The following is a 142,808-nucleotide window of genomic DNA, read 5'->3' as shown; positions in this document are numbered from 1 at the left end:
ATCATTAATTTTCGTTTATTTGCTCCCTAAAATTTGTTCCTATTAATCCCGGTTGTTAATTTCCTTCCAAAAAAGATCATGCAATCAAGTGAAGACCAGAAATGGCCTCCAATCCCCCCTAGCATGATCAATTTCCTATTAATTAATTTAGCATCACACGTAATTATCTCCCTTCCTAATCAATTAGTCCATCAATTTAGAAATCATAGCATTCAGGATTTTTTCCCTCACGCACTGCCAATATGGGAACTTCAGTCAATCAATCAATTAACTCCTGCTGGCCAATGAGCATGTCGCAGCGGTGTCCTCCTCAACATGCGTATCTAAAGTGGATCGCAGGTGGGTGTTCCATCTAATGACGACTACGGTAACGCGATTGAAATAAGTGTCATCACGCTAGACAAGATGAGGCATGTGTTCTTCAATGAGATCATGCTCTCCACGTTGCTTGACCTTGATGGTTGAGAGTGGGTGGCCATGGCTGTGCTCACGAGGTCCACAAAGGTCACATTCTGCACACATGAAATGCTTTGTGGACTCCGTCATATACTGCAAAGAGGGTTTCTTAGCAATTGACTGTATCATAGAGATCTCCATCTATAGCAACATGGCAGCCGATTCAACCTTTATCGCGAAGCTGATGTTATCACTGTCGTCACCTGCGCAGCTCATCCATCGTAGCTACTTAGAATCAAACAGTGAGCTGCACATGGTCGATGCCATGGTGAATATGTTACACAGGGCATGATGCTTTACCTATAGCAGCATGATCTACAAGTTAAATCTACTAGATCAGAAGCCAGAGTGGTGCAGGGTGAATGATGTAGGTGACCTGACACTATTCGTGTCGAAGCATTTCAGTGACAGCTTCAGTGTAACAAGCGTCTCTAGGTACAAGAGGAACAACATTTACTTCTCTGAACCTTTGTATGGGGAGACATTGCTACAAGAATGTTGGAAGTGATAGCTTTCCATCAAAAGATGCAGGGTTCCAGGGCTCTAGGTTGGATTCGATCGAATTTCTAGAAGGGAGGTACATGAATATTGATTGAAGATTTATTTAATAGGGCAAGTGGTTCGAACATGCTTGGTTATTAGCTGCAAGTGGCAACAAAAAGTATTACATACGCTATATTTGGTTATTCCTACCTAGCACATGGTTCCTTCAATTTGTAGTACTATTTTCACTGGTTGTAATGAGCTATTTGATTATCTTATACTTGACAAGTTATGTTATTACGCAACTTGTTTGCTCTCAAAACATGCATCGGCATATTCGATTATTTGATTTACGTTAACTCAGAATATAATAAGTGTCCATATAATTTAGAAACCGTAGTTGTACAATTGCTCATACGTATCGCACGTGCCCATTGCTAGTTGGATAAAGGAGAGTTGTATTGTTCGCAAAAAAGAATTTTTTTAAGGGTACAAAGGGAACACACACTACCCACATACTCATATACACATGCTAGAAAGAGATTAGGAGGTTGGAAACCTCCAGTACTTAGGAACACGTAGTATTATTAAACCTAGGCTTGATCCTAGGGATTGAATCCAGGCAGATGAGGGCGACGTCGCACGTGCTCCTTCTCGAAAAAAAGAAGTAAGAAATAATTAAATTGTTGGAGCTGAGACCAAAGCCTAAGCCTTTGTTTGGGCTTGGGCTAGGACTAGCCTGCTCTCGTTTTTAGAAATCTTTTTGGGCCCGTCGGAGTCCCACTTCAACTTGTGTTTCGCCAGTATAGGCACCCCACTAATCGGCGGCGGCCGGCGGCGCATCACCTCTGTCTCATCCCCGGCCGTTTACACTCCACCGCTCCTCTTCGCTGCTGTCGCCAGCGCCGGCCCGCCCTTCTCCGGCGCCTCTTCGTCGCCCACTTCTCCGCGCTCGGCGACTCCGGGACGCCAGCAGCAACCTCATCCCGTCCGTCGCCGTGTCGCTCGGCTCCGTCCCGCGCCGCGCGGGTCCCGTACGCCGCCGTCCGCACAGTACTGTAACACCCTTAGCCGCTGGCTTCGATCGCCAATGGCGTGAGCATGTGGATCACTCTTAGAGAGGAAACGGAACCGAAGAACGAGAGGAATTCAGAGGAGTGGGATGAGAGCAGAGGAGCTAGTTTTGAATGTTGTCTTTCTTCTTATCTCAATTCGAATTACAATCTGGGTTATATACCCCACCGCAACCTCAATGCCACCCGGGCCCATACGCCAGCTCACCATACGCACGACGCCAGCTAAGCTCCTTCGTATCGACTCAACCTCGCGCCTACCCCAGTGGATTCAAACCTGCCGTCGTGCTGACAGTGCCGCCCGCTTCAGACGTTGCTTGTCCCCAAGCAACCGCGTGAGGAAACTACTTCCGCACCACATAGTAATCTTCCCAGGTAGCACAATCCGCTGGTAAAGAACTCCATTTAATCAAGACCTGAGGCATAGCCGAATTCCCCTTTTTAACCAGACGTCGATCCAGAACAGCTTCCGGCTCAACCATCCTTGCATCCAAGTCCACCACCTGAGGCAACGAGCCGTAAATCGGGACAGAATTGGGAATGAACGGCTTTAACTGGGAGACGTGAAACACCGGATGAATGGAGGCCTCGGCAGGAAGCTCCAACTTGTAAGCCGCCGCCCCAATCTTCTGAGTGATCGTATAAGGACCGAAGAACTTGTAGGCCAGCTTGGGAAAAGGCCGATTCGCCAAAGATGTCTGAGCATACGGCTGTAATTTGAGCAAAACCTGGTCACCCACCTGGAATTGGCGGTAAGAACGATTGCGATCAGCCTGGACTTTCATCCGATTTTGAGCAGCTGCTAAATGCTCCTTTAAGGCCAACTGCTGCTTCTCTCTTTCCTTCAGAAGCTCCTGAACTGGCAATAGGGATGTGGTTGGGAAATCAGGCATGGCACCCAGTCTAGGATCATGACCATAGATAGCCTTGAATGGAGAACAACCCAAAGAGGAATGGAAAGAAGTATTATACCACAGCTCTGCCAAAGGCAACCAAGCTTTCCACTGCTTTGGAGAATCATGAACTGCATATCTCAAGTACATTTCTAAACACTGATTTACTCGCTCTGTTTGTCCATCTGTTTGAGGATGGTAAGCTGTGCTAGTCAACAATTTAGTGTCCAGCAATCTGAATAGCTCTCGCCAAAAGGAACTAATGAACACTTTATCTCTGTCAGACACAATTGTCTTGGGTAAGCCATGCAATTTCACCACATGATCTAGAACCAGCTTGGCAATCTAAGGAGCTGTAAAGGGATGTTTAACTGGAATAAAATGGGCATATTTAGAAAATCGATCCACAATGACCAATATAACATCATATCCTTCAGATTTAGGCAAACCTTCCACAAAATCCATAGCAATGTCTTGCCAAGCACCCTCTGGTATGGGAAGAGGTTGTAACAAACTAGCAGGATGCATATGCTCATGTTTGGCTTGCTGGCAGACTTGGCACTGTTTAATAAAATTCACCACATCTTGCTTCATCAATTTCCAAAAGAACAACTTACAGAGTCGATTATAAGTAGCAGTAGCCCCTGAATGACCACCAACAGCACTACAATGCATGGCAGCTATCAATTTGGTTCTAAGTGCTGAATTGTCCCCAATCAGGATTTGTTGGTGATGCCTGATAATACCCTGCTGCAAAGAATAGCCTTGAGCATCAAGACTAGATACAGCCAACTGAGCCAACAAGGCCTGAGCTTGCGGGTCAGTCACATATGAATTGATCACCTCTTGCAGCCATACAGGAACTGCCTCAGAAACAGCTTGCAAAGTCAAAAGATGACCAACTCTAGATAAAGCATCAGCTGCAGTGTTTTCAGCTCCTTTTTTATAGACAATTTTGAATTGGAGCCCCATGAGTCGGGTCATGGCCTTCCTTTGCAGCTCTGACTGCAATTTCTAGTCATTCAGATAACAAAGACTGCTGTGATCAGTTTTGATGATGAATTCCTTGCACTGCAAATATGACCTCCAACGTTCCACAGCCATAATAAGAGCAAGAAATTCCTTTTCATAGATAGATAGATGCCTATGTATTGGCCCTAATGCCTTGCTCAGAAATGCTACTGGTTTACCATTTTGCATAAGAACAGCCCCAATTCTGGAGTCACAAGCATCAGTCTCAACTACAAATGTAGCACTGAAATCAGGGAGAGCAAGAACAGGTGTACTGACCATAGCATTTTTGAGAAAAACAAAGGCTTGATGGGCTTCCTGAGTCCACTGAAATTGCTTTTTTTTTGTAAAAGAGTGGTCAGTGGTTTAGCAATAATGCCATAATGCCTGACAAATTTCCGATAATATCCGGTGAGGCCTAAGAACCCCCTTAATTCAGTGACATTTGTCGGTTGAGGCCAGTTGAGCATGGCTTCAATTTTACTCGGATCTGTGGCCACTCCATCAGCAGAGATAATGTGACCCAAATACACCAGTTTATCTTGGGCAAAAGAACATTTAGATCTCTTAAGATAAAACTTGTGTTCTCTCAGTTTCTCCAACACAAGTTTGAGATGGGTCAAATGCTCTTCCAAAGTAGAACTGTATATCAAAATATCATCGATGAATACCAATGCAAACTTGCGCAAAAAGGGAGCCAAAACCTCATTCATAACACACTGGAAAGTGGCTGGGGCATTGGTGAGCCCAAATGGCATGACCCTAAATTGATAATGGCCATGGTGAGTTTTAAAAGCAGTCTTGTACTCCTCATCTTCCTTCATTCGCACTTGATGATAACATGCTGTCATATCCATACTTGTGAACCATTTAGCTCCAACCAATTCATCCAAAATTTCATCGATGAGTGGCATAGGAAATCTATTCTTGATGGTCAAAGAATTCAGCTTCCGATAATCCACACAAAAGCGCCAAGACCCATCCTTTTTTTGCACAAACAAAACTGGGGAAGCATATGGACTGGAGCTAGGAATGATAAGACCGGCCTCTAATAATTGTTTGACTTGCTTTTCTATCTCATCTTTATGGAAAGGAGAATATCTATAGGGGCGAGAATTAACTGGAACAGCATCAGGTAATAAAGAAATAGAGTGATCATAGGCTCTATGTGGTGGTAGAGTGGTAGGGGAACCAAATACATCTTGGTACTGGGACAACAAAGGCTGAAGTATCACCGGTATGCCTGGGTCAGAGACTGGAGAGGTGTGCTGAAGAACAGCTAATGCCCATACTTCATTGCCATGACACCATTTGATAACCTGGGCAGCATGAATTTCCTTGACAACAGGTGTAGGAACCCCAACACCATTGAGCCGAATAGTGGTACCTTTATGATCAAACTAAAGATATTGCTCCTCCCAATGGCAAATCATAGGATTATGCTGCTTCAACCAGTCATATCCCAAAATTGCATCATAGGCCCCTAATTCCAATACTTGCATATCAGTCTGAAAAGTATGCCCTTGAGTCCACCATTCCAACTGATTAACAACTTGATCACTGAGCAAGATATCGCCATTGGCCACCTTGACTTGAGCAGGAAAAACAGGAGCAGCCTGAACACCAATTCTGGAAAGCAAAGTAGCATTGATAAAACTGGTAGAACTCCCACTATCAATAAGAATCAGCATGACTTGATTTTTAACAAGGGCTCTAATCCGCATCTGATCCTTAGACATAGTACCAGAAATGGCATGAAGAGACAAATGACAAGCATCTGCGCCTCTGAAATCCTCCAGTTCCAACTGATGCAGCACAGTATCAGATAATTCCATCTGAAGATCCTCTAAAGCGAGAGCATTAACTTGAGCTTGGGGTTTCTTAGGACACTGCTGGGCATGCGCGGGATCGAACTTATCACCACAGTAGTAACAAAGACCATTAGCTCGTCGATATTCTCTCAATTGACGTTCCTTCCATAAATTGCTCCCAGAGGACCCCAACTTTTTATCCTCCTTGCCAGCCCCACGAGAAACAAACCCCTGAAAAGGATGTTTGAACTTGCCTTGCGCCAAAACGCTCTGCTGCACTCTAGCCAATAAAGCAGCTCGATCAACCGTCTTCGGTATTTGAGATTGAACCGCACCCCGCAACTCAGCCTTTAACCCTTTTACAAATTGGGAGACAAAGAATAGCTCATCCAGGCCCATGTTAAACATCAACACCTGATAGCGAACTTCCTCGAATGCAGTAATATAATCCTCAACCAATCCTGTCTGCTTGAGGTCCAATAGTGCCCCAATTGCCCTCCTGTAATCGTCCACACCAAATTTGGCCTCAACAGCACCAATAAAGAGGTCCCAAGCTCCCAGCCCATGGGTCAACCGATACACCTACAACCACTTCGCAGCATTGCCTTCCATATGCAAGGAAGCGACTGTGGACCACATTGATGCATCAACATTATACAAATGGAAATAATCGAGATATTTCTCTTTCCAAATACGCGGACAGTCCCCATCAAACTTAGGAAACGACAACTTGGGCAAAGATGGACGATGCATATTGGATACTTCAGTTGTGCCACGAGGGGGAACTACTGTCGAACAGGTAATCTGCGGCTCACCTGCAGGAACAGACCCTGCTGGAGGTGGATGACGAAGAACCGGGCATGGAAGTAACGGATCGCCATAAGTATTGCCCAAGCGCGGCGAACTGCAACCCTGATGCTCAGACGGCCCTGGGAGACTAAACTTCGCGACCAATTGAGTTGTAGCTGCCACCTGTTGCGCCAAATTTTGCTGATCTCGATTGGATTGATCAACCGACTTCGTTGTGACTTCCAACTGGGCACGAAGTTGCTGCTGAACAGCATCAATCGAGCCCACCTTCGCAAACAGCATATCCAGACTCTCCAATACGCGATCCCAACGATCATCCGACTTTTTCTCCGACGCCTCCATCGCCGCCAATACAAACACCGTCTGCGGAGAGGGCTTTGGTGGCGCCGTGATAGCTGAGAAGTAGAGAGGATTGGTTCAGAAAACTTCCTCCTCAAGTCGTCCCCTCCGCCGAGTCTACCGCCGCCGTGGTTGGGAGCCGATCGAGGGATTTTGCGCTCGGACAGGCCAAGCAATCCAAACCGACATCCAACCACCCGCCGTCACCACCGCGAGCTCCGAATCGAATCTGCTCCAGGAATTTTACGCTCGAACAGCCGTCGAGCAACCCTCGCAGAGAACGATTCCGTCGCTAATTTCGCCGAGGACCGATGAATCTGATACCACTTGTAACACCCTTAGCCGCTGGCTTCGATCGCCAATGGTGTGAGCATGTGGATCACTCTTAGAGAGGAAACAGAACCGAAGAACGAGAAGAATTCAGAGGAGTGGGATGAGAGCAGAGGAGCTAGTTTTGAATGTTGTCTTTCTTCTTATCTCAATTCGAATTACAATCTGGGTTATATACCCCACCGCAACCTCACTGCCACCCGGGCCCATACGCCAGTTCACCATACGCACGACGCCAGCTAAGCTCCTTCGTATCGACTCAACCTCGTGCTGACAAGTACCCACCGCGCGCCTTCGAGGAGGAGGAAGAGGAGCTCGCGTGGAAGAAGCGGAGGCGGCGTCAAGGCCGGCCTGTACCGCGCGGCGAGAGCTATAGGACCCAGGGCGCCAATTCCGGTATGGGCCGACTCCTGCTCTACTGATAATCCAATCCAATCCTATCCTATCCATGGTTCGATTGTGTTCTTCTATGCAAAGCACCAACATGTAGATTGATTTGATAAAGCAGCAGCCTCGTAAAGTCGCTTGGTAGTAGTTATGTGCTACATAACTGAATGCAGGGTCATAGTAATTCTTGCACTAGCTCATGTTTCGCTTTTCTGTTGCGATCCCTTCATTATAATTGGGCATATAGTAATGATGGGTTGCACATTGGTGGACGGTGTGATCGAATTCTTAGATTTACTGTACTTATTGATTGGGATAGCTATTGTTGAACTCCAGCAGTGTAGCCTGCCAAATCCTGACATTTTTCTTGCATTAACTGAGTTCTTTTTTGTGTGACCCTCTTTATCCATGGCAACCAAATGCTTCGTGTTGGAAGAATTTGTACAAGATCTTACTCTAGCCTTGCTGTACTTGTTGGTCCACGGCGTTTGTTTGGTCTTGAAAGCCCACATTGCTTGGACTGTAAGTGTCATGGGACTAACCGTACTGGTGATAATAGTATCAAATTCTTGAAACCAAGGCTAAATGTTGGTAGTTTGTGCACTTGCTTTTCCACTATTACTGAAACAATTCTGGTCCAAGCTCATGATCCACCTCGGCTAGCGCTGGAGATAGAGAATGGAATTGATCAGCAGAGGTTTGATGATGCATGGAGAGCTTATGAGAAGCATGCTCACATGGATGGACTTCCAAGAAAATCCGTCTTTAGCAAGCTCATCACTGGCTTGGCAGAGAGCCGTGATGCTCACTGGCTTAACCAGTCCTACAATGTGGTCAGTCATGCATTTGAAGAGAAGTATGAATTGTTGGATAAGGAGGCCCTGATTTATCTATCTCTCACCCTTGCACGTTGTGGTCTGCCTAATCTTGCTATAAATGTTGTGAGAAAGTTGGTAAAGGTTGAGGCATACCCACCTGTTGCAGCATGGTCGGCAATTGTAGCACATATGTGTCAAACCAACACTGGTGCATTTCTCGCCGTAGACCTGGTAGTGGAGATTGGTTACCTTTTCTAGAATAATAGAGTTGATCAACGGAAGAAGAGCAACCGTCCGTTGTTATCAATGAAGCCCAATTCATTTGCATTCAACATAGTTCTGTCTGTATCCCTGCTGTTTGGTACTACAAGGAAACAGAGCAGCTTCTTGAATTAATTCCTAAGATACACGTGAAGCCTGAAGTCAACTTGTTGATTGTTGTGGCCTGCATATATGAAAAGAATGGGCACAGAGATGAGATTCAAAAGTTAAAAAGGCATGTTGATGAGGCCATTGGTCTTAGTGAATCAGAGTTCAGGCAGTTTTATGATTGCCTGCACTCCTGTCATTTGAAATTTGCGGATTTGGATTCTGCAGTTGATATTAGGGGTGAAAAATGGATAGTTGGTATCTGAATTATCCGATATTTGTATCCATTAAAATACGAATATAGATATCTATATCCGTATTTGTTTCTGAAACGAATACTAAAATAGATGTATCCGAATTCATTTTCGAGATTTGAATTCAAATGTGGATATCCGAATTACTTTGAATTCGGATGTGGAAATGGATAATATCCGTATCCGTCAACCAGGGAACCAAATTTTGCTAAAGTTTTAGACATTTCAGAGGTGAATGAAATTTATATATTCCGGCCCAATCAAATTCTAGTCATATTTGATCAAATTCCAGTCATATTTGACCAAAATTTAAAAATTCCGACATGAATTTCGGATAAAAGTTCTAAAACTTCGGTAATTCTAAATGTGAACGAATTTTTTGCGTACCAAAATAAAATTCTTATCGTTAAAGGTGTAGGATATTTGCATACAACCGGATCGAGTAGATATCCGAATGCGGATTTGGATTTGAACAATCTGATTCGTATTCACATTCGAGGATATTTGAATTTGTATTCGTATTTGTATTAAAATATGAATAGCAATGTGAAAAGTGGACTATTTGATCCGTATCTAATCTGTTTCCACCCCTAGCTGATATGGTATTGGATATGTTTAGAAAGGGTAAGAATGCAAAGCAGTCATTGGAAGCAGCTAAAACAGTTCTTGAAGCTGTTGAAAATAGGAAAATTTATCTTCCTTACGAGGAAACTGGGCCTGAAAATTCACGTTCTTTTGATAAATCTATATCTAATAGCCAGATGCTGAATTATGTTTCATTCTTCAAAGATAAGAGCTTTGCAAGGATTGAATTAGAGTCAACAGAATTACTCAAGCTATTATCAGATAAGCTGCAGGAACAGGTTGGACTAGTGAAATATGAACACGGTATCCTCCATCCAACTGAAACAATGTATGCCAAGCTTGTCAAAGCTTTCTTGGAAGGAGATAAGATTAGTGCATTGGCGTTGTTTCTTGTGAAAGCAAGCAAAGAGGATTCTCCTGTCTCCATTGAAAGCTCCTTTGTTGTTCAAGTGATAAATGAATGCATTTCTCTTGGCTTATTAGAGCAAGCACTTGACCTTCTGGATGAAATGAGATTTTCTGGAATTAGAGTTGGTTCATCCATTTATTCTTCACTCCTAAAAGCCTATTGCAAAGAGTGCCAACATGAAGATGACATAGCTGCACTTTTGAAGGATGCTCAACAAGCAGGCATTCAACTTGACAAACTTTTCATTCTTTAATAACTGCTTCTGCTGCCATTGGTGGCAAATATGTGGAGGTGGCAGATTTGTGGGGTGAAATGAAAGTTATGGGCAACTCGAGCTCCATAAAATTTGGTCCAGAGTTCTTGGACTCTCTATTGTTTTGCTTTGTGAGAGGTGGTTTCTTCCTTCGAGCCATGGAAGTAGCTTAGTATATTACAGTTGCGTGAGTTGCTTTGCATCCTTCCTGTGATGTCCACTGCATTTTTACCTCAGTAATGCAGTATATTGTTTAGCAACACTACTGTGATATCCACTGCATTGTCATACACTGGTAGTGTGTTTTAACCATTGAAGGTCCACAGTCCACACTCTTAAATCTACTTATTTCTGGCATTTTTCTGCCAACTCCACTTCTGTGACGTATGTTACAATATTGTTCTGCAAAATGGCTGCTTTCCTTCAACACGAAGTAGCAAAGTGGTAATGGCTGATGGAAGAGCTTCCTTCTCTATGTGGTGCAATGACGATTGTTGATAGAAGTCGTGCAAAGGGTGGTTTGATTCTTCGATGACAAAGGTATTTATATCGCTCACTGCCCATGTTATGATCCTTACACGGGATAAACATCCGCCACCGAGAGGATAACCGGAAGGCGTCAGCTATTAGAGGAGAGATTAGACTATAAATGAGAGAGACTTAGAATATTGAGAGAAACTTAAATTAATTCTCCTCTTGCTTGATTACAAGGATGTGTTCGCTGCCCTTTTATATAAAAAGAGAAAATTACAATCCTAATTCAATTCTAACTCACAACTTATCTCTTATCAAACTTATCTCTAAACAGATGTAATTCAATCCGACTCCTAACTTATTTCCTATCAAACTTATCTCTAAACAAATCAATTCGCATCCTAACATACCAATAGATATACTAACTAATCTATCTTAACGTCCCTGATCTGGTGCCATGGTTACTGTTCATGCATGTGTTTACTGTTCACGCGCATAACAGCCCAGCTTCCCCTTTCAATACAATGTATCATCCTTTTAGGCAACATATGCTTACGAATTAGTTCGTTGTCCATATATGTCTGCTAATTTTTTCACTGATGGTTTCTAGTGCAATATACTCCCTCGATCATAAATACTTATCGCTTTTGACTTTTTACGATCTTAGATGTCCAACTTTGACTATTATTTTTATTAGAATATAGTTATAATATCTAATAAAAATATAATAATATGAAAATATTTTACAAGACAAATCTACACGTGTGATTTTTATATTTTCAAACTACATATTTTGGAAGCTATTAATGGTTAAAGTTTTAAAATTTTAACGGGATCTTGATCAAAGCGATAAGTATTTATGACTGGATAGAGTATCATTTATTTAGACAATAAGCTCTTAGTTATGTGTTAGATCCTTATCTATCATTATGACTTTATGAGCTTTTTTTTTTCCAAAAGAGAACTTGGCTCAAGCAAAGGAAGATGACATTTACACCTTTGCACGGTGGAAAGGAAAAGTCTTGATATATAAAAGGAACTATCTTGAAAACGAAGTTACTTAACTTCTAAACCATTCAGAGAGTGATGCCCTAGTTCAGGGAAATCTCAATGAGCATAATGCACACCATGAAAACATACACAGCTGTGGTGATTAGAGCACCTTTAAATGATCTGACTGCTATTCTTATCTTTGCAATCTGCCACACCTCGAGGCTACTGTGTGTTATAATGCTACTTGAGTAATCTGCACTACACCGCCATGCAGTTAACCTTTTTTTTTTGTGTACGTGCACAGAACCACCATGGTTTGAAGAGTCTAGGGTACATACAAAGGTTCTTTTACCGGATAGTATGTTTGCTGTTTATATTGTCTTGACGATGAGATTCTTGTGAAAGGATGATGACAAATTGTGTGAACTCGATATACAGAGTCAGCGTCCTACAACCATATATACCAAATGCATGGGTACAGCTTAGGCTAATGCTTCATTTGCACATAAAAGCTGTGCCACTTTGTAATCATTGTGAAAAGTTAATTTGCATCTTCAAATTTACCCTTTTATGATTCTAAACACAGTTTTTGTGCTATGTACAACACTGAATCAGTTTTATCGTCTTATACTGATTTATTCTCTTGTTAATGTTCACTAGAAAGATTCTCTCCAGTGGAGTAGGGCTAAGAGTTGACCTGAATTCACTGACGGTAATAACCTGCAAAAGGTCGTCGGTGGAGGTTCAGGAACCAAGGCAGGCGTGCACGTCAAAAAAAGTTCTTCGATGTATGTGTGTACAGTTATGAATGGCATGGGCGTGGTGCTGTCTGTCCCAGAAAGACCCAAATGCATGCTTCCATTGCCTACATTTGATAGCATCATGGGTTGCTGTGTGTTATTCTCTCGATTATTCAGTGGTTTATTAGATGTGATTGTGGCTAATAGCTCTTCCGGATATATCGTGCAATAGATTATTTGGTTTGAGGGAAAAATTGGCGATTGCGCCATTCGGTTCTAACTTCGAACCTGACCCACTTATTTTGTTAGAGGAATAGGGATGGGTTAGTGTTTGCCTAGTTGCCATGAAAGATAGAGAGAAACTTGAATCATCTGGCTGCTTCTCTCCTAAGCAAAGCATTCATTTCCTAAGACAGAAAGGAAAGCTTCACTGCGCTTGTCAACCTCCTCTTCGATTCAGATTCTGGAGTCATTTCAACCCAAAAGGTTGATGTGCCCGTTGCCTCTCCTGGGGTGGCGAGAAGGTTCTCCGGCTACACGTACCAACTGAAGCTTGTTTCCAAGTTGATCAGAGTTGAAATTAGACGAAGCCAAGAGTAGAGAAAAGCAATGCTTTGTCTTCTTTTTCCTTCTTAGATGTTCATGACCCCATGTACTGTTTTACATTTGATTAATAGAAAATGTCTACTTTACTCTTTTGAAATATTGCTAGAGTCTATCTAATCTCTTATTTTTTACTTAACGCCTTGAGATTCTACTACTGGATCAATCTACCACTCAGGCTAGTTTTGCTTGGCGGTTTCAATGACGTGAACAATGGTATTTGTGAGAAAACATGTTAAAATATATCTTAATTTATATGTGATGAGTGATGATAAAGTTGTCAATTTTGGTTTGTAAAGTTTTGGATTGTTTGGTTTGGTTTGAACATTTTGATTATAGACTAACTGGAATTAAAGTTGGAGAAATGTGTTTGTTTGTCTCATGGTGTGCAGGTAACAGATGTAACTTGGCGATCAATAGTGGGTGATCGGGGTTATGCGGATGCTTGGTGTCGGATAATGAAGGAGGCCGAACGGAGTCAAATATGATCCTAATTGTACATGTGGAAGTCAACCAAAATATGAAACAAATGATGAAGATGGCGTGTTAATAAAGTCAATCAACAGTGATGCTAGTGCAAGTGACAAGGTGGCCCGATGGATCGGGAGTGAGAGAGACTTGTCAGTGGTCAGGATCGCAAGACGGAGTACACATGTCGACTTCAGAGCGCTTGCTTAAGGTGTAAGTAAGTAGAGAGTCACGCTTTGAGAAGCGTGTAGAGGGTTTCACTGTTGGACCTCAAAACCGTATGATGACTGGAGGAGTATGTGGTACCATCACGAAACTTGCATCGAGGCAAAGCTAAGTTGTGAAGACGCCGTGACCGTTCGATAAACAGAGCAAGAAATGGACCAAAATACTCTTGATGGTAGTAGGAGTATACTACAAGAGAGGGGAATTTTAGTAACAAGCTAGGAAATTTAGAGGTTAAGTTTTCTACACCTATAAATAAAGGGGTAAGACTATGAGAGAGTTTTTAAGAAAAAAGTCAAGCAAAATATGAAACAGCCACTTGAGCCCCTTATATCACTCATTTAAGAGCTTAGTGCTAAGGTTTTAGAGGAGAGCAAGATAAGTGCTTAACCTATATAATAGGGTTTTTAAGAAAAAATCATTGTAATCCATCTAAAATAGGGTTGATATTTTTGAGTAATGAAATTTATATTTTTGCATATGCTTGAATTCCCCCTCTTCTAGTCTCTCTATTGGTTCCCTTGCAAGTTTAGAAGTTTTCTTTTTCGGTTGTGATTTCCTTTTTCTTTTTCTTTTTGAGCTACAGTTTTTTCACTTTTGTGAAGTAATTCTTTTTGTTACTAGAGGTATAAACGTTCATATACTCATGTATTTGAGAGGATCTTGAATCCCCTTGCCTCTATACCATCAATTTGGAGAGTTGCTTCTTTCAGTAACTGTCTTTTTACTTTGTTCTTCATTCAAGTTTCAAGCTTTTGTACACAAAGACTTATGAAATGGTCTTGAATAGAGCCTATGATTCATATTTTATCCGTAGAGTTATATTGCATTGGAACTTTCTTTCTCACTTTGTCTCTCTAAAATTTATGCTTTTGTTTGTGCGTTTTTTGAGAAACGTTGGGTGAACAAGGAGTAGGCCATTTATTTCACAAAAATTTGTAAGACACCTATTCACCCTAATCGTTTATCTTGGTCCTATAATTGGTATCAGAGCTGGTTTGATCACTTGTTGACCTTAACCAGCTTTGTGATCCGTATGCGATATGGAGAGAAGTGAGAAGATTATGTTGTTCGATGAAAGAGATATTTTGTACTGGAAGGTACACATGGAGGCTTATCTTCTAAGCTAAGGAAGTGCAATATGAAAAATAGTTGATTCCAACTACGAGATCCATACTGCTCGCATGACTCAGGTTTAAATCGAATAGTATGAGACCAACAACAAGACTAAAAATATTTTATTCGCAAGCCTGAGTCGGAATGAGATGATAGTGTTCAACACCTCCGTACTGCTCAGGAGATCTTGTCTACTCTGAGTGTCTTTCATGAAGGCACTAATTAGATTAAGGCCAGATACCACAACACATATAGACAAGAATATCAAATGTTTGTGCAAGGATCCGGTGAATCATTGGATGCCATGTTTGCTCGCTTTGATGGGATTGTTAGCAATTTTTGATCAACTGAAGTTTTGCCCTATTCTGACCACGAGAGAGCCATCAAGCTTCTCTATATTTTTTATTGTAGTATATGGGAAATGAAGATCTCGATCATTGAAGAGTCATCCAGTCATATTGACTTGTGATAAACTCTTCAGCAAGCTCAAGTCCATCGATAGCCAAGGCAGCTAGAATAGGTATTGAAAATCCCCTGTCTTAGAACATGGTGTTGGTTTCAGGACCTAGTTGTGGCAATCAGGCTAGAGTTGGTGTTTCTTATGCTAATATTTTATCTGGTGGATTTGCTTTGTCTTCCTTGGTGTCTATCGCAGAGGAGCAGGTGGACACGCTGGATGATGAGGACCTTGCTCTCATAGTGAAGAAGTTCACTTGCTTCTACAAAACCAGGAGAGACCGGAGGAGAGGGTCTCCCGTGCTTGTTTTGAGTGTTACAAGAAGAACAAGAAACCCTTCTTCAAGAAGAATCGCAACAAGATGGCCAAAAAGGCAGCCAAGGCGGCTTCTAGGGCATTCGTGGAGGCTCCCAGCGATATCGACGCCTCATCAAGTGAGGAGGAGAGCTCAAAGGAGGAGGAACCTCAAGTGAAGAACAAGAAAAAGGCCAAGGACTTCACCGGCCTCTACTTCATGGTGGACGACAATGATGACAGCGACCCTGAGCTTGATCCCTCCAAGATATTACCTTCCTATGACCAGCTCTCTATCTAAATCGATTTTGAATGATGCTCTCGTTAGGTAGGATAGGTTACTTAAGAAAGTTGTGTGTGAGTTGAAGGATCTTAGGCCTATGTATGAGTTTGTGTCTACTAAACTTACATTTCTTAGCTCTAGACCAAATGTTGAGGAGTGTGAGAGTTGTTTGATTGTTATAGCTGGACTTGCCGAGCTTCGGAATGTGCATGCTTAAGTCGTTAGTCGGCTTGAGAGTGCTGAGAAGAAGCTCCTTGAGGATGATTTTAGGTCTACTCTCTTGGGCACTTGCAAAAATTACCCTTTGCTTGCAAAGAATGTTGAACTGAAAACAAACGCCTTAAGGAGTTAGAAACTAGATTAGAGCGTGATGGCTGTTCGAAGGATGTGTAGCCGAACTGTTCCACCTGTATTATCTTTCAGGACAAGCTTAGCTAGGTTAGAAGGAAAGTTTAAAAGCTTTTGACTGAAAATGAGTACTTCCTTTCTCTAGTGGAGAAGTGATCAAAGGGTAAAGGAAAAATAAATTTGATCTTATCCAAGACCAAGATGTGTGCTGATAAGGTGGGTTTGGCTCTTGAGTTGGGTTTTGAGAGGGTGGCATACAACAGGGAGAGTAAGACTGTGTTCATCACACCTACTATCCTAGATGCTGAGAAGTCCAAAATCAATACCATACCACCACCCATCAAGAGGAAACCCATACCACAACCCATTAAGAAGAAACCCGCACCACAGCCCAAGAAAGCTCCACAACCTAAGGTGAGAGCCCCTGTGAGAGAGCCCAGAGTGACTAACAGTCGAGCTCTCGAGAGACTTTACCATTGCATCTACTCTCAGATGAAGGATCACTTGATTGGGTTTTGCTTTCGCCGTAGGAGAGATGAGCGGTGTGAGTGGGAGTGGAGTACCCAGAACATGTACTACCCCTCTATTGGTGTACATGAGCCTTTTTCCTGCTCCTATCCATGAGTCTCTAGCTCTTTTTAGTCTTTTTCTAGAGGTGTTGCCCGGTCTGAATTTTACCATGACTCATATAGTTTTAGTCTATGTGTAAGAGGCTTTGAGTCCCAGTATTTTGATGGACCATATAATCCCCATCGTGATACTCGTCCCCAGCGTATTGGTGTTGAGTTGCATGCTCTTACTATTTTAGTTTTAAGGCGGATGACCCAGTACTGGATTCCTAGGAGGTTTTTGACTAACCCCAATACTGAGCCATCCACCTTCTATTCTTCTTCTATGTAACTGACATGTGGAGACCTGGAGAAGAAATGGCTCATTGACTCCGGTTGTTCGCGCCATATGACCGGAGATTCATCATGGTTCTCCAGCCTCACCTCAACAAAGCATCATGAGTACATCACTTTCGGGGATGATCGGAAACGTAGAGTGAAGGCCAAAGTAACGGTAAAGATAAATGAGAGTTTTACTCTCAAAGATGTGGCTTTGGTTGAGCATTTGGGATACAACCTGCTTTCTATATCTCAGTTTCTAGATGAGGACTTGGAAGTGCGCTTCAAGCGCGATACTTCATGAGTTCTTGATTTTTCTAGCACTTTGATTTGCAAGATTTCTCGAGTTGGCGAGTTTTTAGAGCTGATTTTTCTGAGGTTTTTGGTTCTTCTCGATGTTTACTTTCTCAACCTTCTTTTGAGCTTTGGATGTGGCATAGGAGATAAAGACACATGATCTTTAATTTGCTTACTCGTTTGAGTGCCCTAGGCTTAATTCGAGGATTACCCAAGCTCAAGTTTGAGAAGAACCTTGTTTATACTCCTTATCGATATGGCAAGATGGTTGCCATTCCTCACCCACCAGTCAATCTAGTGATGACTGAACGACTAGGATAACTTCTCCATATGGACATTGTTGGTCCTTCTTGGGTTCGTTCAGCGGGTGAAAAGTGGTATATAAGTGTTATTGTTGATGATTACTTTCGCTACTCATAGGTCTTCTTTGTTGTAAGCAAGGATGAAGTGTTCTCACACTTTCAGAGCTTAACTTTGAGATTGTTCAAAGAACTCCTAGGTGCATTGAAAGCAATTCACAGTGATAATGGCACTGAGTTCAAGAACTATCTCTTTGATGCATTCTACCTTGAACATGGTATTGAGCATCAATTTTCTGCCCCACGCGTTCCTCAATAGAATGACGTGGTTGAAAGAAAAAACAGAACTTTGGTGGAGATGGCTAAGACGATACTCGATGAGCATAGGACTCCTAGAAAGTTTTGGGCTGAGGCCATTAGCATAACATGCTACATCTTAAATCGGGTTTTCTTGCGCTCGAATTTGAATTTAACTTCTTATTAGTTGTGCTTTAGGAGGAAACCAAAAGTTTTACATTTGAGAGTTTTTGGTTGCCGGTGCTTCATCCTAAACATGGCAATCTTGACAAGTTCGAGTCACGCTCTTTTGATAACATTTTCTTAGGGTATTCTCTTCATAGTCATGCTTACGGGGCTTACAATCTTGACACTAACACCATCATAGAATCATGTGATGTGACTTTTGATGTGTCAATCATTTGTGCTAGTTCTGTCTTTTAAGTGTGTAGGTGATCAGGAGATGAGCGAGAGCATCTTTGTTGATGAGTCAACCCTTTGTGCTAATTCTGTCTTTAAGTGTGTTACCTATCAAAATACTCTCGGTAGTAAGTAGAAGTGTACTACAAGAGAGGTGTATTTTCGTAACAAGCTAGGAAACTTAGGGGTCAAGTTTCCTATGTCTGAACTTGGCATAAAGCTGATGATCTCTGAGCCAGCCAAGAACAATACGGAGGTGCTCTACATGGTCTACATCAGTCTTGGAGTATATGAGAATGACGTCGATGAAAACCACGAAAAAATTATCTAATTCCTCCATGAACATCGTATTCATCAAATGCATAAAGAATGCCGGCACATTCGTCAATCCGAAGGACATGACGGTGAATTCATATAGCCCGTAGCGGGTCGGCCGGACCTTAATCTAATGATAGCCCAGTCTCAAGTCAATCTTTGAGAAGACTCGAGCTCCGGTCAGTTGATCAAACATATTAATCCTAGGGAGAGGATATTTGTTCTTGATAGTGACCTCATTCAACAGACGGTAATCAACAAACATCCTCAAAGTGTCATCCTTCTTCTTCACAAAGAGTGCCGAGCATTCCCAGGATGAGGAGCTCGGACGAATGAATCCTTTTACAAGCAACTCTTGTAATTGTTTCTTCAACTCAGCTAGCTCTACTGACAACATCTTATACGACATCTTATGCCACACCGGGCATGAGATCAATCGAGAACTCCACTGCACGATCGAGCAACATCCCTGGCAATTCATCCAGAAAGACATCCGGGAATTCCCACACCACAGGAATACTCAACAGATCTATAGTGGGGACAACCTTCAAAGCAAAAAGACAAGAATCGACAACTTCAATTGAATTCGGGTGCCGGACGGACCATTTAGAGTAATTGCCCGCTGGGCATAATCCATGACAACCTTATTCTTAGAGAGCCAGTTCATCCCCAATATGATGTCTATCCCCTTCGAGTCCATCACCAACAGATTTGCAACAAAGGACATTTTGTTGATGATCACTAATGCCTTGTTCACACACTGATTAACTAAAACCTTGGCTCCGGGGGCGTCTATAACATACGGCGTAGGGGTGGTACTGACTTTCAGCCCATGTCACCAAACATAACTCGTAGCTATGAAGGAGAAGCCCCAGAATCAAATAGAACAACTGCAGAAATGATGACAGGATTAAAATTCATATTCAATGTACCCATCAGTACGTTGTCATCCTCGTGAGCTCCTTCAGCGGTGGTGTGACGCGCTCGGCCACGCTTGGGGAAGTGCGTAGCCTGAGAGGACTGTGGTGCAGACTGAGCAGGTGGTGGCCTTGGAGCGGTCAACACGGCTCCCAGCTTAGGATATTGGCAATCCCGAGCATAGTGGCCGAGACGGTCGCAGTTGTAGCACGGGCCGCCGGGGCCACCTGTCACGCTCACTTGAGAGACAACGGGTCTTGCAGACTGCCCTTGTGGAGCGAAGAAAGACGGACGTCGCACCAGCCACATCGACCGTGGGGCTGTCGAGGCCAACATGTGAGATGGTGGAGATGGATTCTCCGTGCGGGTGCGTTGAGAGCTCCCACCCACAGAAAGCAACAGACCCCTCTGGCGCTTCTTCTCCTCTTGGTGGTTCTTGAGCTTGAACTCCACCGTGAGGAACATGCTCACCAACTTGTTGAAGTCGGTGAACTCGTGTGCAGACAGCCAGTCCTGCATCTTCGAGTTGAGGCCATTGACAAAGCGGTATTGCTTCCGCTCGTCGGTGTCGACCTCATCCTGAGCATACTACGCAAGGTGGTTGAATCTTGTACGTACTTCATGACGGTTCTGCCTCCTTGCTTGAGGTCCATGAACTCTCGCCTCTTGATCTCCACAAGACCCTTAGGAATGTGGAAGTCATGGAATGCCTGGCGGAACTCCGTCCAAGACACCCGATGATTGGCGGGGTGCATGGCCAAATAGTTGGACCACCACGCGCCAGCCGGGGCTTGAAGATGATGGGCGGCAAAGAGTGCCTTCTCGTGGTCCTCTCACCGAAGAAGAGCGAGCTTCTGCTCGATGGTGCGAATTCAATGGTCGACGTCGAGTGGATCCTCAGCACGTGTGAAAGTAGGTGGCTGAGTTCGCAAGAAATCCGAGAAATCATCTCGGTGCCCGGCTTCACCTCCTCCATAAGGAGCCGTGTTGCACACAAGAGCCTCAAGGAGCGTCGTCTGAGCTTGACGGTTTTGCTTGATTTGCATTAGGATATCCGCCATGCTTGGCGGTGGAGGTGGCGGAGGGTTGTTCTCATTAGAACCCTCGGGAAGATCTCCCAAACTGCCGGGTTCTCATGCTGTTATGGCGATGAGAAGGAAGAAAGGTGAAGGTTAAATTCCACCCTAGGTGAAAAATCCAACTCCAACTAATGCTACTTGCTACGGTGGATCTCGCTTATTTGTATCCGTATACTATAACTGATGAAAATGCATGGCATGATGCAAAATGAGCAATGAAACATGAAAGCATGCACGCTTCTGAACTACACATATCTTTCTCAAATGCAGCTCACCCCATCAAGCATCATAACTACAAACATTATACTTAGGGGCATAATATAGTAAGTTCATACATATTGATTATGAAAATGCACGAAGAAAATTTTAGTGAGTTGCTTAGTGAAGTTAAGTACTTACTAAACAACACTCTAATTATATTTAGGCTACTTCATTAAACCAAGATCTGATATCACGCTTTTGGGAACCGTCCAAAAAATATTCTAATTAATCACCAGGAGGATCATTATCCATAATCACATCCTCGATGATTAACTAGAATATCATCCCGGTAGTCCCGGCACGAGTTTTGTGCTCAAGGATCGGAACACATGCCTTCCAACATGTACATCACAACATAGCTTAATAAAGAGCGAGTAATAAATATTTATATTACAAGTATTAAGCATGCAACTGATTTCAACAATTTATAACAAAAGCGAGCTAGGAGGAGATAGAACCCCTCAACCTCTAACCATAAAAGAACTATGCAGCGGAAAGATAAACTTAAGAACACAAAAGAGGACGGCGCCACATGCCCTAAGGCACCATCTCAAAACGCCATCTTCAGAGTAGGATGCACTACTCTTGCCCGCCCCCCCTAATAATCAGGCACGAAGTAGCCAAAGACAACCTCTTCCTCGGCAGCAGCAAAACCTGCATCAACTTAAGGGTAGCACCCTGAGTACGCAGGTACTCACAAGACTTACACAATATGGATATATAATATTCCGACTCTAAGGATATATAATACTCCTGTACCCACACGACACGAGAACCATACAGCTTGTGCCACCCGCTAAAGTGCACATAAGGAGGTACTCGTGATAACCTTTCCCAACCAACCTCAACCGTGTGGATCGTGCATCGCTCGGCATGGCGGTACTAGAACTACTCCCGTAGTAAACTAGTACCATTTACAAGCCCGTTCGCTCACACCATCGATGTTTAGGCCCACAAAGCCACAGCTGCAAAGGTATTCGGCTCGCCTTACCATTAGATCGACATGTGGTGAGTAACGTAAGTGCTAAAGCCAACTACCCCGATGATCGGCCTTAAACGATACAAACGGTCTACAGTGCCCAAGTTCCTCTCCTGAACTGCCCCCAGGTCTTTCCTTCGAGGCAGACGTCACCCCTAACATGGCCCACATCTTGTCTCATACTCACCACTCATCCAACCAACATCCACATAACCATATACGTGAACAAGCAGTAAACCCTAAGCTCGTGAACAACGGTCGAACCATTGCTCGTCTTCTACCAAGGACCTATGCATTGCTAAGCATTTTGATCGACTCTTGAACATTTACCACGTCACCAAGGCTACAAGGATATAGATGAACAATTCAAGGTAGGTATTATTCAATCAACATAGGTTCTACCCATAAAAACCCGACATCGACTCCCTATACATGCAAACCTATACATAAGCATAGTTTATCAATATTTAGATTTCATTCAATTCGACAAAGGTGCAATATGATAGATGCTTGCCTTCCTGCTCAGGTAGCTGCCTATAGTTACCCACGCAACACTCGCCGAAATCCGGAAGATCGGAGTTGTCTTCGACCACGGTCGCCACCCGCTCCTGCTCCTCGTTCATTAAACAAGAACGCGTGCAATGATGGGCATGAATGAATGCAATGAGGCATGCCACAATGCTTAACAACACGCTAGAAGTATATGATATGTGAATCAATGCAATACTAAATGATCTAAACGAAAACCGGAAAATAACAGCCATCCGGGGTATCCGAACTGGTTCGAAGTATCCGGGCTCGGACCCTCCGGAAGAGGCGCTCAGTTACTGCTTTTTATTTGACTGGCCCGGAGTATCCAGGTGAATCCGGATTATCCGGGTTTCGCAGTATCCGGGCCATCCTCCAGGGAAGGCTCTCGGTTAGCACTATTCTAACTTGACTCGGAACCTTTAGGTTGGTCCGGACTATCCGGGATGTGCCAGACACTCAAGTGAGGTTCCGAATGAAGCTCTCGGCTACATGATCACATAACTACCGGAGTCTCCGGGTTTGTCCAGATAATCCGAATGATACAGACTTGGGTTCTTCACGATTTTTCCCTCGGGTGATTTGGCTCATATTACAAATCTTTGCTACACAAATGTTCATATGCCTTATCCAAGCGATCCTAAACAAAACTTGCACCCTAAACCCTAACCAATTTTGAACACAATTCATCGGACAAATTCTGCTGAACCCGGAGTAACCGGATGAGTCCGGAGTATCCGAGTCAGCCCAGAAAAGCTGTTCTCGAGTGGATTTTTGGTTGATTCGAGTTGTGATCTTTTCCAAGCCTAAAGGGGGCATGTTACGGACAGTCTAAGGGTACTAGAACTTACTCATCAACTAGCAACACGACTCTAGAGCTCAGATTCGACCAAAACTCTATTTTTGCTCCCAAAAGCTCAAGAATGGCAAGAACTTCAAGAACTACTCGATTCTTCCACGAAAACGAAAATGGATTGGATAGATGAGCAGCTTATGAGCTAGATAATGCAAAGGTGCCACATGCATACCTTGAATCCTCCACTTGAGCTCGGATTTTGAGAAGAAAGGGAGAGAGAGAGCTTGAGCTTGAGTGAGAGAGGGAGGGGAGCTGCTGCGGCAGCAGCTTGGGTGGCATGTGGAGTGAGGAGACGAGAGAGAGAGCAGGTGGGGTACTGCCCACTTGAGAGAGGGAGTGGGTGAGGGGTGGGGCCCACATGGTAGAGAAAATGGGTATTTCCATGCATTTTCCATTATTTTCTCATCAAATTTTCTCTCTCTTATCCAAATGATTTTTAATGAAGTGCATTAGCGCTACGAAAGACCATCACACAAAATTAAGTATAATGCTTAAGAAGCATAATTTTTATTAAATGTGTGATTAAGAATTTGGGACGTGACAGTTGTTCAAGGCTTCACACAAATAGAAGGTTTGGATTTTGGTGAGACTTATGCTCTCGTAGATAGACTTGAGTCAATTCGCATATTACTTGCCTATTTGTCAGTGTACCAAGTAAAGGGGTACCCCGACTAAACGGATCCACGAAGGGTACAAATGGTCAGGGGAACATCTCCTATAAAATCTAGTCGGTCGATGAGCTACCCTGCCTGGCGCAAAGCCTCCAACAACCACTCTCACCGCATCTTCACACAAACCCATGACTAGTCCCCTTGGTCACAGGAACTGATTGAACACTTGCCCGAGCAATCCTCTTCACCAGGCACCAGCCCCGATGGATAAGGTCGTGGGCGGTGCAGGGGCGTGTCCTGTCCCGTAGCCTTAAAGGCTAAGGTGTGAGACTCCACAGGCCAGCACAGTGCCGCACGACAGATGGGATGTTATCATCCATTCAGCAAAGGCAAGTGGGCGAGAACGGCGCACAGAGGCAAGTGGGCGAGAACGGCGTGTCAAGGCAAGTGGACGAAGACGGCGCACAGAGGCAAGTGGACGAGGATGACACACAGAGGCAAGTGGACGAGGACGATGCGCAGTGGAATGTGGATGAGGATGGCACGCAGAAACAAACAGACGGGGATGGTGTAGGGGTGCACCGCCCCGTCACATTAAATACATCAGGATAAGGTTCTACAGGTTGGGCAAAGACGACGCGTGGTTGCACGACGTACAATGCTGTCAGAGCAAAGTTACGTGCTCGATACTTTGTAATGATGACCAGAGATAGATATTAGGATGAGCAGAGGCCATCTGTGTAGAACTGACATTCCCTGGTATATAAAGGGATGAAGACACCGTTGTAAAGACAGGGCAGATCAGTTCTGACAATCCTCTAGAACACCATTGTAGAGTTGTTATCCTCCGGAAGACCCGGACCTGTATAACCCTCGGTGTCCCAGAATCCTTCATTTGCACGGATAGACACATTCTCTCCCTGAAACGCTGTTCACGCACCCACCAACACACCCTGGAATCACTGTTAGGGATTTAACCTCGATATTTCATGTGCCAAGTAAGGGGGGGAGCTTTTGTCGTTTCAGTAAGTTTGAGAAAACTTGATCAGGCTACCCATGGCTGAATCCACGGCAACCGCTGAGTCCCGTTCCGAGGACCTCGGCCACCGCGATGTATTCGTCATGGGATACCACCTGGACGAATCAGGTGTACTTCTGGCGTGAGACATCGAGCCGGAATCATGAAGCTCCGAAACCCAACGCGAGGACTACATGGCGGCCCATTCCGCAAAGGGTGCATCTTCACCCAGGCCATCGCGCTGCCCCAACCCTGGGGGCTCCCCACCTCGCGACCTATCACCACTCCACGCCCAGCGTCTCGATTACGAGATGATGACACCGGCACAGAATCTCCAGACCCTACGGGTTCTCCTCAACCACCCGCCGGTGCCCGTACCAGAAGGCTCACCGACGGCACCTTGGCTACGTGATCTCGCCCTCCTGGCGGAAACCGCCCGGTGCCAAACCACGTCGGCGTGCACCGTGCCTTTCACAAGGTTCGGTGAGGGTCGCGGTCACCATAGGTCACAACTGGGCCTGCAGCGGAACAGATCCCGTGCTCCCCCAACAACGGGAAGTACCCGTGGGCCACCACCAAGTCGGGGTGGCCAACCCTCTGACCTGCGTGATTCCCTGCGGCAGCGTGACCTTCGAGGTGTAATCCAGAGCCAGGTGGCCACCAGAGAGGAGGAGAACAGGGCCCAACGGGTGTTAGAAAAGGGAAAACAACTCTATCATACACCTTCCCCCTGCAGGGAAGCATCAGATGGCTCCACCCCGTCACCAGGGCCCAGAGACTGTTGTCTCTGCACTGGGACATGCGCCACTATCCAGCAACGGGTAGCGCCCCGTTACAGGACGGGGTGTAATGCCCTGTCTGCCAGGCTACGAGAGGTGCGCTGGTCGGATAAAGTCTAACTGGTCCTAGCCGAAAAGTATGACGGCTCGACCAACCCAGAAGAGTTCCTGCAGATCTACACCACCATGGTGCAGGCCGCTGGAGGACACGGGAAGGTTATGGCCAACTACTTCCCTACCGCCCTGACCGGTTCCGCCTGGTCTTGGTTGATGAATCTCCCCCGTGGGTCGGTTCACTCCTGGGAAGACCTATGTGACCAATTCGTCGCCAACTTCTAGGGAACCTATGCCCGACCAGGGGTCAAGCACGACCCGTATCAGTCCGACAGCGACAAGGTGAGTCGCTACAAGACTACATCAAGACTACATCTGGCGCTTCACTGAGCGCCAAAACACCATTCTAAGGATCACGGGGGAATCCGTTGTCATAGCATTCAAAAGGGGGGGTCAAAGACTAGAAAATGGTTGAGAATCTGGCCACCTAGGTGATCCGAAACACCACCGAGCTCTTCGAGCTCGCAAACAAATGTGCACAGGCTACGAAGGCCCGAGAGTGGCAGATCGACTCCACGTCATGCCCGGCAAACGACCGGCCTGCCTCTTTCAAAGGAGCTGACTAGAAGAATAAGAAGAGCAAGAGAAAAGCCAGATCCCCCAAATTCTTGGCAGTTGAACAAGCCGGCCTTACACGCTGACACTTCGAAAAGAAGGACGGGAGAAAAGGTCAGGGCTACTGCCCGATCCATCGCACAGACGCCCACGACCTAACTGAATTCAAGGTCGTAGGAGGCATCATCGACCAAGAGCTCAAAGAGTGCAAGCACAAGCATGGCAACGACGATGAAAGTCAGGCTGCCCAAGACCAGTCGGCATTGGGATACCAACAGGCCGACCACATGGTCCATCATATCTTCGAAGGTGCCACAACATATTCCTCTAATAGGGAGTACAAATCAGTGGTCCGGGAAGTTTAGGCAATCACATCAGACCCGAGCCCACGCCTCAAGTGGTCGGAGGTCCCACTCACCTTTAGCTAGGCCGACCATCCAGCATACGTCAGGCGCCCTAGTCACTACCCCATCGTGGTTGAACCCACGGTACAAAACATCCGGCCAGGCGCGTGCTCATCGACGGGGGTAGCTCGATCAACCTTCTCTTCACTGACGATCCGGACGCCCTGCAAATTTTGAGAAGCTCTTTAAAGCCCTCCCACCTTTCTTTGAAATCACCCCGGACTCCTCGGCCAAACCGCTCAGACGAATTGAGCTACTGGTCACCTTCGGCTCGTTGGATAACTTCAAGACCGAAAGGATCCTCTTTGATGTGGCCAACTTTGGGACTGCGTATAATGCAATCCTCGAGCGATGGGCGATGGCCCAGTTCATGGCCATCGCTCACTACGCATACCAGGCGATCAAGATCCTTAGGCTAACAGGAGTCATCACTATTGCCGGCAACGCCAAGACAGCCCTACACTGCGACAAGAGGAGCCTCGACATGACCGAGGTAACTCCCGGGTCACAGCCCGAGACCACTGAGCCTAGCAGATAGCCAGTAAAATTCCAGGTCATCGCCAACCCAGACGATCGACTCAAAGCAGTAAGCCTGGACGACACCGACCTAACCTGAACCATCCAGATTGGGGCCTCACTGGACCCCAAATAGGAACTCGCGCTCGTCACCTTCCTCCAGGCAAACGCGGACATCTATTCATGGGGTCCGTCTGATATGCCCGGAGTCCCCAGGGATGTGATCGAGCACAAGCTATCCGTACGGCCGGACGCATGACCCGTCAGGCAGAAGGTGCGCCGGTTCACAGCTGACCGGAAGGAAGCACTTCGACAGGAGATCGACAAGCTCCTCGAGGCAGGCTTCATCCGGAAGGTACAGTACCCGGAATGGCTGGCTAACCCAGTTATGGTCCGGAAGAACAATGGTAAGTGGAGGATGTACGTCGACGTCACCGACCTAAACAAGGCATGCCTGAAAGATCTTTTTCCCCTTCCTCGAATCGACCAGCTAGTTGCCGACAGTGACCTGTTATGCTTCTTGGATGCCCGGTTGGTGTACCATCAAATTAGCATGTGTAGAGGGAATGAAGAGAAAACGACTTTTTTTACGCCCTTCGGGATCTTTTGTTATATAAAAATGCCTTTTAGCCTAAAAAGCGCCGGCGCCACTTACCAACGATGCATTCAACTCATTCTCCAACCACAGCTCTGTAGGAACGTCGAGGCATATGTGGATGATGTGGTCGTCAAGAGTCGGATCAAGACAAACCTAGTCGCCGACCTCCAAGAAACATTTGATGATCTTCGAAAGTACCGTATGAAGCTGAACTCGGAGAAGTGTACGTTCGGGGTTCCATCCAGAAAGCTGCTGGGGTTCCTCATATCTCATCTGGGGATTGAGGTAAATTCCAACAAGATCAGTGCCATCGACCAGATGCAGCCACTGACCAGGTTAAAAGAATTCCAGAAACTAACAGGATGCATTGATGTCCTCAGTAGGTTCATCTCAAGGCTGGGGGAAAAGGGACTGCCACTCTTCAAACTCTTGAAGAAAAACGACCGCTTCCTGTGGACACCAGAGGCAAAAACGGCATTCCAAGAACTTAAAAGGTACCTCTCCACCCCTCCCGTACTAACCGCGCCTCGACCCAATGAGGAGCTCTTGCTCTATGTTACCATGACACCACATGTCGCAAGAATTGTCCTGATCACTGAGCGAGAGGGCCTCCAGCGACCGGTATACTACGTCAACGAGGTCTTACACGACACCAAGGCTCGATACCCACAATCTCAGAAACTGTTGTACGCCATCATGATAGCCACTCGCAAGCTCAGACACTACTTCCAGGCTCACAAAATCAAGGTGACCTCCTCATTCCCAATTAGGGAAATTCTCCATAATAGAGATGCAATAGGGAGAACAACAAAGTGGGTAGTAGAGCTTGAGGGATTCAACCTTCAGTTTGTCCCCCGAACTTCTATCAAGTCCCAGGCACTAGCCGATTTTGTAGCTGAATGGTCGTCCTCTGAGCCCGAGCAGGTGCAGCGATCGGAGGCAAACGAGCACTGGACCTTGCATTTTGACGGGTCGTTCAAGCTGAAGGGAGCTGGAGCTGGAGCTGGGGTGGTTCTGACCTCACCCACTGGTGACATCCTTAGGTACGTCGTTCAATTGTATTTTCCAGCCACTAATAACACTGCTGAATATGAGGGCCTCTTGTCCAGAATGTGAGCAGTCTCCACACTTGGAATTAAACAATTAGCGATAGGGGACTCACTACTAGTTGTAAACCATGTGCAAAAGGAGTTTTAGTGCTCTGACCTGATGATGGCAGCATACCTCGCTGAAGTGAGAAAACTAGAGCGACGCTTCATCGGCTTTAAGGTCAAACACGTCCCTCGCAAGGACAACTTCCTGGCCGATGAGCTGGCCCGTCTAGCTTCTTCTCAAGAATCTGTCCCGGTTGGAGTCTTTGAAGCGAGACTCTCACGACCATCCACCGCGACCTCGGGACAAGGTGACAGGGATGCTCCGCTAAAAAACGGAGCACCCGAGGCAACACCTCCTTCGGTGTCGTCGACCTCAGACGATCATCATGTGTTCGCGCTACTTAGTTTGGGTATGACCTTTATGGATTAGATCTTGGACTACCTTTAGAACCGAGCAATCCATGACGATGATGCGTTAGCAGAAAAGGTCTCGCGGCAAGCCCACAGATACTCCCTGGTAGAGGAACTCCTCTACCGTCGAGGGAGCAACGGCCTCTTACTGAAATGCATCACTCGGGAAGGGGGGAGCACAATGCTCTCTGATATCCATGGAGGCATATGTGGTAGCCACGCTTCATACCGCACTCAGGTCAGAAAGGCATTCTGCCAAGGATTTTATTGGCCCACTGCCCTCCAGGATGTCTACGAGCTGGTAAAACGGTGCGAGTCGTGCCAGTACCATGACCAAAATACCAACCTACTAGCACAAGCACTGCAAACTATACCACTCTCTTGGCCTTTCGCTGTCTAGGGGCTCGATATCGTGGGACCATTCCCAAAAGCCCCAGGCGGTTTTGAGTTCCTGTTTGTGGCAATCGATAAATTCACTAAGTGGATCGAGGTCAAGCCCGTCAGGAAGATCACCACCGCAGCAGTAATTAAGTTCATACAGGGGCTGGTAGTGCGGTTTGGTAGTCCAAACCGTAGAATAACAGACAACATAACTCAATTCGCCAATAGTGCTTTCCAAGATTGCTACGAGGAAATCGAGACCAAGGTTTGCTTTGCATCCGTGGCTCACCGCCAAAGCAACAGACAAGTCGAGAGGGCAAATGGGATGATATTACAAGGGATCAAAACCCAGGTTTTTGATCGGTTTAAAAGCTATTCAAAGCATTGGGTGGATGAACTCCCCATGATACTCTGGTCGCTACAAATGACTCCCAGCCAGGCCATGGCCAAAACCCCTTTCTTCTTGGTCTTTGGCGCGGAAGCCATGCTCCCCTTCGAAATCGCCCTCCAGTCACCCCGAGTCAGCAACTACTCGGACAACGACCAAGTGGCGCGACTAGAGGATGACATAAACCTGATCGAAGAGTTTCGTGATCGTGCTCTGATTCGAGCCGCCCGGTATCAGCAGAGCCTCAGACGCTACCACGAATGAAGGGTACGAAAATGAACACTGGTCGTAGGTGACCTCGTCCTTAGGCAAATTCAGAATAAGGCCGGTCGAAATAAACTCTCCCCCAAATGGGAGGGACCCTACAAGGTGGTCAATGTCACCCGACCTGGCGCGGTCAAGTTAGCCATGGAGGATGGCCGTGAGTTACACAACTCCTGGAACATTGCCCTGTTGCACAAGTTCTATGTGTAGGATCGCTCGGAAAAGGGCATGTTTCTCTATTTTTGTAAGACCTTCCAGACGAGCGTGGATGCGACTTGTGAGTCCTCAAATTAAAAAAATAGACCCCTTGTTTTGTAGGACCTCCTGACCAAAAAACGGACTCCCCGCAAATTTGGACCTCAGACCACAGCGTCCAACCACGTTCAACGGCCACTACTCTACAGAGCCAAGCGCGAGATGGGATGAAGAAACTGGACTCTAGGTGCAAGAGTGCTCAAAACAAGAAAAGAATGCAGAAGGACTCGGAGAACCCTCAAACACCTGTCCTGCAAAAAAGACTACAACAAACCTTCAGACCACTCGAAACCCGAAGGGGAACGCAGGAAAAGCTAAGAATCCCTCAGGCCATTTGAAACCTCCTCCCGTTATGCAGAGCTCAAAGCTTAAAACTTTGAGGACGAATGGCGACAATAACCACTCCTGGGGCAAACTACATTGGCCCTGAGACCCAGGTAGTAGGATCATGCCGAGCCGCGATCACGGGGGAGCTTGGGGCTACTGTCGGTGTACCAATTAAAGGGGTACCCCGACTAAACGGACCCATGAAGGGTACAAACTGTTAGGGGAATATCTCCTATAAAATCTAGTCAGTCGATGAGCTACCCCAACCGGTGCAAAGCCTCCAGCGACCACTCTCACCGCATCTTCACACAAACCCACAACCAGCCCCCTGGTCACAGGACCTGATTGAACACTTTCCCGAGCAATCCTCTTCACCAGGCACCAGCCCTGATGGATAAGGTCATGGGCAGTGTAGGGGGCGTGTCCCATCCCGTAGCCTTAAAGGCTACGGTGTGAGACTCCACAGGCTGGCACAGCACCGCACGATAGATGGGATGTTATCAGCTATTCAGCAAAGGCAAGTGGGCGAGAACGACGTGCAAAGGCAAGTGGGTGAGAACGGCGCGTAGAGGTAAGTGGACGAGGATAGCGCGCAGAGACAAACATACGGGGATGGTGCAGGGGTGCACCGTCCCGTCTCGTCGCATTAAATACAGCAGGATAACGTTCTACAGGTTGGGCAAAGACGACGCACGGTTGCATGACGTACAATGTTGTCAGAGCAAAGTTACGTGCCCAATACTCCGTAATGATGACCTGAGATAGATATTAGGATGAGCAGAGGCCATCTGTGTAGAACCAACATTCCCTAGTATATAAAGGGATGAAGACCCCATTGTAAAGATAGGGCAGATCAGTTCCAGCAATCCTCTTGAACACCACTGTAACCAAGTGAGATCTACTATAACACACAAAAGAACCAGGAGATAGGGTTGTTATCCCCCCAGAGACCTGAACCTGTAAAATCCCCAATGTCCTAGAATCCTTTGTTTGCACGGATAGACACATTCTCTCCCTGAAATGTCGTTCATGCACCCACCAACACATCTCGAAATCACTGTTGGGAATTTACCCTCAACATTATGCTACTCACCATGATTTCAAGTTATATCAAATGGATGTGAAGAGCGCTTTTCTTAATGGACCAATCTCTGAATTGGTATTTGTGGAGCAACCACCCGAATTTGAAGATCCAAAGTATCTTTATCACGTATATAAACTCCATAAGATACTCTATGGGCTTAAACAAGCACCTAGAGTATGGTATTGGGGATTTTCTTGTTAAAAAGGGGTTTGAGATCGGCAAAGCCGATACTACTCTTTTCACTAAGAAAGTTGATAATGATTTATTTGTTTACTAAATATATGTCGATGACATTATATTTGGTTCTACTAATCAACTCTTTTGTGAAGAATTTAGTAGGATTACGACTAATAGGTTTGAGATGTCAATGATGGGGGAGTTGAAGTTATTCCTATGATTTCAAATCAAACAACTCAAGGAAGGCACATTCATATATGAAATGAAATACATCAAGGATATGCTTAAGAAGTTTGACATGGAGAATATCAAACCCATCAAGACTCACATGCAAGCAAATGAACATCTCGATCTCAATGAAGATGGAAAGACCGTGGATCAAAAGGTATATCGCTCCATGATTGGTTCTTTACTTTACCATTGTGCATCTAGGCCCGATATTATGCTTAGTGTGTTCATGTGTGTAAGATTTCAAGTCACTCCAAAAGAGTATCATTTAGTGGCCGTTAAGAGAATTCTTAGATATTTGGTTCATACCCCTTACCTTGGCTTATGGTATCCTAAAGGTTCAACCTTTAACCTTATCAGCTATTCAGATTTTGATTATCCCGGTTGCAAAGTGGATAGGAATAGTACATCTGGGACTTGTCAATTCTTAGGAAGGTCCTTAGTATCTTGGTCATCAAAGAAACAAGATTCCGTAGGCCTATCCACCACCGAAGCCAAGTATGTTGCCGCAGGCGCTTATTGTGCTCAACAACTTTGGATGAGGCAAACTTTGAGAGACTATGGCTACAATATGAATAAAATCCCACTTTTGTGTGACAATGAGAGTGATATAAAAATAGCCAACAATCTTGTGCAACACTCAAGAACCAAATATATAGACATTCGACACTATTTCTTGATAGATCACTCAACCAAAGGGGATATTGATATTCGCCATGTGAGAACCAAAAAAATAACTAGCCGATATCCTCACCAAGCCACTAGACAAGCAAAGGTTTTGAGAGTTGAGAAGTGAGCTAAATATCCTAGATTCTCGCAATGTGTTATGATATGTTGCATACAATTGATTGTTTTAGCTTTATAGCTTTGGTAGCTAGAAGTATGCAAAAATGTCATTTTAGTGCTATTTTCCAAAAGATTTGGTTCTTTGATCTTTTGTTCATAATTTGCTACTTGTGATCATAGTTATCTATTGTTGTTTGTTGGCTGATCACAAGTGGTGAAAGTATCTTATATGTCCAACTATCCAATCTCCAAAAGATTTGCATCGAATTTCATCTTCAAAATCAGTTCTGGCCTTCTCCAGAACCCGGAGTATCCGGCCTAGCCCGAAGTATGCGGATTCTAAAGGCCCTTAGTCTCTATTCTATTCTGTTGAGTTGACAGAACCTGGAGTCTCCGGATTCTGTCACTCAACCTGGAGTGTCTGAGTGCCCCTCCGGGAAAGCATCTCGGTTTGGATATAAATTCCAACCCAGAGTCTCTGGGTTCACCGGATACTTCGGGTTATCCAGGCTTTAACCTCCATCCCGAGGAGTTACATCTCATTCTATCTCTTTCACTCCTCTCTCTTCTTCTCACTGTAGACACCTCCCCTCCGGCGATCTAGGGTTTCCACCGTGGGATTTCCAAGCTTTTCATCAAGTGCCTTCATCTGTTGATCGGATTCTCCGGCCCACCCTCCGGATCGATTTTGGGTGCTTCGTTTGACCTAAGGTTTATCTCAAGACCGATTCACCCAATCTCTCAATGTCGTGCTCTAGAGTCGAATCCCTTTGCTAAAGATGATGCTTATCCACCCTAGAATCATGTCTCTCAAGAGTTTTACAGTGCTTTGGATAAATCCTCAAACCCTAGCCCTTTTGCCCCGGAGTCGGGCAACCCGGAGTATCTGGGTTGACCCAGATACTCCGGGTTGTCCAACATCAGTTCATCAAGTTTTTGCTCATCCTTTCCAATTCTTGTGCAAATCTTTCTTGTATCTCAAGTATGTTATCCTTGTCTATCTCAGAAAAAAAAAAATCATGATGGGTTGTGACAAGTTTGACTCTCAAACCTATCAAAGGAGAACAAAATCTAAGTTTGATCTGCAAGCTCAAAGCAACGTTCCTCCGCAACTAACTGAGTCTGGAGGTAGTGGAAGTGCAGTGGCAGTGGTGGTGGCCAAGGCAGTGTTCGCAAACTTGTTCGGAAAGTGCGGGTCTCTTCCGGTGGAATCCACATTGATGAGGTGGCTCAAACATTCAATGTGCCTCGTGGTAGTGCTTTGCCACAAAGAGGAGGAAGGGGTGCAGCAGGGACACGAAGAGGCAAAGGCAATGCATTTGCATCTAGCTCAAGGGCACAAGATGAGGAGATACAAGAAGATGTTGATGAACAGGATGAAAGTCCTGTATTGGGACCATTAAAGCTTCACAGACCATACATGACAAGCCTTTTAACTCAGATACCCAGAAAAATGGTAAATTACATGAAAAAGGCTGGCAAGGTGAAGAAGGAAAGATATGAAGGTCCCTTTGAATATAAGAAGAGTATGACAGATCATCGTTTTTGGAATGACTTTCAAGCAGATTCCTATAAAAGCATGATTCTCAAGAAGAAGAAGCCAGTCATCCCAATGCAATGGATTAACTGGGACTACAAGGCAACTAAGAATGATCCTACTTTCAATAAGGTCTTAGCAGCTTGTGAGGATAAAATGGTCAAAAGAATCATGGGTTTGAAGTATGATTGGAATGTTGAGGTCATAGCCCAATTTTATGCCACACTCTATTATGATCATAAGGATAACCAAACAATGCATTGGATGATCGAAGGAGAAAGATATCAGATCAAGTATAGAAACTTTGGTAACTTATTTGGATTTGATGTCTGTGACACTAACAAGACCAAAATCCATATTGAGAAATAACTCTCTTCTGAAGAAATGGATTTCATGTATGAGAACCAAGGTGAAGTGACTTATGGCACAACCAAAGGCATGAGGCCATTTTACAAATGTCTTAATTCCTTGTTCCACTTCACTCTAACTACTAAAAGTGGCGATGCCACTACTGTCCAAGGAATAACAAGGAACCTGCTTGGTAGAATGTTTAATGAGAGTGAACCTTTCAGTGTGGTGGATTTTTTTTGGGAAAAAAATACATACTACTTCCCACACACCTAGCAAAAGTTGTGCCTATGCTTCATATATTATGTATATGATCCAGAAGATCACCAAGAAGAATTTCTTTAAGGAAGTGAAGCATAAACTCTATAGGATAAGGTTGGTAAGCTCAAAATCATTTATTTCTATGCCACCTTCTCCTCCACCTTTAGCTCCTAGTGAAGCACAAAGGGCAGCACCGAAGCATGCATCTTCCTCTCATGGCTTACCATCCTTTATCAAGAGCACCCTCAAAGCTATTTACAATGTTTGCACCCACAATACTGTGAAGGTAAAGGAACACAAAGATAAGATAAATTTGAGATTGAGCAAGATTGAGGAGAGGCAAAAAGCCATTCATACTCATTTGAGGATTGAGCCTCCTTGCTCTCCAATCGCCCCCGAAGAAGAAGTAAGCGAGCCTAAAGCGTTTGAGAACTCGTGGGCTTGGTATGATGAGGCCCAAGCGGGTGCAGGGGTGTTGAAACCTCTCATGCTCAAGATGAGTAAGAAGAGACCAAGGAGCAACAAGGATTGGGTGGTACCAAAGAAAGCTCTCCAAAAAATTATGATGGCAACAAAGATGGAGACGAAGATGAGGAATATGAAAAGGACAGCGAGTAGATCTCTATATTTGCTTCTCTTTCCTTTTTGGTGCTTGATGCCAATAGGGGAGAGAAATCATGTGTCAGCTATCTATTCTATTCTGCCCCAACCTGGAGTCTCCGGGTTGACCCAGAGTCTTCGAGTTTGGTAATGTCCTATCTCTTTTATCTATTCAAACTCTTTATCTCTTTCGTTGGACATGTAAGACTATTGTAATAATGTGTGATGAACCATATGGTGTGCTTGTCGTTGAACTTTAATTTGTAAGAACTTAAGTATGTTAGTGTGATGCTATAACATCTTTGGTGTAATGTATGTTTCTCTATTTTCTTTTATTATGTGATGTACCATGCCATACGCATCACGTATTATGACATTCAGTCACACTCTTTGCACCCCACAGATGCTAAGATATAGGGGAAGCTCTCGCAAAAATTATTTTTATTATGTGCATTTGATCTTAAATTCAAATTTATCTAATGCAGACATTTAGAGGGAGCTCACATATATCTTATAATTCAAAATCCTTATTTAAAATATCATTTGTAAGTTTTAATCGTGCTGTCATCAATCACAAAAACGAGGAGATTAAAAATGCATCTTGACCCCCTATGTGGGTTTTGGATAATTGGTGACAAATGATTAAGTGACTAATGAGTTTATTGAGGTTATGAACAGGTTTTAATCATATCGATAAAGTTAAAAGGTGTTGGCGTCCCTCAAAAAGAAAATAGAAGCGGCATGTAGTAACTCATATGTTTAGATTTATTTTATTTTCAAATTTGAGTTTAGGAATGTCGTACTATCAAGAGGGATGCATGTTAATAATCTTGAATGTGTCTCAATGCTCAAAGTACCATTTTTGACCTAAAAGTTAAAAGACACAATCACCCACGAACTCCGGGTTAGTTGCAAAGTTTGAACCCAGATTCTCTAGGTTAGCACGGATACTCCGGATTCTGTATAATAGCCTAGAGTTTTCGAGTTAGACTCTGAGCCGGGCTCTCAGTTTGGGCTTGAGTGCCCAACCTAGAGTCTCCGAGTGAACCCGGATACTCCGGTTTGTGGACAGTAGCCCGGAGTTTCTGAGTTAGATTCCGAGTCAACTCTCGATTTGGGCTTGAGTGCCCAACCTGGAGTCTCTGGGTGAGCCTGGATACTCGGGATTATGGGCAGTAACCCGGAGTCTCCAGATGAACACGGATACTCCGAGTCAATATAAAAAGTACTGTAACAGCTAGTTTTAGGGGCTAGGTTTAAATACCCCTCTCACCCCCTGCTTCATTTGCAGCTGAGCTGCTGAGCTAACTCGAGACAAACTCATTCATAGCTATTCAATAGCCCCTCCAACTCCTCTAGTACTTTAAATCTTGATACATTTTTGATAGTTGAGTTGGGAGAGTGAGATTGAGTGCTAGTGAGTTTAAATCCATTCATTGAGCACTTGAGTTCATTGTCAAGCCATCGATTCACGTTCTTTGCTCTTAGAGCTTGCAGCTCCAAGACGGTTAGGTGTCACTCGGAGAGCACTTAAGCTTGTGGAGTACCTCGGGAAGTTTGTGAAGGTTCTTCTCGCCTCCGCAAGGGAAGATGAACTCTTGAGTAAGCTTAAGCTCGATTTTCGTGGTCACTTGGTGAGAAAAATGGTTGAAAGAGACCTAACTCTTTGTGAGCACCTCAACGGAGACGTAGAATCATTTGATCAGAACTTCGGGAAACAAATTCTTGTCTCTTTTACATTCTTGCATGTTTTCCTTGTTTAGTTGTTTTTTGGGGTTTGTCTGGATCTACTTGTTTGTGAGATTGTAATTGCAGGTAGTTGATTCAAAAAAGCTCTTACATCAACTAGAACATGTGATAACCTTTATATCTAACTAGACTCGCTTAGTTTTGCTCAGTTTTCAATTTTCTATACAGGCCGGACTATCCAGGTTAGCTCAGAGTCTCCGGACCCTAGATTCTCTGGATTGAACCGGAGTGTCAGAATTCTGTTAATCCGCTGTGAAGTTTTAATTTTCAGGAAATGTCTATTTACCCTACCTCTATGCGACATCACGTATATTCACATATGCTTGAATTCTTCTCCTTCCAGTGTCTCTATTGGTTCTCTTGCAAGTTTGCAAGTTTTTCTTTTTTGATTGTGATTTTCTTTTTCTTTTAGCTGTAGTTTTTCCACCTTTGTGAAGTAATTCTTCTTGTTGCTAGAGGTATAAATGTTCATATACTCATGTATTTGAAAGGATCGTAAATCCACTTATCTCTAGATCATCAACTTGAAGAGTTGCTTATTTTGGTGACGGTCTTTTTACTTTATTCTTTATTCAAGTTTTAAGATTTTGTGCACAAAGACACATGAAATAATCTTGAATAGAGTTTATGATTTATATTCCATCCGTAGAGTTACATTGTCTTAGAACTTTTTTTCTCGTTTTATCTCTCTAAAGTTTATGCTTCCGTTATGTGTTTTTTAAATGTTAGGTAAACAAAGGGTAAGACATCTATTTTATAAAAAAAATTGTAAAACTTATATTCATCTCCTCTTGCCGCCTATCTCAATCCTACTTTGTGAACCGCCATATCAGATTTAGCTTTCCATGTCACCCTTCTTTCTCCTCATCAACTTTCTCTCTCCTCTTTCCATGGTTCCACCCGAGCTCTCCATGCCGTCCACCAAGCCACCAGGGAAGAATCCAAGTAGAACCTAATCCAAATCGCTAAGAGAAAGCATGGTTATCACCTTGTTCCTTCATTTGGTTCTCTCTCCTAGTTTCTCTCAGCTGCTGCTGCTCCCTGATGAATTCGGTGGAGGACGATGGGGAATAGGGCATCGGGATGCTCCTCGCGCTGCTGCTTTCGAGCAGATCAAGTGAGGACAGCTCGAAGGACGACATCAATGTCAGCGTCTGGCGTGAGATGCTCGTGTCCCCACCGTTGCAGCGCCCACTGGAAGAAAAATCTGTCGGCCTAGTTGCAGCCACGACGGAGGAGGGGTTCTGCAGCAACAGTCAGGCAGGGCCGATACGCCCGGCTCTCATGTCGCCACTACCATTGTAGCGTACACTTGCATCCCTTCCTGTGCCATGGCTGCTCCTGTCGTTCTCTATGTCGTCCACGTCGCAGCGTCGGCGGCGAGTCACACCACGTATCGGGCTTGAGCAGCGGCAAATTAAGCAGGGGTGTCGAATCAGGCACGAGCAAGAGCCAATAGAACTGCGATATCGAAGAGGCATGGGCTATGGCGAATCGGCCGTGCGGGAAGAGGAAGGAGAGGGAAGGGAAATTCTGCAGCATGGTTGTCCATTTACATTAAAATTCATATCAAAAGCTAGATGATTAAAATATAAGATAAGTAAGAGAATTAGCAATAGATAAGAGAAGTGGATGGCCGAGATAAGAGGAAGGTGTGTGAAGATAATGTGGTAACCCACATAGCTATTGCCATGCATGTTATCCAAAGTTCCAAACCACTGTTATGTCATTAAAACTATTGTTGCACATCGGCATAAGGTGTAAAGCAACCTGGTATTAGAACATTAGGGGATTAAATGAATAGACTAATACTTTATGAGGTTAAGTAAACTCACATAATATTTCAGAGAGTACTAATACTTTACGGGGTTAAATAAATTCACATAATACTTCAGAGAATAAATTGAACTTTTTCCTTGATTAATCTCCTCTTATTTGCAACTTTGCAAGACCCCCAGAGGTGATATTGCATGCGTGTCAATTATAGCAATGAAGTACAAGTAGGACTCCAAGCTCCGGTGACGTGGCCTTCTGCATGCTCTGGAAGGTAAAGGTGCTGATATCACTACTTTGCGTGCCTCGATATTCGGGCTAAATCAGATGATAACCACTTTGCCTCAGTTTCCATCTCGTGCTTGTGAGGCGATTGATTATGTCTTTGCAGGTACTTGCCACGGGCCGTCCGATCCATTGCCCCCCATGCATCCAAGATTTCATTTTTTATCGATTTTACCACTGATTTCACCATGAAAAAGGCAGAAAATAATTGCATGATACTGGGGAAATAATCTGCTCATTTACTCCCCCCCCCCCCCCCCCCAGAGAGAGAGAGAGAGAGAGAGAGAGAGGTGAGTCTGAGATCACAGGGCTGCAGGCAGGCACCTAGTGCATGATGCTGTTGAAACACCGTGCATGCAGATCATGAGCTTAGCCATGCATGAGCATGACAATCCGAGGCACTCTCCAATCAATTAGCTCAAGACACAATCAACCCAGAAGTGCATGCAAGATCTGAGCATCATTTGCCATGCATGTCACTGCCCATGAGACTGCTCCTGCTCGGCCTTGGCCCCCCATGCAAAATGCACCGCTGCTTTCGGCTGGTTGCTGCCGCGCCATGGATGGCTTTAGGGTTCTAGGAGACTCGGAGAGTGAGTGTAGCTAGGGCTGGCTTTAGTCTCTCGTATCAACGGTCATGTCCTCCCTTTGCTTTTCTCCAGGCCCAAAAGATGCATTGTCACGGATCGACTCGACCATGGCGATCAATCGATCATCTCCATCGATGGACACGCCACCGACCTCAGGCTTTTGTGCTCCGCTTGAATCCGAGTCAATTTCGTTATTACTACCTCCGGTCCACAGCAGATGTCGTCCTAAAATACGTGTTTTAAACTTTGTACCAACGGATCCGTCAACAAAATTGATTCAAATAACGCCGTTATAACTTTATTATCTTTCGATACAATGCTTAGAAAGGTATATATATCGTATCCATTATTAGAGACCGTATGTATGTCTCAACAAATGAATTGGACTGTATGGTAAAGGCGGGTCTCTAGTACCATACGCTGATCATCTCTACCGTCAATACACTTCTTTTAAGGCAGCTTTAGCATAGAGCTACCAAGCACTGTACGTGTTCGTGGAAAGAAGTTCAGTTTGTAAGGCTGACAGTGTGTGCATGGTTAAAGTGGTTTAGGAGACTCGTTGGATGGAATATAATACCTGTGCTCGAGCGTGTCAGATGTGATGGTTATTTTTGCCTTCCCCAAACCAGGAACGATATTGCCTTTCTTTGATTTATCTTCCTTTGATCAAAATGGTTAGGCACTTTACATGTCCAACAAAGATCCCAAAGTGTGCATGAAAAGAGGGGAATACGTACGCAGCTACCGAATTGCATTGCTCTGAGATACGGGTATTACAAGTTTACAACACTATTTTGTAAGAGTTTCACAAGAACCAGCTCAATTAATTACCGTGGCAACCGCGATAGATTCTCGTGTTCCAAACGGACCTTTTTTTCGATCGGCAGATTCTACGACTACAAACAAAAAAGAACGGAGACGGTACAAGTCAGCTAAAAATTCGACGTCAGCAAACAATGAATTGCAAATTTTTCAGACTTCGTACTATAAATGTTAATAGGGAAGTTGCTGGATGTCTGAATTTCATTGCATCAAGTTCTCGCAAAGGATGACCCCACAACTGCAGTAGTACAATATATTCTCAGCCTCTCAAGTTAATCTTAATTTGAAATGCCAGAATGCAAAAGGCAATAGTAAGCGTTCCACGATGGATTGGTGAAGGGAGGGCTCATACACAGGAAGCGAGAATTCAAAACGTCTACAGATTCCAGAAGCACAGAACCTCCTGCAAAGAACAGCGAAAGGAGGAAAGTATGACACAGAAACTCTGTAGATTTCTGCAGAGTTGAGGCAGCCCTTTTGTCAGCTGACCGATCACGCATTGCTCCTACAACAACACATGATGATCCTGACTTACACCCCCTTTTTCTTCATACAGGGAAATGATTAGTTGAGGACATTGCAGGCATTCATGGCCCTTTTACAGCTTTAAGAACACAAGCAAAACTAGTACTGTACTCCTACAAACCGAGGCCCGTCATTTTCTTTTACTATCCCAAAGCAGTCAACGGAAAGAAATTATCCTACAGTGTACAGATGTACAGAGAGCAAAAAAAATGGCCAAAAGTCACCTGGTCTTCAGATTGAACGGCCAGTACTATCTGCTCATCATCATACACGCAATTCTCTTGAAGTTAGTCATTTAATTTTTGCTTTTGTTTTTCTTCCTCCAGGAACCAGTGAGCATCTATCTTCCAACTACTTTCAATGTCTAAATTGGTTAATACTAGATGGAGACCTGCAAAAGAGAGCATCCATTGACTCATCAGATTTCTCTTTTCAGCACAAATGCACCTTGTTTTTTGCATGAACTGGTTATATTGTATACCTTCTTTTGATTAGTAACACCTTGACAGTTATCTGAATTTTTGGAAAATTCTTGAAGATCCCCCCCCCCCCCCCCTGAACTCAGGTTAAGAGCCCACATAATAAGCTCTTATAACCACGAGAAGCGAATGCAGTTCACCAATTACTAGAAAGCGAAACTTAGTTCATAATAGTTCGTGATGTCCATCAGCTCTGCCCTTTGTTGTTGGCAAAGAATTGGCATCGCAACAACCAGAGACATTTCAGTTCAGGATGAGTTGTTTTAGACTCAAGACTCATGCTCAAGTTGTAGTTTCTTTATCCATTTCAATAGAAATTGAGGTCAGTATATCCATAAGGATTGATGTCAGTGTACCCATATGAGTAGGGCAGTAATTCTTCTATGTCCAACTGCGAGCTCCAAGAACTCATTTTCTGAATTCGGTTGTGATTGATTGATTCTACTTCTGCACTGAACATGCTGTAGACAGGCCTGTGGTCGGAGAAACGAGACTCTCCTCGAACATATGAAAGTTGGCTAAGCCCCCTCCCGTACCATAAAATGCGGTCGCACCTGCGTAACAAGATAACTCAATTTGCTGAACTCTACAAAATATAAAAACATTGTGGCAATGTTACTGTAATTACCAAGCTGGAGTTCTTTTCTTCTCCTTTTGGTTCATGTCATCTCCTGCATATTTGTCGGAATTGTTTGAGTATTTGTAGGTTGGTGGGAAGTATATCCTCCCCTCATTCCAACCAGGAAATACACGGCCGCTTCTTTGCTCACTCCTCAGCTGAAAGTATCAAAGTTTTCACATCTTATTCACAGAATTGTACTTGGCCTTTAATTTTGTCGAAGCCAAAATAGTATAGTATTGTAATATCACCAGTGCGAAAGAATGACAAAGCATGGGTTGCCTAAATCTACGATTGGAAAGATTTTTTCTACCTTTATGGCCCCCAAATAAGAAAATATGTTGTGTGTTCAAAAGTTGTTGCTGAGCTCTCACCTGATCTTTCTCTAGCAATGCTTTCCAGTTACACATCTCCACAAGCGCCTTCACTGAACGATATGAAAGTGCGATCCGATAATTGAGATCCCCAAGCCAGATTATTCGACTACGAGAATTTGTAGAGAAAAGGAATGACATAACACAAGACATGCAATTGCAAGTAGCTAAAGACTAATGGACTGATTACAAGGTGCCTACTTACTCATGCTCCAAGATTGTTTCCGGTGATCTCTCATATTGTCCATAAACCATTGGGAACCTGGTCTTCCTCAAGATTTCCATTACATCGGAGTTCCTACGGTGCTCATCGCCATCTTTCTGCCCTGATGTCAGATGACTGCAGACGAAGCAAAAGCTTGTTTGGTGCAATAACATGCTGATCGAAATTGAACCCTGAAAGGAAATTCTCATTGGATTCCAAAGCTATCAAAACTTAATGCATTCTTTTTTACCCGATCAATCATGTAAGATGTATCGTTTTAAATCAATCACAACAAAGTATAACTCGCCTTATTTCCAAGATAGCCCATCAATCCTCTCCCGACACAGGACACCTTCAGATTTCTTATGTCACTCTTCATCTCACTCCTAGCCCAGATCATCAGGAACAATCCAACCATCTGCTTGCTTGCAACCAGGCAGTACCTAGTCACCCAAATTTAACAAACAACCACCCACCAAATCTCATGAAAACTAGATATAAAGCATATTTTCATGATTTAGAAAAAAGGACTTTCTTTCAGATAATACGAAGGAGAACTGCATGTCTTTGCATTTTTCATTAAGAAGATGAAAGACAGAAATGGCAGGTACCTAGCATGACCACGAGCTGATCCATTGCATTCCTCCATGGACGGCGCGTTGCCGTACCCGTACGACATCGGCGAGAACACCGTGCTCGGCGACCCGCCGCCGTCGTCCTCGTCGTCCGACGGGTCGCCGCCGCCGCCGCCCCACCGGCAGTTGGCCTCGTAGTCGCTGGGCCTGCTGCCGTACATGACGCGGTCGTTGACGCTGTACCGGCGCTCCAGCCTCGGGTGGCCGGGGCCGGCGAGGATGTCGCCGTCCACCCTCAGGCTCCGGCTGAGCCCGGCCTGGAACGACCGCCGGTGGAAGAAGGACGGGTTATTCTGCCTCGATCGCTCGAAGTCGGCGTCCATCTCTGCCACCGGGTAGGGAGCCGGCGACGGCGTCCGCAGGCTCCCGCCGCCGCCGCCGGTACCCAGCAGGCTGTTCAGCGTCCGCCTGACCAGCGACACCCACTTCCTCGCTGGGCCGTTGTCCTCGGCGCCGAGGACGTTGCCGGCGTTCAACGGGACGATTTCCTGGAACCTGCACGCCGCGACAGCAGCTCCGATCAATGAAGCAAAATAACCGCGGATGGCGCAACGCAAGAAGAACGAGGCGAGTCCGGCGTACCCGAGGACGTAGATGTCGGCCGGTGGCGAGGCGCGGAGCCAGTCGTCAAGGCTGAGGGAGCACGGCGGCGCGCGGCCACCTACATTCCACGTAGCAGCAAAGATCCTACCCTCAAGACACAAGAGGAGGAGACATTCGCATCACGGACTCCCCAATATCGCAGCGCAGTGCAATGAATTGAGCTCACCTGTAGTCCAGCGTGACGGTGGCCTCGGCGGCGTCGAGGTCGATCTTGCTGCGCCGCGACCGCTCGTGGCTCCTCCTCGACGCCCTCTCTGAATCGAGAATTCCATGGCGTCGGGCAATGTGAGTCAGGACTGAGAGGTTGGCGCTGCAATATTCAATAGGAAGCAGAAATATGGCAGCTTTTTTTTGCAGGAATTAATTCATCACCTGTCCTGCTCTTCTTGGCCGTGCAGGAGTCTCTCCTGGTGAAGCTGCCATCCATCAAATCATCATCCCCTCCTCCTGCAACAATAACAGATGTTGAAGAAATTAAATAGAACAATGGCACGACAATTTGGATTACCAAAACACAGAAAAGAAAAAGGAAAGAAAGAGCAGCAACTGAAAAGTTGAAGGCTTTGACTAGTAAGTAGCGGCAGAAGAACAGGACAAGAGGAAGGAGGAACAGTGGATGGAAGGAACAAAAGAGTGATCTCCAGGAGGCAGACAAGAGATAGGAGAGATGGAAGCAATGGAAGGGCCCCACAAAACACTCACTCACCTGACCTCCCAGCTGCTGCTGCGCCATCGGCATGGAAGTCATGGGACTTGCCCCTGATGTTGAACCACTTCCTCACAAGGCTCTTGGACCATGACAGCTGCAAAACCCACAGCAAAGAAGAGCAGCAGCAGCAGCAACAAGGAGAAGAAAGTCAGGTCACTCGGAAGCGAATGATTTTGTCATTGGCAAAGGTTCAGAGAAGTGCAGGGAGTTGAGAGTGGAGGGCACCTTGCTCTTCTTGTTGTTGCTGCTGCTGCTGCTACCATCTCTCATCGTTCCTCTGGGGGAGCAGAGCGCTCATGCAGCCAGGCCAAGCAACGGCTATTCTATACTCTGCTCTTGACCTCTATCTTCTCAACGCAACAGGCGCGCAGGTGAGGCTAAGGTAGGCTGGAGGTAGAGACAAGCAGGGTACTGTTTGTCTTTCTGTGCACAGAGATTGCGATTTGATGGAAAGAAAGGGCGGAGAGAGAGAGGGAGGGAGGAGAAAGAAGGCTGCAAGCGTTGTTTGGGCAGGCAATGAATTTGTTATTGGAAAGAGGGAGGGAGGAAGACAGGTTCACCTCAGGCCGGCCGCCTGCTGGACTGGACTGGACTGGAATGGCTGGCCTCTGAAGCAAAGGGAGAAAGACGGAGCTAGCTGAGCCAAATGGCAGTACTGATGCTACTCCTAGTGTCTCCTACTTCTAGGACGTAAAGGCCTACTAGCATTTGCAGAGACACAGAGTAAAGTTGGAGCTCTCTCTCTCTCTCTCTCTCTCTCTCTCTCTCTCTCTCTCTCTCTCTCTCTATTATCCGTTTAAACACCTGAAATTAGCAGACGAAACACTAACACAAACCCTTCAAATTAATGTCTCAGGTAACACTGGCTGATTCAGATTGATTGCTCAGGTAGCGATGGACGCAGACGGCGGCCGGGCCACGGTCAATGCCGGCCGCAGTCAAGACCAGAAACGGCCGTGCTGTTAATTTGGTTTGGCCCGGTCTGGCAGGTGCGTTTTGCTGCTCTTTGTCTTGGCTGATTGACTGCAGCAGGAGCTGAGGTCAAGCCGTTCAATCGCCGGCATTCACTGCCGGGCGGAATCGGTGGGTAAATAAGGACATTGGCCTTTTTTTTTCGGAATTCTGCTGTTTCAATGAATATGAGAACGAAGGATTGCTAATTTACAACGTAGACATTTGCCGTTATTTAATTTCTCCATTCACTGGCTCAGCCCCTAGATCGATCTAGAGTTATTTGTTCCATACTTTTTACGAACTTGTTGGATGGAAAATGATCCTTATGCTCTTTTCTCCTAGACACGAAAGAATGCCCATTTCTGCTAGGGAATGAAGTCCTCCGTATCTCAATGGGGAGTAGAATTGTGAAGAGCGAGAGAGGGTGTATGGCGTTCCCTTTGGAAATTTTGATTCTTAAATAGCATTTTCTTTGATCATAAATATTTGATGTTTTAAACAATAAAATTCAGTCAAACTTTTTAAACTTTTACTATCATTCACTTTTAAAATACTTGGTTTAAAAACATGAAAATCATATGTATGTGCAAATTTAGTTTAAAAAATACTTTCATAACTCATAAATATATTAGATTTTTAAAATATATTACATAAAAAATAGTGGTTAAAAGTACATATTAAAAACTGTGTTGTATCTAAAACGTCAAATATTTTTTACCGAGGGAGTAGCATAAGATATAAGTAATTTTAGACAGGTACGTAGGTCTTCTGTAGTCATGCTTGATGTGTCAATACGTCATGTTAACAAGAATCCAGTAGGACAGAAAGTGTACGTATAATCAATTAGATAGTACTTATGTGATACGTCGATACGCCACGTCAGCTAAAGTGTCTTATATAAAAATACTGCCGGCGGTCCAAAAGAAGTTTAATTTGGCTAGCTAGTTCTCTTTTCTACTTTTTGAAAAAAAGAGTTAAGTTCGCTGCTATTTATTTAAGCATATAGAAAGAAAGTTTGTTACCAAAAAGCGGACAAAGCGGCTTGTTGTTGAAAAAAATATTAGATTTCATTCCTTCCATATGTTCCATCAGGTGTATATACTTCCTTTCGTCTCTTGGGATCGACTTCCTCGTATTGTCGCACCAACAAGAATTTTTCTCAAAGCATTAACTGAGACCTCATTTGGAATATAGTACTTTCCTCAGAATAAAAACAGTTCTATGTTTTTTTTTCTTCCTGAATTCCGAGGAGACCCTGAAATATTTCATATGAAAATCCTGTTAGTTACGTGTATTTTTTCGAATAGCCGTGTTTGTGCACTAGGAGGATTATATTGCCTTCCCAACCCGCAATAAAGGTAGCTCAAGTCTTAGACCATCTCCAGCAGATACTTTAAAAATTTATCCCCTATAACACTATTACAGCATCCTCTTATACTATTACAGTACTTTTTATTTTTTCTATCTCCAGCAGCTACCATATTTCATATCTTTTATTACTCTTCTTCTCCCTCCGAACCTACGGTCAAACTCTGTAAGCAGTATTGTGGGTTGCTACAGTGTTTCGTCAGATTTGAAGTTTTGGATTCTCTCTCAATACTGTAGCACTGGATACCGTAGCAGCTGGAGAGCAAATTCGAGCGCTACAGTGTTTTGCATGGTACTGTAGCAGTGGAAACCGAAAAGATGGCCTTAGATGTAGTTTTTTTTTACTCCTTACATCCTGTTGCATAGAAAATGGATCCTCATGCTCATTCTCATCAGTAAATCTTTTTTTTTAAGCTATGCCTATGAGCAGAGCACTGCTCTTTGTTTAAGAAGAAGGAGAAATTCAAATATTACAATTGTTGTGATTACATAAAAAACATGAAAGACGCCTCGATGAATCCTTAGTGTTGGAAATTAGATAAAAGAATGTCCATTTCTCCATAGGTAAATCTTCGGGTTTTCAATCAGTAGTGGAATTAATTGTTTAGAACGAGACAGGGTCTATGGCATTTCCGTGCGGATATTTTTTAATCTCAAGTGGTATTATGCATGAGATATACATAATTTTGGATAAGTAGTTCTTCTCCAGTCATGCTTGATCTAATACGTTATACCTCATGTTAACGAAGGGTTGCGTATATAGCTATTAGGTAGCAGCTACGTAGTACTACTTCTATTTTAAAATAGATAATATTTTAGTTTCTTCTATAATATTTAAAATACATGATATTTTATGATTTCAAGATAACTTTAGTCTATATTTTTCTATCTTACCATATCCATTAATTAACTTTTTTTTCAATGCAAATCTTATTTTTCACGTAATAAATAGTATTAAAAGAGAATAAGATGATTATTTTATCGTTCATCTTAATATTTATGTGTAACTCTAAAATATCATCTATTTTGAGATAGTGAAAGTATTTTTTTTACTAGCTACTTTTTTAAAAAAAGATGCAGCGCCCTGCTAGCTGTTCATTTAAGCACGTAGAACGAAAACTTTTACGCAAAATGGCTCCGTAAAGAAAAGGCCAGATAAACAAGTTAATTGCTATTCATATAAGCATATGGAACGAAAAAAAATTACACAAAATATAGCGTCTAAAGCAACTCAGGTCTTGTACACATGCAGCAAGACTCGAAACAGTTGCGCTTAGAATCGGCAAATTTGGAAATTTAGACAACATACGCGACCATATTTGCGAAATTAGACAACATGTCGACGTATTTGCAAATCTAGCACTCGTATTCGGTACCTCAAATTCCGAAATTTGGATTTCGGAAACTGAAATTCCGAAAACACCGTATTCGGCAACTGAGGTACCGAATACGGCACTGTGGGCCGTATTCGGCACCTCAGTTGCCGAATACACCATGTACTCTGCTGTATTCGGCAACTGAGGTGTCGAATACGGCCCACAGTGCCGTATTCGACACCTCAGTTGCCGAATTCAGTGCATCATGTCGCTTTCACGTCCTGTCGATGCTTTCGGTGTGTGCGTGCCAGCGGGATGCTGCTTTTGCGCTTAATAAAAAGCCCTGGCTCGCAGAAGAGAGAAGGGAGAAGAGAAGAGAGCAGCAAAGGAGAGAAGGGAGAAGAGAAGAGAGCAGCAGTGGAGAGAAGGGAGAAGAAAAGAGAGCAACAGTGGAGAGAAGAGAGCAGCAGCGGAGCAACGCTAGGAGAAGCAGCTCGAGCAGAGGGGGCAGCCGGAGAGGATCGATGCGAGCAGCAGCCGCGCTCAATTTCCTTAAGGTAAGTTTTTAGATTACGTAGTTAATTAGTAATTGTAATTAGATTTTTTTTAGTTCGTTCAGAAGTATATTAGTCATTTCGTCAGTATATTGTTAAATTCATTCAAGTACATTTGATTAATTATATTATTTTGGTAAATTAGAGTATTTAAATTAATGATTTAGTTGGGTTATATAATTTTTATTAGTAAGTGTGATTAGATTCTTTACTTAATATAGTAACATGAATTTACGTGATTTAATCTAGGTAATTAGTTTTATTAAAGTAATATAATTAATCAATTAACTTGATTAATTAGTTTAATCACTTAGGTTTGGTAGAACCGTAGAAGATAGTGTCCAGTAGCAACAAAGATGCATATTAGTTGTATATTGCACTATTTAATTAGTATTATTTTGTACTTATTATTTATTACATGTATATTTATTTAGGAGATACGGTATGATTTTCCATATTTATTATGGAGAACGTCCCACAGTTTTGCACGGGAGACTTGTAACAATTCAGAACTGCCAGCACATAGAGAGTTCGGTTGAGGTACCTATTGATCTAGATGGCCTGAAATCATATATTATGCGCCTTTTGCGTGTGAACCAGCAGTCCCATACTGTTGTCTTAGAGGGTGTACGGCCGCGGCTTGTTCCAAATAGCTCGGTCGTTGTCCATACGTTGTTCGAGATGAGTAGGAACAACACATGGGCTTTGTATTCACGCAAGGCATTGGAGGAGAACTTTGATATGGCGGTGTACGTAAACATAGTGTCACGACTGGTGCAAGGTGATGCAGTGACCACTGTGGAAGGCTCAAGCCAGCAGGTGATGCATGAAGAGGATGGAGGGCATGTCGGGGAGGGCAGTTCCAGTAGAGAGGGAGGTAGAGTGGACCCTGGTGAGGTCGATGCAGGATGCATGGATAATGAAGACGGTGGTAGCGGGGATGAAGAAGCTGCTGACAATGATGACCCAGTCCCGGCGATCCAGTACTTTCGTGGTACTGGGCTCCTGGAGTGTGTCGTCGTTGAGTATAACACCTTATCTAACTGGGGATACCAGAATAGCGACATTCAGGTCGGGCAACAGTTTCGTAACAGAGGGAGGTCATCCACTTTATTAGCAACTATGCTGTAATAACAAGAAGGGACCACAAGTGCGCCCGGTCTAACCCTACGGAGTATGAGGTCAGGTGTACGAAGCACCCGAATTGCCCTTACTTCGTACGAGCACATCAGCCGAAATATGAGAACTATTTTGTGATCAGTAGACACACCCCACATACATGCAGCGAAGAGGCTATTAGGAATGTGAGCCACGCCGTTGATGCGAGGTTCGTAGCCCAACTCCTCATCACGCTTATTGGCACAGAAATTTGTTTGTCGCCAAAATCGATTATGGGGGAGGTGCACACTAAGACTGGCATGCTTATCAATTACCACACCGCGTGGCGAGCGAAGCAGAAGGCGTTGAAGATGCTGTTTGGAAGCTTCGAAGAGTCATACAACAATGCTCCGAGACTGCTGCAGAAGATTGCCATGACGAATCCAGGGACTCAGTGGGCCATGGCGGATGAGCCGGTCAGGCTAGATGATGGGTCATATAGCACCACTGACCGATACCTCATTAGGTTATTCTGGTCCTTTGGACAATGCATCGAAGCATTCAGGCATTGTAGGCCGGTTGTATGCGTGGATGCCACATTTCTAAGCGGCAAGTTCCATGATACCCTTATGACAGCAATGGCGGCGGATGCAAATAATCAGATCATTCCTCTCGCCTTTGCAATGGTTGAGAGTGAAAACAATGATAGTTGGCTGTGGTTCCTCACCTTGGTAAGGACACATGTCGTGGGAAATAGGGAACGAGTTTGCGTCATCTCAGACCGCAACAAGGGTCTTTTGCATGCGTTGGACGTGCTGCATGATAGCACAAACTGCTCCATTGCATGGCCTGATGTGGAGAGAAGATGGTGCATGCGACATTTGGGCGCGAACCTGTACACAAGGTACCGCAGCAAGTCGCTTGTAAAGAGATTCAAAGGGCTATGTCTTCAGAACCAGCAGGCGAAGTTCAACGAGATATGGAGAGAGTTAAATGAGATCACTCGCAAGATGATGGCAGACCAGCAAGCAGGGGAGGATCAACTGCGGGCGCAAATGGTTGGGGGCCAAACTATCGTTAGTCGTTCACGTGGTACATTTAGCCAGTGGATAGCGGGGAAGCCGGCGGAGCGTTGGGCCCTTATCCATGACACTCATGGTGCCAGGTTAGCACATAGAATTGTAATGATCATATTGTACCGATTCTTATGCAAATAGTCATTCTAAAATTATTGTATCCCATGTTAGGTACTCCATCATGACAACGAACATAGCGGAGGCGTTCAACAATGTCCTGAAGGGAGTACGGGGCCTCCCGTTGTGTGCCATTATTGAGCTCATATTCTACAGAACGGCGGACTACTTTCGAGACCGTGGTAATGCTGCTATGAAGTGCAGCACACGGTTTGCACCTAAGGTGGAGCAAATCATATCAAGAAGGAGGAGCAAGGCACACTTTCATCGGTCGAGGATCTACGACTTGGCCAACAATGACTTTGAGGTCATGTGCCGCCGTAGGTATGCTTCAGGGTATAGCGCCGGGGACACCGTGCAGCAATGTCAACTTGGACCTAACGAGGTGAAGTGCACATGCAATAAGCCAAAACTGCACCATATCCCGTGCTCGCATGTCTTAGCCGCTTGCAGGGACATAGGTGGCAATGACGGATCACAGTACGTATCACCGTACTTCACGATCGATGCATTGAGGAGCACATGGCTTCCAAAGATGCGGTCCTTTAACATCGGAACCAACTACAAATCGATCGAGGGCCCTAAGTGGGTACCTTATCCACGAGCACGACGCACAGATCCTGGAAGGCCTAGATCTACGAGGCTGCAAGGTGACATGGATGAAGCAGATGCTATTGATGGCCTTCGCAGGTGCAAACTTTGCAAACAACCTGGACATGACAGGAGGACTTGCTCGACCCGTCAGTAAACTATCAGCCCACTGTCAAACTGAACTGTCTTAGAGACTTTGTATTGTAAAATGTTATTCACCTGTTAGTTGTACTACTTATTGTGCATTATGTGGTTTGCACTGTACCCCTTTAGACAAGAAGTGACCATTGTATTGTAAATGTAATTTTATTTATTTATTTCGTGTTTCTTAAATATTCATGGATCCGTGTTTTGATGCAGAGACAGAGCGTAGGTAGTCAGTGAGCAAGAAATCTATGGCGGGATCCTCTAGTACAGGCTTTCCATGGACACCTGCAACGATCGCTATAGCACTTAATGCCTCCTTACAGGTTGTGCACGAAGGAAACGATGATCCGTTAAAGGAGAACAACATAATCCAAGCCGTGGCGAAATTGCATGCAAGACCCATATGTTCTAGGTTAACCGCGCCGCTCCAATGTGTAACCACCGAGGACCTTAGGGCCCTCTTGTATCACCGGCGTCAAATGTATCTGAGGGTCCGCGAATTGGCCGACCATCCTTCTGTGATAGGTTTCTCTAGGAGGCAAAGAACGATAGTAATGTCGCCGGACCAGTATGCATCCCATATTCAGGTATGTCATATAAACATTTGGTCACCCTACTTATCTTATTTCCATTGATTCGAACGGTCCTCTTCTGCGTCAGGCTTTCCCGGAAGACGAACAGTTGATCAACAAAGAAATCTCACACTTCTTGACGATGTATATGCTCTTCGACGGGGGTGTGATGCCTGGTTCGTGTAGAAAACGACGACAGTCAGCGAATCAAAGGGGTACAGAGGCGACCTCTACGAAGCCCCCCATGCCTAGACGTTCGAACAGAAATACAGGAGAAAGTTCTAGGAACACTGCAAGAGGACGTTCACGCACAACATCGAGATGCCATACAACTGATAGGGAAATAGGACGTGGTACCACCTCGGAGAAACCTCAAGATGATGACGACGACGACGATTTCATGCCACAACGACCCCGCCCTCCGAGGCTTCCATCTCCGGAGGACACCGATGACCCTGAAAATGATGATGGATTTGCTCGTACTCATTTTTAAAACTTCCCAGAACCACCTCGGAGACGACAACCATCTTACCCGGATAGCTTTGACCATCGCACCTGGAATTCTTACGCTAATTTGCGTCGCCACTTTCCTTCGCCCTAAGCATCTATTGTAACCCTATATATTTTATTCCCTTAAGGCATGATATTATGTTCTTTAGGCGTATCGTACATGATAATGTTTGTTGTTGTTCGCTCTTTATGTGTAACCTCTGTATCGGGTTCCATGCTACTTATGCTTTACAACTACTATTGTTTCCTCTGTACTGAGAATTTCTTAAATTAACAATACAGTGAATAAGACATAATAGGGATGACCTCGACATTAAAATCAATAATACATGTGTCATGACAAATTGTCCTGGCTACTCAACGGTGACGATGCCTCACACAATCTCCAGGCGTGTAAGCGTCTGGCGGGTGTGTGGCTCTCATCCCAGCAGCCTGCGCAGGCCCCTGCCTTGCGTGCCCTTGGTCATCTTCATCATCATCTGCCTGCCCTGTGGGAACCCCACCGAACGTGTATCCCGCCCCGCTTACTCGGCTCTGCATGTACCATGCCGAAGGATCCTCGTGCGGAAGTGTGGACGGCCCTAGAACGTGCTCCGATGGAGTCCAGTGTGCCGAAGGCTCGCCATGCTGGTACCAATGTGAACTTCCAGGTTCATTGAGATCATGGGAGGACTATTCGCCGAGTAGATCAGTGAAGGTGGCGGTCGCATGCATTGCAGCACCCCAGTCAAAAGCATTAGGGTCGCTCCAGCAAGGGGTCTGCTGCGTGTAGTCAACGACGTCCTCCTGATGAGTAGATGCTACAGCTGGAGGTGTCATCGTAGCCGGATGTGCTAGTGAACCCAGCGTAACCTGCTCGGGCGCAGGAGGCTGCGTGCACTCCTCAGCCTCAGCACCGGAACATGAGACATGACGCGCCGAAGCTGAAGATGTATGTCATGATTCTGACCGGACGGGTTCCTCACGAGCACTGGATGACCGCCTGCTGTGGGAGGACCGCCTGCTGTGGGAGGCACGAGACGGGTCCATGGCATGTTGGTCGTACCCCCTCCATTGCGGGGCACACCCACCTAGACCACGTATAGCGTTTAGGAAGCGGGATCCTCTTGTCCTCATGTACTCCCGGAGAGGGTTACGATCCCTCTGCGATGATGACCTGCTTGGTTCCCCAAAAGGTTGATCCGCTTGCGTATGCATCTCATACGCCTCTTCAGTCTGTATAAGATGAGGGACATGTCAGTAATACAGAGATTTTCCAAAGAAAACCAATATAAGTAACGCATCACTTACCACAACATGAAGTAGGCGGGCACGATCCTCGGGGAAGGGTCTGGGGCTCGGCTGTACAGGTCCGCTGAGTAAGGTGGCACGCGTGCGCGGACGGTACCAAGCAAGGTAGTCCCAGTACGTGGCCTCGTCGTATTGTCCAGCAGTAATGATGACATCCACCGCAGCTGATTCTGTCCACCTCCGTATGTACTCGGCATTCTTGGATGCCCAGTCCTGCGTGCCTCCGCCCCCCTTTGAGCTCCACCTGTACGTGACATAAACAGTTATAATTTGTTAACATGGATAACCAATGTACTAAGGCAATATACAATAACACACTTACTCGTGCGCCCGTCCGGCGTCTCGTGGTGCTGGAACAGGCACCACCTGTCGGTACCCGAACTGCCTCTGTACACGTTCTGGAGAATATACTTCCACGCAGTTCATGTACAACAAGAAGCATGTGGTCAACCATAAGTCTGCGTCACGGCTACAAGAGGATGCCAGGAGTCCACCATCTGCAATTTCTTTTACTCGTGCCATACGCCATGGATCCCAATCCACTAGATCAGCGCTAAGGATGTCCAGGTCACTTATCACCCTGGAGTAGTTACCATGGTCTTGCTGCTGACTCCATCTTAGCCTGGCATGAATCCACCGATACCCCATCGTTGGCCTTATATCATCTGCAATGCCATCAGAGATGTGAACTGGGTAGTAGCACTTGAGCACCCAAGGTCTGGAAACCGGGAGGTACTCCCAACTCCATAACTGTAAGAGATGTAAGCACCCTGTAATGGTTGCCTTCCTCTTTGTTCACTGGGTTGCATCACACAATCCTCTGTAGGTTGCAGCCAACACTGCAGATCCCCAACTGTAAGATGTAGGCTCATAAGGATGTGACGCGAGGTGGGCTGCTAACCATACAATATGTGGGACGACATAATCGCCTGCCGTGTTGCAGAACATGATGCCTCCGAGCAGGACGTATAAGTACACCTTATAGTGTTGCATAAGTGTATTCTCGTCCGCATCCAGTGGGCATGGACCGAACTGTGTCAGCCCATGAACCCAGGACATGGAGAGGCCAGCATCCTTCCCGTCGTATTGCACACCAAACCTATAAGATGCAGATGGTCAATGACGCTTTAATAGCACTGTAATATTTTAAGTGCATTACATAACAAATAATTACCTATCTGCAACATAACCCTTCCACTGCTCCCTTGCGGGTCGCGAAACTATTAACGGGGCACCCCTAATTGGCAGCCCGGTCAGCATGGCCACGTCCCGCAGTGTTACTGCCATCTCACCAAAAGGAAAGTGGAAAGTGTGTGTCTCAGGACGCCAGCGGTCGACGAGACCTGTGAGCAGTGCCTCATCAATTGCCGGGAGAGGTGTCCTACCACCGACCTCCATGGGACCTCCATGTAATTGAACGGATTAAACAATCACAATCTACTTCTGAAAGAACTAATCTACTTCGAAACAGACTAACCAAATAAGCTAATTACTCTAAATACTATTACTAACCTAAGTATTAAATAGGTAATCTAATAACTAACCGGTATGGAAGTGAGTGCTCTCGAAGTATTAAACTGCCGCTGCTGCTGATCGCGTTGCTCCTCTTCTGCTGCTTTCTATACTTGAGCTGCTGCTACTCCCTTCTCTGCTCTGCTGCTCCCTTCTCTACTCTGCTGCTACTCTCTTCTCTGACGAACTCCATTTATTCACCTCTCCTCGGGCCGTGCCAAACATCACGGGTTGCCAAAATCATGCATGCATCCGGCCACGGGTTGCAAAAAATGGTGAAAATGATTGATGTGACGCGAAAATGATTGATGGGACGCGGGAAAAAGGGGATGGGATGGGTGGCCGGCTGTATTCGGCAACTGAGGTGCCGAATACGGCACTGTGGGCCGTATTCGGCACCTCAGTTGCCGAATACGGTGTTTTCGGAATTTCAGTTTCCGAAATCCAAATTTCGGAATTTGAGGTACCGAATACGAGTGCTAGATTTGCAAATACGTCGACATGTTGTCTAATTTCGCAAATACGGTCGCGTATGTTGTCTAAATTTCCAAATTTGCCCTTAGAATCTCACGGGCTCAAGCCTCCGTACCAGCTGCCACTCCTGTAGCCTCCTGTGATGCTCTGTTTCTTGCGGCCCATTTCCCCCACGCGAAACCAGCTCATATCCCTCTCTCTCCAACAAACCAGACCCGCTCATCATCCCTTTCCCTCCGCTCCTACTATTTGCCTGCACTCGCGCTGCAACCACACCGTCGATTTCACCACCCACATCCTACCCCGCGTCCCACGTCTCCGCAACGGGCTGCTCCCTCTCCGTGCTATAAATGGCCTCCACAGCACCCTGTCATCCTCCTGTTCTCCCTTCGCCCAGCCGCCCTAAATTGCACCGCCACCATTGCCACCCCGAAGCTCCTCCTTAAATAATATTAATTAGAATATTATTTGGACGGTCCCCCCTCCCACACACCCCGTTACAATTTATTCAATTCCGGAGCAACACATTCTTTTATTTCAACTAAGTTCGTAGAAAAGCATAGTCTGCCGATAGCCATAATGAAAAGTCGGTTGATATTCAGCTCTCCAGACGGAGAAATGGAATCAATGCATGTATGCACTAAGATAATGCTTGCCATTAAAGGGGTGGAATTCCCTATAAATCTTATTGTCTTGGAGTTTAAAGGGATAGATATTATTCTGAGAATGGATTGGTTGGCTAAGTTCAATAGAGTGATATGATGCACCACCAAGATAGTTCAGTTGAAACATACATGTGGCACCAAGATGGAGTTCAAAGCCACTGCAACATCATGAGAGAATATTAAGCTCAACCAGGCCAAAGCAGTGGAGGAAGTCAGAGTAGTCAGCAAGTTCTCGGATGTCTTTCCCGAAGTGTTGCTAGGTGTGACACCAGACCGAGACATTGAGTTCATTATTGAATTAGTACCTGCCACTGCTCCCATATATAAGAGACTGTACAGGATGGATGCCAATCAGTTGGCTGAGCTCAAGGAGCAAATCCAAGAGCTATTAGACAAGGGGTTTATTCACCCCAGCACCTCGTCCTGAAGAGCCCCAGTTATCTTTGTGCAAAAAAAGATGGGACTCAGAGAATGTGCATTGATTATTGTGCACTTAATGAGGTCACCATTAAGAACAAGTACCCCTTGCCTCGTATCGAAGATTTGTTTGATCAACTAAAAGGAGCATTCATCTTTTCCAAGATTGATCTTCTGTCAGGTTATCATCAGCTAAAGATCCGAGCATTGGACATTCCCAAGACCACTTTCATCACCTGTTATGGTCTGTATGAGTTTACAAATATGTTTTTGGATTAATCAATACCCCAACATACTTTATGTACCTCATGAACAAGGTCTTCATGGATTATCTCGACAAGTTCATGGTTGTATTCATCGACGATATCCTGGTCTTCTCGAAGGATGAGGAAGAGTACGAAGAGCATTTGGGGATGGTTCTGCATAAGCTCAGGGAAAATCAGTTGTATGCCAAATGAGCAAGTGTGAGTTTTGGTTGAAAAAAGTCTCTTTTCTGGATCATATCATCTCAGCAAGGGAAGTATCCGTTGACCCCAGCAAAGTGAAGAAAGTTCTAAATTGGAAGCCACCACAGACCGTTTCAGAGATCCAGAGTTTTATGGGTTTAGCAAGATATTACCGTCACTTTATAGAAGGCTTCTCTAATGATGGAGCTACTGGAGGAAGGGAAGGAATTTAAGTGGACTCCCGCTCGTGAGACTAGCTTTAACAAATTAAAGAAGAGATTAACCACCGCCTAGTGCTAATCATGCCCGACACACAGAAGCCGTTCTCGGTATACTGTGATGCCTCACGCCAAGGTTTCGGATGTGTGCTAATACAAGAAGACCACGTAATAGCCTATGCATCAAGGCAATTAAGGAAGCACGAGAAGAATTACCCTACCTATGACTTGGAATTAGCTATTGTGGTTCATACACTCAAGATTTAGAGACATTATCAGATAAGGCAAAGATGCGAGATCTTGTCCGACAACAAAAGTCTGAAGTATATCTTCACTCAACCCGATCTCAATCTCAAGTAGCGTAGATGGCTAGAACTCATCAAAAATTATAATATTGGAATCAACTACCATCAAGAAAAAGCAAATGTAGTGGTAGATGCTCTGTGCAGAAAGGCCTATATCAGTATAATGACTATGCAAGGAAGACAACCTGGATTGTAAAGAGTTTGAGGAGCTTAATTTGGGAATTGTATCCAGGACAGAAGCAGTTGTAATGGAAGTGGATTCTACCTTAGAGTAGGATATACGCAAGGGTCAACAAGAAGATAAGAAGATTCTAGAGATCAAACAACTCATTAAGGAGGATAAGGCTCCAGGATTTACGAAAGATGAGCAAGGAGTGGTGTGGTATAAGAAAAGAATATGTGTTCCTAAGTCTATTCTTAAGTCAATCCTAAGAGAAGCTGATGACTCAGCTTACTCTATTCACCCGAGAAGTATCAAGATGTATCAGGATCTCAAGAATCGTTTTTGATGGTACAGAATGAAACATGAGGTAGCGGAATATGTGGCCTTGTGTGATACGTGCCAGCGAGTTAAGGCCAAACACCAGAGACCAGTAGGGTTGCTTCAACCACTAAAAGTACCCGAGTGGATGTGGGAAGAAATCGACATGGATTTTATAGTGGGATTATCTCAAGCACAGTTCGGGTATGATTCTATATGGGTCATAGTGGATCGGTTAACAAAGGTAGCTAGCTCACTTCATACCGGTTAAGGACACGTAACATGATCGAAGCTCACAGAATTGTACATATCCAGGATTGTGTGCCTTCATAGTATACCCAAGAGGATAGTATCTGACCGAGGTACCCAGTTTACATCACATTTTTGGTAGCGTCTACATGAGTTTATGGACACCAAGTTGAACTTTAGCTCAACTTATCACCCGCAGACTGATGGACAGACGGGAAGGACCAATCAGATTCTAGAAGATATGTTAAGAGCATGTGCTTTAAAGAATGGCAAGAGTTGCGATAAGAATCTCCCCTATATGGAATTCTCATATAACAACAGTTACCAAGCAAGTTTAAAGATGGCCCCATTTGAAGCACTATATGGAAGGAAGTGCAGAATCCCACTATTCTAGAATTAGACCAGAGAAAGCCAAGTGTTTGGCCCAGAAGTTCTAGGAGAAGCAGAAAGGCAAGTGCAGGAAATTCAAAATAACCTACGAACGGTGCACTCAAGGCAGAAGAGTTATGCGGACAATCTACATCAGGAGTTGACCTTTGAAGTCGGAGACTTCATGTATCTCAAGGTATCCCTGATCAGAGGCCTTCACAGATTCAAGGTCAAAGGAAAATTGGCACCTCGATACATTGGGCCGTTCAAAATATTAGAAAGGAGAGGTGAAGTGGTTAGCTCGAACTGCCACCCCAGCTCTCCGACGTCCGCAATGTGTTTCACATCTCGCAATTGAAGAAATGTCTGAGAGTTCCAGAAGAGCGGCTGCCAATAGAGGAGCTAAATGTGCAACATGATCTTTCTTATTCAGAATATCGGGTCAAATTCTCAAAACGACAGAACATCTCACCTAGAATAAGGGGATTCACATGACTAAAGTATAGTGGGGATATCACTCAGAAACAGAAGCCGCATGGGAAAGAGAAGAAGATCTGAAGGCAGAGTTTCCCCGTCTATTCTCTGATCTTTCTGAATCTCGAGGACGAGATTCATCCTAAGGGGGTAGGTTTGTGGTGCCCTCTTTGTTGCAGCATGTTTCCCCCACGCGCAGACCAGCCCATCTCCCTCTCTCTCTGACAAGCCGGACTCGCCCGTCATCTCTCTCCTTCCGCTCCTCCCGCGTCGCGCCCGCGCCTGCGCTCACACTGCAACCACACCGCCAATTTCGCCGCCCACGCCCCGCACCCGCACCCCCACATCTCCACAACGGGCTGCTCCGTCTCCACACTACTAATGCCCTCCGCAACACCCCACAGTCCTCCGCCCAGCCGCCCCAAATTGCACCACCACCATTGCCGCCTCGAAGCTCCACTACGCATCATTCGACGCGTCCGAGCTCTCCCCGGCAACTCTGAACCCGCCGTCAACTTCCTAGAAGCATGAGGAGTATTCTTCGCCACCCCTCGATGTTGATCTGTTGCTGCACGACCTCCCAGCTGAGTTCCGGTAAGCATCATCGCCGTCCCGTCGACATCCCCCTCCATCGCACTCCGAGGCCCGCTAACCCTCTCTTCGGCTTCCCAGGACCTCTAGCGAGCTCTCCCGACCCGCGGTTTTGCTTTTCTATCACCGTAGCCGAGCCCCCGTGGAGATCCGACCCTGCCATCGCTAATCACCATCGAGGCATCTCTGACCGCCGTGAAGCCCTCGGTGAGAATCCCCATCACCGTCTCTTTCATTTGTGCCGCTTCCCGTCGAGTTTGGTAGCCCATAGCACGATCCCGTGTGTCACCGACGATGCTCCGGCGAGAACCGAGGTGGCGCTGCCGCTTATCTCACCGCCAGTCACCAACTCTCCCTAATTGCCCTCGTCTGTCCGATCATTGATGAATGACCACGATTAGATCTAGCGATACCCCTTCGTGAGCCACTAGGAAGCCGCCGCGTTGGCACATAAGTCCAGTCAGATTATGTGATCCACGTCAGCGCCACACATCGTCCATGTGTCGGCCACGTCACCCATCCGAGCACGATCAATAGGCCTAGTCAGCGATGACATCATGCTTACACAATAAATAGGTTTTCAATAAAAAACAAACCCTTTTATTCTCTAAAATTAGGCAATCTTACAAAAATTTCCCTATTAGTACTGTTATTTTACTTTCAGCCCTCTGAACTTTTACTTATTTACAAATAGGTCCCTGAAGTTTGCAAATAAGTCCCTAGAACTTTCTGTTTTTACAAATTATTACTTGTTCTTTTTTAGAAAAGCCTCCGTAGTTTAAAATCCTCATAACTTTTTCATACGAGCTCCGTTTTAGGCGATTCTTTGCGCTCACGCGATTGTAGCAGCGAGTGCTATCCGTTAGTGTGTTTTTCATAGCACTTTGTTTCTGTTTAGTGTACTGTTCTTAGATGTTTGTATTTGTTTATTTCTAGTGTGCGCGATTGCAATAGGAGACGAGCAGTGCGTGAATCTGCAGGACCAAACTTTTGAAGAGTTTGAGCAGCCCACTACTGAAGGCAAGTGTCCTAAATCACATTGATTCTTTTGTAGAAAAGTATGTCTTCTACTTTCTAATTGCATGTTTTGTCAATATGAGTCCCATGTTTAGGGTTTATTAGTATTTTTCATGATTATCCTTGTCTTCTGTGTTGTAGTTGGGTATCAATGGTAGAAATGCTTAGTTGTGCTGTCAAGTTAGGTGAGATAAATGTTAAATTGATTAACGGTCTATTCAACATGAAAGCGGTTTGGGTAAACTTTTGTAACAACATGGACCATAGGGATCTAAGTAGGTTGATTTGGTTGGTATGGCTACTGTGTGCACAATGGGTGATATGCAAGCGGCTGCTTTAGATCTTAAAGACCGGTTTATGGAGCATGTAACCCGGCTGAACAGCGCAACCACGAGGCTTATATGGGTACGACCTGACCAATTAATTAGATGTCCTCCTTATTTTATATACATCAGTGGACGGTTGAGTGGCATAAGAGGAGGCCTTTATAGTGGATGAAATCTCTATTGACAGTGGAACCTTAGTGGGTGTATATAGATTTGAATGCACTTTGTAAAGACCTTGTAGTGAGACCCCGAATCTACACCCTAGAAGTGTGAAGCAAAACGGGAATCACGACTCGTGGGTAAAGTGTGCAACCTCTGCGGAGTATAAAACTGATCGATCAGTCGTGCTTACGGTCAAGAGCGGGTTTGGACTTTTTCATTATTAGTGGAGATCTTAGATGGCTGGTTTTGGGTAGTCGGGTGATGGTACCCCGATGAATCGGTAGCCGGATATGGGATATCTAGTGAGTCTGGTAGTCGGATGAAATTTGATGAGCTGTTCCTTTAATGATGGTGTCGTCATAGTAACTAGGATTGCTAAGTCCTTTTTGAGTCCTAAATTAGGATGGCATAAATGCAGTAAACCTGAGTTAAGTCTTTCTTGCCTTAAGCCTTCATGTCATGTTTTTTCACACTTGTTGAGTATTTCATGTACTCACACTTGGCTTCTTCCAACCTTTTGATGTTGCTCAGAAGGTGTGGATTTTGAGGATATCCTGGCCAATGGAGCCGAGTTTTAGGCAAAGAAAGATTTTGATTTAAAGATCATGTTCTAGACTGACGCTCTCTCGAACAATACCTATAAATGGATGGAGGACTTGCTACCGTTAGAAGTTATCTTAGTATTTTTTTTAAGACCTATGAGTCTTTTATAATAAATCTTATCGTTATGTAATGATACTGTTATATTCTCACTTATAAAATCATCATAAAAATGGAACTTGATCTTGATTTATATGTGGAATACATTTTATTTGTCCTTTTCAAATTGAGTGTGACAACTCCTAAGTCTCTTTCTATTTTTTATTAGAGTAGCAGAAAAAGAGGAAAATGAGGTGAAAGAGGACTCTTCGTGACTTCGTTGCGTCCGCCATGCTGCCTGGTGTGAGGGTACGTGTGAGCACGGATATAATTAAGAAACTCCACGAGTGGGCATTAGAAATGATTAACAGCCTACCTAAAGTTGGCAATCTAGGATTTATACGACCAAAGTACCTACTACCCAAGTTTGTTAAATAGCAGCTCATTAATAATTAAATCACAAAGTACATCCTTGGCCAGGAGCGTTGCTCCCTTGTCCGGAACAAACCTAAAAGCCCTCCTGTCTTGTGGGCAAGACTTTGACCTAGGTCAAAGCTATAGAGAGAGGTGCTCTAGTTTTTTTTCTTTCCTTAATTAGTCTAGGTAGCTAGTGTCTGTTTTAGGGATCATGTAGGACATGAGAGACTAATTAAGAATGGTTCGGCGCATAGAATGTGGCAGGCCAGAGCTGGTCTTTGCAGGACCAAGCTAGCTATATTAACATGGCATGCAAGCAAGCAAAGCCCATGCCCTCCGTGCCGATGCTGATTAGTTAGCTTTCACTAATCAAGAAGCACGATGCTAATACTTTATGGGGGGAGGGGGCTTGATGAGGGTGTCGAGCGTGCGTCGTCTGGCGAATGTGAAATTTTCACTAGCCTTTACACACGAATAACCTATTCAGTAAACCTAATCGAGGTTATTAGGATTAGGGTTATGATGATGATGGTCTTTTTTTTTCTCGCATTGAGAACCGAGCGACAGCTGAGTTGGTCGATTTTCCAGTTGAGAGACCGTATAATCTGAGCTTGGAGCCCGAGTGCTCACAGCTACCTCGCTAAAGTGTCCGGCCTAAGCTTTTTCTTCTTCTTCTTTGCATTGAGCGTATGTCGCCGTGGGGGCGGTCAAAACAGGATCTGAGCTTGCATGCACGCTTTTAGCAGAGGGGTCCCTTGCGTCGTCCTTTCTTTTTTAGCTTTTCTTTCAGCTTTGGTAGCCGCAGCTCGTCGTCGACTGGGATCTGCACTCGACTGCTTCGGCCGGAAAAAAGCTTGAGATAGCGATGCGAGGTGCAGACGCTGCGAGACATTTGTCAGTATTTTTCAGTATGCTCTCGTTCGTATCCAATTGGATCGTGCGTTTGACTGGTTTGAGGGAGGTGCATGCATTTAAAAAAAAGCACGAATATACTATATTCCATTAGCCGAGCCTTCTTCCTCCTCGGCTCGGTCCCTCCCTTGCATTGCACTGCATGCAGATGCGTTTCTCCCTGCTGTCATTCCCTCCCTCCCCCCTTTTGTCCCACATGCATGAATGCGTGCCGAGGAACACCGGCAAACCCTAGCTACTACCGTCTGTAGCCCTTATGCATGCATGGTCGCCGTCCCTTCCTTGCTTGCACTTGCAGCAGTCAGTGGGCCTCTCTCTCTCTCTCTGTCTCTGTCTCTCTCTCTCTCTGTCTCTCTCTCTCTCTCTCCTCCCAGCTGGGCCCCACCCTTGGCATCCGCATGATCATTGACCAGCCTTAAGCGTGGTCCGACCCCGCAGGCCGTGGAGACATTGAGCATGTCGTGATCGTGAGGGAGTAGCTAGGACGCAATCATCACATCATGCTTGCTGCTAATGGAAAGCCTAGCCTACTACTCTCTGGTGAGTGCTGCTATAGACAGGCACAAAACGGGCCAAGTGGGCCCACACAGAACGGGCCAACCATAACAAGCAACCAAGCACACCATTTTGCCAAGAATACGAACACGACTCATGGATCAGATTATACCATGTCCAGTTCAGAGCAACGCTGCTGACAGAATGGGCAATACATGATTCAAAGTACAAATGTTACAAGAGCGAAAGCCACTCAACCGCTAAAAATATAGCAAGGAAATATGGCGGTGCAGGTTTCTCCTGAGTAATCTTAGTTTAGATAGCCTCTCATAACATCCAGCAACTCCAGGCCAGATTTTATCCGACCATTGTGCGCTTTCTGCCCCGTTGCCTCACTGTAAAAGATTTGATGCAAAAGAGCACAAAAAGGTCATGAGGTTGACACAACTAAACTGAGTCAGCAAAATGGGCTTGCATTGCACGCACTGCAGGGACGAGGCTCGCCTGACGTAATTGCCCTCTGACGTGATCACTACCGCATGGCGTTGACCACGTCAAAGGGCAGTTCACGTCAGAGGAACCATTTCCCACTGCAGGAGGCATGGCATACCTTGAGCTAGCTTGTTCTGGGTGGAGCACCACTGCTTCGAAGCTTTTCTGTACGCTGAGAGGATTTTCTCCATCTGGTTCAACACAAAAATCAACGGGGTTGTTAAAAGGAACGGTAATAAAGTCGGTGAATATTATCCTCACCGTACATAAAAGTTGCACGGAACATGGTATCAGGCAGATGGAGTATAGACATGCGCACCGAGGGCATGTACAACTGTTGAGACAGCTGCTGTCTATAACATGATCCGTGTCATCTACAGACAGGTTAAAAGGCAACTTATACAACCCATTGTCTATGAGCACTAGCCCACAATAAATGCAGCACAAAGAGACATTTGGTATAGTGTCGCGACCTTCAAACTGTCTCTTGATTAAGAGATGACCTTCTTCTCTCTCTTCATTAGCATCGCACCGTGTCATAAAAAATCCTAGGTGACAACCCTTACAGACAGCTGACATCACTCCTTTGTACATGCCCTGACTGCTTATGTGCTTATAGAAGTTGAATTGTCAAAGCATATCATCTCGTGAAAAGAAATTAGAAGACTGCTAAGGCATGACCAACTGAACAAACCAGCAGAAAAATCATAGGATCCAAAATGCCATCAACGAAGCAAATACTAAATCTACATGATAAATGGACTAGTTGTGCTGTAACGTTGTAAATATTCATGCAATACAGATTGCCCCAAGGGCAGAATAACGATCAAGCAAAGCCAAATGTTGACTTAACATTTTAATGATAGATGAGTCCAAATGTATGGGTTGCTTAGATGACCCCATATCAAGGTTTGACTTACCGTTTGAGGCTCAGTTACCGAGCTCGACCGGTAACCGAAAATGCGCTGTTATCGCGATAACCGCTTAAAATTCAGCTGAAATTCGTACAAAATTCATTTGCTAAAATTTAAAATTTGATCAAAAATTTGTCAGAATCGCCTCTCGGTAACCGGTCGAATTTCTCGATTTATCAAGCGATTTTCTCGAATTTTTCGCATTGTCGGTAACCGCTCAGTTTTGTCAGTAACCGCTCGGTTTTCTCGATTTATCAAGTGATTTTCTCGATTTTCAGTGAAGTTCAAAAAAAAAATCTAAAAATTAGCTCAATCTTGTAAAATCAATAACTAATTTATCTGAGCTTCAAATCAAGTGAAACAAATTTTGTTGGTTTTCTTGTAACATGATCTATATGATAAAAGTATTTATACTCATAAAAAAATTGAAAATTTTCTGTGAGAAAATGTATTTGTTAAACCAAGTTAAATACATAGTTTACTCTTTGCTAATCCAAAAATCATGAAACTAATTTTGTTAGTCTTATTACATGATCCTATGTCTTTTAAAAATACATGAACTCATGAATTAGTTATTGTAATATGCAGGATTGTGTAAATGTGTTGCGACCAGATTAATTCATAACTAACCCATCACACCTCTAAAATTAGCGAAACCACTTTTATTAGTTTATTTATACTATGCTTTATGTAGGAAAAATAATAGTAGACATGAAAAAGTTAATTACAATACTGTTTCTTAACATATTCACTTTATGTTTGTGAACTTTGTAAAAATCATAGAGAAATTAATAAAACTCTAAATGAAGTGAAATCAATTTTAAAGGTCCTCTTAAGATACGTCATACACAAGAAAAATATGTGTTTGCATGTTAAGCTTTTCCTTAACATGAGTTAATAACTGAGCCGCACGTTTCAACTTTTTTTCATTTTTTTCAAATTTCCTCCCTACAGAATATGATGCAAACGTTTTTTTAGGATTTTTTAATTTTTTTTGAATTTTTGAATTTTTTGAATTCAAATTTGGTTACCGTTCGGTTTCTGAAACCGGACCGGAGCGGTAAGCTTGGTAACCGCGAATTTTGACCGGTTACCGTCGATAAATTGAACCCTGCCCCATATACAACATTTGGTCACCAAAATGAAGTTACTGAAGAAGACATTATTCAGGGATGGGGGAATAATTGTTCTAGCTTGTACAAATTTAAGATATATGCACTGAAGAACACAACTGAGTAAAAATCAGGATGCAAAGTACCACATGTGGTCAGAAAAAGTAACTTGAACATCAATTTACGCTGTCTCCTTACCACATCCCCACAGGACGAATGCATGGAAATCAAAGCTCTCTCTAGCACATATAGGTCCACCGCTTTGTCCTCAGGAAGTGTTGATGTGATGCTCAAACCAAAATCAATAAGAACCTGCCAGCATGAAGATATAGAATCGACAAATTAAGAGCCAAGATGCAACCCGTGTTCAAACTTGATTTCATAACTCAACAAACAAAATACATCAACCGCTAAAAATATAGCAAGGAAATATGGCGGTGCAGGTTTCTCCTGAGTAATCTTAGTTTAGATAGCCTCTCATAACATCCAGCAACTCCAGGCCAGATTTTATCCGACCATTGTGCGCTTTCTGCCCCGTTGCCTCACTGCAAAAGATTTGATGCAAAAGAGCACAAAAAGGTCATGAGGTTGACACAACTAAACTGAGTCAGCAAAATGGGCTTGCATTGCACGCACTGCAGGGACGAGGCTCGCCTGACGTAATTGCCCTCTGACGTGATCACTACCGCATGGCATTGACCACGTCAGAGGGCAGTTCACGTCAGAGGAACCATTTCCCATTGCAGGAGGCATGGCATACCTTGAGCTAGCTTGTTCTGGGTGGAGCACCACTGCTTCGAAGCTTTTCTGTACGCTGAGAGGATTTTCTCCATCTGGTTCAACACAAAAATCAACGGGGTTGTTAAAAGGAACGGTAATAAAGTCGGTGAATATTATCCTCACCGTACTAAAAGTTGCACGGAACATGGTATCAGGCAGATGGAGTATAGACATGCGCACCGAGGGCATGTACAACTGTTGAGACAGCTGCTGTCTATAACACAACCCATTGTCTATGAGCACTAGCCCACAATAAATGTAGCACAAAGAGACATTTGGTATAGTGTCGCGTGCTTCAAACTGTCTCTTGATTAAGAGACGACCTTCTTCTCTCTTCATTAGCATCGCACCGTGTCATAAAAAATCCTAGGTGACAACCCTTACAGACAGCTGATGTCACTCCTTTGTACATGCCCTGACTGCTTAAGTGCTTATAGAAGTTCAATTGTCAAAGCATATCATCTCGTGAAAAGAAATTAGAAGACTGCTAAGGCATGACCAACTGAACAAACGAGCAGAAAAATCATAGGATCCAAAATGACATCAACGAAGCAAATACTAAATCCACATGATAAATGGACTAGTGCTGTAACGTTGTACATATTCATGCAAAACAGATTGCCCCAAGTGCAGAATAACGATCAAGCAAAGCCAAATGTTGACTTAACATTTTAATGATAGATGAGTCCAAATTTATGGGTTGCTTAGATGACCCCATATACAACATTTGGTCACCAAAATGAAGTTACTGAAGAATACATTATTCAGGGGTGGGGGAATAATTGTTCTAGCTAGTACAAATTTAAGATATATGCACTGAAGAACACAACTGAGTAAAAATCAGGATGCAAAGTACCACATGTGGTCAGAAAAAGTAACTTGAACATCAATTTATGCTGTCTCCTTACCACATCCCCACAGGACGAATGCATGGAAATCAAAGCTCTCTCTAGCACATATAGGTCCACCGCTTTGTCCTCAGGAAGTGTTGATGTGATGCTCAAACCGAAATCAATAAGAACCTGACAGCATGAAGATATAAAATCGACAAATCAATAGCCAAGATGCAACCCCTGTGTTCAAACTTGATTTCATAGCTCAACAAACAAAAATACAAAATACATCAACAGAATAGAATGACACGAACAATATTCCATGGTTCTACACCCAGTTTGATTGCTGCTGCTCTTGATTATCATAAACTTGATTTAATAGCTCAATAAAGATAATACATGAACTAAAAGAGGATGGCATGAAGGATATTCTACGCCAGTTGATTGCTGCTGTTCTTAATTACCATAAACTTGATTTAATAGCTCAATAAAGATAATACATTAACTAAAACAGGACGATACAAAGGATATTCTACGCACCAATTGATTGTTGATGTTCTTGATTATCATGTTTGATGTTGTCAAATCACCATGAACAAGGCCTCCATCATGTAGTTTGCCAACTGCATTCCCTATCTGTGTGGCAATATCATTTAGGCGTTCCTCATTAACCCCCTGTGACCCAAACCCAAGAAGTATATCCTTGACAGACAAGCCATCCACATACTCAAAGGTCAAAGTATGTAGAAGTGGATCCACAGCATACAGAACCGGGGTAGGAACACCAAGTCGTCTTGCTTTTGTCATGCACCGAGCTTCCTGCACACAGCAGAGAGAACATGATAAGCTGAAATTCAGTAAAATCAGTTGTCATATCATCATGTGCAACTTTTCTGGCTACGCGTTGTAGCTCAACATGACTACAACTTAAATAAGTTACCCTTGAGACATATCACATATGGAACTCTTTGCTTCTACATAAACAAATAAGGGGGAAAATAGATATTAATCCTACCCAAAATCGACACTTTTCCCCTAAATTTATCTAACACAAAGGAAAATATGAAACTTCTCTACACCAAAAAAAAACCATGTTAGTTAAGGAGGCATACGGCATTCAACCGCTTTAGAGTCAACTTTGAGTCCAACAATGGGTGCCGGTACTTCTTTGAAAAGCGCTCTTTGATTACGCATTTTCGTCCCACAAATATTGAAAGAAACACCCTCTGCAGAGAAGCAAACAAGCTATTGAGAAAGCAACTAAAGAAAAATTGTAAAGGTATATCTCTAGAGTCTTGACTCACTCCTTCTGCCCCCTGCTTAAGCAGTACACCAAAATCTTGTTCTTGCCCCTGTGATGTATCCATAAAGTCTAATGTGCACTTGAATCAAAACTGTAATGGAGAAAGTAAAGAAAGAAAAATAAAAAGATGTCAACCAAACATTATAAAAATAATAATATCAGACTTTGTAATGAACAACATCAACATCATGAGAACAGCTGCTATGACAGATTAATTTCAAAACTAACAAAATTGCCAGACTACAAGTTTTCAGTTTTCATGTTGTTTACCATAGTGGCTATTCCTGGATGGTTTCCAGATGTTCTTGACATTTGAATGCCAAGTAACTAACAAAGGTCATCATCACAAGACTCCAAATCAAAGTTTTAGGGAAATCTCAAGTTAATAAAACAAAAGGTACCTAGGGTGAAATAGCAGTGTCTTTTTTTATTCGAGCAGCAGTAATCTTCTTTTTCTGGACCAAGCTCTTATAGTTTTGAGGACTCAGTCTTTGTGCTGGACAAGCTGGTCTGAATACCTCTGTCTTCAAGGGATCCAGCAGATCTTCTGAGCATCCTAACACAAGGCCGCTTTTTGTAACATCATCCCACAGCTCTCTTCCAACATCAAATCTATCATTTCTACAAAGCTTTTCTATTAGAAGGTCATATATACGAGTGTCCACTAACTCACACCTCTTCATAAATTTGAACATATCAAGAGCATCGTCAGCTTTCTCAGTTCCACAAAGAATGCCTATGAGACCATGCAAAACTTTGCAGTTGGGAGCACCCCACTTTCAAGCATACCATCAACAAGCCTTTTCCCTCTAATGATTCTCCCTGTTAAATAGAGAACCCTAACCACAAGATAGTAGCTAACCCAGTCAGGGGAGCACCCTGCCTTTCCTTCTCTCATCAAGTACAGGATTCTATAAGCATCTTTCACTCTTCTTGCTCAGCCTAAACATGAAAGTAATATGTTGAAGCTAGAAGCAGCTGGAGTGGCACGATAGGACCTCATCTCTGTAAATACATTCATAGCCTCTGGAACAAGGGCGGAAGGATTAAACCCGAGGTTTCTATGGCAAGCCCAATGGAGCACCTGAAGACTTCATTTCATCAAGGACTCTCCAAGCTTCCTTAGCGTTCCCATGAACGCACCACCCGTGGAGGAGGCTACGTTGAACGATGCTAACCATGGGCTCTGCCAAGAGCTCACTCCTGTGATGCCACACAACACCCTGGGCCTCCCGAGCATATCCCCTCATACACAATGCCTGCACCATGGCAAGGCTGCTCGACCATATGCCTTCCCCTCCGACGCCCACACCACGCTGAGGCAGCAATCTTTGCCTCTCCAAGCCTCTGAACAGCCTGACCGCCTCATCCTCTTTCCCCACCTTGACAAGGGCTTCAACCACGGCGGTAAAAGTCTCCAGAGCCATCCTCCGTCCGTCCTTCTCGGCATCACTGACGGCAATTCTCATCGCGGTAAGGTCCCCCACCCGTGCAAGCACCCCAATCGCCCTATCGAGCGCCTCGTCCCCCAACGCCCCGGGGTCCTTGGACCGGCACCACGCCAAGAAACGCAGCAACCTCCTGCCCGAGCCGCCGCCCCTCTCGCCGCACGAGTCGATCACGCGCTCAACCAGAGCCGGCGAGACGGCCGCACCCAGCCGGTCCAGCCTGCTCCCAACCTCGTCAAGGCTCCCGGCCCCGGAGCACAAGATCACGTCACGCACCGCCTCCTCCAGCTCGCCGTCCCGCGGCGCGCCGGAGCACAGAGCGCGGCGGCCCGGAATCGAGTTTGGCGGAAGGGCGCTTCGGGTCAAGGTCGCTATTGATCTCCGCATCGCTGTCACCACCATGATCTCTCCGATCTCTCCAAGGCACCCCGACAGGAAAGTTGGAGAGGCCAATGGTCGCAGCTAGTTCTTGAGCAGAGAAGAGGTGGGGGAATGGAGGGCCAAGGAGGTGATAAGTTGAACTGACCTTCACGGCGTCGGCTGCTGGTAGGTGCGGCGGTCGTGATCGCTACGGGACCTCGTGCCGCCGCCGGAGACGGCGTTTCAAGGGAGAAGGCTGACGCTGGAGGACAAGCGGCGGTGGAGGCGGCGGCGTGGTTGATTTGGAAGAGGATAAACCCTAGATAAACCTTTGCACAGAAATTCCTGTAACACTAAATTGCAGGGTTAACCTTCGCAATCCTTGACTTTATGAGCAGAGCCTGCTCTCATTTTTTTTCACTTGATTTTATGTAATTAATCCCCAAAATCCGGTTTCTAGATTTGACCCTTAGCAAGCGTCACAAGTAGTCTCTTTGGCACCCAGTATTCTAGCGAAAAGTTTGAAACAACGGATTTGCTAAGAATTTCTTAAATTTCATGGAATGAGTTGAGTTCTGTTTCAAACGGTATTGCTAGTTAAAGTTGTGGTTTAACCGATTTTGATGTTGCTTGTTGAAATTCAGACTCAGGACACACCCCAATGTTGAAAATTGGACCTTTTTTCCTCTATTTATTTCATAACATCCGGCTTAATATTTGTCGTCAAATCTGTACTTTGCTCTATATTTATGACAATATTATTCACGTTCATATTCACACCACGGTATCTAATTCTCAATCATATAGAAAAATAAATAGAAAATAGGGTATAAAACGATCGGTGATATCCAACCGGCTCAATTGTGTCGTATCATTCACCGAGAAATCAATAAAAGCGAGCACGAATGACTTCTCAGTTAATAGTTGATAAAAACAGTTCCCATGGTATCATGCAAAAATGACCGCAGGTTGAGTCCGGAAGTTCAACATGTAATGGTGTTATATTACATGCTGACAAAACAAGAACTTCAAAGGATAAGATGGTGTACGGTAACAGCTCTGATAGTTCTAGAACCCTACTAACCTCCTTAGCTCCTCAATGTTAAAAATGGTGTTAATACAAGCGAATGAAAGAACAAAAAAGACATTAGTTTTTTCAAGACTTCCTTGTCTTGAACAGCTCTTCAGTATCAGAAAACTGTGGCCAAAAAAAGTTTGCCAGAGAGGATAACTAAAGTGGGTTAGCAACTAAAAAAACAGATATGGCAACTCTATGCAGTCTCTATCAATCAAACTCCATGTAGAGCCTTTGATATGCCTCGTATCATATCTGGACTGACTTGTTCTGCAGCAACCTCCTATCAGGGAGGCTCCAGCCTCGTGCCATTTCCTCACATAAGAAACAAAATCTTCGTTTGAAACACCCGAACAAGCCTGCATCGAGTATCAAAGTGCTTGTGGTCATGGGCAACATATTGACATACTGTCGCTTTTGATAATTTGACTAGGTATAACAGTTTTATCTCTAATTATCATGCAAGGGATGGAGAATACACATCTTTTTCCAATGAGAATAGAGGCTGCTCTTTTTCTCGCTATTAAATTTCATTTCTAAAAACTGCTGGTCAAGAACACAGTGGAAGGGTAGCTAAATAGTCGTGAATCATGATATTTTTAATTGATACTCACCGCCCATTCCTTTTGTCAAGATTAGTTACTAGCAATATGTCCCTAATTAATTAGAGTACTTTTGAGATCAGAGATTGAACACAAATCAAGACACGTGATATAGACAAATTTGGCCTCCGGTTAGAGTAATACCTTAGGTCCTGTATGGATGATGATATGTATGTATTCTCTCGAATACAAGTAATGTGTCTAGATCTATTACAGGAATAGATCAGATCTAAACTAAACTAAAGATGATATCGTCGAGTATCTCCTATAGTTTGGTGCTTGCATCGAGTTGTAGATGCATAAGTTTACTCTGTCCCCTAGGGCTCTGAGTCGCTTTATATAGGACTGATATACCGCCTCATATCCAGTCGTAGTCGATAGAGAGTCCTTCATCTTATCTACCACGACAAAGCAGATGAATTCGACTTGGATACTAGTCATTCTCAAGTTGGGCAAACAATCGAGACATTCCTAGTATACATCTTCTAGACTTCGGGGTATATCAAGTACCGCAGATTCAGTTTCATAGTATCCGAAGTTATTATACATACGCATGATATACCATGTCCATATATAGTGCATTCCTTATGCGTATATAGCTCATAGTTAGATATTCGACAGTAGCCCCCTAGCTCTGCTCAGGAGGGAAGGTTTTCACAAGTGTCCACTCGAGTACTACCAAGTCTAAGCCTAATCGAGTAAGATGGATCAGACTTGCAGTCAAAAGAATTGAGCATAAACATATCAGGTTCTAGGTATCAAGTGAAAATGCGATTGGGTTGAGCGCCCTGTTGTTAACCGCACTCGAGATTCAAAAAAAGACTAAAAACTCAACTGATCGACACCCGACTCCGAGTAGAGTTAAAAAACATTCGAAACTGGAACCGTTGGGTATAAGCGCATTTAATGCATTTTGATGGGTGTGCAAAGATTCACACAACGTCATCATCACGCCTTTCACGCCGATTGAGGAGTCATAGAGACGGGAGTGGTTACCAAAAAAGCGATAAATTTTGAGCTATTTATCTGTATAAACCTGGATTGTAGCAATTCTTCCTCGCTCTCGCCTTCGACCTTCTCGCACAAGCCTCCATCTTTCTCTGCCCAAACACACGCCACCGCCGGAAGACTTGGACTCATGGATTCCAGCTTCCCTACGAAGACCTCCGCTCCTTCCTCGCCGGAGAAGCAGCTCGACGCGAAGATTGTCGGTGTCTCCCTCGAGCAGATAAACGAGATGAAGCACCTGACTGAAGTTTGGACAATTTTGTCGATGCAAGAATCAAGGCTAAAAGTGCTTGAAGTTGAAGGGATAGCGCCTCATCACGATCTAGTCGACTAGAGGCCTGCATCTGGTGAGGAATTCCCATCTTGCCGATTTGACTACGAGATCGTGGTTTTTAATCGTTCTTCCAATGTGGATTCAACATTCATCCTTCTAAGTTTCTTCTCAGTGTACTCTACTAGTACCAAATCAAGATCCACCACTTGAATCCAAACTCCATCACTATGCTTAGTGTCTTTGTTCATCTTTGTGAAGCCTTCCTCGGCATCGAGTCGAGTCTGAATCTATTCCAGTATTTTTATCATCTAAAGAAGAACAAGGAGAACAAGTGTGTTAGAGGTTGTGGCTTCGAGCTACGACCTGGAATGAAAAACTCTTATATCCTAGTTGCTTTAATCTCCTCCTGGCAAAAGGATTAGAAAAAACACTGGTTTTATATCTTCAACCTCAACCTAGTCCACTCCCCCTTAGTCTACAGAGGCATATTTCCCTTACAAAATCCATCCTGAACAAAGAAGCACCGCGAATCCAACCACACTACCTACTACGTCACAAAGATTGGTGAACTTAGGCAAAGTGACATAACCGGGTGGCACGTAGAACACTTCATTAGTCGGAGGTTGAGTCCTTTGAAAGCGCGAGATGCTTTGCCTCGAAGTATTCTAGAGATAAGGGTAGGTCCATGGACACGGATAGAATGTAAGATTTATATAGCAATTTATTGCTTCTATTACCACAGTTAAGCTTTTTCGAGTGACTTTTTCTTTTTTTATATATAACTCTATCTCCTCCAGATATTGTTGCTCGATTGAGTAAACTCTTCTCTGAAGAAGCACAAGAATGCTATGTGCAGCACTACTCCCTCGCGAATCCTCGACCAGAGGTGGGGATTTCTCAAGTAAGAGAGCAGTGATGATTACTACTTATTCAATCTGATTTGACTTTTTGATTTTAGGTCCCAGTCTTTCATCAATAGCACATCCTTATGACTGAGATCTTTGACCTTGATGACACTTCCTCTTTTGGAACCGACGACAAGGGGAAAACACAAGTTGATCAAGGGGCCAAAGGGTCTCTTCGATCTAAGAGATCGTCTCCGCTATATGATCCAGTGCCCCTCAAGCGCTCGCAGAAAAGAAACCAGCTGGTACTAACATCGAGTTGCCAGGTGATTATTTAGTCACTACTCTAGCTATCGAGCACTTGCATACTAACACTTGGTGCGTATAGGTGACCTTTCAACAAGAGACAGTCGGAGTCACTCCTCGATCACTCCCATGAGTAATCGACACGTCTAATGGCTCCGTAAGAAAGATAACCTGTATCGAGTTGCTCTCCTATCGAGGATTTGTTCTTGACAATTTATCCGGAAAATAACGAGGTTACCTTCGTGGATCAGAAATCAAACATGAAGCGAGACACACGTGATATATATAAGTTCGGGCATCTGGTTGGAGTAATAACCTATGTCATGTGTGGATGATTATGTATATGTATTCACCTGAGTACACGCAATGTGACTAACATATTACAAGGAGTAAATCGGATCTAATCTAACCTAGGGCTAAAGTCGTCGAGTTCCTCCTGTGTCCAGGTCCTGATGCTTGCCTCGAGTAACTGGAAGAAAAGAACCTCCTCTGGGGGATCTGGGTCCCCGCCTTATATAGGGGTGGTGTACCGCATCATATCCATCCGTAGTCGATAGGGAGTCCTTCTTATCGCTCAAGTAGATAAATCTATTATGGATACTAATCTTCTTGAGTTGGGTAAGCAATCGAAGCCTTCTTAGTATACACCTTCTCCGAGGACGGTATATCTCCGGTGACGCCGATTCCGTGGGCGGTGACTGCTGCTGCTGGGTCCGCGGGAATCTCGACACCATTATTCTCTGCGGCATTTTGATCTACCGCCATCAAGTCGTCGGGTGGGGTTCCGACTCCTTGAGCCATGAATACGAATCGATCTGTTCGGCTGCTCTGACTGTCGCCCGAGTTGTCGTTGCCACTCTCCTGATCCTCACCCTCGTTGTCGGTGTCTATGCACTTGAGAACGGTAGGCTCATTGGGATCCTAATCGAGATGTCCCACCTCACGGTATACATCAAATGGGTTGGACTCGAAAATACCAGTGTAGATCGATCCACCTTGATTGTCTCAGCGGAAAACCATAGCTCCGAAGAGGATCTCAGATCTGGCAGGAGGCAATGAGTAGATGGCTTCTGCCAACTCGAAGTGGTTGTAGAAACTGTCGTCAGAGAAACTAGCGCGGATGTGAACTTGAGACATGATCAATCCTAAAATGCAGAAGAATGCCCCTACCTGGCGCGCCAACTGTCGAAGATTAGTTCCTGACAATATATCTGTAATTGACTAGGGTACCTTCGAGATCAGGGATTGAACACGAATCGAGACATGCGATGTAGACAGGTTCGAGCCACTAGTTAAAGTAAAACCCTACATCATGTATGGATGGTGATGTGTATGTATTCTCTAAAGTACAAGCAATGTATCTAGACCTATTACAGGGAATAGATCGGATCTAAACTAAACTAAGGATGACGTCGCCTAGTATCTTCTAAGATCTTGGTGCTTGCGTCGAGTTGCAGATGCATAAGTTTTCTTTGTCCTAGGAGGTCTGGGTCCTCGCTTTATATAAGGCTGATATGACGCCTCCTATCCAGCCGTAGTCGATAAAATCTTCATCTTGTCTATCACAACAAAGCAGATGAATCCGACTTGGATACTAATCGTTCTCGAGTTGGACAACTAATTGGGACCTTCCTAGTATACGTCTTCTAGACTTCCGAGTATATCAAGTACCGTAAATTCAGTTCTATAGTATCCGGAGTTATTATATATGTGCACAATATACCCTATCCATATACAATATACTCCTTATACGTATATATCCCATAGTTAGATATTCGACACCTTTCTTACAGGATCGTAGCTCTCGCCGCTATTTGGGTATATTAATATTCGTTTGTTTGTAACCTGCACAACAGAAAATCAGGAACTCATCAGGCATGACATGGGCAGTGACATTTGCATATCAATACAACCCTTATAGGAGTTACCTTTCTGACAGATAAGACGAGCATGGATAAATCTTGGGGGAGTGCAATTGATACCAATTGCAGCAACCTCCTTGCATGAATCAGCAAATAGAAGCACACTCCATCAGGGAATCACCACTTACTACATTAGTTCCATCCTTTGAAGTGAAAGCAAACCATGCTGGAATATGTAAATTGCACTCTTCAAGTAACTCAACATACGCCTGCAAAAGACCATCACATGTCACTTATTACCTCTATACCAATCAGTTCAGAAAATTTATAAATTAATTACTCAAGAAGATACATATTCTTCAATTCTATTTTACAAAAAAGAATCATCACAGCATATAAAAGAAAGATTAAGCCTTGATGGGTAAAAGTATAATGTATGAATGTGCTAAAAAAACTACAATACACAGGAGAGTTGTGTATCTTTTCATTAAGAAGAAATTGGTTGGTCGATGACCTTACACAACGCGAACTGCACAAGACGGTTGCCAAGCCCCAGCCTTACATGCTTGATTATACAGTAAAGCTTTACATTTTTATTCTGTATTTTTGGTGTCAAATCTGCATCCACTATTTTCAGACACAATTCCAGTTTCCAAACATACCTGAGTGTCAATTTTGTTTGGAATAGTTTCAAATACAATAACATCAGGACCAGCTTCAGCAAGGACTTGAAGCCTTCTTTGATGGAAACTCTTGAGAAACTCCAGATTAACCTCCTTAACATACTCACCACTGCAGAAGCATTCATTCAAATGTAAACTAGCCTGAGCTCTCGACAACATGAAAAAAAGGAAGATAGGCATTCACACATGATACTTTGAACCAGTATTGAGTGCATGCTGGTATGCATCATTTAATATTTTCCGAATGGAACTGACCTATACTCGGAACCATCTGCCAGGTAAGCTCCATAGCATCCGACTGATGCTGCAATTAGTATAGGGCGCTTCTTGTAATTAGTTTTATCTTTGGATTCATCAGAACAATCAGAACATTTATCCAGATATGTATGATGTGCTTCATGTGCTAGTTCAACACTTCTTCTCAGGAATGATTCGCTTTGTTCTTGAGAAAATCCCCTAGAAAGAAAGCCCTGAATTGTCGCCTGCAGCAGCACCAACATTACAGCATTGATTTACTCGATATTGTCTATCCATTATACTTTAAGGGTGTTGAGTAACCAATGAGTGCCTGATAAGACCCAGTCATCAAAACACTTGCCCCAGCTTCAAGGTAGTCCAAATGGACCTGTTCAAATAGAATTATAGAAGGGCATGTAATTTCTAGGGTGAGAAGATGTGTTCTGGACTTCTGGTATGTGTTGTTCATCAGATGCCATTGGGCATGAACAAGAAGCATTCATTACAACAAATTGTTCATTAATGTGGTGGTCTAACGTTATTAGTTAAACATTTACGATGTACCAAAGAAACTAGAGGATGCAATTTTAATTCTATAGAGGATTGCCATTCAAGACTTCAGAAACTAGATAGCAGATAGCACCTTGCAATGCTTCTACAACCTAGTATCTTATTTCCTTGAAACCTAGATCAGCAGACAAAGAGGCAAATAATTATGCAAATCAGGGCAACACACAAAACAAAAATGCATGCAGCAATAAAATTTCAAAAGAACAAGTTTTCACACTTTTTTTCATTTGGTACAGCAGAACAAGGCCTTGAGCTGTACTTGTAATCTTGGCTTACAGTAACTGTTGGCTAATCCAAAGATGGTTGGAGAATACCGCCTTAATCGTCTGGATGCAGAAAAAGAAAAGGTCCAAAAAATTCGCCCTCCATGGCACAGTATACCTTTCGTCCCAAAAGAAAAGAAAAGGAATGTAACAAAATCAGCAGTATTTTGGCACAGCAACTGCAATGCGCATTCCGCAGCAGTTAAGGTTCTTGAATCGTGAAATAGCCCACGCGGCACTGACAGCACAGGCCAAATGATTTCCTCGAACGAGCCGTCATTGCATCGCATTTGACACCCAACGACGACAGTACGAGTAGACGCAAAATGTGGCCAAGAGGACGAGGAATCGATCAAGGATACGCAGCGAGGAAGGGGGAAAAGGACCTTCTTGATGAGGTGAAGAGGCATTTGGCGCTCCAGAGTGCGTCCTTGAGGTCGGCGCCGTGGGCCTCAAGCTCCGTCGCCAGCCCACCGTCCATCACCGCCACGCCACCGCTCGCGCACAGGAACTCCGCCATCATGCGCGCGTGCGTCCCCTCCCCCATCTCCGCGCCCCTTCCGGCGACGTCGCCGGCGCGGAAGAGGAGAACGGCCGTGGAAAAGGAGTTGGGGTTTATGCGGCGGAGTTGAGGTTGGATCGCGTGGGTCCCACCTGTCAGCCTCTATAACTCATTGTTTGTGGACGTGCCAATCAAAAAATTTAGGTTTTCAGATAACATTTCGAAACTAATTGCAAAAAAAGACAAGATTAAGCTGCTCAAAACATTTGAATTCCGTTAACCTATAGATGAGTTAATGTTGTGTTATCCTAATATTTAGTAAGATGGTGAGAAAGGACATAATCTCAAAAAAATAGCATGATTCAATCATGTAACTGGCGTACAAAATTACCATGTTTAACTATTATAATCTTAGAGCATGTTTGTTTCAGATTGTTTCTGTTTTCTGCTTCTGTCAGAAACTCAGAAGTCAGAAGCCTAAATAAATAGTTTTGCTGAAAAGTAGTTTCTGAAGAAGTCATAAGTCTGTTTCTAAGAAAATAAATTAGAAATTGAGAAGCTAGGTGATAATAGTTTTTTTGAAAAATATTATGCTGAAAAATCAAAAATTATTATAAAATTTAACAGCTAAAATTTAAAAATACAATTTTTCAGAGAAATCTAAAGTAGATACCTAAATAAACAGACACTTAGTGATAAAAGAACAAACACTCGTTCCGACAGAGTTGGTATGATTTGGCGTAGGCATCCCGTCGAATCGCGTGAACAATTCCTCGTATCTTGTGTGTGCTCTTGGGCATGTTTGATTGACTGACCACCTGGGTCATACTGAGCTTCTCTATTTTGAAACCTCTGGTTAATGGAAAATTTATTATCTTAAAAATATTTTTAGACTCCTTGGTGGTACCATTTTCAGATAGTATAGTATTTCCATCTCCAACTGTATTCTCTTTGTTTCGTTCTTTTCCCGATTCTCATTCTTATTCTCGTTCTATTTATTTTCTCTCATCTCTAACAACTTTCTTTCGAAGAGATTCGTGAAGGGAAAGGAGAAAAAATCGTGTCATAAAGGGAATAACTTTGACAATCCTTTCGTGACAAAAACTGTGAAGAAAATCATTAAAACGCTAAAGAGAACGAAAATTTCTTCTTAAAAAAATTTGATCCCTGACGGGAATCCTTGATATTCTTAGGCCTTACTCTAGCTGTACTTCAGCACGAGCGTGACTTGGCTTGAGAGCATATGTGAGCTACCAAACACGCTCGCCCTGAATCTTCTAGGTTTGATTGAGGGTATGTGTAGGTGGAAGAAAATTATATGAGATTAGTTTCTACAAAAAGATTTCTATCTTCGTATGACACGTGTCCTTTATTTCTTTCATATATGTTCATTCAGAACAGTGTAGATCAGAATCTCACGGATATCTTTCTGTAAAGGATCTTATATAATTTTCTTCCTATGTAAGCAACCAATCACTCACCTCGTGCATACATCTTTCGCATTGTGGGGTATCGTTGGTTCTATTAGTCAACCCAAATAAAAAATGCTGAAATAACCTAATGCACAAGCTTTTCTATCCCTAACTAAATCATTCTATGTTATGTTAACACATTTAGGCTACGGTCAGGAAAACTTGGTTGGCGAAAAAAAAAAGACTAGGACTAAGTTAAGAGCGCAGATATTGTAGATATTGATTTTTTTTCTTCTTCTAAAAACTAAGGGGAATTCAAGACATAAAATGCCAAGTGAAAGCCGTCAGACGTGCCACCGTCACTTAAACCATTTACACAAGTTTAAGTTTGATGAATAGAATACATAGTTCGTGAGTTTGCTGACTTATACTAATTATCAGGGCAATTTTGATGACCCATTCTGAAATTTACCTCTTTTGTTTTGTTTCCTTGTGTATCTATCGGCGTACATATCTGGCCCGGTAGTCCAGTGCTGCATCAACCGTGCCGGATTGTATGAGTGAAACCCGGCCTATTTAGGATATTCAGCTTTTCATACTGTGTTGGGCCATTGGGCATTTTCCAAGCTCTCTCTCCTTTTATCTTTCCACTTCTCCTCTCTGAAAAAAAAGTATATCCTTTTTCTTTCATCGCTTCATGAGTTTCGTTAATCGGTTTTGTGTAAAATAATTCAATTGTGATAGAATGATGCAAAAATATTGTTTAGTCAAATCTAATTTCTTCTCATAGTGACATTATATTTTGAGTATCGTGAAAGGGTGAGTTTTGAGAATATAATTTTAAGTTAATATGATTTCCTTTGTACGTTAGAAAATGGAAATTAGCTGGATAGTATCACAAGCATAATTTTTGTTCTCATCTTGTTTTAGACGTCACTGGAGAAGAATGCGTCAACGGTTACACAATGCAAATTTACAAACCCAATTTTAGCCAAAGTGGAATTTTCCCAAATCTCCTGAACTGTCTCCGAGTGAAATTTCTGCATTTCAAACCTACTCTACGGAGCCTGTTCTCTCGCTTTTACTCGTATCCATGTTAGATACTAATAGCCTAATTAGCCACTAATTACTTAACCTAGTGCACTAAACACCGATGAACTTTAGGCAGCGGAAGCCATTAACCTTGATTAGGAGACACCATTAGTCTTGACCGGTCGGTGGAGAGCAGCGACATGGTACCATCTTTAGAGTTGATGTTGATCGGATTGCTATTGTCGATGTGAGCCGCAGAAGTTGTAGCAGATCGCCGGGGAGGTTGCTAGGGAGGTCGGCGGTCTTCGGCCACCTCAGCATTACCAATTTTATTAGGATATGTTTGGGCTTAATGAGCAGGCTCCCCTCTTTTATGTAACGCTGGTGAGCGAGACCGCAATCAATTGAACCATGGCATAAACATGGGTTCTCCTTAGGACTCGGTCAACGCAATTATTCCGCGGCAAATTCTTTTATGCACATGAGCACATCACAGATGCCACTAGACACGCCATGTGAGCGAACATGAGGCACGCACGCGAGTCCAAATAAAAAAGATGTCGGTCTCATGTGCTGCTAGCAAGCTGTACAGCACAGTTGCAAGCCGTATGTATGTGCAACTTCTTCTCCTTTCTATAGTGAGCTATCTTTTTATATTCACTTTGCAAGGCTTTTCTGGTGTCTCCTCCCCATCTCCATCGAGATCTCGGGGCCCAACCAGATGCAGGGTTTTGTTTGGGTGTGATCGGATGGAGCCTTTTTGGGCATTCATGGAGCTGATTGCACTTCTTTCTGGCTGGATTGGATCTTGTGCTTGGCTGATTGGATTCCAATTTTCGAGCTAGCTCCTGTTTCCATCATGTGTGGTTATTCGTCAGACGGACAAAAAAAATGGTCCCTTGAAATGGTTTGTTGATATCTGCTATCTGAATTATGCCGGGCCCGCTTGTCAGTCAAACGTTGGTCTGTCTGTAGGATTGTTTGGATGGAGCTTTCTTGGTGAAGCCTGGGAAATAGGAACTAACGAGATGGCTTTTCACAGCCTAATCCCTAATGATTGTGTTTAGGGCTGGAGGATCAGTTTTTTCTTTGCAGTGCACTAAGACACTGGTTGAGGTGCTTTTCAGGCATGGTATGGCTTCTTTACCTGTGGAGACTGATGTGGGTAACAATGTTTTTTGAACCCTGACCTGAAGGTGTCCTGCCAAAGCAACCGGAAGTTACTGATGCGTATTCTGACCGGCAAATGAGAGATCTGTAGGTCTACCGAAAGTGGCAATCTCACCTGGGTCAGGGTCAGGCCATGTGAATTGTGATAAACAACGGCCATCCACCACTGGATTGAATCTTGTGCAGTTCTGGGGTCACAGACAGAAGCAAGAGCTGCACGAATCCTTGTCTGCTGCAGCATCGTTGATTCTTTCTAGCATCTAATTGCTACTACTCTCTTGCTTGATGTCTTGATAACAAACAATTGATGCTTCCGCTCATTCTGCCAGATAACAGACGATTCTTGATACTTCAGTAACTTCTTCAGTGTCCTCTTTTTTCTCCCATGACAGCAAACCTGGTTAGATAATCTGATGAAAACAATGCTAGAACAAACACATTGTTGTTTTACAGTATAAAACAACCTGTCAGATAACCTATGTCTTGCTGCTGACAAATACCAATAGAACTAGTACATATCTTGATGAAAGACTTTCCAATACCTGAACCTGGGCCCTCACAATTGTAGAGTTCTAGTTGAATTTGGAGCCTGAATGTCCAATTACTTTCAAGTCTGAGAAAGATGAATCAGCAGAGACAGAGACAGCCTTGAATCAAACCAGATGCGGCCAAACGGGAGCCATTACTTCTTTCCATGCGGCCTCCATCCAGTGGCTAAGCTGCGCCTGTCAGATTAGCGACACCAGCGCCTACCCGGTTTCATTCCATGCTAAGAACAAAATGCCAACGACTGAGAGCAGCTCGTCATCTGACCAACTACCTACCCCGTCGTTGGATCCTTCCTCCCTGAAGGAAAGGCGAAAAGGCAAAGGCTAACAAAACCAGCTGGTAGAAATTAAAAGCTTGATGGAGAGTGTTTAACATTGACACAAAAACATGACTGCGGAACAACTTAAAAGGTTGATTAACATTGACAAAAAAGAGAGATGATAAATAGTTAACGATGAGACAAAAAGCCAACACAGAGCTCAGAATTGTTCGTGTGCAGGTAGCTGATCCTGTTTCTCTTCTGTTTTTTTCCTCTCTTTTTGGAGATTTTTTTCAACTCTGTTTGGTGTGGTGGAAGAAGTTGTAGAAATGAAGCCATGGCAACACGAGAAAGGCTGTGGTGTGTGAATGCGCTCACTGCGGATGGGGCCTACCGGCCAGGTTTTAAGATTCCACCGCGGAGAAATGATAACATTGTTTTTTTTTAGGGGTGGTAACATTGTTTATTTGTGTAATTAAAGCCATCGCTAGAAAACAAGTTTGGTCTCTGGTTGCAAAATGGAAGTCAATTGCTACAATTTGTGTCCATTCGAGTTTAGACAAATATGAATAATTAGAGAATGTATCTATACTTTTATAAAATAGACTAGTTACGATAGATTCGAACAATCTCCACCATACATATTATCTTACATAATCAAACAGTCTACCATCAAAATTTATCTCCTGTCTCATCTCCTCTCAATTGTTTAAAAACTTTCAATCAATTTGGAAACATGCAATTAATAGGCACAATCAACATTAAAAAATATTAATACATCATTATTGTCTTCTATTTATATCCAATAACTAGAATCAATATATATCTTATATAATAATTAGATATAAAATGCAAGAGTTATACAAGAGTTATTGATATCTAACATTCACGAGTCTCAATCATACGACTCAAATTCGTATTTGGACCCTACTAATTACAGAAAGTAATCAAATTCATTGATCTATTCTCCTAAGAAACAAACAATCATCTCCCATAAGTCGCATTGTCGCATCCAACTCTGAGCCTGTTAAACCATGCTACACATTGGAGGTTAGCATGACCTCCTCATTTCCATTTCTTTCCATGCCATTTCCTTTTCATATACAAAGATGAGTATATTTTTGCTATCTTAAGTTAAGAAAGTTTAGTGCTGCATCCTCATTTTTTATTTTTTAATTATTTTTTATATGAATTTATTATTATTATCATAATATTATTGATTTTATATGTGTAATGCATGCGTGGTCGCTAGTTAGATTAGAGGGTTTGTTTTTGCCGACTTGATTGATTCTGGCCTGATTCATCCCAAACTTGTGCCGTTGATCATGCGGCAGCCTCTCTCCCATCATTTTAAGTAACATAATTTTATAAAATTCATGATCCAACCGCTTTCTCCAATAACTCACTACCTCCGGTCAAAAAGGAAAAAAAATGCAACTGAACTTTGATTACCGAATTTTATTTACCTATATTACGTGAAAAACGGACAAATAAGACACATATAAATAATGAGTCATTACACGACCTGTCACTTACGTCGTCTCAGGTCGGAACCAGGTATTTACCTGTCACAGATAACAGCTAATAGGTGACGGGTCATAATATTACCTGTCACCTATAACACTAGTGACGGGTAATGAATAAACCTGTCAGTTATGACCAAATCATAAGTAGTGGATCTCCCTGCACCAATCATAAGTGACGGGTCATATTATGACCCATCACTTATGATTTAGCAAAGGTGACGTGTCTTCCTGAGCCAGTCATAATTGATGGGTTGTAATATGATCCATCACTTATAATAAATAATAAGTGATGTGTATTGTTACCACCCGTCACTTATTTTAGATCTGTTTAAGACTTGACCAGCCACTGTGCGGACGAATAGTTACTCAACAGTTCCACCCACACAGTGTTGACGATTTTCACCGGATCCACTAGAGATTTTCTAATATCTTGTTGATTTGAAGTTTGAATTTGTTTTAAGCCTTTCAAGGTTTGCATCTCCCCCTTTTCTCCTGATTTCCTCCTCTTCTAATCCCTATTTGGTAAATTTATTGTGCTTTGAGTTGTAATCGGTCATTTTGCATCTTTATCTAAAATCTTAGTATAAATGGGTTGTATTTATGTTAGATTTGATACTAGGTTTGCGCAATATACCGCGAGATGTCACAGATCTAGTGTATTTATAGGGAATTTTTAATCGCATGCTTAACTATAAAATTAAGGTAATTGTTAATGAAGAATGAATATTTTTACATTAATTGTAGATGACGGACAGAAGTTAGATGTACCCCGAGACATGAATTTGTCGGGTTTACCTAAGCGGGGTGAATCATTTCATGAGTGCTATCTTGACGGATATAAAAGATTGTGGTAAAATAGCAATATATTGCCTATGTCACGACTGCATGAATGAAAAGAAGTTCTTGAAACCAGACAATATCTATGCACACTTGGTCATGCGTGGATTTAAAGAGAATTATACATGTTGGAACAAACATGGCGAGAAAGACCTTAACGAGGGAGAGATGGATCAGGCCTTCCATGCTGACAGTATGGATCAAGGACTTACACCCAGTGAAATAGATCACGATCTCAGGGATAAGAACATATTATGTTTGAATGATAATGATCTCGGGGGTTTTGTGGAGAATATGGATCAGATGGTGCGGGATGTCGAGCGGCATGACAAGTATAACAATGATGAATTTGCTAAATTTTAGGAATTTGTGCGGGATTCCAATACGCCCCTTTATCCCAACTGTAAAGAGAAGTACACGCGGATATTTGGGAACCTAAAGCTTCTATAGCTGAAGGAAACACATGGTTGGACTGACAAGAGTTTCGAAGCATTGTTGGATCTGCTAAGGAATATGCTACCAGAGGGGAACTTGGTGTCTGAAGGCGTCTACGATGCGAAGAAGATAATTTATCCTTTAGGACTGAAAATAGAAAAAATATATGCATGTAAGCAGGATTGTATCTTGTTTCGTGGAGAGTATGCAAAGTTGGATCAATGCTCCGTGTGTGGAACCCATCGATATAAGCGTAGAAATGATGGTGGTGATAGGGACGGAGGCAAGAAAAGTAAAGGTGGTCCTAGAAAGGTGGTGTAGTATTTTCCTATAATTCCCCGTCTGAAGTGTCTGTTTGCCAACAGAAAGGAGGCCGAATTGGTGCGTTGGCATAAGGAAGGTCGTAAGAATGACGTAATGATACGACACCCGGTAGATTCCACTCAATGAAGAATCATTGATTCCACATTTGGTTGGTTCGCCAAAGAATTAAGAAATATTAGGTTTGCTATGAGCACAGATGGCATGAATCCATTCAATAATATGAGTACCTCACATAGCACATGCTCTGTTGTATTGTCGATATACAACCTTTCACCCTGGCATTGTAACAAGAGGAAATACATTATATTATCAATCTTGATATCTGGACCAAAACAACCTGACAACGATATCGATGTGTACCTCAGGTCTTTAGTCGATGATCTTAAGAAACTCTGGTCAGAAGGTGTTGAAGTTTAGGATCAGTACAAGCAAGAGTATTTTACCTTGCACGTCATGTTGTTTGTCACCATCAATGATCTGTTAACACTTCGCAACTTATTAGGTCAGAGCAAAAGAAAAGGCGAAGCTTGCTCCTATTGCTTAGATGACACATGCAGTTTGAGGTTGAACAACTAAAAGAAAATAATGTACATACGGCATCGGCGATTTCTTTCCACGAAGCACCCATACCAAATATGGACAAGCAATTAGATGGTACAAGGGAGAAAGCGTTACCTCCGAAGCATTTCAGAGGGGAAGATGTCCACAATCAGGTTAAGAATATCAATGTTGTCCGTTGCAAGAAAACAATCCTCTAAGGATGACGAACAGTTAGGAATGTGGAACAAAAAATCAATACTATTTGAACTAGAGGGAAAAATTAGATGTACGCCACTCTATCGACAACATGCATGTAAAGAAGAATATCTGCGAGAGTATGATCAGTACATTACTCCAAATGAAGGGAAAAAGAAAGGATCATGAGAACGCACGAGCTGATCTTGAAGAAATGGGCTTAAGGTCGGAGCTCTATGCACAAGATACGAACAAAGGAAAACACCTACCCTCAGCAGCTATCCTCTCTCCAGGAAGGAGAAAAAAGAATTATGCGAGTTCTTGCACATTGTGAAAGTTCCCTCCGGTTACTCTCCAACATCGAAAGACTTGTTTCCCTGTTATGTTGCTCACAAGTATGGCCAGCCATTGATGCTTCTTTCCCCTAATGAGTTAATGGTTTGGTGCATCATCAGTAGTCTTTTTACCCTATCCATGTGCTGCCCTGTTATGTTGCTCACAAGTATGGTTGGCCATTGATGCTTCTTTCCCTAGATGAGTTGATGGTGTGGTGCATAATCAATAGTCTTTTTGCACTAAACAATATGGTTTGTACATTCTTTAGCTCGATGATGATCAAGTACATCGAAAATTGAACTAGCAAGTTGAGTACATAGATGAGATCTTGAGTAGTTCTCAGATTATTGGATGATCTAGGTAGTAGCTATTTTCGTATTTTGATTCCTGTTGGTCAGTTCTTACATATCAATTTTTGAGGCTTTGTAGTCAATCAGTTTACTGCATGGCTGGTCTGTTATGCTGCTTATCTTGTGCTGGTCTATTGTGCTGCTAGTCTTGTGGTATATATGTGCTTGATTCTTTTCTAGTGCTCAAGCACCTGCTTAGTAGCCATGTCAAGGAAGTAGTAACATTTTCAGTGAATTTGTGTTTAGGATCTTTATCTAGGTGTGATCTCATTTGCTTGTTCAATTTATGATTTGATTAGAGATTAGCTTGGGAGCAAACTTTTATGTTTTGGAGCTAGCTGATAGAATTTTTTGAGAGCAAACAAATGTTAACTTCACATCCAGTTGTTCAGTTCTACAATTCTCTATACATGATTGCTGCTCTATCTGTTTTTGTGAGGACAACTTATATTTTCATGATCATGTATATGATATATGTTCAATTTTTCTCTTTTTATGTTATTTGTGGATTTTTTAATTTTCATGCTCTTATTACCACACAATTTACACCAATCCATTGGTCAACATGAGATTTTTCCTTCAATTTTTTTTTATTTATACAACATGAGGTTCAAGCACTATATGGAAAAATTAGAATCTGGACTTAAAGTATGTTGATATATATAGTGGAATGCTATTCTGTACCTATGCGCAGCTTGCATACAGCATGCGCACAGGGACAGAGCACGCCTGACCGAGCAACGAACTAAGTTTCTAACGCGCACAGCCAGCCCCACTAACCCAGCTCACTCCCATCCACCCACCCACAGGCCCATTGGATGACCAGACACATCCCCACCTATGAGCAGCGATTTGCAGGCAGTTACTGCTACATGCATAGAGGAGTTACAACATGGTGAACATTGCAATTACAACTATTAGTGCAGCATGTGCACAGGCACAGAGCACGCCCGACCGAGCGCCAACCCCAATGTGATTGCATGTTGTAACTGCATAGAGGAGTTACAATATGTAGTATAAAGTTATTGCAACTATTAGTAGCAACTACAGACATAGAGCATCAGCTATCATCTCCATAGTCCCTATCATCTCATCTGATGTACCTCTAGTTCAACACAGCTCCTGACGGATTGAGCCAAGAACCTCATCACACAGACATCTAGTCCACACACTCACTCATCAAAACACACGCACCCGAAGTCTAGTAAAAAAGGTTCTACCTTCGAATGTCTATGACCATGACCATAGACATGGCTATTCAAATAGAGTTGCACTCTGCAGAGGTTGTACAACTTTACCCACGCGATATGCTCAGCCTCCAACCATTGCAAGCGGAGGAACGAATCATACCGAGACACTCCAACCACCTTTAATGTCGGGCTTCTCTACGAGATTTACCCCCAAGCACCAGAGTCCACGTACTGAACGCCAGTCCCCTTTTTAAGCCTAAGCCAGTACTAGAAACCTCTAAACAGAGTGACAGATGGCCACTTGACTGCTCGTTGCTCTTAGCCTCCTAGTATGATGCCCAACTCAGTTTAATGAAAGAAAGTCAAGTCTTGTCCATTCAGGAGGCATGGTTGCATGTGGGTTGATAAGACATGACTACGAAATGACTCAGTCCTTAAATGGCCAGAGCAGGTATCTTCCAGCAATGAATACCACAAAGGTAACTCAAGCCCACAAGAGCATCCTCGTCCAGAGTACTACTCTACCTACCTCTACCAAAGCAATTTTCATGAAATGGCTCCCGGAAGATTTAATCTAAAATAAATTAGGAAATTACAAAATGACACTATTTATAGGTGGGACCCACATGTGGGCCCACATGAACAGTGCTAGATTGGGCTGAATTGGGCTTATATGGGTCGGGTCTGGGCCTGGATGGGCTGGATCCGGCTTTGGGCTACACAGTTTCGGGCTATACAGTACTGGCCCGTTCGGGTTTGGGCTGGCCAGATCACAGGATGCAAAAGCTGGGCGGGCCCACTGGGGTGAGGCCCGTGGCGGTTTGGACTAGTCCAGGTCCACGTGCGCATGTAGGCGCGCGGGCAGCAGAGTGGCGACGGGGGAAAACCGTGCCGGCGGTGAGGGATTCGGTGCAGCCACACCGGCGAACTCGTTTGGAACGCGCTCCCATCGGAGTTCCACGACGGGAAGCTAAGGTCGGGCATTTACACACGATGGGGAACTCGGCTAGGGGCACATCGACGGCGGCCCGGGACCGAAGCGATACCAGATGAAAGCAGGAGTGGACGATGTCAGCGCGAAAAAATTGGGCATCACTTCGCCTAGTCTTCGCGCGTTCTTCCATTAATAAAAATGTGCCGAGGGCTCCCTGACTACTCGGCACGATGGCCGGACTACATATAGAGGCACAAGCATGGCGACAGCGAGGAACAGCACGGTGGTGGAGCTAAATAGCACTGGTGCATGTGGCTACGCACGAGTAGAAAGCACGAGGACGATGATACGCTACCTAGCAGGGTTCATGAGGGGATAGGTATGCTCACCGAGCTCAAGGCTGATGAGAAGTGGGACGACGGCCAGCGATGCGATGGAGCAGCTCGGCTATCAGTGCTGGCGGGCTCCCGTTGGGCTCCTGGTGGACGAGCGGTGGCACAGGGACGGCGACAGACTCTTGGTGTTCCTCGACAGCACGTGGGGGGGGGGGTAGGTCCGCTATGGTAGAGAGGAATGGAGCGGCGACGGTGAAATGGGAAAAAGGGGAAGGAGAAGGAGCCGGGTGAGCTATTTATAGACAGGAGAGGGGAGAGAGGTGAGCAGAGCGGCGACGAGAGCACTAGTATCACGCGGTCATCGGCGGTGAGGTGGATGGGTTACGCCCATCGCATTCCCTTCAGGCGGGGCACGAAAGTCGCCCCGCTTGTACAGGTATGGGCGGCATGGCATGGACAGAGAGAGAAGGGGGAGAGCAGGAGAGGCGGAGGCTGGTCAATGATATTTTCCCCGGAGGAGGCGGCTATCATGGTAGCGAGTGACGCAATATCGCGTTGGAGGAGAAAGGAGAGCCACGGGAGGGCGGTGGTTGGATGGCTAGCACGCGTACGGTGCAGCAGGCGTGTGGGTGTGCGAGCGGGTGGGCAGGCCAGCACGCGGGCGAGCTGGGTCGGTAGCGCGCGGGAGTAGGCTGAGCGCGGAAGATGGAGAGGTGGAAAGAAGGCCGGGCTAGCTAGGCCGCGCGAGGGAGAAGGAGAAGGGGAAATCTGGCATAGGGAGAATTGGAAGAAAGGAAGGAAAACAAAAGGAAAAAATGGGGTGTAGTCCTTCTGGTTTGACGGGTTGCCACGTCCTCATACTGAAGATCTTTCTGTAGATCCATGATTTCTAGGGGAATATGTTCCTCTGGAACTCTCAGGCACTTCTTTAATTGTGAAACATGGAACACATTATGCACATCAGATATTTCTGCAGGAAGTGCTAACCTGTAAGCCACTGCTCTGATCTTTTTGAGTATCTCATATGGTCCCACATATCTAGTGCTGATTTTTCATGAACCTGAAATCTCCGAGTGCCTCTTATTGGGCATACCTTGAGGTAGGCGTAGTCCCCAACCTCGAAGGTCAAGTTCCTCCTTCAGTTATCTACATAACCTTTCTGTCTACTTTGAGCTATTCTCAGATTCTCTCTAACTTTAGCAACTTGCTCCTCTGCATCTTTTATTATCGCAGGTTCGAAGAGCGATCGCTCTCCTACTTCTGACCATAGCAGAGGTGTTCTACATTTCTGTCCATACAATGCCTCAAACGGTGACATCTTCAGACTAGCCTGGAAATTGTTATTATAAGAGAATTCTGTGAACGATAGACTTTGCTCCCAGTCTTTTCCATAGGTGATCACACAAGCTCTCAAAAGATCCTCCAAGATCTGGTTTACTCTTTCAGTTTGACTATTAGTTTGTGGGTGGTAAGCAGAGTTGAAATGCAATTTAGTTCCCAGGGCGGTATGCAAACTCTTCTAGAATCTAGAGGTAAACAGGGGGCCTCTATCAGAGATGATCCTGCTTGGGATTCTGTGCAATCTCAAGATATTGTCAATATACAAGTCAGCCAACTTGTCTCTACTATAGGTTGTCTTAACAGGTATGAAGTGAGCCACTTTAGTGAGACGATCCACGATAACCCATATGGAATCGTTACCCTTTTGAGTTCTAGGTAATCCAACTATGAAATTCATACAAATTTCATCCCATTTCCAAGTTGGGATCTATAATGGTTGCAGCAATCCTGCTTGTCTTTGGTGCTCTGCCTTGACCCTTTGGCAGGTGTCACACCGAGCAACGAAACTTGCTAGGTCAACCTTCATTCCTGTCCACCAGTATTTGGTCCTCAAATATTTTGGTATATCTAGGATGAATAGAATAAGGAAAGTCGTGGGCTTCATTCATGATCAACTCCCTTAGGTTTTCTAGATCCAGTATACATAATCGATCTTTGTATCATGCAATTCCTTGCTGATCCACTCTGAACCCTGGTGCTTTATCTAAATTGAGATTATTTCTTGATTTCCAGAACCTCTTCATCTTCTGACTGGGCTTCATGAATTTTATCTTCCAGTGTTGAATGTAACACTAGAGTGTGAACTTACCCTGGTGTTATGTGTAGATTCAATTTGCTGCAATTCTGAGAGACGTTCTGGTCTCAACTTTTCTACTCAGGGCATCAGGCACCACATTAGCTTTGTTCGGGTGATATTGGATACTCAAATTGTAATCCTTTTATCAACTCTAACCATCTTCGTTGCCTCAGGTTCAATTCTAACTAAGTGAAAATATACTTCAGGCTCTTTGATCCGTATAGATCTCGTACTTATTTGCAGGAAGGTAGTGTCTCCATATCTTAAGTGCATGCACAACCGCTGCTAACTCTAGATCATGAGTTGGGTAATTCTCTTTATGCGGTTTCAGTTGCCTGGATGCATAAGCTACAACCTTGCCTTCTTGCATCAATACACAACCTAAACCTTGGCGTGAGGCATCACAATAGACTACGAAGTCCTTCTGAATATCTGGCAACTTTAACACCGGGGTAGTAGTCAGTCTTTTCTTGAGTTTTTTGGAAACTCTTCTCACATGCTGTATCCCATTCAAACTTGGCGTCTTTTTAGAGAAGCTTGGTCATTGGCTTAGCCAATTTTGAAAATCCTTCAATAAACTTGCGGTAATAACCCGTCAGTCCAAGTAAGCTTCTAATTTCTAAGATATTGACTGGTTGAATCCACTCAACCACAACTTCAACTTTTAAAGGGTCCACTGATACTCCCTCTACCCTCAGGACATGTCTAAGAAATGCAACTTCTTGAAGTCAGAACTCACATTTTCTGAATTTGGTATAGAGCTGGTGTGCTCTTAGCTTTTCCATAACCACCCTCAGATGTTGTTCGTGCTCTTCAGCACTCCTTGAGTAGATGAGAATATCATCAATAAATACTATCACAAATTGGTCTAGTTCCTCCATGAATACCTTGTTCATCAGATTCATCAAGTATGTCGGAGCATTTGTCAATCCAAATGATATGATTGTAAACTCATACAAACCATACCTTATTATAAAGGTGGTCTTCTAGATGTCACTCTTCCTAATCTTTAATTGGTAGTATCCAGATCTCAAATCTATCTTAGAAAAGTACTTGGCTCCTCTTAAATGATCGAGCAGATCATCAATCCGGTGTAATGATTACTTATTCTTGATGGTTATCTCATTCAAGGAACAGTAATCAACACACATCCTTTGAATCATATCATTATTTTCTACAAATAGAACTAGAGATCCCTAGGGTGAAGAACTAGGTCTGATGAAACCACTTGTTTGTAATTCTTTGATCTGCTCCTTCAATAACTCCAGTTCATTGACTGCCCATCCTATAAGGTCTCTTGGCAATCAGGGTTGTTCTGGGTAAGAGATCAATAACGAACTCTATATCATGGTTCGATGACATATCAGGTAATTCCTCTGTAAATATGTCAGGGTAGTCACATATTACTGGCACATTCTCTATTGGCTGGGCAGTTAAGTTGCATACCATTGGATCAGATTTGGGCCTCTTAGGCTCAAACTCTATTTTGATTCTTTTAAGATTGACTAGGGTAACTCTTCTACTAGCACAAGCTATATTGCCTTCATGCTTGGTTAATTAATCCATCCCTAGGATGACATATATTCCATTTGAATCCAGGATAACTAGATTTGCTACAAATTCCACCCCACTTAAACGGAAGTTTAACCCGAGGGCATCCTAGACGACACAAGATATTTCCCGCAGGGGATCAAACCAGCTTAGAATTCTTAAGAACCACAACTGGCAACTTATGAAGTGCAGCAAACCTTGACGAAACAAACGAATGCGAAGCTCTAGAATCAAATAAGACTGTTGCAAGGGTTGAGTTGATGGGAAACTCACGAATATGACTTCTGGTGCTTCTTGGGCCTCCTGCGCATCAATGTGGTTCACATGGCCTCGTCCATAGTTCCGTGACTGTCTGGCTGACTGATTCCCTCCTCGTCTTGGTCCTGCTGCCGAAGCTCTAGTGGCTGAACGGGCTGGAGCATTGTTCCTGTTGGCATTGGGGCAGTCCTTCATGTAGTGACATGGTTGATGGCAAATGTAGCATATCCTCTATGTAACTGCTGGAATTTGAGTGTTGCTCTGCTGGGATTGCTTGCGTTGGAATTACGGGGAGCGGATGCTACTGCGTGGGATGTGGATCCTGAAGTCTGGTAATGCATAGTTTGCTGCTGCCGATATTGGAATCTCTGCCTACGATTGAGACTTGTCCCCTGGGACCTACTGGCCTGCTGCCCCTGGTTAGAGAACTTTCTCTTTCTTTCTGCCTCTATGGGTGCATGGGCCTCCCCTAGAAGGATGGTTCTGTTCACCATAACGTTTAAGTTAGGGTAGATGACAGGTACGAGTTGGACATACAAGCTTCGCTATAGTCATTTCTTGAAACGATCCTGCTTCTTCTTGTCTATTGACACGTCTTCCAGGCCATAGCGGGAAAGATGGATGAATTTCTGAATGTACTGGTTTACTGTCATTGAACCTTGCTTTAGGCTACGGAATTCATCAGCCTTTATTTCCATGGTCCCTTCTGACACATGGTACTTTCGAAACTCTTCATAGAATTCCTCCCAAGTGATGGCATCAGCAACTACTGATGCCTCACAGTAATTTTTCCACCATTCTGCTACTGATCCAATAAGTTGATGGGATGCTAGATTCGTCCTTTCTTGACCCTCACAGTTGATGACTTTGAGCTTTCTGGTGATGACCCTTATCCAGTCATCAGCCTCTAAGGGGTCTTCAAAAGTTGAAGGTTTGATCCTCATGAACTCTGAGATCTTGTTCTAAGGACCATAACCTCGGTTGTTGTTTCCTGCTTATGCTATGGCCTCTAGTAGGCAGGTTTGGTTGGCCATTTCCACTAGGTCATTTTTCAGTGGTGGGGGCAATGAGGTTTCTTGACTACTACGGTGGCTCTGATGGACTTCCTGCTCCATTGGTTCTCAACTGACTTGGGAGTTGGCAACCCTGCATCTGCCTCTACCTTGGCCCGTAGTGGCACTCCCTCTAGATCCTATCACACTTCCGGTTTCAGATTGACCCTGAGGGGCCCACAACGACAAGATTCCCCTCGGGTTGTTGCCGAAGGCGAGACGATTGCATGGATGACTCCATCTGTTCTCTGTAGATAAGAGAGGAAGCAAGAGCTAAGATGCAGCTAAAAGATGAAGGCAAGCAAGATAAAAGCATGGACAATCCTTGCCAATCATGCAATCAAGAGCCAATAAAAATCAACAACAAACACAAGCACCAAAAATATGTATTAAACAAACTTAGGACTATCTCCACTAGATCACTAGTACAAAAGTTTTCGATCTACAAATGACAAAAGCATGCTCACAAAGCATCTGACTACAGGATTATCTATAACAAAAGCTTCAAAAGGATCTACTCCTACTACTAACTAGCCATGACGCATCATCCTCATGCGTCATATACAGACCTGTCAGTGGCATTGCCAGCAGCTGACTCAGTAGGTGAGAGGGTCCCTACTTGTGTTGGGGTGGAAGTGGGGTTGAAGATCATGTCTTTACCGTTGTCATTGTCGTGGTCACTAACGAGCTCGTGCTCACTAGGGTCCTCCTCCTTCGAGTCGTTAGTGGGTATCACCATGTCTCCAACCTGAATCGGCTCGTCAAGCACTAATCCTCCATTGGCTGCTGGAAATAGCGAGGGGCAAATCATGCCATCTGCTCTAGCTAATGCTATATGTGCTGGTAGGAGGGGTACACCTGAAAGGATGATGTGCTGGATCTGACTCGTGGGTAAACTAAAAGTGCTCTTCCTGGCAGTTGTTTTGACTCGGGAGCCAGTCATGGCATTCTGTCTGTTAAGATCCCTATGATGCGCCCTTACCGCCCTATACCATCCTTCGTGGTTCCTTATCGCGATGTCTTCAGTGACTACGGCCTAGACTCTGGTCTGATCCAGCATCACACGGAGGCCTCTCTCCCGTGTCTCTGACTCCTCTGCCCTCTGGTGACTAGCCTAGAATAACTGATATGTCGCATTGTGCATGTGCTCCAAGGCATGGAGGTACTGTGCCATGGCGACCACGGTGGTGTCATCCTCCTCTTCCTCCTGTCCTACATCCTCCATGATGGTTATGCGTGCACACCAAGCAACTCTCTGGCCAGCGACAGCTGGAAAGTGCCTCATGAGAGTGTGTACCACCTCTCTGATATGTCTCCCACACAGGTGCTGAAGTGTTTCGTAGGCTACCAACTGGTATGTGTCAGGGTATCGTACTCCAGTGGTGCTGACGTGCCACGGTTGTCAGCTGGGGTATCTCGGATAGTCGAAGATCTGTAGCAAAACCTGACACTTCTGGGATCTATTCTTGTCGTACTTACACCCGGTGTACTCTGGGCATCGGGTATATCCTAGGCGACAACAAGCTTCCCACAACAACTTGAGAAAGCCCTTTACTCGTAGACATCACACTGTGTTCCAGTTCTCGTCTTCCATCTACCGGGAAAAAGAGGACAGCGTAGAACCAACATAAAAGAGGTTTCAAAAACAAAACAAAAGACAGAAGGTAAGTATGGAAGCAGTTTTGGTAAAATAGTTTTTTTTGGAAACTAAACAGACACTAGCAAGTCTATCCTAAGGTCACGTCCTACGGCCAAGCATGACTCTGATACCACTCCTGTAGGACCCCAATCCCGGGATTTCCTGTGCCTCTTGTATCAGTCCCTGGTTCAAGTAGCTGATACACATAGTAACAGTTATAATATCATAGTCAAACCTCATACATAAGCATTATGGTTCAGAGTACAAAAGGTTACAACTCATACTGTATATTATAAACATAGCTGAGAGGCCAACAAAATACAGCAAAAAGCAAAAGCCCAAGTCACAAGTAGCTTAGTGTGCGAACGTGACTTCTAAGACTACTATTCATCCCCGCATTCACCTTCGGTGAAGTCGGCATCGGCTTCCTCATCTGAATGACAATAAGAGTGAGTATGGAAGGTACTCAACAAGCTTTATACTACTTCATGGTGTTTGAGGGATGCATAAAGGGGTAATTCAAGAATAAGGTTTTACGATTTAGTTTTAAGCGTAAAGTAGTTTATGTAGGTATCCAATTGTATCATCTATGATTCACTTTAAAACAGTTTAAATAGTTTAAAACCAGGTAACAAGCTATATCTAGGGATTTCTCGGTCCTGAGAGGGACTACGCCTCACTCCGTAGTCCCTATCATCTCATCTGGTATACCTCTAGTTCCTAACAGCTTCTGGTGGATTGAGCCAGGAACCTCATCACACGGACATCTAGTCCACACACTCACTTATCAAAACACACGCACCTGGAGTCTAGTAAAAAAGTTCTGCCTTCGCATGTTCATGACCATGGATACGACTATTTGAATAGATTTGTACTTTGCAGAGATTGTACAGCTTTATCCATGTGATATGCTCAGCCTCTAACCATTGCAGGCGGAGGAGCGAATCATACCGAGATACTCCAATCACCTTTTCTGCCGAGCTTTTCTACGAGATTTACCCCTAAGAACCAGAGTCCATGTACTGAACGCCACTCCCCTTTTTAAGCCTAGGCCAGTACTAGAAACCTCTAAACAGAGTGACAGATGGCCACTTGACTGCTCATTTCTTTTAGCCTCCTAGTATGATGCCCAACTCAGTTTAATGAAGGAAAGTCAAGTCCTGTTCATTCAAGATGCATGGTTGCACGTGGGTTGTTAACACATAACTGCGAAATGACTCGGTCCTTAAATGGTCAGGGCAGGTATCTTCCAGCAATGAATACCACAAAGGTAACTCAAGCCCACAAGAGCATCCTCGTCCAGAGTACTACTCTATCTGCCCCTGTCAAAACAGTTTTCACCTATTTTTACAAATCTCCTACCATATCCCACATGGCATTAAGGATTTCACAACCATCACGGAATTCATAACCATCAAGGATCCATGGTATACAAGTTATCATTGATAACAGTAAATCTTATCTCCGAGGAGAGGTGTTTTAAAAGCGACGTCTCCGAGGAGACGTATTTATCCTAAGCACGCTAGATATCAAGGCGTCATCTGTCATTAATATAGATAACAATAGGTAATCCTAGGGTGATACGTATTTTGGATGATAACATTTATGGCATGGAAAGTGTTTAATAGGATTAACTACAACAAGTAGTTTGTAAAAACGCAATACATAGCACATACGATATAAGTCCAGTTTTAGTTGATCATGTAGATTAGTTGAAAACATAGGTTCAATATGATCAAGAAGATAGGACTTGCCTTCTCCGGAGTTTTCTTCGAATTCTTGGTTGTAGTTAGGATCCTCCTCGCTTCTGACACTTCCCGCGTAGAACTCGTAGAAATCGTGTGCTTTTGCAATTACAGCTACGATCAACAATTGGCTATACTAGAGAAGATTTAAATAACACTAAATGGAAAGCCAATTGGGTCTTAATAGATATCACAATGTGATAGATGAGTAGATCTTGATTTTAGATTAATTTCGCGAAAAAATCGTCGAAATCAGAGCCAGAATGGAGAAGTTATGGCTCATGAAAGATTTAATCTAAAATTAAATTGGAAAATTACGAAATGACACTATTTATAGGTGAGACACACAGGTGAGACCCACTGAACAGTAGCTTGGGACCACATGGACAGGGTTAGATTAGCCGAATTGGGCTTAGATGGGCTAGGTCTGGGCTTAGATGGGCCGGGTCGGGCTTTGGGCTGCACAATTCCAGGCTGACCAGATCGCAGGCTACAGAGCTGGGTTGGTCCACTAGGGCAAGGCATGTGGCAGTTTGGGCTGGCCTAACAGGCCAGTAGCACACGGGTCAAGTTGCGGCCCAATCGGCCATGCCGAACCACAACCTGCAACCAATCCACGCGCGAGCGTAGGCGCGTGGGCGAAGCAGAGCGGCGACAGGGGAAAACCATGCCGACGGTGAGGTATTCGGTGGAGCCACACCGGCGAACTTGCTGGGAACGCGTTCCCGCCGAAGCTCCATGATGGGAAGCTAACGCTAGGCATGTACGTGCGATGGGGAACTCGGCTAGGGGCACATCGACAGTGGCCCGGGACCGGAGCAGTACCAGACAGCAACCAGAGTTGACGGCGACGGTGCGATAAAATTGGGCAGCACCTTCTCTAGTCTATGCGCATTCTTCCTACAATAAAATGAGTCGAGGGCTCCCTGACTACTCGGCATGATGTCCAGTGGTAGCGAGGAACAACACGGTGGCAGAGCTAAACAACACCGGTGTACGCGGCTACACGCGAGAAGAAAGCACGGGGACGATGATACGCTACCTAGGAGGGTTCGCGAGGGGACGGGGATGCTCACCGAGCTCAAGGCCGACGAGAAGCTGGACAGCGGCCGGCGATGCAACGGTGTGGCTTGGCTACCGGTACTGGTGGGCTCCCGTCGGGCTCCTGGTGGATGGGCGGCAGCACCGGGATGACGAAAGACTTCTGGTGCTCCTCAACAGAACGTGGGGGGGGGGGCAGGTTGGCTGCGGTGGAGTGGAATGGAGTGGCGGCGGTGAAATAGGGAAAAAGGGGAGAGAGGTGAGCAGAGCAGCGATGAGCACGCTAGCATCACGAGGTCATCAGCTGTGAGGTGGCTGGGCAGCACCCACTGTGTTCCCCACGGCGTGGGCGCTTTGCACCGTCCACGCGTAGGCGGGGCGCAAAAGTCGCGTGGCTTGCAGAGGTATGGGTGGCGCAGTATGGGCAGAGAGTGAAGGGAGAGAGCGGGAGTGGCAAAAGCTGGTCGGGGATATTTTCCGTGGAGGGAGGCGGCTGTCGTGGTGGTGAACGGCGTAGCATCGCGCTGGAGGAGCAAGGAGAGGCGCGGGCGGGCGGTGGTTGGATGGTCGGCACGCGTACGGTGCAGCAGGCTCGCGGGCGCGTGAGTGGGTGGGCAGGCTGGTGCGTGGGTTAGCTAGGCCGGTAGCACACGTGAGCGGGCTGAGCACGGAAGAAGGAGAGGGGGAAAGAAGGCTGGGCTGGCTGGGCCACACGAGGGAGAAGGAGAGGGGGAAATCCAGCCCGGGAGAAATGGAAGAAAAGAAGGAAAAGAAAAGAAAAAAAATGAGGATGAAGTTTGAAATAAATTCAAATGGAGTATTTGAATTTAGTTATGACCTTGGATTAGGATCAACTCATTTGAACATATTTGAACTATGATTTGGACTTGGATGTTGAGATTCTGAAGATGATTTAAATTTGAATTGTATTTGAGCATTGGAGCAGCATGGATTAGTACCAACATAAAATACAAATATGGTAAGCCCATGATGATGGTAGATGGCCTAGCAAGGGCGGGACAAGCATGTATCAACCTGTATAATTACTACATACAGACTTATAGAGACAGTAATGCTACATCCATAGTCATACAGTACAAACGACGACACTTCTTAAGTAAAGACAACAGCTACTTCATTGTGGATTTCAATGACTTATACGATCTCTTCAACCTTGATGGCTTGGACGTATCGTTATTACGGGTCTTCACATTATAAGTCCCTTGAAACTGGATATTCATTAATTAATACCACTAAGTATTGAATATAATCGTGTTCTTATTTGTAGACACTTGATGAAAGAAATAAAGAAGAACAAGGACTCCATCGTATTTCTTGACTCTGAGGCCATTATAATATCGGTCATCCAACTTCACCCCGACTTCACTGTGGACCAAGTGGCCAGGGCAATGCAACAATATTCCAAAATGAACTACCTATTGGGCACCCACAATACTGATGGCCATTAGGTCTTATTGGTTATTAGTGGAATTTGGTGTGGTACCTCGACTCGTCAAGATCAGTAGGACTAAAAAAAACTTGGAGAGCATGATTACAACGCTATAAAAGAACTCCTCGACGTGTAAGTTCTATCTGGCTTAGTATACATAACTTTTCTAACATTCAAATGCTCTCTAATCGATTCCTCTTTATGCAGGGTTTTTGATAAGTACATTCGAGCTCAACCTGACTACAACGAGAAAGACGGCCGCAGACTGACACACAAGACTGGATTCGTGGTAAGTGCTACCTAACAGACTAGCAAATGCTCTGTTGCTATTTTTTTTTCTTTTTGATCTAATACTAAATTTTCTGTTCAACAGTGCCACCAACAACCATCAGGCAACGCCTACAGGTTCTATGTTGCGTGGAACATGCTCCTCACGCTACGCATAAAGGATCTCAAATCCCCCGATGTAAGTTCAATACGAGATGATTCATAACTAATTTTAGTAATTAATTTAATTCTATGGTAACATGATATTATTTATGTGTCAAATTATGCTAGGGATCTGACGCTCTTTTTGTCGACAACGGTGCGACCCTAGAGATTTGACAATGGATCGCCGAGTTCACGGTGTCTGAAGTTATTAACCTACATGACGAGTTTCACTATAGAATCTCTAGTTTGTGATGTCTTGTGTATTATTAGTTGATCGAAACTTTGTAACATTCGTGATTCTGTAATGAATAGATTGGAACTTTGTAACCTTTGTGATTCTATGATGAAGTGAATTCTTCTATGAGTGTGTTTGTCGTTATGAATTTGGATGCGTTGCTGTTATTTACAGAGAGAAGATGACTGCCAAATCCTGGCTACGCTCCAGGATGCAGCTAGGAAGCAGGCTACCATAAACATAAGTGACGGATAATATATTTACCTGTTACTTATGTTAAATATAAGTGACAAGTAACTTAAATTATCCGTCACTTATGTATTCCCCTAGTACACAGATATAAGTGACATGTAACTTAGTTACCTGTCACTATATTGGGATGTAAGTGACAGATGAAGAGTTTACTTATCACTTATGTTTGTCACCAAAGTACATGAAAGACATTTAAAGGTGACGGGTTAAGGTTATGACTCGTCACCGATAACCTCATTGGTGATGAGTCCTTACCCGTCACTGATGACTAGTCATCAGTAATATGTTTGAGGTGACATGTCATACCGGTCATGAAGTTATTCAGCGTAATAAGTTTTAATATTATTCTAACATACTTTTCTATATTCCACAAAGGTACTATGGAACTCAACTGTACATTGGCTAGCATTTTTTTTTTGCTACATAGGTAGAGTATGGGTAGCCGAGTATCTAAAGAACACAAAACTAATCATGTTAAATACAGGAAGGCCTAGTGAGACGTAAATGACATAAGCCGCATAGAAATCACGCAAATATCTCGCGAGAAAAAGAAAATAAAAAATAAATAAAAAAATCAGGGATACGGTTTCCATACGGATTTCGACAACATTTCTGCGTTTCAAACGTACGAACAAACACGAGACAAAAGTTAGTGAAACGATAAATACTCCCAGGAAAGAAAGTCTCGCCGTGCACACGTAAGCAACGTGACATTTGCCATAGACAGCTCTAGCTCACACGGGTCATGGGGGTCATAATTCTGTTCGTTCTCGACCTCCGGAACAGCCAATCAAACAAATAAATCAACGCAAATCCATTGGTAATCGGTACCAAAGCAACCAATTAGCAATCCCGCAACGAGACAGGTACAAGACAAAAAAAATTGTACTACAACTTGCTTCGTTCGAGTTGGAGAACCAAGAAAAGGAAAGAGCATTTTTACCTGCTGGATGCTCAACAACGATTTTTTAAAAATAATATTATTTTACTAGAAAATTACAAAAATATAATTAAAAATAAGAAAATTACAGATATATGTGACAATCTGTACTCCAATTGCCGACTAGTCTATTGTCGGCAATCGGATAAGCTATCTATATTCGTTGTGCCGATAAGAGATCTGTTGGCATACGAATTACCGATATATTATAATTTTTTTAATATTGTCTACGGAACATATGACTTGTTGGCAATTGATATGTTGTCAGATCCTAAGAATTACTTATCAACATACTGAATATTGATAGGCTATCTTATTAGCGACAAGAGACTAGTTGGCAAAAAAAAAAAAAAATCCTCAATAACTTGCACTGTATTTTTCCTTCACTTTTTGCAATGGTCCTAATACCATCACAAATATCACTCAAGTTAAAAAAATACTAGCAATGTATTTTTGACGTGTGACCCCACGTCACGTGTCACTCCGACCCTTGGCGATAACTTTCTTTTTAAATAATGAAATAAATATTATCCAACGATAACTTTTATTCAACTCCTCTTTTATGTGATGATTTGACCTAATTCTCTTTTTGTAATGAACGATAGGGACATCTAATAAAGAATAGACATGAAGGATGCTGGCTAATCGGGGAAATGCTTAGTGTAAGAGCAAAGTTAAGTCATGGTGCACTTTATCTAATCATTTGTCATATCTGTTTGCACTTTTAAAAGTCGGATCAAGAAAAATAGACATATGTCCATCACATATGTTTTAATCTCCGAGTTGTGAAGATCAAGTGAGAAGTGGAAAAAGCTCGAGGCTCGATTGGAAAACAGCAACCTATTGTGGATTTCGAAATTATGTTGAATTTATGTAGAATGCAATATGGTGATGCTGCTACGTGAGTTTCTCCAATAGGTGAACATCTTATAACAGTTTTAATCTGTGCTATTTCTCTACTTGAAATTGAAATCAATATGAACTAGGGAAGCATAACAGCACGAAAAGTCATGCAAAAATCAAAATATGCCCTCTGTCAAAAAAAAAAAAAAATCAAAATATGCTCTGAATCATTAGGGGCCTTTTCCTATGGATCAATCGAAAAATATATTCCCAGCGTAACCATTCTTCAAAAGAAAAAGCAGCATCTTGTTATGACCATTGCATCAGATAAATATTCGGATTCCCTCCCAAATTGACGCAAGCCCATTTATGACTCCCAAATAATCACCATTGCATCACTGCTCCTAAACTCTCTCTTACCGTTTGCCGGTCGGTTACCGAGGTCGAGCGGTAATTAAAAATTCATGATAACCGCTCAAAATTTAAATAAAATTCAGACAAAATTTATTTGATAAAATTTAAAATTTGGGAAAAAATTCATGAAATTGACCTCTCGGTAACCGGTCGAATTGGATCGGTTATCGAGTAATTTTCTCGAATTTTCGTATTGTCGGTAACCATTTGGTTTTCTCGATTTTCAGTGCAGATCAAAAAAAAAACCCAAAAATTATCTCAATCTGGTAAAATCAATAACTAATTTATCTGAGCTTTAAATCAAGTGAAACAAATTTTGTTGGTTTCCTTATAACTTCATCTACATGATAAAAGTATTTATACTCATAAAAAAGTTTAAAATTTTCTGTGAGAAAATGTATTTGTTAAACCAAGTTAAATGCATAGTTTACTCTTTGCTAATCCAAAAATCATAAAACTAATTTTGTTAGTCTTCTTATATAATCCTATATCTTTTAAAAACACATGAACTCATGAATTAGTTATTGTAACATGCATGATTGTGTAAATATGTTGCGACTAGATTAATTTATAACTGACCCATCACATCTCAAAAATTAGTGAAACCACTTTTATTAGTTTATTTATACTATGATTTACGTGGAAAAAATAATAGTAGACATGAAAAAATTAATTACAATATTATTTCTTAATATATTCACATTATGCTTGTGAACTTTGTAAAAATCATAGTAAAATTAATAAAAACTCTAAGCAAAATGAAATCAATTTTAAAGATCCTCTTACTACACAAGAAAAATATGTGTTTGCATGTTAAATTTTTCCTTAACATGAGTTAATAACTGAGCCGCACGTTTCAACTTTTTTCATTTTTTTTAACTTTTTTCCTATAGAATATGATACAAACGATATTATTTTTGAAATTTTTTCACATAAGGTCTTAGAATTGTGTCTAGTTTTTTAAAGATTTTTTTGCATTTTTTTATTTTATCGAATTTTTTAATCCAAATTCAGTTACCGATCTCTGAAACCGTCGGACCGAGGTACCCGATTATCACTCATTTTAATGGTTACCGACGAATTTTTAAACGCTGGAGGCAGCCTCCAAGAACTCTCTCTCCTGCTTGGAGGCTAAAAACGACCATATTGCGACCATATTCCTTCTTGCATCGTCTGCTGGGGCCCGCCTACTGCCTCCTACTGTGCTGAAGCAGCCTTTCTTCTTGGCACCTACGCACTACACATCACACCGCGGCAGAGTCCAGAGAGAGAAAGGGTGACAGGGGCGGAGAGAGAGCAGGATGGGTTGAGAAAGATGGAGGGAGAAAGTGGGCAGCTTGGTGGATCTTGGCATCTCGCTGCCGGCGCGCACTGCCCGCACCTGATAGAGTCCGCCTGGTATGCTTGCTTCCCCTCTCTAGCCTTTGCTCCAAGATTGGATCTTTAATTCCCTTTTCCATGCTGTGATTATTGCCCGTTTATCGCTTTCTTGATCTATGTTTTGTACTCGGGGTGCTTCAAAGATCCGTCTTTCTTGCTACCTTTCGGTGCTTTGCGATTTTGTTTTAGCTGGGAATTAGATTAGCCGAATGATTGGTGTTGACGGGTGGTTGGTCTGTTGGTGGGATATAGAGCAGCTGGTGCGGATCACGTGATTTATATCCCTTCCGATTTTGCTTGTTAGAATGCCTGGGTCGTGAGATTTGCTTGCAAAAGTGGCTCCTTTCTTGTCTTCTGCTGCATCATGGGTGCTCAAGGTTTGTGTGTTGTGCGGAAATTTTGGTTTTGGGGATTTTGGTTGTGAGTTCTGTCGCTTTCCTATTTGGAATCTCATGGGATTGCTTTCCGGTTCTATTGGTTATCGTTCAGTTCGAGAAAATTTTGATTATGCTTGCTGTGCATGCACGATTCGTGTCGTCATCCAATTTCTGAATACAGCGTTATTCTTTCTTGATTTCAAGTTAGTGCAGTGAGAGCTCTTCATATATCTTCCTGCCATTTCAACTAATCGAAGACTTGGTTGCCACCATAGTTATATACTAACTCATAGGCATGGAGTTGTAGAGTTCTGTTGATCATTGTTGTACATCACTTGTTTAGTTGATCTTATTCACGCCGTTTGTGTTTGTAATCGCACAGGTAAAAACAGTGACAAATTGTAAGGAGGGAGATTCCTGAAGTGTGACTGTATGAGCTAATTCCGTTGATCCCACAATCTGAAAAGGGGGGAAGTTGAGAAATTAAGATACTGCATTTTTGCATAGTTCCAAGTGTTGAGGAGCTGAGGTACTCCTATTCGTCACCAATGGCGTCTTTGGTACGTCATGACTCAAGGCAGTACTCATGGTGGTGGGTTAGCCATATCAGCCCCAAGAACTCCAAATGGCTCCAGGAAAATCTTACCGGTGAGCTTTTCACTATCTTCAGCACATGTTTACCAAAAAAAAGTTTTTCCTGATTTACTTGAAATCAAAGCTTACAGCCTGCTGAGCTCATGTTTATGCATTGTTTGTCCTCTATGCCTCTATCTATCATTATATTCTAATCATTGTCCTATTCAGTGCATACCGGCCAAATTAGCAAATCAATGCTATGCACTAATTATTCAGTCTGGAATTACATTTTTGAATTTCAGTGCTCATGTTGTGCATGTAAGCCATTCACCCATATATAGTTTTCCCTCCTCTTTCGACTGTTCTCTCAGTGTTAGTTTTTCTGAAAATTCACATAGCTGGTATTGGAACTTGGAAAGCATACACTATTTTCATAATCCGATTTGAATGTGTAGAAGCATACTATATTTTTAGGCAGCTGAAATTCCGTTGAAGTTAATTTTTGGTAAATTTTGTAAATATAAGCTATACTCCTAGCATATTTGAAGTGCTGCTTGCACATCACTGTTTCAATTTCTCTTGAACTTTTGCTTCATGAACCTGAAATGATGTTCTATGATTTTATGACTTGTATCATCTTCCTCTGTAAGTTAAGGCTAGGTCTTGGACTATTGTTTATATATGTGCACATGAGTTTTCCTTTGAGGTGAAAGCTGAATGAATCCTGAATATGTTAAGAGTCCTTTAGAGGGATTCAATGCCCTTTTCATTTTGGCCAATTGAACTGAAACACATTTCTTTCTCGAAAGAAGAGAATATATGAAACTAATCTAAGATGATAAAATAATATTTTTGCCATGTATACTACTTAGGCGACTCGGTTCCTGTATCAATGTTTTTCGATTGGTTGAAATGCTTTGATGGCTCATGGTTAGTTTTTTGTTTGATGTCTGTATTTGCATTCCTTGTCATTTAGCAGTAACCAACATTGGTCTATGTATATACCTTTAGTCAATTTGAAAATATGGTTGCAAGTTGCAAGAAAAGGAGTGCATCTCTGATTAGTGTGGTCAATGATCTAATTGGATCTTGTTTTGTGCAACAGACACGGACACGAAGGTTAAAGCAATGATTAAACTTATCAATGAAGATGCTGATTCTTTTGCACGGAGAGCGGAGATGTACTACAAGAAACGCCCAGAGCTAATGAAACTGGTAGAGGAGTTCTATCGAGCATACCGTGCACTGGCAGAAAGGTATGATCAGGCCACTGGGGCACTTCGTCAGGCCCACAGAACAATTTCTGAAGCATTTCCGAATCAGATGCCATCAATGTCTGATGAGTCACCCTCTGCTTTGAGCCAAGAAACGGAGCCACGTACTCCAGATACGCCTACTTTCACCCGTGCACCATTTGATTCAGATGATCTGCAGAAAGATGGAGTTGGTGTGTCACCGCAACATTTCACCTCCAAGAGGAATGGTACACACCCTGAGGAAACCAGTGCGTTGTCCAGCCGAAAAGGTCTAAATCTGTTCAATGATTTGTCATTGAGCAGTGAAAATGCTCCCCGTGCTGGTTTTGATGGAAAGGTGCGTAAAGGTCTAACCTTTGAAAGCCCAGAAATTAAAGGGAAAGATGATATTAGCAATGACATGGTAAATTTGCAACAAGAGGTTTCAAAACTATTAGCTGAGAGCCAGAATATGAAACAACAAATATTGTCAGAATCTGAGCGGGCAAACAAAGCTGAAAATGAGATCCAAATCCTTAAGGAAACATTATTGCAACTGAATTCTGATAAAGACACATCTCTTCTGCAATATAATCAGTCCACCGAGCGAGTATCTACTTTGGAGTCTGAGCTCTCTGAGGCACAGGCTGACCTCAAGAAGCTAACTGATGAAATGACTACTGATGTCCAAAAGCTAGTTAATGCTGAAACACTCAATATTGCTATACAGTCTGAGGTTGTGGGTTTGGATCAAAAGATGAAGATGCAGCATCAAGAACTAGAACAAAAGCTTAAGGAATTGGAAAGTTACCGTTTAAGCCTCCAGGAGGAGCATGAAAGGCGTATGCAGGCTGACAATGCTCTACTCTCCAAGGGGAAGGAGCTTGCTCAATCTCGTGAAGAAGTACAGAGGTTGACTATAGAGGTAAAAATGGCAAATGAAAAGTTGCATGAGCTCAAGCAGACTAAGGAGGATCTTGAGAACACTTTTTGTGAGCTGAAGAAGGATGTTGAGTGCCTTACCGAACAAAACCACTCCTCTGAGCTGCTTATACAGGAACTTGGTGATGAAATAAATACGCTGAAGGATTCGAAGAATGAACTTCAAAGTGAAATCCAGAGCCTCAAGAGCATTATATCACAGCTAAACACTGTGAAAAATGCAGCTCTCCTTCAATACCAGCAGGCTGTTGAGCAGGTTTCAATTCTCCAATCTCAACTCTCGAAGCTACAGTCCGAGCTAGAGGAGATTGAACAGAAAGTACAGATGCTGATGCAAGATCTTGAACAAAAGAGAGAAGAAGTGAACAGTGTCCATGCCCAGCTGCGAGATGGATGCCAAAGGCACACACAGACTGAAGCAACTCTTCTCATGACAGAGAGTCTGCATTCCCAGTTGCAGGAAGAAATGAAAACACTGACACAAGATCTTGACCGATCAACAAAGAAGCTGAGTGAGTTGGAAAATAACAAGTTAGATCTGGAGAACACGTTGAAAGAACTGAAGAACTCCAATTTAGATTTGAACTCCGAGAAGGATGCGGCACTTCTTCAACAACAGCGGTCTTTGGAGAAAGTGTCTGATTTGGAGGTAGAACTCTCAAAGATACAATTGGAACTGGAGAAGTCTGAACAGAAAATGCAGCTACTGGAGCTAGAAATTGCACAGAAGAATGAAAGTATTGATAACCTGGAGTTGAGTTTGAAAGATGAAAGTGAGAAGAGGCTGGAAGCTCAAACATCACTTGAGTCAATGGAGAAAGTGTATTGTCAGTCTCAGGAAGACGTGAGTAGGTTGCATCTCGAGATTGAGAAGTTGAATGGCAAGTTGAATGAGTTGGAGAACTTGTCATCTGAATTTAAGAGCAGCATCTTACTTCTAAACACCGAGAAAGAGGCTACCCTTCTTGAGAACCAGCAGTCCTCAGCAAGACTATCTGATCTGGAATCTGAACTCGTGACATTGCAGGCTGAACTGGAGAAGGTTCAAGGGAAAGTACAGATGTTGGAGCAAGAACTCAAGCATAAGAAAGAAGAAGCAGATAACCTCCAAGTTAGCCTACAAGATGAAGTTCAGAAACGGGTTGAAGGTGAAGCATCTCTTCTCTTGATGACAAATCTTCGCTCCGAATCTCAGGAAGAAGTGAACAGGCTGATGCTGGAAATTGAGAAGGTGACTGGTAATTTAAGTGAGGTGGAGAACAGTAAGATGGATCTTGAGAACATCATAACCAAGCATACGGAGGAAATCCATATCCTTTGTGAACAGAATCTTTCTACTGAGCTTATGATAAAGGACCTTCATCGTGAATTGAATGCATTGAAGGAATTGAATATGAAACTTCAGACAGAAATTGGGTTACATGTAGGTGAAAAAGAAGCACTTCAGAGAGATTTTGCTTGTCAAAGGGAAGAGAAAGAAAATCTAGAGGGGATACACCATGCTCTGGTTGATGAGATGGATGCCCTAAGAAACAGCGCAGCAACAAACCAGAAGTTAATTGAGGAACTGCAAATTACAAACTCAAAACTGAAGGAGGTGTGTGCAAAGAATGAGATCGAAAAGTCAATTCTTTCAGAAAAGGTCCAAGAGGTGGAGAAGCTATCTGAAGAATATTCACTCTTGGAGAACTCACTTTCTGATGCAAATGCTGAAATGGATGCATTGAGGGAGAAGATAAAAGCATTAGAGGCTTCAGAAAGCTCTCTGAAAGATGCCGTTTCCTGTCACGTTTCTGAAAAGGCTGTTCTTGCATCAGAGCTAGAGATCCTTGGTAAAAGTTTATCCGATGTTTTAGAGAAGAATTCCACCTTGGCTATCTCATTATCTCATATGAAAACTGAGCTTGAAGAATTGAGAACAAAGCTGAAAGATTCTGAAGATTCCTGCCAGGCTCACCTTGCAAAAAGCTCAGCTCTTTCTGCTGAAAAGAATAATCTGTTCTCTCAGGTAACTGATGTAAACCTACAGACTCAAGTTCCTATTGAAGTAGAAATTAATATTGTTATATTATGAAAGTTTTGATAAATTGTTCTCATCTAATCTAATGTCCTTTCTGTACTTAAATCCTTGTTGTTATCTAATATATTGTGTAACTATTGTCTTTCAGTTGGAGAGCATTGCAGTGGTTATGAAAGCCCTGGAAGGTAAGCATGCCAATCTGGAAGACAAGCACTCTTCTATATCAAGAGAGAAGGATTTTGCATATGATCAAGTAAGGGAACTGCAGGGTCAGTTGAGAATTAAAAATGACGATTACGAAGTTGCTGTAAAGTTGCATCAACTGCAAGTAATCAGCTATGAGAAGCAGATCTCTTCTCTGCGAGAGAAAAACCGTTGTATGGAGGAGATGCTTCAACAGGAACAGCAGAAAAACTTAAGTGCTTCTATTAGTACAGTTATCTTGGAGAACAGTTTGGCTGATGAGATAGACAAGAAGCTTGCCCTTTTCATTGAATGCCAGAAGTATGCTGAGGCAAATCATTCTGCAAAGATGTTAATTTCAGAGATGATGGAGGAAGCCAGATATCACAAAGAGGAGAGAAAAAAAATGCTACTGCATAATGAAAAATTGAAGGAAGGCATTTCACACCAAATGAAGGTTCTGAATATCTACAAAGATTTAGGACCTGCTGATTTAACTCAGGACGAAGTTCTATTGCAGACTATTTCAGATGAAACCATTAACATTCTGAATCTTAAGGAGGAAAGCGAAGATGTAAATAGGCGCATGTACACCGAGCTCTCAGTTCTTTCAACAGTTTTGCTGCAAGTAGGGACGGAGCTCAGAGATCTGCACTCACAGAAGTTTTCCCTTGAGAAAGAAGTGGAAAGTGGAGCAGCAGAATCACTTTCTTTGCAAAATAAAAATCACCAGATTTTGGAACAGAATGAACAGCTAAGGCAAGGATTACAGAAAAGCAGTGGAAGGGAAGAGGTGCTGAAAACTGAAGTACAGGTCCTACAAGAGAAGCTATCTTGCTTGAGAGAGTCCTACCAGACTTCGCAAGATGAAATTTCTGACCTGACTGAGAAAAATGAGTCCTTGTCTAAGGAATACCAGTCCTTTAGTGAGAAGTACAATTCCTTGGAGGATGAGAATGGTACTGTTCTTGCAGAATGCATGATGCTCGAGCACTTGTATTTGTTCTTTAGGGGACATAATAATGAGATAGCCTCTGCATTGGTTTCACTTACTGATGAGATGGCTTTGCTGAGTTTGGTTAAGAGCGATCTTGATCTAAAAATTAATGAGCTGAGCAGAAGATTGATGGTGCTTGAATCAGAAAATGATCTCCTAAACGAGTATTTTGTCTACTTGCTAGAGATTCTCAGGACTCGGTTAGTCTTTTCAGAGTTCGATTTGAACACCAATAATAGTGTCTGCCAGGAGTTGGCCATTGAACTTGAGAGTTGCATGGAACAATTGATGCAGAAGGATGATGAGCTACTGGAAGCAGAAGAGAAGGTTCAGTTATTGCAAGAAAAGAACCGGGAATTATGTGGAGTTGTCGGGTCTCTTCAGGTTGCAATTGAAGGTGCTAATGTGGTGAAAGGAGAACTGGAGAAGAAAATCACAACACTGACTGAGCAGTGTACTACCAAGGATGATGAAATTCTTTTTCTTCACCGAGACAATGAGACACTGCAAGTAGAGGTTGAACAATATGAAAGGGAGCTTGTTGTTCTGATGGGTGATGCAATTACCTCTTCAGTGAATGCTGTGGTCTATGAAGAAAAAGCACTCAAGCTTATGATGGAAGGTGAAGCTACAGAGATTAGCGCAACAGCCCTAAAGGAGTTGCTAATGAAGGAGATCTATTCACGAGATGCTCACATTGAGGAGCTGCAGAAAAAGTTGACTGGCATACAGGAAGAACATTCAGAACTAAGGGCTGAGTTGAGCAGACATTTAGTACTCATAGAATCGTTGTCACATCATGTCAGTGTGCTGGAAGAAGACACTCTTTCACTGTCAAAACCGTATAGTACAGAAGGCAAAGAGGTAAGCTTCTTCATCCGTCCAGGCATCCTTTTCAGTTTTTTCCCCATGTAGTTAAAACAATATGATTCTTTCAGTGAAGAAAAATTTAACCATAACTTGTATGATTACTATTGTAATACTCGATGGTAATGTTAAGTTTTTGCTACTGCTCTTCCTCTTAGGCTCCTAGCATCTCTTGTTATTAGCTGGATTTTTGTACTATGGTTCATGGCTTCATGCACCACATGGATGTGACACTTAATCATGCACTTCCATTCATAATACATTCGAGGAACTATTGGTCCATTCACCTTTTCTGCAACTGATCTTCTATTGTTACAGGAAACTGCACAGGTACCTCATATGCAAGAGTGCAACCATGGGCCAGAATCTCACTGCTTTCCAGAAGGAACTCCAGAGTTACAAGGGTTAATTGCAAGAATAGAAGCACTTCAAGTGGTTGTATTAAATGCCAAAGATCATCAAAATCAGGAGTTGACCGAGTCTGCAGTTAAGCTGGCAGCAGCAAATACAGAAATTGAAGACCTTAAAGCAAGAGGTGGCTCACGCATGGAGGCAAAGGAAATATATTCTGACAATGAGAAACAAAAAGATGTCAAGCGCTCCAAAGGGAAGCAGGTCCAGATGGTGAAGGATATTGAACTTGACCAAATATCTACTTGTCCACCATATGGCACTGGAACTACCCTCTATCCCCTTGGCAGCGGAGCAACTGCTGAGCTGGATGATGACATGCTTCAGCTGTGGGAGGCTGCAGAGAGGAATTGCAAGAATCAAACAGCCAAGTCCTCGTCATCTGAAAATGACATCCAAGCGGTTGAGGAGGTGAAGAGTGAGTACCCTTCCTCTGAGTTAGTAAGGGGAAGAGACCTCGGACTCAATAAACTAGAGATATCAAAGGGACCTGTGGAACCTCACGAAATGTGGAGCAAGAATGTACTTGAGAGGCTCACTTCTGATGCTCAGAGGCTGTTGAGCATCCAATCGAGCATTGAGGAATTGAAGCGGAAAATGGAGGGCCCGTCAAAGGGCAAATCCCCTATGAATTCTGAGTACAGCAGTGTGAGCGCTCAGCTGCATGAGACCAAAGGATATGTCTTGGAACAGATCAATTTCAACAACAAATTGGCTAGGAAGGCTGAGAATTATCCTGCGTTATCAGATAATATGAATGCTGAGCGCGAAGGGTACTCCAGCAGGAGGAAAATCTCCGAGCAGGTGCAGAAAGGATCAGAAAATGTGGCACGATTGGAACTGGAACTTCAGAAGATACAGTATGTCTTGCTCAAGCTTGAGGAAGAGCACGAGTACAGAAGGCTCAAAGTCTCCGATAGGCGCACTAGTGTGCTTTTGAGGGATTATTTGTATGGAAGGAAGGACCGTGGTGGTGGGCAGAAGAAAAAGAAGACGGTACCATTCTGCGGTTGTGTGCGTCCTAAATCAAGAACTGAGCCCTAACTGTTTTGTTCTTGCGGCAGAAGAAATAAAGAGGAAATGAGATGCCAGGTCCAAGAGGCTGGCAAAGTATCACTGCTTTGAAAGAGCAAGTGATATCCTTAGGATCCAATTTGTAATTGCGTTAGGATTCAGAACAAGCTTATATATTAATTTTTTTGGCTTCCTGTCCAAGTGAGGCCATCTTTTAGGTATCAATGTGATATATCAAGGCATTTTTATTTCCTCCTATAATATACTTCATTTGGATGGCTTATACAATGCATTTTGCTTCTAGCTAGGCTCAGGTAGTTTCATATCATGTAGCTGTTAGTCCTACTAGCAATGCCAGCACTGGTCCTGTTGTCCTCTGTTCCTAAGAGGCGAAAGCAAATAGTGTGTTTCTTTTAATCTCCTGGGATATGAAAAGACATCGGATGGTTATTTGTTAGAAAAAGGTTTCCGGATGATTATTTGTTAAAAAAGTTTCGAGCACAGCTCTTTCTACCCATCAAGAATGTTAAAGTGTATGTTTAGTTGTTCATGAACAACTTTTTAGGTATTGCTATATACGTGTCTATCAGTATGTAATGGTAAACAGCTGTTGATGTTATAGCTTGTGCTGCAATTTGATGTCTAATATCTGAAATTCTGGAGAAGGTTGCTCTGTGCAAATGAACATTGGAAATATAGAAAGTTCATCCTTTCACATGTGCAATCAGTAACAATTTCAGATTAGCAGCTAAAACTTCTCTGAAGTTCCAAGCAGAACTGATAAAGTAGGTTTAACTTTTACTCTACCAAAAAGAGGTCTTTGCCATCTTCTGGCAGTACAGTTAGTGATCAGAAGTCAGAATGTCAATGTCAAATGCACTACGCTGGCAGAGCTTCATACCATCTCGTCAGGAGATGCAGCAATTCTAATCTTGCGGTTGCTCTGCGCGTAGTCGCACGCCTCGCCAACCGTCAGGAAGATCCACTCGTTGCCGATGAGCTGGAGCACCTCCGATTTGTCCAGCTTCCTCATGATCTCGCTCCCCGGGTTCGCGAGTGCAATCTGCAGACATCAGCAGCAAAAGGCAGTCAGATGAGCAAACCCTGAAACAGGAAATGAAGTCCTCAGCAAAGGGTGCTGCTGACACAGCTCCTCCTTACCTGAATGCTCCTCTTGTCAAGGTTCCTCTTGAGATCCTCCACCATCTTTGTCCCGCTCGAGTCGATACTCGCAACGGCTGCGGAGAAGACATTGGAAGATCAATCTTCATGTTGCAGTTCCCAGTACAGACTATTACTACCTTCTGGTTCAGTGTTTCAGGCATATGTGTAGCATGACTGCACATAAAAGACTATAAACTGTTTCAGATTCAGTGTGCAACAACTTACCACCCATGTCCAGGACTATACACTGCAAGGTCTCCTCTCCATTGGCCTCGATTCGGTCCTCCTCATCCTCAATCCACCGCGAGATCCTGAATAAAAGAACAGAGGCCTCTGCAGAGTTCAGGCCAACACGTTGTCGGATATTGTACAGTATACTGCACCGTTGTGCCACTGCTGTCGCTCACCTCTCTTGCAGGTAGCTCGCATTGGCAAAGTAGATAGGCGAGTCGATGCGCAGCATGAGCACTCCTGGAACGCCCTTGGCCATGGTGTACTGGTCCATCCTCCGGTAGACCGTCGAGTCCGGCATCTTCCCGAGGGCCGTCGTCCTCGGCCGTGCGATGAACAGCAGGATCCGGAGAACCAATACCCCAACCTGCAGCCAGAATTCAGGCATTTTGTCACCAGCTAGGCAACTAATGTTCAGAACAAGCTAAGGTGAGTGAGCCTGGCACGTACCGCGACGATGAGCCCGATGTCGATGCTGCCGAAGACGACGCCGAGGAAGGTGCCAAGGCAGACGCAGAAGTCGACCTTGTCCACCCGCCAGAGGCGCGTCGCGGCGCTGAGCTGGACGATGCCAGCCATGGCGGAGGCGATGATGGCCGAGAGCGCCACCTGCGGTGTGTGCCGGAAGAGCGGCGTCAGGAAGAGGAGCGTGAGCATCACCGCCACGGCCATCACGGCGTTGGACGCGGCCGTCCGGCACCCGGCGTCGCGGTTGACCGCCGACCGCGATAAGGGGCTCGCCGTGAGGTAGCAGGAGGTGCAGGACCCGGCCATGTTCATCAACCCGAACGCGATCATCTCCTTGTTCCCGTCGACGTGGTAGCCCTTGGACATGGCAAAGCTCCTCGCCACCGCAGTCCCTTCCTGCGTACACGAGCACGATTACTACTTCTATTCACTTCACCAACAAATTCTTTCGACTTAGCTACCATCACTTATCGTGCAACGACATGGCAGGGAATCAATTAGGCTTACGGCGAGGGCGATGATGCCGATGAGGATTCCGGTCTTGGCGGTGAGCCACGTGTGTGGCGACGAGAGCAGAAGACTCTTCACGGACAACGGATTGATGCCCTTCTTGACGTAGCCGATCTAAGCACAATCGAAAATTGGCAAGTTTGATCATCACTTTCATATATTACTAGTGCTACATGTTATGTGCTTCTTAATGAGTTGAGTTCATGGTGTTCGTTCGCTAATCATGCTCACCGTTTGAATGCCGTGCTTCTCACCGTCGATGAGGAAGGCCAGAACGGTCGAGAGGATGACTGACACCAATGGCGCCGCGGCCGATACCCAAAAGTATTTGGGATGCTTCTTGCTCTGTCAAAAGGAAGATCAGACAATGGACATTATGATTTTCTATCTTTTAATCTTTTTGTTTCAATCCGCAAGAAATTGAATGACTGCCCGATTTGCAGTTTAGCTTTGATTGGAGAATCCAAATTCAGGCTGATTACCGACAAGAGTTTTCAGTCTTGAATTCTGCTAGAAGTGAATTGTTCGCTTCTACTACATATTGTGCAAAAGTTTGTACTCATTGGTGAAGAAGGAGGGGGGTACTCACGATGGAGCGCGTGATTTGCAGGAAGAGGAGGAGGCAACATCCAAGAACAAGGGGTTGCCATTGCCACTGCAACACAAAAAGAGAGTCAGGCACGCATCGATGGTCACAACAAATTCTCCAAGAACTCTACGTCTCGACGAGGCAAATGCGTACTGCATGGCAAGGATCGAACCAAACAAGTGAAAAAAATAATTTAACATCGGAAATTGGGGAAATCAGTCCCGTGCCACTGTCACTGTGCGTGTCATTGGTGATGCCGGGAGAGTAGTTAGTACAGGGATTAAAATTTCACCGAAGTTTGGTCGAAATTTTGTGAATTTTAGAAAGAAAAAAATATTGAATTTTAAATTTTTTTCACTGACACGTGAAACCCACAGAGTAGAGGACGAAAAATAACCAAAATTTTATGAGTGACAAAAAAATTATAAAATAAAATTGAAATCCCTGAGTAGTAGGGAGGCTGACCTGGCTAAACTGCGAGAAGACGGAGCGCATGACGTTGGGGAGGTCGGTGGCGGTGGTGAAGTGCCGGAGGCCGAGGAACCCCCGGAGCTGCTGCAGGCACACTATCGTCGCCGCCCCGCCCATGAACCCGACGATCGTCGCGTGCGACAGGAAGTCCACCAGGAAGCCCAGCCGGAGGACGCCCAGCGCGGCCTGGAAGACGCCGGCGAAGAACGTGGCCGTGAAGGCGAGGCGCGCGTACAGCGCCGGCTCCTCCGCCGGCGACGCTACCTCCCCCAGCATCGACGCAATGAGCAGCGAGCCCACGGCCGTCGTCCCCACCGCCAGGTGCTGTGAGCTCCCCATCACCGGGTACACCAGCGCCGGCACGAAGCTCGAGTCTGCACGTAAGTGTGCGTGGTATATATGGTCACACACAGTTATATAATGCCGCACGTACGTGCAACGACGAATACGCTATATATATGTACTTACATAGGCCGACGACGGGGTCGAGGCCGGCGAGCCTGGCGTAGCTGATGCCCTGCGGGACGGCGAGGCTGGCGACGGTGACGCCGGCGACGAGGTCCGACCGGAGCGAGCCGAGCGAGTACGACGGCAGCCACTCGAGGCACGGGAACAAGTACCGGAGCACGGCCAACGCGCGGCCGCGCCCGCCGGCCTCGCGCGCCACGGCGCGGAACGGGTCGTCCGGGAACAGCGTCTCCTTGAGGCAGGCCCCGACCGTGCTGAGGAGCGGCCGCGTCGGGGGCACCGGAACGCGCGCCGGACGCTGGCCGTCCGCCGCCGCCGGCACGTCGGCGACCTGTTGCTCCATCATGATCGAGTCTTGCTACGCGCTAGCGATCGAAACCTGCTGCCCTGTACAAGCAAGATTGAACGTCGTCGACAAGGTCACTTGAATTGCCAACACGAACTGCTTTGATTTGCTGGTGGTACCATGTATATAAATAGCAAGTCGCTCCGACCGGACTCCGGCAACGAACGGAGCACCGGTGTCTTTTCAGAGGTATACGAGTTCGACTCGGACATGATGCCGTACGTGCGTGCATGCATGCATGCATGGGGGGCGTGTGGCGCTGAGCGTGGGGCCCACTCGCCTGACGCCACGGTACGTGCTGGGTGCGTTGGACACGTGCGAGGTGGTCACGTACGTGTACCAACTGCATGCGCCTGTAGGATCACCTTTTGTAAACGATATGTATATTTCGACGCTCATACTACTGCATATATATGATCAGCTTATCCAAGCAATACACGTGGTCAAATCTGACGTGGATAGCTCTAGATTGATTCAACAGAAGCATATCTGTAATAGGATTCTAAATCTAATAACTCTCTAATACAACGGAAGTTAACCTGCATGCAACTTTCACAGGGTCGACTCAAACTCGGTTTTAAACTCGTATATCTCAGCTTTATGAGATGTGTAGCAGTAGAGTTCGAGCTAGCTGGGTATGGACCCTAGAGTTGAAACGGTTTTGTTCGTTATTTTCGATTTTACATGCTCGAACAGTCTACCTGTTGATTCTACATGCTCCTAAGGTTGTAACTGGCTTTCCTGCTTGTTTGCACTTACATATATACTTCCATCCTAAATTTTCAAGCCGAGCTATTACACCGAGAACTCATGTCATGTACTTTGATTTCCTGCTTGCTTTTCCAACAACATTGTAATACTCCAGCTTGTATTTTTGACCACTATTTTTTATTAGAATATATCTATAAAATCCAATAAACTTATAAGATTATGAAAGTACTTTTTGAGACAAATCTAACATATGATTTTTATATTTCTAAACTAAACATGTTAAAAGTTATTGATGATAATTTTTTTAAAAGTTTAACCGGATCTTATTTAAATCACCAAATATTTGTGACCGAATGGAGTAATGCTCTAGGTTGTGTGGACCGTATGGTGCAGAGTCCAGAAACTGGTTTTCCATGATCCAAAATAGTTAATTTGAAGTATACTTTCCTACCTTTTTCAAGCCGAGCTCAAGGTCACTCAAACTCGGGTCGAGCTTTTCATGGAAGGTTTTCTGTTGAAATGTAGTTGTTGAGCTTCTTCGAGTTCTTTGAGCTCAAGCTTGCTTGGTTTTTGGCTGAGCCGAACTCAAGCTCTGCTATAAGTAGGATGGCCAACTTAGGATTTGGCCTGTACTGAGCTCGAGCCTAGACAAGCACGCCCTCGTCGTTTATATCCATGTTGTCTTAGACATGATCTCGGGCATATACTGATACTTGTTTTCCAAAATATGACTTCACATTCCTCTATCATTTGACCCTGACAGGAGCGAAGCTTGAGCTGAAATGACACTTATGCTATTTCACTATATATCTAACAAAAACATAAGTTCTCCGACAACTCGATGTCTCGACACTGCAACGCAAAAACAGAGTCAGACACGCATCGATGGTCACAACAAATTCTCCGAGAACTTGACGTATGGACGAAACAAATGTGTAATGCATGGCAAGGATCGAACCAAATAAGAGAAAAAAGGAGGATGCTTTTTTTTCCCAGATGCCTGATTTTTTTTTCATTCTCAGTCGACAAATGTAGGATATTGGATGTAGATTGAGCGGTCAGGACATCATCTTCAACCTCCCATAACTTTCTCTCACGCGTGATAGATCCGACGCCGACACCTCGCTTTGTTCCCCGTGCCACCCACCTCCTCCCATCTATGGCCATATCTCCGCCGCCAGATCCACGCCAGCTACTCACATCGTGCTAACCACCCCACTTTCACACTCCCTCACCACAAACCCTACCCATCGCCCACCTGACACCCACGGCACCGGCGCCGCCACTCACTACTAAAAAAACTCCTTCATTGCCGACCTATAAAAGAGTTTCACTGTCGGTTTTGGAGCTGACAGTGGGCAACGCACATTGATAGTCCCTAACTATCACTATCAGTCCGGGGACCGGTAGTCCCGGATCGGCAGTGAAGGGGTTATCATTGCCAGCTGAAGCCATCGGCCGGCAGTGACAGTCGGGCGTCGAATCGATCTTTTTGGGTTAAAAAAATGGCAAAAAAAAATATATTTGCACCCAAGGAACCCTCACACCTGCGCAAGCCATAAGTCACACTATTTTTCGCGCGAAATACGCGCGTGTGTGGTTTGTGGCACTTGAACTCGAAACCTCCCAACTCACGCGATACGTCCTTACCATCCCACCATAGAAATACTAGAAATACCATTAGCATATGCAATCTTTTTTATATCTTCTGTCTGAAACTTTAAACTATTATTTGGATATCTAAATGACATCAAATAAAAAAGATTTCAACTACAAAGTTGTTGATCTCGTCGAGGGCTAGTTTTGATATAAAGTTTGTTTTCATCTGATTTCGTATGAAAAAATTATGAATTTTTTAAAATAAACTGTCATCCACTATTATTGGTGGCTCTCGTGGCTAAATCAAGCAGTGATAGTGAATTTTCACTGCCGATTCTTTTCGAATGACCTTTTAGTGTCAATGTATGATACGAACCGGTAGTGATAGAAACCGGTAATAATAGACCGATATATAAACATATTTCTGTAGTAGTGACTGTAGCTTCACCGCACCATCAAGCCACCACATACCGCCGGTTCAGCCGCCGCCGCTAGCCTTCCTCTAAATCTGGCATCCCGAACTACCCACCCTGAAAACTCCCCTCCCCTAATCCTATGGCAGCGTGTTCACACGCTGAAAGTAGGAAGTGTGGAGAAAAAAAAATTAGCATCGAAATGGGGGAAATCGGTATGCCACTGTCATTGTGAGTGTCATTGGTGATGCTGGGAGAACAGTAGCGAGGCTGACCTGGCTAAACTATGAGAAGACGGAGTGCATGACGTCGGGGAGGTCGGTGGCGGTGGTATAGTGCCGGAGGCCGAGGAATCAAGGAGCTGCTGCAAGCACACAATCGCCGCCGCGCTGCGCATGAACCCGACGATCGTCGAGTGCGACAGGAAGTCCACCAGGAAGCCCAGCCGGAGGACGCCCAGTGCGGCCTGGAAAACGCCGACGAAGAACGTGGCCGTGAAGGCGATACAGCGCCAGCTCCTCCTCCGGCGGCGCCACCTCCCCCAGCATCGATGCAAAGAGCAGCGAGCCCATGGCCGTCGTCCCCACCAGTGGCTGACCCAAGAATGAAGTGAAGCGGGTGCTAATTTCTGACTTCAGCAGACCTAGCAAAGGGGAGCCTGCAGCTGCAGCCTCATCAGCCTCTTGTGGTACCGAAGCAGCAAGCATATATATTAATCACAAAATGTTTGTGGAGAATTTGACCCCATAACTATTTTCTCCTACCTTCTAAGTGGGGCAAGTTTTCGAGCAGAACACATACTGTACTAATACTCTCCAAGAACCTGAAGTCACAGATCACAAAATTGGGAGCGTGCAGGAGCAGGAGGCACATTCGATCGGTGGAGAAGGAGCTTCAGTTGCTACATTGTGGAATAGTAAGAAAAAGGCAGGAAATAAGTTAGCAGACCTACCTCACTACACACGCAGATCACACTCTTCCTAAGTGTTAAACCGCACAAGACAACCTCCTAGCAGCCAAAACATACAATTCTTGAACCCTTAGCCTCCCCTGTACAAGCCCCCATTTTCCCCTCCTGCAATCCCAAGACCAAAAAGCACCCCCAAAATCTCTCACCCCAATTTGATTTTAGGGAAAACCTGGTATGCTTCTTTGCCTAACTCCCATTAATGTTCAATTTTCTGCCATTTTCTTAAGTTTTTGTACTTTGAAACAACTGGGATGGGTGGAGGGCAAAGCCCGGCTTCTTTTGGGGAAGCTCACCTTACCGAAGGCCAAGCCTGTACCAAATAGTCCCTTGGATGCTGGCTCAACTGAATCTTCATGCTGCGGGGTCTCGGCTATGGAGATAGGTCAAAGGTGCCTGGATCCTTGACGGGCCATGTTCAAGAGGTTCATCCTTCGAACATCGACACTGGCGAGACTTTAGCCACCCAAACCCAAAGGAAGAGAAAAGGTGGAGGCCCTCCGGCTCAAGGAGCCAAGAAAAAGAAAGCCATTCCTTTGAAGAAAAGACCTCGCTAAACGATTCTTGGCGATTCTGGGGGTGATGATGACAACCTTGGGAGCCCTGAAGCCATTGTTGCGGTGCCTCTTCAACAAGCGCTTCCGAAGGATATATAAGATGTGACTGTTCCTTCGTCAAAACGTGCTACAACTTCTGCACGAATTGACTTCACCCCCCTCCTGATTAGTGATGACGACAATGAGGATCCACTTGACTCATGTCCTATTGCGGACACAGTGACGGAGGAGGGGGATATTGCACTTTGACGTGAAGAGAGGGGCGAAGAGGGGGTCGAAGGGGTAGAAAATGCCAAAGAAGTTGGCGATGAGTCGGGCAGCTCATCCTCCTCTAGTTCGGACCCTGGCTCCTCCAAAAGTCATAGAGCTTCAGAGACCGAAGAGGAGGGAAATGCTTTGCCACCACCGCAGCATCACGGTGGTAAAGACCTTATGTCAGTTGGTGCCTCACACAATGCCTGAGTCATATAGGCCGAAGCACTACGACTGACCTCATTTGAACCGAGTGCTGGAGAGGTGAAGGACACAAAGAACATACTTGATAGCTTCATCCTCCCCGAGCTCGAGATAACACTTGCGCAGAAACATGCATGGATGCCTTCGACGTCGTGGCAGCAAAGGTACCTTCAATTTTTATTATGCTATCCTTCACATACTCGTTCTTATAATCTTGTTATAGGACATGCTTCTCACACGCGCTATGCACAAATGCGTGGAACAAGCAGATGCTCACTTGAAAGGGGCAGAGGCGATGAGAGTCATGCTGCTCCAAAGGGTGGAGAAAGCGAAGCCAAGGTTAACAAATATCTTTGGCAGACGAAAGATGCCATTGTGCAGGAACATGAATTGGAGAAGGGGGTTGATGCCCTTTACCAACATGAGGAGGCGTCTGAAAAAGATATTCAGGAGTTCCGTATAGCCCTCGCGGCTGAGAAAATTGAGAATGAATGCCTGGTCGAAGCGTTATGTGAGGCGAGGCAACTTGCTTTGGATTCTACCTAGAAGTAGGTAGAAATCCTAGAGCTGAAGGTGGTGAGGGCTAGAGATGTTATTTGAAAAACACTTCAAGAACTGGGTGCTTCACCCTCAACTTCAGCCTTCAACCATGGCGACCTTGACAGACTTCTTGGGTGGATCACATAACCATCTGAAGGTCTCCGACAGGCAGCCCACTTGTATGGCGATTTCTGCACCATGATTTTTGGCTGAAGCCTTATTCAAGCTTTAGTGATGATAGGCTGCGACCATCACAAGGTGCTCCAGAGCCCTTCGTTTTTCTACCCTCCAGACATGTCTACTGGGGCGGTGTTGAAGGCATTAGAGGCCACTGCCAAAGCTTTCACCAGCAACTATTGGTGCCAATACGGGTGCGACCTCACCCTTCGGGAGGTGGAGAACAACCGATGAAGGGTAAGTATCTTCTCTATTTGCAATGCATTAGCATTGTTTTATTATTCTTGCACTTATTTCTATCTGGCTTTGTTGTAGGCTACCATGAAGACTAGGGATGCTTCGGCTGCCACAAGGACTTTTGTCCCACCTACTTCGCCACCCGCCCCTTCGCAAAGAGATATCAAAGCAACCAATGTGCTCAACTGTCCGGAGCAGGTGTGAGCGAGGGGCGACATTGTATCATCTTTTGCAATCGAAATGTTTGACATTTATCAAAAGCTTTGTAATATACTTTCGCTTCATTTCTTGTAAATATTTTGACGATCCTCGCTTCCTGCGTAGGTAGCCGAAGGTGTTGTCCCTATAACTATGATACGTGACAACTTTCTCATGTCGTGGATGAGCTGGGATTCATTCCATGTCGCTACCCTGACATAGGATTTGATAAATATTGACGAGCGAAGGCTAGGTTGTATGATGCTAGAAACGCTAAGTTGAAAAAGTTTTAAGAGTCATTTTCCCCTTCAGACTTAGAGATCCGAAGGGTTGAGTGGGAAATCCATAGGATGGAGCGTGGAGATTCTGACCCTCCTTGAGCTTTTGTTATCGGCGGCAACCTCATCCTTCACAGGGAGCACCATTTGTCGAAGGTCATAGTGCTCACCTTTGTCTTCACCTGAAACTTCTTCGGATAGTTATATCGGGTCCCCGCTGGACCTGACAAAGCATTTTCCCCACAAGGCGAAGGATCGCTTTCCAACTTGGTCGTAGCCAGATGTACAAAATTTTTGTAGATCCTGACATTGATGAATTTGCAAAATGAATTTTTGTTATTCTTTGTTGCATTTGTTTGTTGAGCCTTCAGTAAGCGTAGGGACCTTCGACAGCAACGTGTGCGAAGCGTCGATCGAAAAAATGTTGCCCCCAACTTTTTAGTCATATGGACCTTCGACAACAAAGTGCGTGAAGCGTCGATCGAAAAAATGCCAGCCCCAATGTTTTAGCTGTAGGGACCTTCGGCAAAAAAGCGCGTGAAGCGTCGATCGAAAAAATGCCGTCCTCCTCAACTTTTTAGCCATAGGGACCCTCGGCATGAGCTGTCTAGTCGAGCGCTGCTTCGATAGACTCATAGTGCAATTGCTCATATCTTTTGATTCGAAGACCAATTGCATGTTGGCCAAAGAGTGTATTCATCACTCTTATTGCCAATTCGAGTAATGTTTTTTTTTCATACCGAAGTGTGTAGCCCCCACTTGGTCTTGGCGACACAAACTTTTTCATACCAAAGTGTGCTGCCTTTGATTCGAAGCATAGCATTACTTCATCATGTACACATGAAGGATATACACTTCGATGCATTGATATAATGCATGTGTGTAAAAAGTAAGATTTCGACAGGTGCATATAGAAAATGGTCGTTTTGATGTGTTTGACACTTTTTTCTTTTTGCGGGGGTGCATTGCCTAGCCAGGGTGAGCAACACCTTGACTTTTTTATGCAAAGGTGCATTGCCTATGTTAGGTTGAGCAACACTTCGTCTTTTTACTTCTGAGTGTTTGTTTTGACTTAGGTGTGGGGCTGACACTTCTAGCTCTCGTCTTGTTTATGATCCGAAGAATTGATTAAGTCTTCGGAGAGAGGGCAGACGCTCTTAGCTCACGTCGAGAGGTATGTAGCCTTCATTTTAAGGTCAAACAACACTTCAACCTTTTCTTTCCGAATGTCTATTTTGACTTTGGTGCGGGGCTGGCACTCTTAGCTCCCATCTTGTTATGATCCAAAGAATTGATCAAGTCTTCGGAATGGGGGCAGGTGCTCTTAGCCCCCATCGAGAGGTGTGCTACCTTTGATTTATGGTCAAGCAACACTTTGACTTATTTCTATGGGTGTGTACCCATCTTTAAGTCGAAGGGTAAGTTGTCAGGCACACTTTGACATTTCTTACCTTGACCTTTTCTGGACAGGCTTTGGCCTGTCTTATTTCATCGATTGGTGTGCATCCTTCAAGCAAAGGCTTGCACCACTTCGATGATGAATCATGCAAATATTCCATCGAATCACATGCTTTTTGGGGGTAATTTCATATAATAAAAAGGGTTTAAAAAGGTGGCTACATCGTTAAAACCCTCACACCCTGATGAGAGGTTCCCCTATGAGGAAAAGAGTACAACACCTATGCATTGCTTGAATTGAAATGCAGAATTTAAAATTGGCTAAATGTAATTTTACTACAGGTGCTTCACCCATTATTAAGAAGCTTCCCTATTGGCGTATTCGATTACACATAATACTTGCGAAGGCTATCCGCATTCCAAGTGCATCTGCGGAAGCTCTTCTCCTTGGAGAGTAGCCAAGTGATAAGACCCATGCCTCTTTGAGCTCTTCACCAAAAAAGGTCCATCCCATTTGCTTCGCAGTTTTCCCACAGTCAAATCATTAGGAAGCCTTCAGAGCACAAGGTTCCCCAGAGTGAACTCCTTCAGAGACTCAATATTGTCCCTCCATCTTTTTGTTTCCTCTTGGTACTTCGCCAAGTTGTGGCCTTCATTCTAATTTCTTCGAGTGTATCTTTTTTTACTAGCTCTTCATTCTGAGCTGTCTCAGTGATGACACAAAATGACTTGTTTTTACATTCCTCCGGAGTCGTAACCTCTTCACCGAAGAGCAAGCGAAATGGCATGAATCTCGTTGGTCTGGTTGCTGTTGTCCTGAGTGACTACAATGCCTTTGGTAACTCCTCGACCCACTTTCCTTTTGGGAGACCCTGCAGCCGCCTTGCCACACCAGCCAAGATGTTGCCATTCTCCCTCTCCATAGCTCTATTCAACTGAGGATGGTATACTGAAGCGAAACAAATTTTGATACCCATGTCTTCCCAAAACCGCTTGAAGCCATCGCTGTCAAACTGCATTCCATTATCGACTGTTACTTCGCGTGGAATGTTGAAGCGACATGTGACGTTTTTCCACAAGAGCTTTTGAAAATTTCTTGACATGATCTTCGCCAATGGAATTACCTCCACCCATTTGGAGAAGTACTTAACTACCAATACAACATAGCGAAGGTTTCCCAGAGTAGTTGGCAACTCTCCTATAATGTCGATACACTCGAGTCAAGGGAAAAAATGGTGGGACAAGCTGTAATGCCAACGAATGCATGTTAAAGCTCTTGGCTATGTACTAGCACTTTGCGCAGCTCCGGACTGTGGCCTCTGCATCAGAAATGGCCTTCGGCCAATAGAATCCTTGCCTGAACGCTTTTCCGACGAGCACTCGAGTGCCGATATGTGAGCAAAACAATCCTTCGTGTATTCCTTTGAGCAAGCTTTGCCCTTCTATTTGGGATATGCATCATCGGTGTACAAACTCCCATCTTATACAAATTAGCCCCCACAATCTTGTAGTTTTTGGCTCTTTGTGTCATACGCTTTGCTTCTACTTGATATTCAGGCTCATATTGGCCCCAAAGGTAGGCCATTATGGAAGATCACCAATCTTCACTCTCAACTATTGTGACATGTTGGGCCACCTACTGTGGGGCTTCGACAACTGGTATTTTCAAATCCTGATTAAACACATTCGGAGGCATCGACAATTTTTGTGTTGTAGCTTTGGCAAGGTCATCAGCTTCAAAATTGTTATTTCTTGAGATGCTCTTGATAGTGAAACATAAGTAATTCTTTTCCATGCTTAGCACAATTGCCATATACTTGGCCAACTCTGGTTCGTTCACCTAGAAAGTTTTGTCGATCTGGCATGCGGCTACTTGGGAATCTGTCTTGACCAGCACCCTTTGGGTGCCGAGGGCTTGTGCCTTATGAAGGCCAAGTAGTATTGCTTTGTACTCTGCAACATTGTTTGTTGACTGAAAGTTGAGCCTGGCTACGTACCATAGTTTTACCGAAGGTGAAGTTACAACTACTGCGGCGCCGACCCCTGAAGCCCCCTAAGCTTAGTCACAATATTTGATCCACACTGGGTCTAATGGTACTTCTTCTTGGCCTTCAGCCTGCGGTGTCCATTCTGCCAAGTCTTGAGATTTTATTGCCGTCTGCGCAACGAATGACAACGCAAACAACGCTATCTCCACGTCCCATTTTCCAATTCTTACCGTAGCCTCATGATTTCCAACCATGTTGCACATGGGGTAAGAGGTGGTACCATTATGTTGTGTGCTGTGAAATAACACCGAAGCCTTCATGAGGCCATTACACTGCATATGCCATTTTTTTCCATCTCAGAGTAGAACCTCTTCGACCCTGTCAATGCCTCCGAAACATAATACACCAAACATTGTTTCAATTTTTCTTTGACTTGCATTTCTTGCACAAGCACCATGCTTACTGTCGAAGGAGAAACTTTGATGTATAGTAATAACTCGGCCTTCGGATCTGGGCTAGTCAACGTTGTGGACTTTGTTAGATATTCCTTCAATTCATCAAAAGAATTCTGCTGTTCTGAGCTCCACCTAAATGGGTCGAAGCCTTCGATGGCTTTGAAGAAAGGCATGCTTCACTCAGCTGATCTGGCAATGAATCGACTCAAAGCTGCTAATCTTCCGGCCAATCACTATTGAAGGGAATCGGAGACGTCCTAAGAAGGGGAGGGGTGGAGGGGTGAATTAGGACACTTAAAAAACTATTGGCTCCAAAACTTTCACAAGATAAGCCTATCTCAATTTCTATCTAAATGTGCTCTAGGCTTATCTAGTGTGTCTACTCTACCACTTAAGAGAATTGCAAGGTAAATTGTAAGTAAGTAAATGCGGAAACGTAAATGAGGTAGAGAGACAAACTCGGCACGAGGAATTTTTATCCCATAGTATCAGTGGCACACAAGTCTCCCCAAGTCCACGTTGGAGCTCCACAAAGGATATACTCTCGGTCACCAAGTCTCTTTTGGTCACGGCTCTTGAGATACCAATTCACCAGGATAAGGCCTCAAGCACGATGAGCCACCAAGCCACCAAGGCGAGGTCTCACCACTAACCTCTCTTCTGGTCACTTGTACACCATCTTCACTTCGGAGCTTTAGTCACAAAGACAAGGGCCTCCGCGTCCCTGCGCAATCCTCTTGTCGCTGCTCCATACCAAGTCGGAGGATCAACAAGTTACTAGCGAGTCACAAAGACTCCAAGGCGTCGGCGTACCTCTCGGTACACTTTTGGATCACTCCTTGATCCACACTCTATGTTGCAGCACCTAGCAACTCTTCTCTCTAGAACTATAAGCACTAATCACTCAATAATGGTGTGCTTAATCACCTTGGATGAACATTTTATGCTCTTGGATGGCTTGGATGTCTTCTTAGATGTATAAGGGTTTCTCTGGACTCTAGCAACTCCAAATGAATGAGTGGAGGGGTATTAATAGCCTCAACCCTACGGACTAGCCGTTATCCCAACAGTTCATATATTCTGTGAACACCGGATGATCCAGTGTTAATAGAGGTACAAGCACCGGACCATCCGGTGTGTACATTCGAGAAAACTAGCCATTGGAACTCCACTCATATTTCTTCTGAACACCAGATTATCCAGTGTAACCATCAATCCATCACCGGACTATCCGACGAGTATACTTGAGCCAGACCACGCCAAACTTCTTCTCTGTACAAAATACTCCGGTGTGCACTGTCTTCATCATCGGACCTTCCGGTGTGTAGAACTTCTTCTTTTCTGGGTTTTTCACACACTTTGTTAAATGCTCTAGTGAAGCCTCCAGTGTGCATCGCTTCATCACCAGACTATCCGGTGAGTTATAGTCTTCTGCACCGTGACACAAGTCACAAAATGCTCCAGTGTGATATCCATCTCATCACCGGATCATCCGGTTCCTTATAATCCATTTCCTTTGAAAATACCAAGCTTCTGTTAAATAGTCCGGTGTACATCTCTTCTGATCGTCGGACCTTCCCGTGAGTGCAATCCACTCTGACTCCTTCTGATAGAATTGCTCCGGCATGTATATTCTTTATCACTGGATCATCCGGTGAGGCAAACTACCTCTGGACATAATGCTCTGGTGAGTGCAATTCTTCCAGCGCCGGACCTTCCAGTGAAAATAATTTCTCTAGGACTTTTTCCAATTCAATCAAACTTTATCCTAGCTGTGGTGGCTTCTTGATGTATTGCATTCATGAGACCTACTAATATATATTCTTGACAAACATGTTAGTCCCAATGACTATGTTGTCATTAATCACTAAAATCACAATCATGGCCTAATAGGGCCCATTTCGCTACAGTTGTGCCTCTTTCCCATTCTTTGGAGGCCTCATATCAAGTATTGCTTTTATTTTTTTGGGTTTACTTCGATGCACCTTTTTAACACCAAAAATCCTAGAAACCTCCCGGCGCGCACACCGAATACACACTTCACTGGATTTAACTTCAATCCCACGCTTCGGAGGCTATCGAAAGTCTCCCGAAGGTCATCCAAATGATCAACATGTTTGGTACTCTTGGTGACTATGTCATCGACATATAAAGATACATTCCTTGCCAATTGTGACTGCAGTATAATCTGGACCAATTTGACGAAGGTGGCCCCAACATTTTGAAGGCCGAAGGCCATTCTTACGAAACACTATATTCTAAAGGAGGTCATAAAGCTTGTTTTTGTCTCGTCCTCCCTCACCATCCAAATTTGATGATATCTCGAGTATGCGTCCAGAAAGCTTAATATCTTACAGTTAGCTATGGAGTCTATTAACTGGTCGATGCGTGGCAAATGAAAGTCATCCTTGAGACATGCTCTATTTAGGTCTGTGAAATCAACACACATCTCTATTTGCCATTGCTTTTTTTTTTTTTACTAAAACCAGGTTGGCCAGCCATTCGGAGTGTATGCTTTGCATATAACCCTAGTGTCGAGTAATTTTTGTACTTCGGCCTTCGCTGCATCTTCTCTTTCCTTTGACACTTTTTGAACCCTTTGCTTCTTTGGCTTTGGCTTCGGATAAATGTTTAGAGTGTGTTCGATGATACCTCTACTGACCCCTTGCAAATCCTTCAGTGCCCATACGAAGACATCTTCATTGTTGCGAAGAAACCTTTTTGTTCTTCGCTGAGCTTCTTGTGTCATTTCAACTCCTATTACCATAGTTTTTTCTGGTCTATCTTGACACAACAATACTTTTTTTTTATTTGGCCTTTGGGTTTAGCCTTCGAAACTCTGCGTCTGGAGTACTCTTTGGCTTGTAGAGGCTTCGACAAAGGTTCTGTCATGACATGGACGTTGTGCTAGCCTGTAGTATTTCTTGCTTCAATTCTTCGTGCCATTTTTTGATCTCCCAACACCAAGATGACTCCTCCAGGGCTAGGCATTTTCATGCACAAATATCCTTGGTGTGTTATTGCTCCAAACTTATTTAGCACCCCTCTTCCAAAGATTGCATTGTATAGGTAGGGTATATCGACAACATAAAAAATAATACTTTCTATCTGAAAGTTTGACCCTTTGCCAAAAGAGATCAGTATCTCAATTTTGCCCAAAGCGTTGATTGCTTTGCCACCGAAGCCTAGCAATGGAGATCCGACCTTCTGTAAATTAATTCATTGCAAATACGTCCTATTGAAGGCATCTGTGAAGATGATGTTTGCCGATTTGTCGCCGTCTATCAGAATCCTATAGACTTCGTTCCTTGAAATATTAGCCGTGATGATGAAGGCATCTATAAGCTGGTATTTTAGGACCCTCATGTCCTCATGTGAGAAGGTGATGGGGACATGAGACCACTTCGAATGGACGAAGGTAGGGCCTATACTGACATGGTTAACCCTTCGAACATATTATTTTTGTTGCCTTTTGAACTCAGTTTCCTGATTAGAGCCACTAGTGATTGTCAACACCACATTCATTCCATGTGTTAGTGTGTTTACCGACCTGTTGGTTTCTCGGGGTGCTTCGATTGTGGGTCTTGGCGGAGGAGGTGGAAGCAATATTTGAATAGCCGCTGATTGAGCGTATATCTGGTTTTGTGGAGCCAGAGGTGCCAGAACATATGGCTGTGCCAAAGCCATTTGACGCCATTGAGAAGCAAAGGTCGAGGGGTTTGGCCCGTGAGGCTGGCCTTGGCCATGTTGACATTGCCATGCATTGCCCAACCTATATGGCTTGGTGTGATGCACTACTCTTGTAGGGTCGAAGGGTTGCTTCCGTAGGTCTTCCTTCATGGCTACAATATGTGGATATTGCTTGGTTGTATGACTAGCACCCTCCCTGTGTAGCTCACAATATAGTATGCTTGGATCACACGGTACCTGTCCTCCTCGATCACCTCAGCCTCCGTGACCTCTACTGCTTTGGCTGCCACGACCTCCACCACCATGGGCTTCAACAACCTCTTGCAAGACGTCCTCGGGCCCATATTCTGATTTCCTATCTGATCCAAGGGAAGGAAGAGCATAGTCCAAGCAAACCCACTTAAAATCTATCCGGTTGATTTCCTTTTGCTTCGGAACATACCCGAAGGTATCGCTTTTCTTCAAGTGTTTCAACATGTCTTTTGGTTGGCCACTACTTCCATCCTTGCTGGAGGGAGATGGCTTCAGCATTTTTAAGGCTGCAATTTCGCTTTTTCCTTCATTGATGGTCTGCTTCAAATCTTGGATATTCCTCCATTTTGTTTAAGAATTCCTAAATACTCTGTAGCCCTCCTCTGACGCCCTGTATAGTGGCATCGATGATCGTGCCCTCACTCAAGCCCTTCGCTTGACATCGTACATATAGTATTTGAGCAATTCCATTGGCTGCTACTTGACCACGAAGAGGTCACTGGTTGTGACCTTTTCTACATGATTGCCCAAGCAAATACAGAAAAGGGCATCGCACAACTGCTCCCAGGAATATATCGACCCCGGAGGTAGAGTAGAATACCAAGATCTTACTATTCCCTTTACAACCAATATGAAGGCCTTTGCCAGTGCCGTGTCATCTCCACCAGCTGATTCAACTACTGCCTCAAAGCTCATGATAAACTCCCTTAGATCTGATTCTCCATCAAACATCACCATTCTTGGCATTTTAAACCCCGAAGGCCAAGGCTAGTTCTGCAAGCCAGAGGAGAGCGGGGAGTCTGGGTCACCTGTGTGTGACTTGGATTGAAGATCTTGCGTAGTCCGTGTTGTAAATGTTGACAAAGGGGTGATGGTGTGCTGCACTTCCTCACACTGCAGCACATTGATCTGGCCTTGCAACTGCTTCATCATTCTTCTGGCTTCGTCAGCTCGACGACGGTATTTAGCCGCCTTTTGACTCACTATCAAGCTTTCTATCATATGCTTCTTTTGTGCTATTCGTCATTCTAGGTCTTCGGCTTCTAGCCGTGCAGTTCTTTTTACTTTGGCTTCTTCTTCTTCGTTGTCTTCGTAGTCTCGAAAATTATCGAAGTCATCATGCAATTCAAAATAAGGGGCCTTCTCCTTGGTTGCTACCGAAGCTTCGAAACGAGCATGAAGGTCAGCCTCTACCCTTCACATCAAAGTATTTGCATATTCCTGGTGAGTTAGGTCCTCGTGAGCTCGACCATCCTTAGTGGCTAGCACGGCTACATCATCTTGTTCTTGTTGGTCCTCTTTGACTTCCTCAATCGAAGTGGTGATCAGTCATTCGACTTCTTTTTGGGTGGCATGATTTCAGAATGTGTCAATCCCCACAGACGACACCAACTGTTGGGAACTAGCGTTGCCAATAGAGTGATGGGCCTTCAGACCCCAGAGTGATCCAAAGGCTATAGAGAAAAGTACACAAAGTGGGGAAGTCTTTTATTGTATTAATATCACTAGTCATATCAGTTATAGTTATACTATGTTTATAGGCCGTACCCAACCGGTCGCTATTACATTTTACAAGATTGCCCCTCCAATTGTCACATGCTCGGTATATTCGAGGCTATTACGGTACTTTCCTATGTACATCCAGATTATTTACAATCTTACCCTTTATGGTCTTCGGTCGCTATTAATGGTCCTCTCTTCGACCATGCATTTTCCCTTTGCTCCGTCTTCATGCAGGACTTGGGCCACCCTTCGCTTGGACTTCCAAAAGTCTCCGCTCAGCTGCACCTTTAGCGTTCCTTCGAGCGACCCCCTTGTGGCATCGAGTGAAGCCCTTCTACTGAGCTCCGAAGGCCCAACGAAGGCTTCACTTGCACTAGCTATCAGAATTGTTCCTTGTGTGCGAAGAGTTTGGAAGGTTCCTGCAATACAGCAATCCATGATAACTATAAGTTTTGTTAGTTTACGACATTCATGGAGTTCTTCAACCTTATATCCAAGGGGTCTGTGAGACCATCCCAACACCTCTATTCAAAAACTGTTTTGTATCCCTTTCGATTTCGGTTCTCTTTTTCATCTACGCATCCTATCTATGTAGGGACTGAGGATGCACTCTTATACGGTTATAGCTGCTCGATGTTTCCATTATAAAAAAAATAAACAACATTGTGCTACAGTGATTTACGGGAAAATCGATTAGTTCATATTCAGTTGCAAGCTTACATTTTTCGAAGTTTTCCATGACATTGTGGCACACGTTGCTCGACACAAGTTCCATTAGAGTTTTTTGTTTTTCTATTTAGGCCATTGCAAAAAGGTTGTCGAAAAATCAGCCGTCCAAGTCGAATTAATCACCTGCTACCTAACTAGGTCGTCGTCGGTACGTCGCCTGTCATGCACGTACACTCGACGCGTTTGGTTTGGGCGCGGCGGCACGACGCATGTCATGGTCTTTATTCGACCTAGAGCCTGCCTGCCTGCCGCACACGCACGCAGGCAGGCAGGATGGTCGAGCGCGCGTAGAGGTCGTCGAACTCGCCGGCCGGCACACGCGAAACGGAACAGCGCTAGCCTAGCTCCCGGCCTGCTACCGTCGACGGACGCACGTCGTGGGCGACATGCAGGGCAGATACTTCAAGGTCGGAGAGGGAGAGGAGAAGAAACAACTAAGAATTTCACAAAGCCATCATCCAACACTGATGGGTCTCTAAAACATTGCACAAACACTAATGGTTCAGGTAGTGCTTGATACATCGGTGAGTTGCCATTTCTTGCAGCTAGATGTTCAGTTCAGTAGTGGCCCCTGTGTACCTGCAGCAACACGAACAAGAACACAGGAGCTCGTCAGTTCACGAACAAAAAACTTCTAGTATCGATTTCAGTATCATGGATGATGAATACCTCGAATCCGACGAGCGAGCGGTAGTAGCCGATGGTGGCGGCGGTGAGCACGGTGCTCGTGGACCCGCACTCGCTGCCCACGAGCGAGGCGCAGGACTGGTCCAGCCTCACGCCCGTCCACGGGTACTCGTACCCGTACGCGCCGATGTGCGACGACGACCGCTGCATCATCTTCTTGGGCGCGCCTGGGACGCCGCGGCGCCGGCTAGGCTGCCGCTCCAGCGCGTCGGTGCGCTGCCTCGGCGCGCTCTGGGACCTGGCCTTGGCTCGGGACGACTCCGTGTTCGCCATGTAGTTCGGGACGAAGAACCCCGAGCCAGGCTCGGCGGCGTCGGCGTACGGCGGCACGTACGGGCTGCTCCGCGCCGTGGACGCGGGGTCGAACGCGGAGACGCCCTCGAAGTGGCCGCTGTACGCGCGCGGGCTCAGCTCGGCCAACGACGCCGCGGACGGCGACGGCGCGGGCGAGCGCTGCCCGTAGTAGTACTCCGCGAGGCGCCGCTCTCTCGACTCGCGCGCCACCGCCGAGAAGCTGCTCCGCCCCAGCCGTGTCGGCTCACCGATGTCCATCTCCACGATCTTGACGTGCTCCTCGCCGGACCGGTCCATCTCCTGCGCCCATACACAGTAACCGTTGTCACTAGGCTTGCCCGGGACTTTTCGCAAGTTGGTCGCGCGCGGGATTTACGTACGTAGGAGCTGCGGCGCCTGGGGTGCTGCGGCGACCGGCGTTGGTCCTCCAGCATGCGCGCGCGCTGCGCGCGCAGGCGGGACTGCGCCGAGACGAGCGCCTGCATGCGGCGGAGCGTGGCGTTGGCCTGCCTCCTCACCAGCTGGCCCCTGATCAGCGCCTGCAGCTTCACCAGCCCCCGCAGCGCGCACAGCGCCTTCCTCGCCTGCAATGCCGCAGTTGTTCACATCATCAGGACAGGATGACCGTGGCATATTTTTCGGATTGCTTGTGCATTTGATCAGGTTGTATGGCATAATGGCATGCCAAGCCAAGATACTACTCTTGTGTGCATCAGTATTACTTGGACACACGTGTCTAATTTTTTTTCTGATCGGATACTCCGAATTCGAGTATGAGTTGTATCGGACTATGAATTGTATTTCAAGTGTTCAATTTTTTTTTGTCGAATCGGATATCCAAATTCGAGTCAGATTTTGATATCTGTGTCCGTATATAGGTAACACTGGTGTGCATTACTAGCTGTAATTGCAAATTTATCAAAATGTACTTATTGCAAAATAAGAACTTGATTGAACTAAAACATTTAACTAATCATTCTCTGAGGGTCTAATTACAGTTACAGCGCTAAGTGCAGCTACATTGTTTTCAGACTCACCAGATAGCCTCTGAAGGTGGCCTGGATCCTGGCGGCGGCCGCCTCCTCGACGAGGCAGTTCGCCAACACGTCGCTCTCCTCTGCCGCCTCCGCCACGGCGTGGTCGCTCTGTTGAAGCTCAAGCTCGCGCCCCGACACCGACAGGCCAGCGAGCCCCGCACCGGACACGCCCGGCTCCAGGGACAGCGGTGACGGCGCCGCGGCCTTCCCCGGTGGCGCCGGCCGCCGGAAGCTCCATCGCCTCTTCTCCCGGGTGCTCGCCGCCGGCAGCGGCGTCGCGTCACCTTGCTGCTGCTGCTGCTGCAGCGCCTTCTCCCTCCCCCTGCCGTCCTTCCTCCCCGCCAAGATGCTCTTCAGCCACCTCCCAGCCTTCCCCATAACCTCCGCAGCAGGCCGGCCTCAAGCGCGGACACAGGACAATCCACCTAGGATCTCGCACCCAGCTCGCACGAGACAACGCAGGACAATTATATAACGCCTCGCCCAAAGATCAGCGACGCGTGGCAAGCGCATTGCAATCACCGGCCAACCAACCACGAACCACCCACCCACCCGGCGTAGCTGCTGGAGGCGGTACACTACAGCGGCTCAGTCAACCGAGGGAGTTTATCAATGGCGCGCCATGTGATCGAGCCGCGCGGCGGGACACGCCGGGAACGGGAACGTGGAGTGGATCCCAACAAGGCTGGCTGTCAGGGAGATGATTGATTCTGGCAAGTGCATTGTACTGCGCGAGCCCGACCGGCAGCTGGGTCCATGTTAGTCACGGCTCGTCATGCTGTGTAGGGCTCATATATTTTCACCCAAAACCAAACCTTATGTGATTACGGTGATGATCACGGATGTTTTTGGGGAGTTCATCACATAAATGATATGAGCTGAGCTACTTTAGGTTGTACAAATGTAGGTATACATTTGCACTTGTTCCTTACAATATAGCTAACCATGTGACCATGCATGTGATGCAACTTTGAATAATTCCGAAGGTTTCACCACTTCTTTTTTAAGGGTACAAGCGAGAACGCACACTACATACGTACACACATATGTGCGTATCCATACACACTATAGAAGGGATTGGGAAGCACCAGATCTCCAGTGCGTGGGAACGCATAATACCACTAGCTCGGTGGCAGCGATGGGTGCTCAGCCTACCCGCCCATGTTTGAACCGAAGGATCAACACTTTTTTGTCGCACTGGTGTATTTCTGCAGTAGCACCTAGAAGTAGTTCGGGTTAGGCTAAGTACACACGCGTGCGCGTTCAAAGGGTTCATCACTTTTGTTGTCTATATATGCTGCAAGTTTGAATAATTCAGAAGATTTTATTACTTCTTTTCCAGTACCCTATGTGAATCATTAGAGATGTCTGCAAGCAGTGGTGGATCTAGAGTCACGAAGTAAGGGGCAAGGCTGGTCATGAGATTTTGGCGGCCTAAGGCGAAACTAAAAACAGGTCCATTTGAATTAAAACATCAAAAAAATAATTAATATATAAATTACAAATATAATATTCGATGTATTATTTTTTTCCGATAAACACTTAAAGTATATAAAAAACAACGCTCACCTCAAACACTTTCCAGAGATCATCTTAAATATTTTCTTTTAACATTTGTAGATACGAAGTCATTGATAATAGTATCAATATCAATCTCATCCACTAATTTCTTCTCAATGCATAAAGTTGCCAAACCATTTAATATTTCTTGAGATATTGTGAATAAGATTCGATAAGCAATAGAAACATTAGGATACCAATCTACTTCTCTGGCATACTAAAAAATCTTCATGGAAGATATTAACCTATCTGGCAAAGTCAATTGCATAACCCTTAACTCAGATATTAAATCATTTAACTCAACATTGTATGAACCATCTAGAGAGAAAATATTTGCAAATTTAGCGCTGCAATCTTTCAGTTCAATATCATCTAATGACTTCAAGGTTGTTGAGATTAATAAGAACCCAAATATACTTTTGAATGATTGGCATTCTTCAAATCTATTTTATGAAGTATTCGCCCTGTCAACCATAAAAAAAGTAATTAACTTCAAAAGCCTTCTCAGCATGTAGAATTTCTTCATTATAATCAGTATCATCAAATTATTTCTTCCTAAGAGCATGACATTTTACTAGAAATGATGGCTCTACACCCATTTCAAATGTAATATCTTTGACAATGATCACACTAGAAGCAAACTCTTCATTTCTATACTTGTTAAAGTAAATCATTATACCTTCTATTTGCTGCAAGGTAGAGTCGATGCACATAGATGATGATTGCAACTTCTTGCTCATAATATTTACAACAAATAAAATGTCATGCCAAATAATCATACCAAGTATAAATTCATAGATGGTGACATGTAACTCCCAATAATTTGTATCCCCGAGACACAACTTGTGTCGTCAATTGATTGCTTATAGCTTACCGCAAAAGTGCAAATTTTACCAATTAGGCCAAGTCACCAGCAGGATAATATAATTGCTTCAAAAGTGCAATCGATCAAGTCATCAAGTGCTGAGTGCTGACATGCTAATTGTTAAATTGTACAAGCGATCAAGTGCAATCTCAGGACCAGCCCCGAGACACAACTCATGTTATCAATTAATGGCTTACAGCTTACCACAAAAGTGAAAATTTTACCAATTAGGCCAAGTCACCGGAAAGATAATATGATTGCTTCAAAAGTGCAATTGATCAAGTCATCACGTGCTTAGTGCTGATGTGCTAATCGTTAAATTGTACAAGTGATCAAGTGCAATCTCAGGACCGGCCATGTACACAAATGAAAGAGAGGAGAATAAATCTGTGCTTTGAAAAATCATGAGCTGCATATAATGCCATACAGAATTATCTAGCTTAATTTGAAGAAACAAACTAGGAGTATAGATCAACCTGAACTAGCCGCAATGACGCATACACCGTAGAGCGGACATGTCGTGTTGACCGGTACCCAAACTTCAGGTTGTCAGGGTCACCGCCATAGCGAAGCTGGGTGCTGCGTCCTGCTACCTGCGGCGGTAGATGCCAGATGTTGAGACGAGGAGTCAAGGAGAAGAGAAGACACTAGATTAGATCGACACTTCAGCTAATTGAGAAATGTGAGGCGTGCTATTTGTTATGACATAAATATTAATAATCAATTAGATACTCATTGGGGGAGTGATGCCTCCTCGAAGGGATATGAATTTGTCCCTTCATTTTGTATAAATCAACATGAGTGCAATGAAAGAATCAACAAGTGTTCATTCTATACTCTACTCTATCTGCTGTCTACTGTGATTTACTATTACACTATAACATGTTATCAGCACCTACGCTATTCTCCGCTAATCGGCTGGACTCGCACAAGGAAGAACAGGGGTGGTAGACGATTCATCTAGATCTTCATCACCTAGAAGATGAATGCACTCCACGACAACATGCAGGGAGGCTCGTCGTCACACACCTTCATCTTCATGATCATGGAGCACATGAAGCACGTGCTCTCCACTTTGCTACACACATCGGTAATCGGCCAGAACATAGAATGGTAAGAACAATTCCAAGGTCTTTCACCTTGGCGATGACGTACACAACCCCAGCATCCGGACCATCCCCATGATGGTGGCACCCTATCAATGGCGGTCGCCTGAGCCTCGGTAATGGAGGTTCTTCAAGTGGCACACCCACAGGCCGACCAGCCGCCACCTACATGGCAGCGCACTTGATTGACAGCTGACACTCCATTGCAACATCCATAGTTGGCCACCCAGTGGTGCCTCCCTCCGGTGGTGGCCTCCCTCAGTTTTTTATGTTTAAGTCCTTAGACTTAACAAAAAATATGTTATATTCTATTAGCATAATGTAATGTTGTAATCTAGACCCTCAGTTCATCAAGAATTGCATAATAATGTGTACAACTGCATTCTACATGTATTACCTCAGTAATACTATGTTATATCTAATATATTTGCAATTTCTTACACACTTTTAATTGCTTTATTGCAATTAACTATTTATTCTTTTTGCATTTATCTAATTATTTAAGCTTCATTTTAGCTTAAATAATTTACAAAAAATTATGCAAAATGTATATTGGTGATTACCTTTTTCTTTTATATTGGCACAAACATAAGGTAGTAGAGACTATGACATTGGCTGCGACTGTAATATCGTCCACCTTAATTTGACGGAGTCCGTGTCATAGCAGTGACTTGCTTGCTTACTGCTGCGAGGTCTACACCATATTGGTGATTACCT

At 44.2% G+C, this 142,808-nt stretch overlaps 8 protein-coding genes and 2 pseudogenes across 11 annotated transcripts; 3 read left to right on the top strand and 7 right to left on the bottom strand.

Moving 5' to 3' along the window:
- The first annotated feature begins 7,488 nt into the window (after positions 1-7,488).
- Positions 7,489-10,353, top strand: LOC133903686 (pentatricopeptide repeat-containing protein At1g03100, mitochondrial-like; annotated as a pseudogene).
- A 32,279-nt stretch (positions 10,354-42,632) lies between these two features.
- Positions 42,633-46,101, bottom strand: LOC133902909 (type I inositol polyphosphate 5-phosphatase 4-like). The gene is made up of 11 exons (XM_062344232.1): positions 45,727-46,101; positions 45,499-45,595; positions 45,165-45,239; positions 44,959-45,046; positions 44,772-44,876; positions 44,166-44,684; positions 43,862-43,997; positions 43,555-43,745; positions 43,350-43,458; positions 42,985-43,133; positions 42,633-42,910 (listed from the first exon to the last, which is right to left on the bottom strand). The coding sequence occupies exons 1-11, from the start codon at positions 45,769-45,771 to the stop codon at positions 42,664-42,666; spliced, it is 1,761 nt and encodes a 586-aa protein (XP_062200216.1). The 5' UTR covers positions 45,772-46,101; the 3' UTR covers positions 42,633-42,663.
- Positions 46,102-51,277: 5,176 nt separating this feature from the next.
- On the top strand, positions 51,278-53,037 carry LOC133902908 (uncharacterized). The gene is made up of 2 exons (XM_062344231.1): positions 51,278-51,956; positions 52,039-53,037. The coding sequence occupies exons 1-2, from the start codon at positions 51,421-51,423 to the stop codon at positions 52,730-52,732; spliced, it is 1,230 nt and encodes a 409-aa protein (XP_062200215.1). The 5' UTR covers positions 51,278-51,420; the 3' UTR covers positions 52,733-53,037.
- Positions 53,038-55,777: 2,740 nt separating this feature from the next.
- LOC133903650 (protein MAIN-LIKE 1-like) lies at positions 55,778-56,477 on the bottom strand. Its single transcript, XM_062345085.1, has 2 exons — positions 56,269-56,477; positions 55,778-56,193 (listed from the first exon to the last, which is right to left on the bottom strand). Exons 1-2 carry the CDS (start codon positions 56,379-56,381, stop codon positions 55,890-55,892), a joined length of 417 nt encoding a protein of 138 aa, XP_062201069.1. The 5' UTR covers positions 56,382-56,477; the 3' UTR covers positions 55,778-55,889.
- Positions 56,478-65,373: 8,896 nt separating this feature from the next.
- Positions 65,374-72,883, bottom strand: LOC133903544 (uncharacterized). Of its 4 annotated transcripts, XM_062344959.1 has the most exons (13): positions 72,672-72,875; positions 71,099-71,318; positions 70,699-70,788; positions 70,507-70,620; positions 69,935-70,213; positions 69,470-69,583; positions 68,542-68,614; positions 68,190-68,326; positions 67,980-68,093; positions 66,229-66,356; positions 66,017-66,129; positions 65,874-65,946; positions 65,374-65,658 (listed from the first exon to the last, which is right to left on the bottom strand). In XM_062344959.1, exons 3-8 carry the CDS (start codon positions 70,759-70,761, stop codon positions 68,289-68,291), a joined length of 681 nt encoding a protein of 226 aa, XP_062200943.1. In that variant the 5' UTR covers positions 70,762-70,788; positions 71,099-71,318; positions 72,672-72,875; the 3' UTR covers positions 65,374-65,658; positions 65,874-65,946; positions 66,017-66,129; positions 66,229-66,356; positions 67,980-68,093; positions 68,190-68,288. The 4 variants fall into 4 exon arrangements, with proteins under 4 accessions (XP_062200943.1, XP_062200946.1, XP_062200945.1 ...); XM_062344962.1 differs by lacking the exons at positions 68,190-68,326; positions 68,542-68,614; positions 69,470-69,583 and having other exon boundaries at positions 66,017-66,356; positions 72,672-72,883; XM_062344961.1 differs by lacking the exons at positions 66,017-66,129; positions 66,229-66,356; positions 68,190-68,326; positions 68,542-68,614; positions 69,470-69,583 and having other exon boundaries at positions 65,374-65,496; positions 65,538-65,658; positions 72,672-72,880.
- On the bottom strand, positions 71,327-72,665 carry LOC133903543 (pentatricopeptide repeat-containing protein At5g61370, mitochondrial-like). Its single transcript, XM_062344958.1, has 2 exons — positions 71,782-72,665; positions 71,327-71,723 (listed from the first exon to the last, which is right to left on the bottom strand). The coding sequence occupies exons 1-2, from the start codon at positions 72,545-72,547 to the stop codon at positions 71,635-71,637; spliced, it is 855 nt and encodes a 284-aa protein (XP_062200942.1). The 5' UTR covers positions 72,548-72,665; the 3' UTR covers positions 71,327-71,634.
- A 712-nt stretch (positions 72,884-73,595) lies between the features above and the next one.
- Positions 73,596-84,587, bottom strand: LOC133903155 (homocysteine S-methyltransferase 2-like; annotated as a pseudogene).
- Positions 84,588-107,234: 22,647 nt separating this feature from the next.
- Positions 107,235-116,450, top strand: LOC133903321 (protein NETWORKED 1D-like). The gene is made up of 5 exons (XM_062344633.1): positions 107,235-107,543; positions 108,285-108,550; positions 109,584-112,663; positions 112,824-114,719; positions 115,041-116,450. The coding sequence occupies exons 2-5, from the start codon at positions 108,451-108,453 to the stop codon at positions 116,175-116,177; spliced, it is 6,213 nt and encodes a 2,070-aa protein (XP_062200617.1). The 5' UTR covers positions 107,235-107,543; positions 108,285-108,450; the 3' UTR covers positions 116,178-116,450.
- Positions 116,451-117,042: 592 nt separating this feature from the next.
- Positions 117,043-120,391, bottom strand: LOC133903154 (sulfate transporter 3.1-like). Its single transcript, XM_062344495.1, has 10 exons — positions 120,049-120,391; positions 119,575-119,954; positions 119,110-119,175; positions 118,752-118,865; positions 118,518-118,634; positions 117,993-118,406; positions 117,719-117,909; positions 117,537-117,622; positions 117,309-117,385; positions 117,043-117,210 (listed from the first exon to the last, which is right to left on the bottom strand). Exons 1-10 carry the CDS (start codon positions 120,389-120,391, stop codon positions 117,043-117,045), a joined length of 1,956 nt encoding a protein of 651 aa, XP_062200479.1.
- Positions 120,392-136,941: 16,550 nt separating this feature from the next.
- On the bottom strand, positions 136,942-138,938 carry LOC133903766 (protein IQ-DOMAIN 19-like). Its single transcript, XM_062345226.1, has 4 exons — positions 138,561-138,938; positions 137,904-138,107; positions 137,212-137,823; positions 136,942-137,121 (listed from the first exon to the last, which is right to left on the bottom strand). Exons 1-4 carry the CDS (start codon positions 138,936-138,938, stop codon positions 137,101-137,103), a joined length of 1,215 nt encoding a protein of 404 aa, XP_062201210.1. The 3' UTR covers positions 136,942-137,100.
- Positions 138,939-142,808: the final 3,870 nt, after the last annotated feature.

Source organism: Phragmites australis, chromosome 21 (genome assembly GCF_958298935.1).
Source record: "Phragmites australis chromosome 21, lpPhrAust1.1, whole genome shotgun sequence".
Classification (NCBI taxonomy): Eukaryota; Viridiplantae; Streptophyta; class Magnoliopsida; order Poales; family Poaceae; genus Phragmites; species Phragmites australis.
The sequence above is the reverse complement of the archived record's forward strand: the minus strand, read 5'-3'. Positions and strand labels throughout refer to the sequence as shown.

Bases quoted from the DNA above. Each gene is read 5' to 3' on its own strand.
- LOC133902909 (XM_062344232.1), bottom strand. From the start codon at position 45,771: ATGAGAGATGGTAGCAGCAGCAGCAGCAACAACAAGAAGAGCAAG. The intron at 45,047-45,164 runs GTGATGAATTAA...TTCTCGATTCAG, and splicing joins GGCCAAGAAGAGCAGGACAG to AGAGGGCGTCGAGGAGGAGC. The intron at 42,911-42,984 runs GTAATTACAGTA...CTTGTTACGCAG, and splicing joins AAGAAAAGAACTCCAGCTTG to GTGCGACCGCATTTTATGGT.
- LOC133902908 (XM_062344231.1), top strand. From the start codon at position 51,421: ATGACAGCAATGGCGGCGGATGCAAATAATCAGATCATTCCTCTCGCC. The intron at 51,957-52,038 runs GTTAGCACATAG...ATCCCATGTTAG, and splicing joins CATGACACTCATGGTGCCAG to GTACTCCATCATGACAACGA.
- LOC133903650 (XM_062345085.1), bottom strand. From the start codon at position 56,381: ATGGCAGTAACACTGCGGGACGTGGCCATGCTGACCGGGCTGCCAATT. The intron at 56,194-56,268 runs GTAATTATTTGT...TGCATCTTATAG, and splicing joins AAGGGTTATGTTGCAGATAG to GTTTGGTGTGCAATACGACG.
- LOC133903544 (XM_062344960.1), bottom strand. From the start codon at position 70,761: ATGGATACATCACAGGGGCAAGAACAAGATTTTGGTGTACTGCTTAAG. The intron at 70,621-70,698 runs GTGAGTCAAGAC...GCTTCTCTGCAG, and splicing joins TTAAGCAGGGGGCAGAAGGA to AGGGTGTTTCTTTCAATATT. The intron at 65,947-67,979 runs GTAAGGAGACAG...GTGTTGAACCAG, and splicing joins ATTCGTCCTGTGGGGATGTG to ATGGAGAAAATCCTCTCAGC.
- LOC133903543 (XM_062344958.1), bottom strand. From the start codon at position 72,547: ATGGTGGTGACAGCGATGCGGAGATCAATAGCGACCTTGACCCGAAGC. The intron at 71,724-71,781 runs GTGCTCCATTGG...CCCTTGTTCCAG, and splicing joins TGATGAAATGAAGTCTTCAG to AGGCTATGAATGTATTTACA.
- LOC133903321 (XM_062344633.1), top strand. From the start codon at position 108,451: ATGGCGTCTTTGGTACGTCATGACTCAAGGCAGTACTCATGGTGGTGG. The intron at 108,551-109,583 runs GTGAGCTTTTCA...TTTGTGCAACAG, and splicing joins GCTCCAGGAAAATCTTACCG to ACACGGACACGAAGGTTAAA. The intron at 114,720-115,040 runs GTAAGCTTCTTC...CTATTGTTACAG, and splicing joins ATAGTACAGAAGGCAAAGAG to GAAACTGCACAGGTACCTCA.
- LOC133903154 (XM_062344495.1), bottom strand. From the start codon at position 120,391: ATGGAGCAACAGGTCGCCGACGTGCCGGCGGCGGCGGACGGCCAGCGT. The intron at 119,955-120,048 runs GTAAGTACATAT...ACTTACGTGCAG, and splicing joins CGACCCCGTCGTCGGCCTAT to ACTCGAGCTTCGTGCCGGCG. The intron at 118,866-119,109 runs GTGAGTACCCCC...TCCTTTTGACAG, and splicing joins TGCAAATCACGCGCTCCATC to AGCAAGAAGCATCCCAAATA.
- LOC133903766 (XM_062345226.1), bottom strand. From the start codon at position 138,938: ATGGGGAAGGCTGGGAGGTGGCTGAAGAGCATCTTGGCGGGGAGGAAG. The intron at 138,108-138,560 runs GTGAGTCTGAAA...GCGGCATTGCAG, and splicing joins CCACCTTCAGAGGCTATCTG to GCGAGGAAGGCGCTGTGCGC. The intron at 137,122-137,211 runs GTATTCATCATC...GTGTTGCTGCAG, and splicing joins GCTCGCTCGTCGGATTCGAG to GTACACAGGGGCCACTACTG.